This window comes from Nomia melanderi, chromosome 6 (genome assembly GCF_051020985.1).
Source record: "Nomia melanderi isolate GNS246 chromosome 6, iyNomMela1, whole genome shotgun sequence".
NCBI classification, from domain to species: domain Eukaryota; kingdom Metazoa; phylum Arthropoda; class Insecta; order Hymenoptera; family Halictidae; genus Nomia; species Nomia melanderi.
In genome coordinates this window covers 11929763-12073941 of record NC_135004.1, presented here as the reverse complement: position 1 = coordinate 12073941, position 144179 = coordinate 11929763, and the positions used below count along the sequence as shown (strand labels likewise).

Sequence of the window (144179 nt, the reverse complement as noted above, 5' to 3'; positions counted from 1 at the left end):
GTGGCCGTGGTACTTCATTAGCCGTTTGATGCCGAGGGAACTTTCATTTGACGTATGGATCTCTTTTACTAGGATACGTAATACTTTGATATAATCAACGTCAAAGTCGTTGGTAAATTTTTCTATAATGAATCGAATGTTACATGGTGTTGATCTCCAGTTTGGAAAGTGAACGATCGAAAGTTTGATCGTTAGGATAGATTCAAGTTAACTTGAATTCTTTCGAAATCTACGATACCGTTTCGATGTCCGTCGGCGGGAATGCATCTTTTCAATTAAACACGAGTGACCCTAAATATCGAAGCGAGAGAACGTATCTGCTGGCTTCCATTGACTCTGACACATCGCGCAAGATCGCGACGTGTTGAAATCGAGTCGAAAGGCACGGGGATCGAGGACTCGCGTGTTATGAAGGATAAAAAGATAAAGTTCACGCGTCCCACAAATCATCCCTTATAAATCACGCGACTAGCGGCCAGGTGTGTGGCCCCGAAAAAGAATCAATACGTTTATGTTAATACACGGACGGAATTATGTTAGCGAGCTCCGGAGCGTCCGGTGCCCCCCTCCCGATTACCTTGATTAATCGTGTCATTCGTCATTCTTACGCGCTGGCCACGATAAACATTATCGTATTACGGGAAATTCAATTTATCGCAATGCGTGCTGGTCCGCCAGGCGAGGTGTTAGAAGCGATCGGCGGCCCGCCGCCGGACGACGATCACGACGATGATCGCGACGGCGATGATGAAATCTTGGCGGGGGGTAAATCTATTATCTATAGCTCGGCTCGGGAATCGCGCGCGAATCATGCATCACGTCCCACGGCCGTCATTATTGTTCCGTGAAATATCTGTTTCGTAAAACGAACCGATGGGATCGGCCGGACCAAGATGTAACGCCGACGCGGACGCGATAATTGATAATAATTGACGGTTTGTTCATTGATCCCTGGCATATGGACGTTAACGGGCTCGTTACGTATTCACCTGTCCATACGGTCGCATCGGAAAACTTCGATTTATGATCGAGTTAATCGTGGCCGTTCGTTTCAGGGTGCGAATCGGGGTTCGATCAACATAAATCGGATCCTTTCCTTTTCGATCGCAATGGAACGTCTTCTTCATATACAGACGACTACCTAAAAATAACTCGCTCAAGTTTCCTCGTAATCTCTACCATTCGATTTTACCTTTTAGAATCTTTTCCTCTCTCCGTGCAATCGTCATCCCCTAAATAATACACACCTTCGCATCGAACAACCCTTAGGTTCTCGCATTCCGCAGGAGTCAACCAAGATCGAATCCGCCCCGAGTGTCTAAAAACCATTTACCCAAACAATAATCCCCGAACAGCATCGCGGTGTAACGGTATCCCGGCGAAAATCGCGTCACAGCGGCGCACGGTTTCTGCGGGGCAGTAAAAATATGAGGCGAGGTAATCCTCGCGGGCTATAAATCCGTGCCGACTACGAGCCGGTCCCGCCCTAACGACATGCAAACAAATAGCATCGAGCGTGTGCAAGGTGTCACGTCGCAAAACGATCGCGCGCGAGACAGTAGGCGGTTGTCCCGGGTCGGGCAGAGACGGGGGCCGGGAAGTTTCGCGAAAAGAGACGGCCGCGTGACCGCGGCGTGTGTGCGCGCGGGCCGTGTGCCCGACGGGGGGCGAGGAGGGGGCTGTCCGTCACGGCAAGCCCCAGTAGTTACCGTCACGCGGTCGTCCCGGCAATCATCCACGGATCCGCGCCGCCGTCGCCGCCGCCGCTGCCACCCCCGTCGTCCCTGTCGCCCTCTTCTCGTCCTCCCTATTGTAGCCAACCCCCTGACTAATCCCATTCCCTTTTGAGAGTGACGGTTGCACGTATAGGTGAGCACGCGATGCACGACGTTTGCACCGAGCAGCACGTGGGAAACACGAAGTGTGCGGCCAGCCCGGTCCCCTCTTCCCCTATCTTCGCTCGTTTTCTTCTATCCTCATCCTCGTCGCACTCCCTTCTCAATCTTCCCCCGATCTTCCTCGATTTTCCGTCCCTGTCTCGTGCCAATTGTCCTTCTCCCGCGAACCTGTCTACCCTCGATCGTCTATCGGGTTGCACGCGTTCTCCTCGTCTTCGGTTCTCCTCGACGCCTTCCGCGCGGCCGGGGGAGGGGGGAGGGTCGAAACATCAACGATCAAGCTAACCACCCTAAAGCGAACGCGCCGGGGCCGACCCTCGCCCACGAGGAACGAGCGGGAGCGTGTAACTGCCTTGCGAGCCGGCCAAGTGTCGGATCGGGGGTGGATCGGTGGTGGATGCGTGCACGGGACAGGACGCATTCCTCGGTCGGACTGTGCCCGTGGGGTTGCCCGTCCCGCAGGAATGGTCTTATGGTGTTTGCCGATGGCTCCTAGAGCTACCACCCCACGGCCCGGTTCTCTGTAATCGTGACGTCGTGTGCGTTCCGGGGATGTTCGGCTTTCCGGAAGGAAATGTTTCGTGTTCGTCGCGAGGTGTCTCGCGTCGGGATGGGATTGAGTGGACGTTTCCTTGATAGACTGCCAATTAAAAGCGCTCTGTCGTTTGTTGGCTTGGGATTCGATTGGGGATCTCCGTGGATTTCACCTTTCACGAAGGCACGCGTGTATATGTTTGTGACAGCGTAATCGTAAGTTTTATGCATCCCTTCGATGAATCCCTAGATTCGTGTTATTAACCACTTGGCGTACTATCTACTTTCGCTACTAAGCTCGAGTAACATTTTACTATCGACAATTCGGAAGAAACGCAGCACAAGTTTCCATGCTACCTCAAGTGGGAGTTTCATTTGAAGATAGTAAATTGACAATAGCGAAACAGTTTGATCCGTGGGTAACGAACGACATTGATTGTTACGGCAAGGGGTTGATCTGAATAAAAAATTTACATTAAACACCAGTTAAAAAGGAATCGTTCGACAGTCGAAGATAATCTTACCAGAGACCCAGTGAACCCTATAAGACAGGATTTTACTTCAACAACCGATCCAACCCCGATTCCCAACGATCTCCGCCAATCGGTCGAATCTTGATCCCTTAATGAAGTAGCCCGCGCCAACAAGTGGGTGCACTCGATCCCGAGTCAGTGTCCCAGAGTGAGCAATCGATCGACTGGATTCACCTCGGTATCAGCGACCGAACGGTCCGTGCTCTCTCAATTATCGTAACGCGGCCCGATCCGAGCCGCTCCGACCTGACCCATTCCCCGTGGCTACACGATCGCCGCTCTCGAAGCCAACGAAAATATTAGTAAACCGGCGAAGATCGGAGACGGATGGTGGGAAAGAGAAGAAGATATTTTGTGGGTCGATCGACGAGGCCGTGGGGGGATCGCGGGTGGCGCGCGAAGGATGCTGGAGCCGGAGGCGAAGGGCAGGGCGAGGCGGGGTTCGCGCGGGACCCCTGCTGCGCAGTTTTGTACCAGAAGAGGGCCTGCGCCCGAAAGGGGAACCCCCGTAGTGATAATTAGGGGGCCAAGCGAGTGTTTCTGGCCTTCGTGAAGGTCCTTGAAGTTTCGCCGCCCTGATCTCGAAAAAACGGATCGCTAGTCATCGTGTTTCACCATCACCTTAGCTCGCCTCTCTTCCTTCTCGATCCTGCCTGCCGCCACCCCTGTACACCTCTAGCCCTCTCTCTCCCTCTTCTTCCATCATTCCCTCCCCTACTCGGGATCCCTCTGCGAGAGGGGTGGAACTGGCCGCGGCGAACATCAATTTTTCAGTGCCTCGTCCGACGTGGTTGCTCTCCTCTCCTCTTCCATCTCCGTCCGTCTTTTTCGTGGGATTTCCTAGGTCATGGCTCTGTCATCTGGTGGCCGACACACCGCTCTTCTTCTTTCTTCTCCGACAGACGCGAGAGACCCTTCCGCCGGGTTTCCAACGCGGCACACGCCGAACAACACACCCTCTCTTCGAGGCGCACCCTCCTCCCTGCCCGCCGCCATCTGTCTTCATTCGCGAGTATCGACAGTCTGCGGTAATTTTCCTCCTTCCCGGATGCTGGAAGACTGCGCGCTGGCCTAACAGAGAGATCTCGTTTTTAGAGGGCTTGGGGGGGACGGCACAGAAAGCAGATGACGTTTCTGGGACTGACCCGTGGCTTCGAAAGGCTTCACGGGTTCCAGATAGCTGACGGTTAGTTGATCGATCTTCTCGTTTGGGAGACTTCTATTCCCGCAGCTTGGAGCCCAATCGTTTACAAATCATTTAATTCGGGGGTGCAACCTCGTGGCGAAGAACTGCGTGTGCAATTCCGAAGGTAAACACTCGACTCATATCGGAGGGGCGAGAATTTGGATCAAGCGTCCCCCTACTGCGATCAAGTAGCAGGAATCCCTTCGAGTGTGGGCATGGGTGCAGGACGCGATTAATAGATGCGGATTCCGGATTGAGTTGTGAATGTTGGAGCAGGTAAGTGTTGTTGGGATTGCGACGTGTTAACACTAGAACCACCGAATGCATCGAAATGACCGATTCCTAGATTCTTCTTCTGCAACTATTGAGAAGGAGCAGGTGCTTCTTAGGGAAATGAGTAAGGAAATTGATTTAAAAATACGCAAACTAAATTATAAATCCATTGAAATCTCAATAGAGACAATGTTGGAGTTTTTATAGGAAAATTAGGAAATCTGATTGAATTACTCGGTAGTTCTAGTGTTAAATGTAGATCAAATAAAACCAGTGCAATCAAGCTGTCAACTTAACTTTTCGAAATTTCTCTACACAAACTTCAAGAGTGCATCTATCGAAGTTTCAATTGATTTATAATTGACTTTGCGTATTGCTAAATCAATTCCTCCACTAATTCTTCAAAGGAACGTCCCTTAACTTTTCAATCATTCCAAAACGAAGCAATCAGGAATGCGTCGTTACTCATTTTACACTATCATCTAGCTTCTTGTGTTACTAAATATTTTCACCCGATATTAATTTTTTTATTGTAATTGTTTTCAAGCAATTTGGAAGCTCCGATCACCGGTGACCACCGTGGCAGTCAACGTGTTAACATTTGAACTACCGAGCACTGAAATCCTTGCACTAACAAAGCAATAATATGTAATTCACGTTCCTCACCTCACTAACAAAGCAATAATACGTAATTCACGTTCCTCACCTCACTAACAAAGCAATAATATGTAATTCACGTTCAAACGAATTGAACAATATTTATGTTTCTTCAATTCTATTTGAAATCTTCGACACGAGTCTAACGCGATATTGTAGGACAACGAGTTAACACGTTGACTGCCACGAAAAGCGTTTCACGTACCACTTACACGTTTGTAACAAAGATAAATAGGAATTATTAATTATTCGCTACCACAATTCTCACGTTACAATGTTGTTTAGTTATCTGCGTCATTGAATATCTTTCGACGTCAGTTATCTTAAGAATTATAACCGTTTTCAAGTTATTTCGAGGCTCCGGTCATCGATGACCACCGTGGCAGTCAACGTGTTAAAAGAAAGCTAATACCGCTTCGACCGGGGAAAACTCCTGTCGGTTGCAGCGAATTTTTCCATCGAAAACCCGAAACAACCGAAAACGAGGAATCGTGGCACCTGTCCGGCATCGGTATAGGTGATGGCCGGGCGTCGGTCACGCAGGCAGTCTGTCTTCCGCACCCTTTGCAATACCCGACAGACAGTTCCACTTGATTAACCCGATTCATGCGTGCAACGGGGCCGACGCAGACCGGCGCGGCGCAGCGCGGCCTGTCTTCTACGCCCTATAGTGCACGATCGGGACCACTGTTGCGCGCAAATGATGCACACTTATATATACGGACGGGTGCGCGACGAGGCGGTGCCACCGAAATACAGCCGTGCACCGGACCCGGCATTGTCCCGGCGCGAGTTTTACGCTCGTTTGCCGGTGACCGACCACCGACACGCACCGGGTGTTACGAAAACAAAAGGGATCCTACGGCCGTACATGATCCGCCACTCGTCGAAATCGAGCCGTCGCGCCGGATCCTCGAACATTCTTCCGATCTGTTTTCCCAGTGGGCAACCTGTTTCCCGTTTCTGACGACCTTCTGCTTTCGAACATTGCAGATGCATTTCGATCACTGTGATTCCGAGCGAAAGACGCGATACATCCGAATGGAATGTTAGAATAGAATGCTGATTCTCGTTGGAGATGTAACCCTTCGCAGTCGAGAGGCGACTCTCGTTTGATTGAACGCAGCGAAATTATAAAATGAAAAATTGAGAACATTCTTCCGATCTGTTTTCCCAGTGAGCAACCTGTTTCCGTTTCTGACGACGTTCTGCTATCAAACATTACAGATGTGAGTGTGGAATGTTAGAGTAAATTCTGATTTTGGAAATTTAACCCTTTGCAATCGAGAGGCCATTTGATTGAACGCAGCGAAATTATAAAATGAAGAATTCAATATAAAATGTTGGATGAAGTACTAACATATGAAACACAAATGAAACAATTCTGCCCCATAATTTATGCAATATGTTTCTTTATGTAAGATGCGAATAATATTGTTAACATTTCGTCAGATAATAATGAATGTTTGTAATGAAGAATATTGTCGAGTGCGAAGGGTTAAAATGAATGTTTGATTTTGATAAGGGTGTTTTGAGTCTTATAGATTCCTTGGTATCGACATTTCTGTGGAATATGCGCAAGTTCTGCGTGATTTGGATAAGGTAGTTTAACACGTTCGCTACCAGCGAAGATTCTATATTTTACATAATGAAAATGAAATGAATCTTATAGATATTATTAGAAATTATAAACTACAACAGTACATTTAACAACTCAATGACTCCTTTCAGTTTCATATTTTTATATTTTGTTTAGATTTATTGGATCGATGAAAATATTATAATTAAGTTGACTGTTTTTGGCTTTTGTTATCAATGGATAAGGATTGCGCGACGTGTCTCGAAGAATTGCCGTTAATATTAGTGAAAGAGAGATGGATAAGTTATGTTTGTTTATTATTTTATTACACTGTTAAAGCAGTTATATTGTACTAGAGAATATTCATGAAATAACTTGCAACCTAGTGCGAAACGTACACGAGCAACATCTCGTCTACAGTGTCAGGCCACGAGGTATCTCGGCTGCAATCATGAAGGGGTTAAAGAACATTAACACGTTGTGGACAGGAGACGCAGATTTGCGTCTTTACTCGCGGAACGTGAAAGACAGGAAGCGCAAATGTGCGTTTCCATCCACGTGTCATTTAACGCTCTGTGTACAAACTGCGACTTAAATGCTTCAAACACGCGCTCCTGTACGTGTTAATTTCTTGCATTGCGGTGACAACTCGCGGTGAACGCTTCTGCTTTAGTAAACATGAATGTCACTGATAATACTGTTATATTACATATTAATAGCACAGAAGCTAAATATTCTCTAACACCAGAATTACCGTAACAGCCAAAATGTTTTCGCTTTTTCGCAATTATTGATATCTCAACCAGTTAACTGTGTTTGACGAGTATACACGTCATCCTAAAGCTTGATACTAATTCTTTCATCGATGAATTCTTTATTTTTCCACATAAACATGTAATTCTTCTTTGTTTCGCTTTGATCTTTCATTAAAATATACTCTATGTGCATTCGTTCTGCGTTCGACGATTTTTCGATTTTATGGCGCGCAGAGTGAGAGGTTTTTCCAACTAAATTCCACAGTTAACTGGTTAAAAGCATTGAATCCAAAGGATCTTGAAAATAATCTATTTTCACAATTTTTATAATGATTACATATTAATCGTATTAAATGCTCAGTAGATCTAGCGTTAATAACTATTCGATGAACCGTAGTCGCTCAGAAGCCAAAACGGTTAAGTCCAAAAAACAGAATTTCAGAAAATTAATGTTTTGGTTTCTGAAATGATTATACAACATACTCAGAAGCTACAAAGAGTAGGGCTTTCTGTCCCAGAAAAACGAAGAACATATCCTTGAATACCTAAAAAGAATATTATTTATTCCGTTAAAATTTACAAAAATTATAAAATAATTAGCTTATGAGCCAATTCGAACAACTTCTCCCAAATAAAATTTCTCCAAAGCAATGCGGAGTGTTGATATTCCATGAAAATATTATTCGGAACATTTCGTTCGTTCACTTCGTTACAAACGCTTGAAACAGACCTCGCCGGGAAGTTACAGAGAAAACGCATTCTTCTTTCGCGGAATCGATAGTGGCTCTTACTGTCTTTTACACGCGGTGCATACCTTTGCCCGTTTCACTGCTCCGCATCACTAACTCTGCGACCGCTGTCGCATCCCAACGAGAAGTCACCGCGGCAGCGACTGCGAGAACGCGTCCCCTGAAACAGAACTTATCATTTGTACCGTCGAAATCACTTTTCCCAGTGTCCGCCTCGTTCATCGTCGCGTCCGCGCCCCAAAGTGTCTAAATTGCTCACCTGTCCGGCCAAGCCGCGGCTTCTCCCATCGGAAAGTGAAACATCCGAGTCACGGAGACGTCATTGATACATCGTTTTTCTTCCGACCCGTTTTCCCACCGGGCAACCTGATCTTCGCTTTCGATACCATCCTCGCGTACTCAATAAACCAGATTTTACTCAGTTCCTTTCTTTTTCGCCGGCGTGAAATTGAAATCGAAGCTTTCGGAGAAGCTTCCTCTTTGAGAGAAAAAAAGATAATCGCCTCCGTCGCTCTCGATTTCCATGCGCAGCGCGGTGTATCGAATTTTTATCATTAAGCACGTAGAATGACTGCGAGCGGATATATACGCGCAACAAAAACTGTCGCTGCTTTCTTAGAGTGCATTTATCAGCTCATAATGATACGTTTGCCACGGATTAATGGCAAACATATGCGCGCGGTAATTGAATTAGTGAGAATGGATAAAACATAAACCGATTCGTTTGTCTCCTTTCTCTGAAAAAGTACTAGAGAAACTGATTAACAGTACGCAAGCTGAATTGCAAACCAACTGAAGTCTCAATAATTGCACTGTCGAGGTTTCTACAGAACAATCTTAAAAGACAATTTAACACATTGCGTACTGGTAACGAGAAGTCTCGTTTTGATGTAAAGACACTTAGCTATGCAACTTCGCTAATCACCACAGCATTGAAGAAAAATATAAAATTTAATTCGAATTGATTATCTATTTAAAATATGTCACATAACAATATGATATCCGAGTTTTTCTATGTATAGTGATATAAGTTGACCTTAGTGAAAATTGCCATCCGCACAATTCAGTTTTCTGAAAATTATATATATATATTTTATTTTTTGAAATTATTTTATTTAATGTACAAATCGCCCGTCATCTTCATTAAATTTGAAGCAAGTCGTAACAAAATAAGTATATTGGAATAGTTCTAGTGTTAAATGCGTAATGTAGCTTACAAATTTGAATGTTATAGCGTCCAAGTCATTTGTCATCACAATGAAGGTGAACATTATAACATTCACATCCGAATTAGATAACACCGCGTGTTAAACCATATTAGAAATCCTCCCCGCGAGTCTGACACGATATTGTAAAACAAGGGGTTGATCCGCATCTCCAGCCTCCAAATAACTCTCCGTGTCCCAAGCACCCATTCCTCACTCGAGGCTCAAAACGCCCGAGTCACGGAGACGTCATCGGCATGACTGAACGCGGCCGGGCCGCGTGGTCCGTCGAAACAAACCCATTACCCCGTTCTGTGCCATTAGGCGCAGCCAGGCGTTGCCCTCGTAAACCGGAAGAATAATCGCGGTGCCCGCGGAAACGTGGGCGAGCCGCCTCAATATCAAAAGACGCTCAACCAAGACGCGGCAGCCAGCCCGGAACACACCTACCGGCGTCTTGCATCGAAAACTCACCCCCCTCCCCCTCGCGTCTTCGTCGCTTCCAGGATCCCCGTCCCTGACCCTCGCGGCAGGGCCAGTTCGACGCTCGAACTTTGGAAATTCGTGGGGGCGATCAGTCACCAGTCGGCGAGATAAATCTGACTCATAAGTTACCGGGGTGGCTCCCGTAGGCCAGCGTGGGGGTGGCCGTATCTACGCCGAGAGGAAAAGAGAGGAGGCAGATATATATACGGGGCGAGAGGGAGGGAGATGCAAGAGGGCCTCGATGTAGCCCGTATCAAGATCTCTTTGCATCTCTGGCTAGGCAACGGGAAGAGGATAGGGGGCGGGAAGGGGGTAGGGTGGCGAGTGGGCTACGGGGTTGCTTATCTCCGCGTTATTCCCGAAGGGCGAACCCCGTCAGCCTGGGACCCGGCAGATAACGTTCCCCCGTTCCGTGCTCCGCACCCCCTCGCCGCTCGCCGCGTCACCGAACCCCTATACTGGGTGTCGAAGTCGTCGAATCGACTGCGCGCTTTCGCGCTGCGCGACACACGGACAAAAGAAGGAAAACACTGTGTATGACGCGAAACAAGGAGGAACGTCGAAGTGAATCACCGACGGATCCGCGCTGCGAGATCCTTTTTTCCCTCCTTTCTCTCTGGTTTTTGTTGGTTTTAATTTAAGGAGGGAGGGCGGTGGACGGTTCTCGTTGTTCGTTTTTTGGCATGCGGGAATATCGGGAGCCGTTCGCGTACGGCCGCCCCGGCAGGGCACGCGGGTTAAACGGGGAAATACGCAGGATAACCCTCGACAAGGAGGACGCGATCGCTGGCGTTAATGCTATTGTCGCGATTTCGGGGAACCGAGTTGGGTCGCGAGGAGATTGATCCGTGACGCTTCGATGGTGAGCTGGCTGTTGTTAGTGGAGAAGTTAACTCTTTGCGCTTCGAAGTTTTTTATTGGAATTATTCGAAGTTTTTTTGTGAGATGTGAACGTTCGGTGAATTTAACTAATGAGACATATGTAAACTAGAGAAGCTTGTTTCAATATTTTACGTATTGATGCGTTGCACGAAGCTTAATATTCTATGTAAGACTTGTTAACTTTGTTATATCGAATCAAGTGAATGAGAGTCACCTCTCGAGTGCGAGGGGTTAACTGTGCTTGAGAGTTTTTTGATGGGGTGTGGGTGATAGTTTTGAAAATTGCTGATCTAAACTCTGGAGCTTTCTCAGTTGGGTAAATTTGTAACAGAGTGGGTTTTTTTAAAGAAAATTTAAGTTTTGTAAAGGAAACATTTTTCGTGAGACCTGTGGCAAAGAATGGCAGTACCCGAGCGAGAGAAACGTAAAAAAAGAATATGAAAATGTAGGTAAAAGTCAGCAGAAGCTTGAATGTAACTTAATATTACATTTGCAAAATCAGTTTACTTTATAAGCAAGATATCACTGGAATTACAATCACTGCAATCACAATCAACAGATCGAACTGGATAAGAGATGAATAGAAAAAGAGTGAAGCATAAAAGCTAGAGAGTTAAGCATCTGTTAACGAAGTTGAAATTTCGCTGTGTGATAGTACTATGCTACTAGGCTCTTAAAATCATCGCATAAACTATGTCACGGTTACAATTTCTTCCTTATTCCACTACATTATAAATATGTTTCTCAATTACTAGGTTATAACGGTATAAAGCAAACTATTGCAATCCGAACCCATCAGCTGCTCATATTGGCTTCGTTAACGGTCCAAAACGAGAAGGCAATTATGAAATTCAAAACGACAGTTACACTGTTCCCGATCGTCGCGTATATAATTTACAACTCACATGGTTAATTAGCCAACCGCAAAAACGCGCAATTCAATCATCATTAAAAGCAGGAATGTCAATTGTTGCGCCAACCATTATTATCAATTCATTGGCTGGCTCTCCTAAAAATCTCTAAACGAAAGAATTTGATAAGCAATTTATAATACGCGATAACTACATCTGTATACACCTGAAATGAATTACATACAAGGCACAAACTGCCCAATAAAAACAAATTATTATCCAATAAACACATGCGATTGCATCGGAAATTGTAACAGAGATCCAACCAGCATTCCGCCGAAACCGATACTTTAAAGTACATCGAAGGTCCCGAATGGTTAACGATCGGGCAAGAAACTGCTCGAAAAATGTTTCTCCGTATCGTGAACTTCGCCAAGACGCAGCGCACGGAATGATCGAGTTTCACTTGTGTACCAGAGGTCCTCGTCGCTGGCAGGGCCAAGATAAGCCACCTACTCCGTCTCTTTTTCTCGCGTTTCCAGCCAAAAGAGGGGGCGGGCTGATCGGCGGCAACCGTGGGGGGAGGGGGCGAGTAGAACGGAGAAAGTGTGTGCAGAGACACAGAGTCGAGTAGGGTGGCCGGTCGTTCGTGAAATAAGCTCCGCAGGGTTTGGTGGTCGCGCTTTGGGGCGGCTTAGGGGCGCCTACACGCTCGCCCGAAACGGCTGACTGCCGTTGCCTCCCTTCCCAGCCCCCGACCCGACTTCGCCAAAAATACACCCTGAAGGGCGGCCGCGATCCCAGCTGCCGATGATGTTTCCACATGGGTACCCGGCAGGCTCGCGTGTTTTCGACGTTGCCTCGATGATTTCGGAGACGCGGCCCGCGCACCACCGTCATCCCCTATTCTCTCGGCTGCTCTCCTTCGCCCAGCGGAGTTCTTCGACGGAAAGCCTTCGGAGCTTCCACGATATTCCTCTTTCTCTCCTCCGCTTCGATCGGATGCCACACAAGTAGCCGAAGGTAGCCGTCGATCTCACGTCGAACCCCGAAGACTAATTTCACGCGATTTATCAGACCAGTTCCTGGGAACCGTTGTCTTCCAGGTAAGTGGTTGCCCGGGGAGCCGCGGTTACCGAGAAAAGAGCACGTCCCTCGCGAAACGGGCCGCGTCGATCCGTCGCCTCCGCCGGGAAGAACTGTATCAATCCGGTGGCCGCTCCCCGGGTCTTCCGTATCGGGGCCGATCGATTATATTCCCGGCGTAGATTCCCGGACCGATATACACGTGCACGGTAGCTAACCACCTCGGGGCCTTCGGGAGGATCACCATAAGTGGTCCTCGACGAGACATTCGGGGGCCTCCTACGCCGCGGGGGACCACGACACAGAGATACGCATCGACACCCACTCGTTCGACACTGGATCTCGAGCCGGCACGACCCGGGAGAGAAGTTGTCCCCGCGGTGGCGACAAGGTGTGGTTCCAGGGACGCAACCTGCTGCCCTCCAGACGCCGCCGCCGCAAAACCGACCGGCCTCTCTAAGTGGTTTCCGGCTTTTTTCGATTTATAATCGGCGAACGATTACCCGAGGTAGCGTTCCGGGGCTGGTCCCGGCCGCCTACTGTTGAGCCTTTCGGCCCGAGGGGATGTTCGATTATTACCCGTTGCCCCCCCGCCTCCCCCCATCGACCGGCCCGGCTCACCGTTCAACCACGATCTTTATGGATCAGACATCGTCTGCTAAATTAGCACCTCTTATGAGTCAAGGACAGACCGAAAATAAAGGAGACGCCGTATCCAGGAAGTCCGGGGCCGGAATTTCGGCGATTTCGTTTCTGGTGCACGCGCGCGTCACTTGGACAGGCGAGAGGACGGTTTCTTTGATCTTTGCGGATGTCTCGCGATGGGACGGAGTAATTGTTTGGAAACGATGCAGTCGGCGCAGGTAGATTGCTGTCGTCCATGACGAGCGAGTGTTCTGGTTTTCTCTTCATTGGATCGCGAAGTTTCCTGACTGGTTGCTTGGGGCGAAGCTTCGGTGTGGAAAGAAGCTTCTCATTTTATGTTTCTGTATTGAGCATTACAATCAATGAATTCGTGGTTATAATTTTTACCTTGTATAGGTTATTCGTTGCGGAGAATTCAAAGATGGGTACAAAACGAATTTTCACTTTTGGAAACCGCTTGAAGCATCGGGTATCGAGTTACTTCGGAAACTGTATAAAAGCTTCTCAACGCCGATGTATTTATGTAATTGATTAAGAGTCACTTCTTAACGTCCGCGCAGGGAAACTATAAAATGACTATAAAACTGAAAATAAATGACGTGAGAAGAGAGTGTCGGATGAATTCGCATTGAATCGGAGCATTGGCACGCATACGTTCCGCGGCGCTCTCCGGCGAGCAAGACAACCCCTCCGACGTTGGCAAGGTGTGGTTTCACCGACATAACTGCCATATAAACGCCACACGGTTCCGAGCGTAAGTGGTTTCCGGCTTTTTCGGTTTATAATCGGCCAGCGATTACCGAAGTAGCGTCCTGGGACCGGTCCCTGGGTGCCTACTGTTGGACTTCCCCACCCTGTCTTCCCCCGAGCGGTCAGGCCCAACGGGGGTGTTCGATTAGAGAGGTGTAGCTTTCCTATACAGGCTCCTCCAGCGATGATCAGATATACAGCGTGGCAGCTTGGACACCCAGCTGAACCTTTATCTTCATCCTAGAACAGCGTCACTTCCGACAAGCCGAGCCACTGACAAATCGACCGCGATCAAGGAGAAATATCGGTAAGGCGTGTCTCCGGAATTTGCCATTATTTATCGGGAACGCGTCGTTCTGTACGAGACGAGCTCACGATCGCCCCACGAAGAGACGTCGAAACCGTTCTCAACGGAAAGCGGATCCTTCACTCGAAAATGCACAAGTCCCCGTCAGATAACCGATCGAGACGATCAAAAACAGATTCCGAAACGTTAATTCCATCGAATTCCCTCTCTATTTTTCTCACTATACGACTCCGTCCTCGAAACTCGTCGCGAGACTCGAACGCGTATCCGACGAACATCTCAATGCTACAACCGACGACACCGTTCCGTAGAAAAATCGGCGACCGCTTTGAAAGGTCCTGTACCGGCTTCTAACCGCATCCACCGGTCGGTTAGCCCGTGTAGGTGTACGCTCGGATCGGCTGCTCGGCGGCGAGCGGGGGGCAGAGGGGGGACTAAAGGTCGGGGGAGGGTGGTTTAATCACGGGGGCTATCACAATCCCTAAGTGGGCTTCCTGCCCGCTTCAGAATTATAGATAATGTCAGATAATAATAACACACCCTGTAGGGGCAGGCCCCGGAGCCCACCAGAGGCAATAAGTATAAGGTAACCCGAAGGAGAAGCAGCGGCCGGGAGGAGGGGAGGGAGCGAGGCAACGGTGGTGGTGGCGAGTGGTGCCGTTGGTGGTGGAGGTGGTGGTGGTGGTATTAGTAGGAGGATAAGTATAGGCTGTGAGAAGCCAAGTGGGCTGAGGTGGACGAAGGAGAAACGAGAGAAGAAAGAGGGACCCGTAGAGACTTCGCTTCTTCAGGGTTAGCCTTCTGGTTGAAGCTGGGAGTCAGGAGTCGGGCCCAGCAGTCTGGAGGCCCCATACGTGCCGGGCCACGGGGTCATCCGGGACCCCCGTTTCCCAGCCCCCCGCCCCACCACCTCCTCCTCCTCCTCCTCCTTCTACTACACCCTTTCATGTCGACTTTTTCTTCGTCTCGTTCCGTACACCTTTCGCGACCCCACCTTGCCGACTGCAACGCGGGATATCACATAACATACTCCCTTCAGAGACTCTCCGTCCCATTCTTTCCTCTCTTTCTTTTGTTTTCCCAGCTTCCAACCCCACCCCCTGCGCCTCGTCCTTCTCTGCGCTACTCCTCCGTCGCCACCGCTCCCCCAATCCACGCTCGTCTTCCTTCTCTCGCCGGCCGCAGATATATACGAGTTTCCAGTCTGAAAAGTTTCGTCCGGGCCACGAGGCGCGCTGGAATTCCTCCGGCCGGTGAAATCCCCTTCGAAAGAGACATATCAATAACCTTTTCACGAGTCCGTGCGGCCGGCCGGTGATAGAGGACCGCGGTGAACATTGATAATAGGCGGCGCGGGCCTCCGCTACCGGTTCATTCGGAGCACACTGGAAAGTTTCGCTCTTTTTTCGTTTCGTCTCTCTTGTTCTTCCCTTCCCGGGGATTTACCAATTGAAATTGGATTTCTCTTTTCCCGCGGTCCCCTTGCGCGAGCTTAGCCTCGTGTTTCTCTTGTTTGCTACCTGGTTTTCGGCATCGGTTCTCGCTTAGGCAATCTTCTTAATGGATCTTCCGTGTAGATATATGATTCATAGTTAATAATCTAACAGCCGGAGTTCCAATTACTGGTGTCTAAAAATCTTCAGGAAGAAACACAATCGTATGAATCTTCGAATCAAAGTGAACGTGTTTATCAGAAACTACCGACGTTTTTCCAAGCCGCGATACGCCAGCTTCCTAACCTCCAAGTTAGACGATCCCCATCCAGTTTTCGCCAGCCTCTTAATTGCCACGAGGAAACGCGATTAGACCGTGGCGCCGCGCTCCATCCCCCGGGTGACGACGCTGGGCTGCCATAACGTAAAGTGGCGATATGATATTCACCCTTCGCTCCGCTCGGACCACCCACTTTTTGTCGGACACCTGTTTCTCTATTATTCCTTTTTTTTTCTTTGCGACAAACCCAGCGACGCGTCGCGTTAAACGAGTTAGGAATGCGAAAGAACCGTGAGCCCCCAACGAAGACACCCCCCACGGTGACCACCCCGCGGGTTCACCCTTCTGAAACGCGTGCCTCTGCCCTCGCGAGCCAATGGAGGGCGAAGAGCGCCGTTGGAATCGGCGGAGGGTGGACAGATGGGGGGCGTATCTCGATGGACGCGACTGAACATGTACCGCGCGGCGCTTTTCCGCCCCCGTGCGCACGGTAAGTGCCTCTATGACCGCCGGTGTCTTCCTTATGCGACGATTCGTCTCGCGCGCCCCTCGTTTAGGGGCGGCGGTCTAAGGGAAAAATTATAGTAATAAACCGACTCGTTGTGTCGCGCGCGGGGCAATCGTCGCGCCGCGTTCCGGGGGCGGCCGGTTACGCGGCCGGCGCATTATTGGCTGTTATTGCGCCGCGAATAGCGGTCTGCGCGTTAAAAATTGGTTTATCGCGCGCCGCGCCGGACGACCGTTACCACCGCTTTAACATCGTTTTTAGGATCGATCGGCGGTCGTGGGTAATCTCCCGACCGAGGAGATGAATACGTTCTGGATGTTTTGCGGCAAGTGGGTGGAATTTGGGATGGGGTCGATGTATCGAGGATGTCGGAGAAGTTCGCTCGGGAAGAGCGAGAGCACTCGTGCGAACATGTGGCAACACGAAACTCTGTTCGTCCTGTATCGGATCAGGTTTTTCTTCATTCTTAAGCGCGGAATGTGTTACTGAAATATTGACCGCGTGTTGGGCGATCTGTAATTACTTAACGGGCTACAATCTGTTAAAGGAAGGTTTAATGAGATTCTTGTTTGCATAAATTGAAGTGGTTCTGCGGAAGTCGGTTTATTAACGCGATTCATTTGTCATTCTTATATTGCGCGAATCGCGGTGAGTAATATAGAAGGTTCGCCACAATATTTTGAGAATGATTCGCTAAGAGCTCGAACGACGCGCAAATTGAATTCCGATCTTTGTTGTCCTCGGGGTCACTCTGCTCCCGATGGAATATTTTTCCGGACGCTACCGTAAAACTGCATACCAAACTCCGGCTAACTACGTTAATTCCCCTGTAAGAGCTGCTAACGTAATTAGGACAGGACAGAACACAATTATCCTAGGCGGAGTCACCTCGTCGCGCGGCATCCTGGAATTACGAATCGACGGAACGCGGGCGAATAAGGGAAAGAGAGGACGCGAAGGAGACGCGGGGGTGGAGAAGGAAAATCCAGCCGTACGCTGTAAGGCAACGGTTACGCAGCCTATGGAAACTTCGTTGATTTCATTGCCATCGACTTCCACGGAATATCAGGTCCCGGGAATGATTTACCTCCGGTTCGCGTTGGATATCGAACGTCCGCTTTTTCCCCGCGATTTAAAAAACAAACTGACAACCGACATTCGAAGCCCGAGCGGAAATGAAATTGTACACAAGTGAAAAATCGGAACCCGTTTCTCTCGCTGCATCTGTTCGTCATTGTTAATTAGACTGCTCGTCGAGCAGTAGAACAACTTGATTGCTCTGATGGACGGTCTAACGAAATAACAAATCACAAAACGGTTCCGTTAAAATTCGTTTTATATTTTAATATATCGTATCGCGATCCATCGTTTCTATAATACTCCAACGATTCTCCGACTAAATAACATCCCCAAGCAATAAAGATTCTACTAATTCATCGAAACGCTCAGAAATCACTCGCGGATCGAACAGCGCAAGCTGTAAGTTACAAAAAACCCCGAGGAACGAAAGTCAGGATCAGCTGCCGTCCGGCGAACAGGAAATCATTGTCCCGTCCCGAAATCTCCATCCTAGGTCGGTGATTTTCGGGCCGGTATCGGGAGCCTTGGGGCGTCGTTCGCCGCGCGGAATCGCGTCGTCATCGCCGATGGACCGTAATAGTACCTGTTGTTAATAAAAACACGAGGTCAAACGTGCCGTAACATCGGGCGGCGAGGGTGGGATCCCCGGCACCGGGGGATGGCAGGAGGGGGGGAAGGCCACGGGATGGGAGCGAAGTGCGATTTCACTGGAGTGTACTCTGTCATGCGCCAGGTGCCGGAGGATTCTCGTGTCCATGGGGTGGAACGCCGAGGGCGGTGCTGATTGCGACGCTGGAACTTCTAACGGGTGTTGCCGAGGTTCACGGCGAGGATCGCGAGGAGTCAAGTGGGGCTTTTCGTTCGGGGCCGCGCCACTTGTAGCTAGACACCGAGGTGTGCGAGCCGGTTATTTTCGAGGCCGGTTCACCCCGACCGTTCAACCCTTGCGCCTGTCAATGGGGTAATCGCAGTAACCCAAGATGGTAGCCCCGGTGCTAACTTTGTCCTCCTTTTTTCTGATTGGCGTTTAACCCTTGCGTCCTGTTCTCGAGGATGGAGGGTTAATGGAATACAAATTGTGGAAGGGTACAGTTGATGGATTGTACTGGACTATGTTGCTTTAATCTTTATTTATCCTTTAATACTAGAGTCACTGGAGGTTACAGTTTGTACTGTTCCTAGAGAAATTATCCGTTCATTTGGATCTTTGAAATTAGAGGTTTAAGAGCAGATAACTGGGATACATTTACCGAATAATGCTTATAAAGTTTAATATGAGTCAAATCGACTCGTTCCGTGAATCCAGTGTTAACGGCGATAGATTTGTTGTAACAAGCTTCGTTCAATGAGTTCGATTCGAGTCGAAAACGTTCACCTTAGGAAGAGTTAGAAGGTTATTCGCGCATATAAACGCAGTTGGAACACATAGGACGGATCAATTAAAAAGCATGTGTTTGGCAGTCAGCGATCCGTGATATGACCGTAGTGCCCTAAATAGACGACCACAAGTGTGTAGTATCGGTGCGGCCGACTCTAATACACAACTGTGATGTTCACGGAGTATCGGTATCATTCTCGAACACGATTCGAAGCTTGAAAGCTCTACGGGACAAAAATGTTCCAATTTGAAATTTCGGGAATTTAAATCTAGCTTCAGATGAAATAGAATTTTCAATAGTTTAATCAGCATCGAAGGAAAGATACCTGGTTCGAAAATTTTTCACGGAGTAATTCGATTATCCCCTTCAAAGACTCCAAGTCGTCGAAGACCTTGGCAAGCGCAGGGGTTGAAACCCGGTTCTCGCCCCGCTCGCGACCCCTTTGCCCCGTGGATTCGACTGGTGGCCTGGCGACGACCCGAATCGAGCCTGGGAGCCTGCTGCCAGGGTGGACTTAAGAAGAAATATGAACGGAGATATTTTATGAATGCGCCGAGACGATAAAAAAAAAGAGAGGGACGAAGGGAGAGAGTGAAACAGAGAAGAACGGAGCGACCCTCTTGTACGGTTTAGCGGGAACGCGCGAATGTAATATTAATACGAGCCGGTATGTAAACACGGCTGTGTACAACCGGGTGCCTCGAATAAATAATTCCGGGCGCAAGCGGAGTTTGCCGGCTCGATCGGAGGGCACCAAGGCAGAAGCTACCAGGAAGTTTTGGTAATCGACGGACTGACTTGGGAACTCGTAGACAGCGAGCGCGGTTTCGTGGCGCTCGTGAGAGAGTTACGCGATAGGAAGCCGAATAGAAATAAAGTGCCAATTAGAAGATAGAGATCGTTCTACGATTCACGGTTATCGTTCGTTAACAGGAATCATTGATTAATCTTCGGAGAGGAAACATTCACTAGTCGAAAGTTGTTAACAGTAGAACTAGAGCAGTGAAATTGCCTCCTCGAAATTTTTAGAAACTCCAATAATGCAATTATTCGGACTTCAATTGGTTCGCAATTCAGTTTGTTTTCTAAATCAATTTCCTTAGTAATTTCTCAAAGATATGTGTTATCTATTCGACAACTGGAGATAAAGAAACCAGGAATAAGTTACTTTGACCCATCCGGTAGTTCTAGTGTTGAGTTGAACATGATTGCGCAACATTGCAACTTCGAAAAGCAATTACACGTTTGAATCATTGGAAGAGTATTTATACCTTTCACATAATCTCTACAGATTACGTTCTCACAGCGACAAAACAATACGAAGCATAGAACAAAGTAGCTTCGGAAACCTCCCAGTGCGATCACTTGTTAACCGCTCTTCCTGTTCCCTTCCTATTCCACCCTATCTCTCAAGCCGCACGAGCCCGCCCTAAAAAACCTCCATCGAAATTTCGTGAGGAACCTTTGCCACCTGTTCGCGTCCCAATCTTCGTTAGACGACTGGAACCTTCGCGTCCGTGGGAGCTAGGGCAGTGAGAGGCGAGGATCTAGCCGAGAAGAAGAAAACCGGGGGAGAGGGTGACTGGTCGAGATTGCGTGCGTTTACAAAGCAAATGGCTTGAAAATAACCGAGCGGTGTGCCCCGTGGGCTCCACGGGGAGAGGGAGGAAGCTTTCGATGGGCACACGAGGGTGGTCGAGGGAAAAAGCGAGCGGCGGAGAGAAAGACGGCGACACGTTGTACGACAGAGGGGCCGAGGAGGGGGTCGAAACCACCCACCGATGGCGGAGAATCGAGAAGAGGCCCCGTAAGGATGGAGCGAGAGAGAATCGGACAGCGAAGCGAGACGGGAACACGCTGCTGGGTCAGGAAGGGGTGGTATAATCGATGCGGACATGTGCAGTTCCCTCGGGGGTAGCAACCCCTAACTCGCCAAACCTATTTATACAACAATACCCGGTACAACCCCCCATAAACCACCCTCACGGTGGACCGCCGTGGCTGCTGTTGCTGTTGCTGCACACTCCGCCACCCTCCACCCTCATCCTTCACCCCGCGCGCCGCCTTCGGTTTATAATCAACCCCTCTTTTCTGCCGTGCCGTCTCTCTCGTCCTCTCTTTCCTTTCCCGTTCACGGCTTCGACCCTCGACCGACGCATGAACAGTTTATCTTTGGGGCCCCGCGCGACCGGGACCGGTATTTTAAATAGCAAATACTTATCTCGCTGCTCGCCGGCGCGGCGCGGGCGCCGGGGGGAGCGGCGATAAGCAGGTCGAGAGGGTAGATACGCATTCACGCGACAAGGGCGGGAAATTTAAGGCGACTGCGAGCACGAGACGTTCCTTGAATGCGCGTAACAACGGCGGCGACTGGACTCGGAAATTTGTCGAGACGCCTCATTCTTTGCGGAGAAGCTTGTTGCACTATGATGTCGCTGATTTCATTAAGTGTTTCAAGAATGATGATGATCATTGTTGTAGTCGATGGGAAACGGGCGTTGGAAAGTTAGCAATAGAAGACGCCGGGAAATTTAAGGCGACTGCAAGCACCAGACGTTTCTTGAACGCGCGTAACAACGGCGGCAGGTGGACTCGGAAATTTGTTGAGAAGCCTTATTCTTTCTTAAGAATGGAGGACCTCGTTGCACTATAATGCAGCTGATTTCATTGACTGTTCCGAGATCGATGATCATTGTCGTAAGTCGATGGGAAACGGACGTCGGAAAGCAATAGAGAACGCGCGATTCACTTTCGACGCGATGTTTTATGAGAAGCGAACGATTAAATAGAGAAATTACCGTGTTAATCTCCCTGAAGTCCTAATAGACAATATTCCAATAAAAGAGGAGAAAGGAAAGCAGCAAAGTCATTTTTCACCGAGATCTCCAGACACGTAAAGAGTCAATAAACGTCGCCATCGACGTCGCGGGCTCGGAGACAGCACAATCGTCCCGTCCGCGGCGGAAAATTCCGCGCGTGTTTAGAATTCACGCGCGCCTCGAGGACCCTCGTCGGCCGTCCGGCGTATCTCGTACATAAACTAAAACCGCGTGTAATTTACACGGCGAATAATCCACGCGTGGCAGCGTGCATCGCTGTTAATAAGAACTTCCGTCGCCGGCCGCGTGATTCAGCGTGGCCGGGATCCGCCGGCAATTAGCATAAGTATACTTATGCAGATCGGTTCGGGAATAAGCCCGGAAAAGCGGGACGGTTTCGGTTGCGACGAAATTCGTCCGCGAGACGTCGCGCGCGGCTAAACGGCCGAGGAAAAGAAAACGGCTATAGGTGTTACGACGTCGCCCGGCAAGACTGGACCAGCTGAGGCACAAGTAATCCGGATTTCGGATTAGCCTAAGCCAGCCTGAACGCCAGGAGGTCGTTCTGGACACTTCTGTCCCGTGTCTGTGTCCCTGTTGGTTCGCTAGCTGGCTGTCCGGTCTCGAATCGAGACGAAAATAAGTCGGTCTACGCGGCCAACGAAAAGACACGTCTCATCCGGCTCCGTTCTCCGATCGGTGACAACGGCCACTCGACGTTCCCATTGTGTCCCGATCTCGCTCGACGAATTCATACCGGTTCCTGGAACCGGCAGCGATTCAACGAACCTCGAAATCGTGCGTAGGAGACGTTCCCCGTATTCGCCGCGGGAAAGACGTAATCTCCTCGTGATCCGTGGAACCTGTTAGTCCCGAGATGCTACCGGATGATAGCATTAATTGTCGTTAACGTTAACCATCGAGTATGACTGTTGCTTCAGTAGCAGTGGCGGATTGTAGATGAAATTAGTGGGGCTGCTACGGAAAATGTTTAGCCCTTGTTTTAAAATGTCTCTATCTTCTTCGTAAACTGGGAGTGGATACTGACGTTAAGCTTGAGGATTATATATTGTACAAGTATAAAGAAAGAATTAAAGAAGAAAGGAGTCATATTGAATGTTATCGACAGTATTAAGTGGAAATTGGGGGTGCTGCAGATGTACAGTGCCTATACGCGAGCCGCCATTAATCAGTAGTAGAATTTAGGGATTTCAAAATGATCCTTGGAAAATGTTTGTCCGCGTACTTCAAGTAAAATGAATTATTTATCGTAACAATAACACGTTGAATGCCACGGGGGTCACCGGTGACCCCCAACCAAATCAAATTACTACAATTCACTGAATTAAACGATGATTAGTTGAAAACATTTCTATATTATACATAACGCTACCCAATGCAGTGACATTCAGCCAGATCAACGTGCAATAATGATAATGGAATTCAATCAAATTATTTAATATTATACTTTTCCTATTTTGTGTATTTTGCTGTATGAAATTATGCGGTGCTCAACGTGTTAATCTTCTGTATCATCGCGTGTATGATTGAACTGTGTAGGTGACGTTTTTATTCCGTTACACGTTCAAACATCTAGGAATCGTCGGAGGCTCAAAATTGACGAAGGTTTCAGGTTGCTTTGAATAGACATGTCCATAAGGATTGAAAGTAAAGCGCGAAGCGGAGGTCGTGAAAGTGAAGGCGATCAAATGGCAATAGCAAGGGTTAATTCCAATTAGCTCACAAGCTTTGGCGGGTTAATTCGAGCCGGTGACGATCGGGCGGGGGTTGAAACGTGCACGGTAAGCAGGCCGTGATTTGTACGGCCTCCTTGCATAATGACAGGAGAAGAACGAAGGGTCTGCGCGACAGGGGCTTGTTTCGCCTGACACGTGCTCGGACACGTGAGCACGCGGAACGCTTTCGACTGTGACACGCATCAGCCCCTGCGTCTTCCGAGCCCTTCTCGAGCGGCGTGCCTCCGAGCGAGTCTCGTCCTTGCCAAAAATTTAATGCTCATGAATAATTGATCCCCTATAGAATCTCCGATGACCTAACGGGAGTCTGGAGTTTATGAAATAGCGAAGGTAGTTATTATTGTACACCTTCGTCAATGGGGAATTTATAACCACCTGTATTCCTGTACGGACTGGACGGGTTGAAATTCACTGAAAATATTACAATAATGACGGCGAGAATTATTATAGACCATTCACGCTTAACGGGCTGGGAGTATTTCAAGTTTACTGTCAAAAGATACCGTGTCATAGGTAACAAGTGGAAACTGATTCATAGAAGTGACCTAGCACAATACTTCACCTGTTAATCCTTTGCACTCAGAAGCTTTTCACTGGAAACATTCGACACTTTCTAATGAGACATAGATGACACTATAAATAATAAGAAAACATACGTAAATTAAGAAACAAAGCTATTTTATATAAATATTTCACATATTGATGCATTATATAAAACGTAATATTATATGTACCACTTTGTAATTTGTTATTTCAAATCAAATGGTGACCGTCACCTCTCGAGTGCAAAGGGTTAATTGTAAATTAAGTGTAAATATTACCACAATAACAGTAATAAAAATGATAAAATGATTTTTGCCGTCATATACGAGGTGTTGGATCCATTAAGTAAAAGTGCCATGCCACTTATATACATTGATCCATTAAGGGTTAACGTAAGCAACTTCTAACAGAACGAAGTTCAAAAGAATTTTTTCTCTCGCCTCATAGCAAAATTATTCATTATTTCTCACAAAAGCATCTGTACCTTTTCAATAATTCTAACAAAAGAATTGTGGAATGAAATTTAGAAACCTCAATAATTTCAATACAAGCTACATTTTCAAAAGAAAACAACGAATTAAGTAAGAACTGATTACTCTACATGGAAGTAGCACAAACTTAGAAACCTCAATAATTTCAGTACAAGCTACGTTTACAAAAAACAGCGAACCAATTAACAACTGATTATTCTGCATCGAAATTGCACAAATTTAGAAACTTCAATCATTTCAATACAAGCTAAATTTACAAGAAAAACAACGAATTAAGTAAGACATGATTACTCTACATGGAAGTAGCACAAACTTAGAAACCTCAATAATTTCAATACAAGCTACGTTTACAAAAAACAGCGAACCAATTAACAACTGATTACTCTGCACCGAATGCTTCCACTGCAGCGAATGCAGCCACAGAGGGTGGCTCGCGCGAGTATCTCCGTGCTTCCACGGACCATCGAATTACTAAATACTTTCAACGCGATCGTCGCTCGGAAGGGGGTAACTCGCGGAAGAATTCCCTCCTCCTTAACGAGAGGGGTAACAAAAACGATACAGTGGGGTGTGCATGAACCCGCTGGGACGGTTTGTCTCTGCAAGACTCCCGCGGGACCCCCGCGGTAGTTCCTGGGGCGCGGAGGCGGGCACGCATCTGTCGAATCTCCCGACGGATCTTCGGCGAGAGATCCGTCAGGACACGCATTACACGGTACGCTGCCGCTGTTCCCCCGCCGAATCGCTGTTACAATGTACACACGGTGTACACCGGCCGCCACTCGATCTAGTTAAATTCCGCGTTAAACTCCCGCGAGAACCGGCAACGATCTAGGGGAGATGATGAAGAGGTTTAGAGGACGTTTTCAAGACACGCGCTCCTGCAGCCACTCGTTAACTTCCTAACGTCTGTTCGATTCTGCAATATGCGCGGCTCCCGTCGCGAGGCTTCACCCGGTACATTGCACTTGAAAATCATCGAGTTACTTGAAGAGTTCCTTCCGCCTTATGCTGATCGAGTTATTCGATAGGGCGTGGAAAGTTTGAAGCGTCAGTTTGGAAGCACTTCGCGATTGCCGCGTTACGAGTGTAACGTTGAAAGAAGGAATAGGGAATAGACGTATCTGAACAACGGGAGACAACGAAAAGGCAATCGACATGCATATCGAATTGTCAGAAATTAACGTTAGCTAGGATTCTAAATTCTCCTTTTAAATTGAAAAAACAATAGAACCTTCTCTAAGAAATTTCTAAAGAAATTGTTTCAGTAATACGCGAAGTTTTGACTGATCGAAGTCTCGATAGATCTCTGAGGTTTCTATAGAAAAATTTTGAAGTCAATGTGACTGCTTGGTATTTCTAGTGTTAAACGTCACAGGTAAACCAAGAAACTTCGTGGGAAAGAAAGACCAGGTGTCCTTCACATAAAGCTAGTTACACCGCATCCTCAAAGCAAGAAGCAGACAATCTAGACATACATCTTCACCCTAGAACGCCATCGCGAAGAAGAAAAAGTGGGCAGTAGCGGGACGGGTCGTTTTAAAACAGCGTCAAGAAGACAAACAGCGGGTACAATATTAAAAGGCGGTCCAAGCGTCTCGCGTGCTGCTGAAAAATAGACGACTACCTGGGGACGCGACAGTAAACTGTGACAGCGGGCCACGAGGCTCCGCGCACGTACCTACTTACGCGAGAGGGAGAGAGCGTCGGAGGAAGGAAGACAAGGCACTCGTTCGAGAGGTCGCGGGGGGTCGATAGCGTGTATGTACACAGGCTTGTAGGCGACGCGCGCGGGGATGTAGCAGCATCGTTTCTGTCCCCAGCGGGACTGTCAGGGATACGGGAACGGAGCCCCGAAGAACCGACCAACCCCCGGAGGGCAGAAACACATCAAAATCGAATTCACCAGATGTCCAGGAAAACGAATCTCCCGTTCCGATCCCAGGTCCCGGCCCGATCCCATCCCTTCTCGCGCGGAAAACGACGTTGCACCCGCTAACGACGTTAGGGCAACCACCCCCAAGGCGCAGATGCGTTTTGCGGACGACGATTTAGGGGTCCGAAAGGATTCCACTGTCGCGTCGATAGTCTCAGGTGTTTGCCCCGCTGGGACTCGCGAAAGAAACCGTGATTTCATTTGGGGGACGGGACGTGGCTCGAGATACTAAATAGGGGATGGTATGAGAAAAATTTGCGCGTCCATTTTGATTGACTGCTGGGTGTCTGGGTGTTTGGTGGTTAGACAGAAATTTCTCACTAGAAATATTTCACATTTTTGAGGCGAAGACGGTATTCTTTGAAACTAACAAAATTAAGGAAAGTGGAAGTATATTAAGGGATGAAGATATTTATTCCAATATTTCAGGTATCGAGACATTCAAGTTCAACGTTAAATATCAGAATATATAGTTTTACGTCAAGTGACTGAGAGACCTGCCGAGTGCAAAGGGTAAATTAGGATGTTTATTGGTTATATATTAGGACGTTTGATTGCTATTGTATTTTTTCGAGAATCTAATTAACCCTTTGCATTCGGGAGGTGACTCTCAGACACTTGATTTGACGTAAAACTATTAAATCTGATATTTAATGTTGAACTTTGTATAATGCCCCGATCCGTGAAATATTGGAATAAAATAGAAAATAGTAAAATAGCACTTGTGATTTACTTTCGAGTTACTTTCAAAGAATATCTTCTTCGTCCCATCAAAATTGGGCTCCGTTCTAATGAATCGGCGAGGATAAGGGATATATAGACCAGCTTCGTTGAATACGAGAGAATATTAGATAAAGCTAAATACTCAGCTACGTGTGATCTATAAAATCTAATATAAATAACGCTAAAGATGTACTTACTATTTCGACGAGTTCTGCGAGTCTATTATTCGGCTTCGCAATCGGGCAATAGAAGAATAAACTCTGGGAATAGAATGCACACAGACACGTATACGGAAATACGAGGTGGTTTATTATAATAATATTTATAATCATTATGCATCGCGGCGGCGTGTCTCCATCGCGTGTTTCCTTGCGTTGCAATTACAATTACAGACGGTTAATTCGGTGATAGAGTCCAGCTACTAAACAAGTTCGCTCGCGCGCGCTCTTCCCATCATTGTTCGTTTTCTCGTTTGTATACATATGCATATATTCACACGCACACACCGTACGTATACATATGTATATATAGACATATATATACACCCGCGGAAAGACAATTTATTTACATCGATCGCCGCCTTAACAATTACGGGTTACACATTCCTATTTATATTTATAGTTTAGTGATAATTAATACAGCGTCTTTTTTTTAACTGTTACAGCGCGTGTATGTGACCGTGAATCCGTACACGCCTAGTGTACATATATCGTGTGTGATCCGCGTGTCAGTGTACATACTTGTATGTATGTATGTATGTATGCATGTATATGCATGTACGTATAATGTGTGTCTGCGTGTGTATGATTTTGTACGCGTGTATCATGTATTCGTGTACGATTCTTCGAATGTATAACAGCAGATATCTACAGGGTGTTCCTTAAAGTAACGTCGAAAAGTAATCAACAGGGAGGGTATAATATTACACGATAGGACATTCGAAAATTTTATACACAATAATATTAATAATAATATTTAATAATTTCTTCTTTTAATAATAATAATAATAATAATATTTAATAATAATAATAATAATAAAATAGCTGCGCCGTGCGTTCACCGGCGACCATATAATAATAATAATTAATAATAATATTATTAATTAATAATAGAAAAATACTAATAAAGAGAATAATGTTAATCAACGACAACCGTGATAGAAACGAGGATTGAATGGTCGATCGTCTTATCGTATTCGTATCTTACAAAAAAAGAGCAAAATAAAAAACAGAAAGGAAAAAGAACAAGGAAGAAACGTAACGTACAGGCTACAAGCTCGAAACCTGGCCGTCGAGGAACTTTCGCCATCTCGCGCGCGCGGACAAAAGTCACATCGAGGCGCCCCGGTGGAGGAAACGAAGTCGGTGGGCCGTACCAGAGGCCCGGGTACGCCGGGGACCGGTCGATTTATCCGCGGAAACGATCGATAATTCTCGGGCCCCCGCGACCACGGAGAACGCAACGAAAAATCCGTTCTTTAAAAAGATAACGTGAATTAAAACTCGTACTACCAGGCCAAACCTTCGCTCTGCATCTGGTGCGGCTCGAGGAACCCACCCCCGCTGCCGCCGCCACCTGGACCGCCGCCATTCCCGCCGGCGCTCGGATTACCCTGTCCTCCACCTGAGAAACATCAAACCTGTCGAATCGGTGCCGTTCGCAGCCACGATCATTCTCTCTCTCTCTCTGTCTCTCTCTCCCTCTTTCTCTTTCTCTCTGTCTCTCTCTCTCTTTCTCTGTTAACGCGTAGACTGGCAAATTTGGACTGACAGAAATCTCGCAAAATCGAAGCAGTTTAGGAGATGAAATTGTTTGTTCAGTATTATAGATGTCACTGTTTTAGCTTCGTTATGTTACTGATAACCTCTTGCGATAGGAAGACGTGCCACGTTGAGGTGTTTTTGATATAAAATTGCTAATGATGCCTTATGCGTCGATAGCCTTGTTGCGGTAGATACATTAACCCCTTATTCTAGGATTTCTTTTATAATTACGTTCGCTAGGATAACTTTGATATTAAGAATTTATCAAAAACAAAGAAAAATTCGCAATTCATCTATATACAACTGTACTTTAAAATATAACGAATAATAATGGAAAAGTATTTAATTTGAACCAAGATGATTGAGTGGCATTTCATTTTTGTGAGTTTCGATTGAGAACTTCCTCGTGAGTCTAACTCGGTATTGTATGGCAAGGGGTTAAATCGTTTTGAAATGTATCAGTGTGCATAAGATTATTGACGAACGATATTAGTGTACATATCCGCGTAAAATGGAGAAAAACAGAATTCCTCGCGCGAAACTTTGCTAAATTTTTAAATTCGCTTCCAGCGTAAGAAGTTGACACGTTGACTGTCACGATGGTCACTGATCACCAAAGCTTCCAAATTGCTGGAGAACAATTACAATAAGAAACTTGATTTTACATAAAAATATTTAGTAGCATAAATACTATAGTACTTATACATATCCAGGCATCCTGCGAGATACTGAAGACCAGACACGCTTAGTCGCGTCGATGTTTTCGCAGAAAAATAGAAGCATTCGATTTAAAATGATTACTTCATTGTTTTATTGTTTATCGTAAAAACATAAATTGCATTGTGGACATCCGTGTAATACGAGTGAAGTACTCTATAAAATACACCGAGTATCCGGGTGCCTAATCGATCGAGCAACAATGGATACTCTCAAATATCTCGTGTACCCGGATATATCGTAGGTAACAACTTCAGTTCTATAATACGACTATTTGTATCGATTGCGAATAATCAATTTATACTCTGTTATGCAGTTATGTCTTCATTCTTTTGTCTACCATATTTATGTAGTCGTTCGGTTATCAATTTCGAAAAAAGACGATGAGGTTTACAGTTATACCCTATCCGGTATTCAATGCCAGATTTCGTGTCCAGTGTTACTAAGGTTAACAGAGAAAGGCAGAGAGAGAGAGAGAGAGAGAGAGAGAGAGAGAGAGAGAGAGAGAGAGAGAGAAAGAGAGAAAGAGAAAGAGAAAGAGAAAGAGAAAGAGAGAGAGAAAGAAAGAGAGAGAGAGAGAAACAGAGAAAGGGAGTCATGGGATCGAAACCCCGCGAAATAACCTGTCTTCCATCGGTGTTGCCTAGCTTTAACTACAGGATGCTGGAACGGTCCCCCTAACCACCCCCGCGCTATTATCGTTTACCGAGACGATTGGGTAATTGTTTAACCCTTTCCTTATCGATGGGAACGCGAGTATCTTTATCTTTGCTATGAAGAGAAGAGTGAATTGTTATCGTAATCGTGACCACCGACGCGACGTGAAATTATGACTTTGTGCGGCTGATCGCTGCTGATGCTATCTTTTGATTGGAATAGAAAAATTATGGGAGATGAGGGTACGAAACTGTAAATGAACGTTAAACTTTGTTCGAGGTCTACATTGCACAGTTGTCGCAGCCATGTTTTAGAATTGAAATTGGATCGTAATTGATAAATTTAATTAATTAATTGGTCTGTATATATGTATATATTAGTTTTTGGTTTCTCATGCCGAGCCGTGATCAAATTGACTTGTTCAATTAGGTGCAGTCGCTAAAAGTGGTATCGCGGCATGCCCGAAGCTCCTCTAATCAATAGAATAGACCAGCATCCGACCCTCGTGTATCAGAATCTAATAAAATATCGATACAACCTCTACGAGTCTTCTGTGACTCACCAACCGCTAATAATGCAGCTCGGGGACTTCTCCAAAACCCTGTATGTCTATCACAATCTCATTCTATTCTATACAATCTCAGTATTTATAACGGAAACGTAGGAAGAAAAGAAAATTTCGATTTGAAATGATTAAAATAGATTCTATTGAGTCGTCCCTTGAATTCTTGTTCATTCATGAAGCAATGTTCAAGTTAATACTGAAGAACTATCTATTTTTTGGTAAATTCACGTCGACTCAGCACTGTCGCAATCTAAAACCATTCTAACAGTTTCAAGAATTCCAATGCATTTTCAGTTTCATTCTCTTATACGCAAAACAAAATAACACTTCCACTAAATAATAAAGACTTTAATCTCATTCTTCAAGAAGAACCGATTCTCGAACAGAAAGAAACGATTGCGACGCGCATGGGACGACCCAACAAATCCTCCCAATAATCAGAGCCAGGCAAAAAGTTATCCGGTCGTACCTGTAGGTGCTAGGAACTCGCCGGGGCTACCGCCAGGAGGTGCAGAGGGCCCCTGTCCAGGAGGGCCCGTGAGAAATTCCGGAGGGCCGCCTCCCGCACCCGGTGGTGGATATTCCCCTGTCACCGCCACTGCGGCCGCCATACCCGCTAAACTCGCCGGGTCCAAACCTGTCAGGAACAGATTACGCACTATTCAGAGAGGATCGTATCCGGCCTGCTATCTCCGAACCCGGCTGTCATAATTATCGCGACCTACCTAACCCGCTACGATGTTTATTATAGTCGCGATGGAATCCCGGCGAAGGTAAGAGAGAGAGTCGGGGAGAGAGACTGTTTCGATCGGCGGGTTTCGCGATGTGAACCGAGCAACGCGTGGGACAACCTAAAGCTAGCGCATTATCAACCACTAGGGAATTTCACCTTTCTCTTAACGCGTGGCTTCTTTACTTCGCTTTCTTTATTCTTTTCCTCTCGTTGTATTTATAGACAGATTATGGAGAATAAACGATCATTGATATTAAATTATTATTTACCGTTTAACGTTTTCTATGCTTCACGAGAGTTTGAAAGATTCCTACCAAAGCTACTACGAGGACTAACTCGCGAACAAATGATGTTATTAGTCGAATAGCGAGAGATCAGACCGTAGTTTTTTTTCTATTAATTAAGCAATATGTAATTTAGCTTCATACGTGGAAGGTTTTGTATGTCCCGAAGAATCTTCGTCAAAGTTAACACATTGCGTACCGGCTAATTATCAGAAAATTATATTGTGCGGATTTTCAGTGAGATCTATTTATATCACTATCTATAAAAAAAACTCAGGTATCATATTGTTATGTTATATTTTAAATGGACAATTATTTCTAATCAAATTTAATATTTCCTTAAATGCTGTAATAATTATCAAAGTTATATAGCTAAGAGTCTTTATATAAAAACGAGATGTCTCGTTACCAGTACGCAATGTGTTAATGTTTCATTGGCAATGAGCTAGGCGCCTATTTGAAGATGAAGCTATAGTGAGTTACCGTTGTAATTTTTGCAAATGAATAGAGTAGAGTGACTATCCGGCAACATTGTCTAACTCATGGTCACCCTGAAGCCACTCGCAATTTCTCCCGACAGCGACTCGCGATAATTCTACGCCCAAATGGACGCGCACCCTAACACGGTCGTTTCGCGTGTACACCGTTGTGCGGTGTGTAGGACTGTCCGAGAGCGATGAAACGATACGCCGGCCAGCCGATCGATTGTTACGAGCATGTGGCACCCGCGTTTAAGGTCTCCTCGCGTTCCTCTCGGGTAAACGATCATTAGACGGATTTTACGCGTCCGCGGCGCAAGCGGTTACCCGGGACCCGCGGCCGAGCGAAGAAACTTGTTCCGCGAGGTTCATTGTGGTCATTGATTTAGTTGGCATCTGATAAATGGTTTACCGCCGCGATTTACAATGAGAATTCCGAAGCGACGACGTCGAGTCGCGTGATATGTCGTCCGCAAATCTCGCGAGGGTTGGGGAACGCCGGAGCCGTAATACATTCGCGGACAGCGGATGCAAATTCGCGTTTTACTGGCTCCGGTAATTCCAGTAATCGCCGGGGACCGCGGCGATGAAAGCAGGGAACGGCAAGAAAGTAAGGAACACAGTCGTTTAATGCCCACGGCGCACTCCGTATCCGCATAAACATCCGCGGCGGTCTCGGCAACGCGTTTGTTCCGATGCGATCGCCCGAACGCTTTCTGATTTTAGCGAAACCTCGCATTATATAAGACCGAGATAAGTTTCAACGCGTGATTGGCCGTGCGCTAAACGGTTTTCCCCGTAACATGTTGATACTTTTACGCTCCGGAACACGCAGCGCCACGAAAACGAAGAAAAACATGGAGACTCCAAGGGGTGATTTCACTGAACTCGAAACTCGATCCAAGCAAACATCAGCGTCGCTAATTTCGTTCTTTTTTTTCGCGAAAGCGGAGCTACTTTCTTTACACTCTCGTGAAAGTAAAATGCCCATTTACGTCTAATAAATTCTTCACGATGAAATACACTACCGAATAACTTTGTTTCTTTACTTCTTGTCACTTCTAGGAGTTCCTACGGCTTTATAAAAATCTCGGTGAGCCGTAAACGCGCGACGATCCGCGACCTGGCAATAGGAAAACGGCAATTATTACGATTATTAGCCCGTGGAGAATAAATTATACGAAGAGGACGATTAACGTGGGGCCGGGGCCGCGTAGAGTCGCTTGATTTCCGACCGATATCTAGAATTCGGCTTCTCGGGGACGGAATAAACGGAAGAAAAAGAAAAATGGTCGGGACACCGCAGAAACAGATCGAACGAGTTCGTTTAGATGGGATTCCAGCACTCACCTGGATTGCCCGGCCCGCTGAAGGGCGGTCCGTGAGGATGAGGGGGCGGATGGGCACCGAAGAATTCATGGTGAAACGCCACGGGCCCGCCGTAACCGAATTCGAACTTCTCCGCGCCGAAATATGGAAAACCGGGCGGCGGTCCGTCCTCGCCGCCCAGAGCACCGGGATTCAGGTTCAGAGGGAAGCCCCTCATTTTTCTGGAGCCGCCGAAGAACGGGCTCCTGCCCATCGACGTCAGTTGTTTTAACCTGCGCTCCTTGCTCCTCTTATTTTGAAACCAGACCTGCGCAAAAACGGGCGCCGATCAAACGCGTCCGTTCGGCTAGCCGCCGCTCGACGATTCGCCGTCCAACTTTCCGTTCCTCGGGGAAAGATGGACGCCAATCCGTCGGGCAACGAGTCGGCGAGCTCTGGCGAGCTCTCTCGTTCAACGATTTTTTCAGAGTATCGCCGATGCAGGCCTATAAAGACGTGATTATTATCTTTGTTTCGTGTTCGTTTTATGGAAGAGAATTATTTTTCAATTTTATTAGCCTGCCGGGGTTCGCAACTTGTATCTCGTAGAACTGAAGATTTCATGATACGGTTAGAGGTTCCGTGGGAAATTAAGTATCCGAGGTCCCACAGTTTCGAATGTCTGTGAAATGTTCGTTTGAATACAGTTCTAGGAATGATAAAAGTCGAATATCGTAATCTTGATACGTTGCGAACCGCTGACGTATTTAGACACGGCGGTTTCAGATCTTAACGCGCACAATGTTTTATCACCCCTTTCGCTGCTGGCGAGTACAGTCATCACTGGATCAAATCGCACTTCCTTTATCACAATCGGGAAGGAAAGAAATCAAGAAAAGGTATCGAGAAAGTTCTTATGACAGAATTCCTTTGACAAATCACAATGTAAGTGCGACACGGCCGGACGCGAAAGCGCGACGGATAAATTCTAGTCGCGGAGAAAATTGTGTCACAGGGACTTTTCTTGTGATATTTTTTTAATGGCCATCGTAAAGGAAGTACGACATTCGTTCCATTAGCGTCAACTACCCCGTTCAAGCCTACGCGTTTCAGTAACGAAATAACTTTCTAATGGTCGAGCCCGGCTAAAGTCTAAGGGGGAACAAGGAGACGTGTATGAACCTGTATCACTCTCATGGGCAAGCCGGTCTCTTTCGCTAACTGTTCCCTGATGTGCCTGGTGGGTTTCGGAGTCGACGAAAAGGCCGACTTCAGGATCTCCAACTGTTTCGCCTTTATGGTCGTTCTCGGGCCTCGCCTCTTCGAACCGGCACCGCCGTCACCGCTACCACCGCCAGCACCGCCGTCAGGACTCTTGTTCTCCGTTTGACTATCCCTCGTCTCGGGATCTCCGTCTAGGGAACCTTCGAGCAACGCAAACCAAACCGTTTCATCATCGATTTACAAAAACCAACGAACCGTTCTTCTGGTTAGAGCAATCGTTACATCCCTTCGTTTCGAATGAAATCGAAGGAGGATAACACCAAAACTACCAGACGGGTCAAATTGACCCATTTCAGAATTTTTAATTAGTAACTATTTAAATTATAGTAAGACTTTTGCGAAAAATTGTAAAGTAAATTTGTGTATTTGTACAGATACAACAAGAAGGAACCCATTAGGTCTTGAGAAATATATTTTGCTGATTTTTATAATAACTTAGAAATAAGTCACTACAATTGTTCGGTAGTTTTGGTGTTAAGATCATTCTTTGAGTAATTAATATGTTAGAGGGAAACCTTTGCTCTTGGGAGGTGACTGAAGTTTGATGGGAGTCGCTTAGAAGCCAATGCGGTTTAGTGTAAGACAAAGATTGAGGACATCAATGCTTTGGCTTCTGAAATTGTTATACATATTCAGAGGATATAAAAAGAAGGGCTTTCTGACCTAGACACAAAGAAAAAAGTAATACATTCTTTAATAACTAAGAATATTATTTATTCCGTTGAAATTGACAAAAATCAGAAAATATCAAATACTAGACTTAACCACATTAACTTCTGAGCGACTGTATGCACTATTAACCCTTTGCACTCGGAAATTTCTCATTAGAAATATTTAACATTCTTTGACAAGACAAAGACGATATTCCTTGAAACTAACCCAACAGGAAATCACAATTACATTGAGGAACAAAGCTATTTAATTCCAATATTTCACGTATCGAGGCGTTATACAAACATTAAATATCAGATTTTATAGTTTTACTGCGTCAAATAAAGTAATGACCGCGCATTGCTTAATTTCTCTACATTTTCTCATTAGTTAGTTCCAAAGAAAGCGTACTCATCGAAAAACGCTGAATATCTAAAAACCGACTGCAAAGAATTGAACCTTCCACATCAAACTGAAAACCAACTCGATCCTTTCAAACTCCAAACGAAAAAACAAATCCGAAAGCGATCTTAGAATCCGCAAAGTCTACGAGTTCGAATCACAAGCGAGGTAGAAAACAAAGGGTTAAATCCCGCTCGGGGCCTGCTGAGTGGATTCCCGGCAGGAGTCATCGGCTGAACAAACAATAACATTTTTCGGGGGCATGGTTCCTTAATAACGCGCACACGCGAACGCGTACACGATATACATATCTCGGAATCTCGATCAGCCGGATCGAGGTAACAACAATCGGAGCCAATCCCCCGGAAGCGATGCGAAACCCCCGTCGGATTATCGTGGCTGCTCTTCGGTTGAAAGCTATACTCGACCCGTTGCTCGTGTACGTGTGAGCGCGTTTACACGCGCGGTCCTTTTGCGAATGCGAGCGCGCGGCAACGCACACGCGCGCACCGCCGAAACGGGGGTCGAACTCTTCACGATAATCTATATACAGGCCGGGTAGGTATAAGGTCTTAACCACGGGACAAAGAAAATGTTTGGACAGTGTCACGCCGCGCGACGGGGGCCACCCTTGCGCGAAGACACCCCTGGTTCGGCTAGGTCGCAAGAGGAGATGCTTGTACCGGGTGTAGTGCGCGCGACGCGCGCTGGTGAATGTTCAGGGGACTCATTGTTGGCCCCACCGGACCCGATAAAAGAGCAGAGGCGAATAATAGACCGGGAAGACCTGACGCGCGGTTAGTAATTCGTGGCGACGCTACGGGTCGGGCCACTGGGTTTCCTCCCTCGCCTCGAGGAGGGGCTCGAGAACCGGGTCCCGATTAAGTCGTTAGTCGGCACCGGTCAATCGTCCTTTGGAAATCGAGTTTGTCGCCGTCGCGAACGATTTTCTGCTGGCCAACCCTCGCAGTCGAGAGCAAGGAGCGTTCGTTCAGTGTGGAACTCGATTTTTGCGACGGAGAATTGCTGCGGGATAAACGTGTTATAGAAACGGTGGCGCTTTAAAGGATTTCTTCGAGGAGTTGTTTAGATGATTGGTTGGATAAGTGGTTAGGGATTATTCTTTACGTGGGAATGATTCGACTTTTGGTGGGCGGTACCCTATTATAAATAGTAGTATTACTAGTAGCGGTAATGGTGAAAGATGCCGAGAAAGTCAGGAGGAAAGCTTGAAATGCAAGTTTTCGTATAGCAATCTACGGGAATGGGTGGGGTGAAACGTATCGATTACCCTGACTTCGATCTGTCGATCAGAATCTGAGTCTACGAAGCTTCAAAGAAGATTTCTAAAGGTTATAAACCCTCGATCCTCATCCCACCTCCCTGAAAAAGGTTTGTCAAAAGATGGAATTGCAGGCTTACCTTGATCCTCCGAGTCTTCCTGCTTGCAGGGATCGTTTCCGAGAGGTAGATCGCCAGTGTGGCCAACCGTCTGGTCACCAGGACCACCCGGGCCCAGATTATGGGGCCCCAGGTGGGGGCCACCGACACCACCGTGATGATGGTGAGCACTACCGTCCTCGTCCTCGTCCTCCGATCCCGAACCCATCAGCGAGTCGCCTCCTGCCGAAAGGTTGGACGATTCTGCTCGTAAACGATTCGAACCGTGCATTTATAATCACTTCAATCATCGAATCATTGAGTCCGAAAAGAGCGCCAGTCACTTTTCCGTTCAATGATCTGTCGTTCGTTGCGCGGCTCGGGACGCGATTCGAGCACTCTCGCCGCGTCGCAAGAAAGTGAACGAATCGCGTTGTGTTTCCTACGGAACCGAGGGATTACGGAGAAAAATCGCCACATTTCAGTGAAAGAATCTGAATTTCTCTCGAAATCAGTGATTCGATCGCCACTCCGGCGTGACTCTGTGCTTTCGAGGCGATACGAAAGCTTAGAGTACACTGGCCTCGATGGTAAATGGCTGTAATAATTTTCCCTGTGATTCTATTATTAACACTAGAACTATCGAGCAACAATACTGAGATACTTAGGAAAGTAGATTTCTTGAGATTTGAACAGCTTCTTATTGCTGTACTTGCACAGATTCAGGAATTTTGAAATTTCTCACGAAAGCACTCTTAGCATCTTAATAATGGGGAAATAAGAACCTTGAAATCGGTCATTTTGTGCCGTCTGGTGGTTCTAGTGTTAAAATAGATGTTTTTACTATCTTGCATCGGAATCAACGATGAACAGGTTCATTCGACAATCTGTTGGAAGAATATATTACGGCAAACTGACATCTACAAAACCTTTCGTTTTATCAGCCGCACAACACTAGATTCATCCGATCTATCAATCCGGCGAGTATCAGATTTCATGAATATTGTTCCTTAGCAAATTTACGTTGACCCCGATTGATGTACCGACACGTACGCGCGATTCCGGCGAAACGTACAACAATCGACGTCGGTAAATCCGGCATCGAGCACTGATAAACTTTCCGCGACGCTAAACTATAAACAATCAGCCGCATTATGAACGCGCAAAATCAGCGCTCTGATAGCGACGAAAGTTTATCCCCATTTGTGCACCGGACACGCGAAAACGTCCGGCGCGTAGAACCGCCACGCTCTCCGCGTGTATCCATCCGGCGTAACGTACCGACGTCAAACAACACGGATAACACGGGCAAAAATTAACTGTTATCGGAATATTATATGCAAAGTGTCTTCACAAAATTCGACCGGATCTCGAAATGACGTCGATCAACGTCAAGTTTAGACGGACAAAAGCCTCGGGGTGCGCGACAGCGAACCCGCCGCCGGGGGTAGGTGAACATCATTTATCAGCGGTGCGAGTAAATTTGTCGATGCCCGGTACGAAATTACCAATTAAACGCGATTACAATTATTCGCTTTTGAATAACGCGGCCGGAGGGCGGCGCGCCGCGGCGATCGATAGTTTTTCGAAGAGTAGCAATTTGCCGATCGCCTCTCTTTCTCTCTCCTCCGCGGCCATTTTTCCCCCTCGGATCGTAATTTCGCGTGTTCAGCGACAAAAGACGGTTAAAAGTTATCGGACAAACGTTCCTGATTAATCGACCCGGCCGCCGCATAATTGCTGCGCTTTTCACGCGCGGCGCCGCGCAGACGATCACCGCGAATTCGACAACTGACAAATGGCCGGCCGGTGATAGAGATTAATGTCGGAAACGGGGCGGCACATCCAGACGTCACGATGTTTGATCATCGAAAACCGGCGATTCGTCGGTCGCCGATCGCCGAACGCTTTTCGTCGAAGGCCGGGCCCCGCCTCGGGGATACTCTCCGCGGAAAACGCCGGTGGACCTTCCAGGTATGCGAATCGTGACTACGTCCTACGTGACATTGACGTTTTATCGGCGCCGTAATCGGCTACGTGCACACCTAGCCGCGGCAAAAACCGTTCGAGAGAAATTGTTAAACCTTCCGGAGGCCCAGGTTTTTCGATCTAGAACTTGTTTCCGTACCAGTTAATTGAATCGTGTTTTGACATATTATCTTATTGATCCATTCATCCCACTCGGATAGTATCGAAGTCGCAACTGATCAAGTGAGAAGTAAAATTAACATTTTATCTGATCTGACATTAAGAAATGCAGCGATCAAAGTGTAATCGAACGTTTACATCGATATCCGATCTTCGAATTTAGAGAAATAAACGAAACTTCACGTTCAAACTGTGACTAACGATCAAAGCGTAATTAAACGTTTACAATTGCATATTCGCAACGTTTACATCGATATCCTACATTCCTCCAATTCGAATTGAAAGCAACAAAAGAAGAAGCTTCACGTTCGACAGCTTTGGTAGTAAGAATCACAGGTGCCTTCGATAAAGAGGTCAACTAACGAAATCCTCGCCGAGAAATTGATATTCCCCGAACCGAGACGATTCTCTAGCTGAAGCACTCCCGGATGATCGCCGCGGGATCACCGATCGAGACGCCAGGACGATTATGACGCGTCGGTCTGACGCGCGCGTAGAACGCGCCGAGGACGGGGCAGCGGATCCCGCGCTCCCCGCCGCGAGAAAACGAAAAAGAGACGGGACGTTCTGCGGTTTCGACGTCGGCATCGAAGCGACAAAAGGTTCGCCCCTGCCTAACGACCTTTCGGTTTTCGTTTCACGGCTTACACACGAGCTGGGCCCTCGTGAAACCGAGCTGCCTCTTCTCCCTTTCGCCTTCTCCCCTTCCCCTCTCGCCAAGCCACTTTTTCTCCCCCTCTTTCTCTCGGTTACTCGTTAGGCTGGTGGCTGACGGCGCGGGTACACGCACCGTGTTTTCACAGCTTGCCGTTCGACCGGGCTAAAACCCCCGTGAAAAACCCACCCCCGGCCCCTCTTTTTTAGAACGAGCCTGACTCCGTGAAATCTCGGGCGTCGGGCGCGTCCAACCGTGATCCCCCGACCCTTGTGCCCCGCGTTTCGAAAAAAAGAACGAGGGCAGAAATGAAAATCGTGACACTCGTCGAGTTTGTTTCTCTTCGCGTCGCGGAAACTGTTCCGGTTTGCTTCCGGACACTGCTCGGCCACTGGTTAACGCTAGAACTGCTGGACAGGTAAATGACTTGTTCCTGATTTCTTGTTTCAACCCTTTGCACTCGAGAGACTCTCAGTGCACTTTCAGTTTTGATACAGCAAAACTATGAAGTTGAACATTTAGTATTTTAAATGAAACTTTGTATTGCTATGTGGAATATTTAAATAAAATAGCTTTGCTTCATACTGTGAATTATCGTTAAGTTAGTTTCAAACAATGTCGACTATATCTCGTCGGATATTGAATACTTCCAGTCAAAAACTTTCAAGTGCAAGGGGTTAATTAAATGTTTACTTAATTGTTGAAAACCTTCAGCTGCTTTTCTGAGGAACTGTACACCCCTTGTCCTATATCTGATGTGATGGAAATTTTTTGAACTGCATTTGATAAATGTTGTTCGATTGTTTTGAATATAGATTAGATATTTTTCTGTCGTCAATCGTCAAACTTTAGAGTAATCGTGGACATATAAGTATCAACATTTGTTCTCTTTCTAATGAATGATTAACAATACAGCAGTTTTTCGAGCACAATGGCGAAAGAAAGCGTAGGACAAGGGGTTAAGCGAATTGATATAGTGACGAGATAAAATGCAAGTCAATCGAAATCTTGATAAATGTTCGTTCATGGTTTCCACGAAAAAATAGCAACTAATCGATTCGACTGTTCGGAAGTTCTAGCGTTGACGTGTTGCCGTACGAGCATTCCGTGCGACCGTCTCGGCGAGATTGACGCTCAAGCAGATGCCAGATCGCCGCAATGATAACGCTGTGAACTGAGCTTGAACGGTTTTATTAATTTCTAGCTGCGGGTTTCTTGGATGATGATTATTGAAATGAAGATTCTATGCGTTTGCAATATTCATGTATGCGCAATGTGATGTAACGAACTTCATTTGAATTCAGAATCATGTCTGTGCCATTTTTATCGAATTGTAATTGTTGCGAAACGATGATGTTTCCTTTGATGATACGAAACCGAGACTTTTTGTGATTTCGTAACGTTTCACCGCAGCTGATTTATACTTAATGAGAATCGTAATAATCATGAACGGGATAGTGCTTTAAATTAAGCATCAATGCATCATTCCTGTTGTTTTTGAGGACCTTTGATATGATATTCATATCCTGGACACATTTTATAGCTTGTTGCATTGTACACATCGTCTTCCATTAATACATTGCTAATCAATTTTACCGACACCGTTAAACTATTCACTATTGATGTACTGATAGAATCTTGATTACCTCGATCATCATGATTCTCAATATCAAGGCTTGCATTAGAAGAGCAATGTCACAATACATTCAATGCACTTGAGTTTCAATCTACCGACACGTTAATACACTTGATTATAACTTTCCAATTAAGTACACGTATCCACAATACAGAAAACTTTGTTCCATTTTGTAAGACTGACTACCAACGCCAGCGTCGCAGCCAACGTGTCAATAACTTTTCTAGATACGAACTCGCCGAACGATCAGATACACCGAGTTTACGAGATCCGTCATCTCGAAACTTTGCCTTATTCCCAAGTTGCAAACGAGGAAGAAAGATCCGCCGGCACAGGTATACAGCCTCGGCGGCGAAGGTATTCAAACAATCCAAACAAAGGTAGCGTAACGTTGCGAACTGTTTATCAGGACTGTCTCAAAGATCCTTAGAAACGCTGCGAGCGATTCATTGATACAAGCGTAGAATTCAAACTACACTTCGAAGTAGAACCTCAGAACAAATATAAAACAAGGAACACGAGCATTCGTGCGCCAACAACTTGACAATCGAAATTACATTTCTCATATCATTAAATCATCGCTTTCAATCTCCGAACTTCCCTCCGACAAGCTAACACCAAATTATCGTAACCGAATCCAGACTAGAATGCCCGCGTAAATACACGTTTGACTCCGGGATAGCTTATGGAACAATCTGTCAAAGCTTTCTACGCTCGTTCCGGCAGACCTGCGGGTCTCGATTTAAAACGACAACGATTACAAAGTAGTTACGAGTTCGCAGCGGACAGCAACGCGGAGTTCGCCGACAAGCTTCTGGCGAGTCGTTGTTCCGCTTAAAATTCCGATCGTTTTAAATCCCAGAAAGAGAGAGAGAGAGAGAGAAAGAGAAAGAGAAAGAGCAAGAGAAAGAGAGAGAGAGCGGTAGAGAGACAGAGGGAATCGATATCATCCCGCGAGCGGTTCCGCAAATCCGATTCGAATGAACGATAGAAACAAAGAGGGGACGATTGTGCTATTGTCTCTATTCACTCTTTCTCCCTGCCCCCGCCCCCGCGCGTTTGTGTAGTCGAAACCCCAGCGGTGGATAACGAGGGACAATGACACTTGTAACTCACCATGATGACCGTGCACGTGATGCGTGTCCGGCAGCGGCTTGCCCGACAGGTAGTCCTGCTTGCAGACGAACTTGTTGTCGTCCAGGACGTAGAGCTCCTCTCCGGTGCTCATCTGCTTCCGACACACCAGGCAGGTGAAGCAATTCAGGTGGAAAACCTTGTCCCTCGCCTTCCTCACGAGGTCCTGCGGGCTTATCCCTTGGAGGCAGCCGCCGCACTTCGTCCCGTATCGCCTGCAACAGGCCCGCGACAACAGACGACACCGTAAATAACCGAAAACAAGTCCCGGTGCTCGCGCATCGAACCGGCGCGGCGCGGCGGCGCTCGAATAACGAGACCTGTCCACCGGTCGGACGAGTTATGCGCCGGGTAACTGGATTTCACTGGGATTAACCGATTCGGAGGTGAATTTCGTGGGAAGGACGACATCGCCGATCGTACGAGAACATTGGAAATCTGGCTAGGAGTCGAGAGGATCCCAGGCAGTAAACAATGTCTTGAGGGCCGAGGAAACTTAGGGGCAGTCGATTTGCGTGAAGGACGAGACTGTGCAGACGCAGTGTCCTTCGTCAACGCTGTCGATGATCGTCGAGGGCCTGCAGATGTTGAAGTTGCAATCAGGGACGAGCGGATGAGGACAAGGACGCTTTTCCTGACAAGGGAAAGCTGGCGATCTTGCGAGGATGGGGATCGACACGGGATCTTCTGTGGAGGACTGGCGCGAGGATTCTTGTAATCGTACTCGTACGAAGCATCGCCTTGGTACGCGCGATACGCGATTTTGTGAAGATCGATGTAGAAATATACGTATTGCAAACACTATACAGTGTCTTAGCGTCCTGTAGTGTTTCTATGGTAATTAGATTTGGATTAGCGGAATGAAAGGGATTCTAATAATCGGATGTGTTAGAATGTTCATGTGTAAGAGCTTTAGTGTCGTTGGAGGTGTCACCGAAAATATGGAAGAATTGGTGTTTGAATATTGTATTACTTCAGTTGTCAGTTCGACGTAGTTACAGGGCTATAGTTTTTATAGGATTGTAGAACTAGAATGAACGTTTGACACGCGTTTCGTTCGTACCTATGATCATTCACGTTAAGGAGATAACAGCCTTCACGTTCGAAAAATCTATTTTATGGAATTTAAATTGCAAATTTTATTGCCCGGTAGATTCTGGAAGCGACTGTTTGTTTAATGGATAGAAAAGGAGAATTTCGTGTGCCGACGCATCGGGCAGGCGTGGTCCCCATCGTTACACGAATATTACGATAAATCACGTCACAGTCCCGTTCCCGAGGAGTCGGGGCCCGTTAAACCTACAATTTTCATTTGAACCCACAGAAAGCCGAAGTTTTTCGATTTCTCCCGGCGCTGGAAAGCCGGATAATGAGCGCACGCGTCTCCGCGGGCTTTTGGGCGGACCGTGATTAATCGTTGAACGCGGTTTCCAGGCGCAAGTTCCTCCCGGATTCCAGCTTCTCCGGCGCTGCTTTCTTTTTCTCGGTGTTATGTAACCAGTTGCGCCTGTAACAACGCGAAACCACGCTCGCCTCCGCGCCGCTAACGCGTTAACGTGGATTTAACCCTTTGTCCTCTAGCAGTTATGTTATATTCAGGTTGGTAAGCGCTTGGTCTCTATGCTCCTTTATTCGTGATACAGCGATATCGTTTTAACCGTTTGCACTGGAGAGGCGACTATTAGTCACCAGTTGATTCGATTCAGCGGAATTACAAAGTGCTATACGTAATTTGATTCTATTCTCATTTTGCATATTAATCTTAGCGGACGAATGTCGACATTTCGGAGAGATCTAATGTTCAGATTTGGAATACTAAGTCGCAAACAAATGATTTAATTATACAAGCAGCAAGAAATCGATACGTTGTTTCCGCTACTTTTATTATTCAAGCAATCGATGTATAATTTAGCCTCATCTGCTGGAGGTTTTAGGTATTTCAAAGAATCTTCGTTCGCGAAGGGTTGAGCTTTATAAAATGTATGAATATATGAAATATTAAAATGAAATAGATCTGTTCCTTAATTTCAAAGGACGTCGTCTGTAGCTTATAAGTATTGAATACTTCTAGCGAGAAACTTTCCAGCGCAAAGGGTTAATTATGCGCCACGATGTAAACAAAGCCCACGGTTGCACATGGTGAATGTGATTTATTTCCGTCGCGCTCTCACGAAGTCTCAATAATTATTACACGGACATTAATGGCCCCATCCTTGCCAAAACCATTATAAAATGTGTCACAAATTATCCCTGCTAAAATTATAACAGAATCTGCCACAAAGTCCCAGCAGCTTTGAAATGATAATATCCTTGGCAACATTATAATGTAACGCGTCACAAAGTGTCAGTATTTCTTGAATGAAACTATCATTGTCAAAAGTAACGTCGCGAGAGTTAACCCTCCGCCCTATGATTTACTTCTTAACTATCAATAAACCTACTTCATCCTTAATAATTTATCAAAAAAAGGAACAATCTTAATGCTTACTCTATGTCCACGTTCGCTCTAAAAGCAAACAATTGATAATAGAAAAGTAACACTTAATTTATATTTCTCAAAAATAAATAACGCTCGGATTCCTCAAATTCCGTTGAAAGTTTTCGTCACGAGTCTGGCACGATATAGCAGGTTAATCCTCGCCAACAATTTCAAACAGGTCAAAGAACGTTAGCGACTATTCCTCCTTAATTAGCTGAAAAAGTCGCTTTTACTCGATCACCGTCGTCACCTGAATATTCCATTGATCCACTCTCGTTCGTGTTATGATTTTCCCGCCGTCGCGATCGCGTCGGGCACGTGATCAGGCCGCAGCGTCTTCCGCGGACAGAACGAAAACGAAAGTCAATGTTGTGAAAGGGAAGACGTTTATTGGCCCCGATGCTTGCAAGTCCTGTCATTAAGCCGCGCGACTCGCAAACGTCGATAAAAGAAATATGGCGCTTTTAAAGAGATGGGACTTTAACGTCCCGATAGGGCATAAAAAGTTAAAACCCTTCGGTGCCGTAAAAGCGCGTCTCGCGGTTACCGGCGGCCGACCGGTCGATTTTTTTCAACGGGACGCGTCCTAGTTGTTAATTTCGCATTAGTCGTTCCTTCTTTTTCCCCAGACCGTCCCGTTTCTTTGCCGTAAAGCGCTCCACGGTGCCCCGGGGGGAACCGAAAGAAACAGATTCGAAGAGAGAGGGTTGATTCATCTTAGAGAAATTCACTTTGGAATGCTATGCGCCGAGCGTAAAACTTCCGACGATTTCTGCGTCATTCTGCGAGCAGCGCTTCGTTTATTGTAAATTCATTAGGACGACGAAAAAAAAAGGAAAGAAAAAGAATATTCGGAACAGTTCTGTGCAGTAACCGTGTAGATCGTGCCCCGATAATAAACGCGAATGCGGCGGATACGCGTTTTTGCTTTATTTCGTATTAGCGATCGCTGCGAAACGTTTGCGAGATATTTGTCAACAATGTTCCCCGGCAGCGACGACACGAATTTCACGTTCTGTTTATCGAATATGTCGATGTAGTTTATTTTAAGGGGTGAATCATTTAATATTGTAAGGCAAAATAATTCGCGAACGAACGTGAAAATTGAATTATACGTGCACATATATGAATTATAAAATTCAATATACAGGTAAACACAAATAAAATGAATTTTTAATAAATAATGGAGAATTTCATTAAACGTTGGATCGATGAAACGTTGAACTGCGCGTGAAAATTGTTGCGTTGAACATTTCTCTGTGATTCGTGAAAACGGGTGAAAACTTCGACCCGTCGGGTTTTTTGGCAGAATTTGAAAGTCTCGTTTCTTCGCAAAGTGTTCACCGCGTTTGACGGGAACGGGCGAAACCAATAAATTAACACAGCGCTTCGAAAGCAATGGACCCGAGCCAGAACATTCTAAGAAGGTTGATTAACATATTGACTTACGTCACAATCGTGCGGGTGATACCATAAACACGTTGCTGGAAGTCTTAGCCTGTCATTACTTTTTTATATCCTAACAGCGAGCATAGAAGGCAAATTTATAGGACTTTAAATTACAGGCTTCTAATGTCGACAGGGCGTAATATTATACAGTCACTCGCAAAACTGGGCATTCAAATAACCAACAAAAGCATAAACATCTCTTATCGCCGAATGAAAATCGTTAAATCGACTTTTTACAAACGCAATCGTAAACGGTCAACACTAAATCCTAAATTAATCTTTTATCAGCACTTCCTTCATGAACCACTCCGACTGCGTCGAAAAAAAACTCTTGTTTACCTAACTCTCTTACAATACCGTACCAACCTCATATCAAAACCTCGCGCGAACTTCAGCAAACATGAAAGACCACTAAATTCCCAGTTCAAACTAAACATTACTTTTCTACCGATCGTCATGCTTTACAACCAACATAGACACAGAATTACCCTAAAGCCCCCTTCTTTTCCCGGCGAATAACAAAGAACAAAAAATACCGTAAACCGCAACCGCGAAGAAAATCGTAAACCAACCGGTCGAACCCTGATCGATCGATCCCCGCGTCCCCTGGATCGCCGGAGTGCCCATCGAAACGTTAACACCGAATTTCCGAGCGATCCCCGTGGCGACTGTATGGAAGCCGCGCTCGTCTCGACGTCGAGTAGACGCGCGTCGGCCTCGTCTACGGGACCCCGTTGGAACCAGCACGCACCACATACATAAACTGGCAGGGTCCGTGGCGAATCGTGGCCGGGACCCACCCCCTTCTTTTTTTACCGGGTCCCGGCTGTCCTATATTTCTTGCTACACGCCAGAATTCCAGCGTGGGCTCTTTACGCTCTCCTCTTTAAGGGAGCCCGTATAGCCCACACCCCCTTCTGCCTCGACCTCACCGCTCGACCCTCCCCCTCGCGTCCCGCCGGCCCCGTAACCCCCGCCGCCGGTCGTTCGTCGTTTTCTCACACAGCCAACGAAGAGGACCCACGAAACCACCACGTAAGCCTTTCTATTAATGATTTTTACGGCCAGCCTCCGTTTCTTTTTCTTCCACGAGGAAGGAAGGACCTGCTGCGCCTCGCGCGCTCCCCATAAAAAGAGAAAATCGCGGCGGGTCGGAAGGGGTGGCCGCTCGAGGCGACTCGCTTTCTCTCTCACTCTCTCTCTCTCTCTCTTTCTTTCTCTTTCTCTTTCTGTCTTTCTCTCTTTCTCTGTCTTCCTGTACCTCTCTCTTCCTCCCGTTTCGGTGACGTATGCATTCGTGAAGGTTGACACGGGCCCGGGATAATTGCTGTAATTAATTAAATAATTCCTGTAATTAGACCAGCCCGAGGATCGGTACGCGTGAGGCGGAGGGGGTGGTAGGGGGAGCTTCGAGTCCGGTGACAGAGAGACTATGTTGAAGCGGCTGGCTGCGTGAGAGAGGACACGGGGGAGGAGGGGCGGAGTGCAGACGGCGGAGATGGACCTTCTGCCCGGTGCTACGGTGCGGCGTAATGACCGCCGGTCAAGAAATATCCCCGAGCTTCTGCTTCCGTGAGAAGATTGTTAGGAACTGCGCGTACCCGCTGCTAATTTGGACAGGTTGATGAATAGTTTGAAAAAGTGTGCCGGCTGATTATAGGATGCTACCCGCGTAAGTACGCCGCGTAATAGTTATAGATGACCGCGTCGATCGATAAAACTGGCCCGCAGCTTGTTGAATTTCGCCGGTCTTTTTTTCCGTTCGTTTTTTCGCGGCCGTCACGCCCGCCTACCCCTTCTTCTTCCGTTGGCTGCTCTCGCCCGTTGCGGACAAAAGGCTACTTGGCCGAAACGATACGCTCGTGGATGGTTCCGCGGTTGATCGAGGAGGAGGATGATGGATGGAGGAACGTATTATCGTGCACGGCCGGTTCCCGGTGTCCCTAAGTGTATATTCGAAGGCAGTATCGCGTCTCGTGTGGAACAACGTTAAGATTGCGTTAACAGTTAAATGGGGAAAATATTAATCGCGTTTTCTCAGCACGCAACCGTTGGTTAGTTGACGCTAAAAATTATAGGAAACATATTATCTTACTTCTTAACGCTGTCTTCGCTTGTTTCAGTATACAAGCGAAAATTTATGACAGGTAGTATTGCAGGTGAATTGTAAACAGAAGTCCTAGATTTTCCGAAAGCCGAGGAGTATTACTAACATTAAAAACGGGGAACACAATCTTCACCGTGACGACGCGTTTCACTCGTTAACACGTTGACCATGGTAGTCACCGATAGCTTACAAACCGTTTGAAAACAATTATAAAGAGAAAACCGATGTCGAATGAAAATATTCAGCAAGGTAACCAAATAATAGTGTAACTTAACCCTTTGCGGGCGAAGATTCTTTTGAAATACACGAAACCTCCAGCGGGTGAAGTTAAATTATACATCAATTGCTGAAATGACAGAGAAAAAGGAAACTACGTGCTGATCTCTTGCTGTTTGAGTAATTGAATCATCTGTTTGCGACCTAGTCTTTGAAACGTGAAAGTTTCATCTCGGCAAACTGTCGACATTCGTCCGCAAAGGGTTAAAATCCAATAATAATAATTTCGATACCGTCCGCCTTTGTTACGAAGAAGCAACATTATACAACACGCCGAAGATTCTCATAGCGATCAACCTGTTAACAAAACCATCCGCGTCAACATTCGGACGAGCCGCGAAGAAGGCGGTCGGGTCGTTGGAGCGTCCGGCATTTCCGGCGAAGAGAGTTCATCGGGGAGCTGCAGTTTCCACGGGGCTAAAGAAATAATATGGGTCGCGGGTCACGTCGGACACGCGTTTCCGTCGGGAGCACCGATGGCAATAAAGTAATGGGGCGGTCTGAGGGGGCGGGGTCGCGAACCGGGTCGTCCGATACGGCGTGCACAGTGCCGAGGGAAAATTTCCGCGCGGCACGCCGGGGCGGGAATTTGAATGCGCGCCGCTCGACGTCGGAAATGCAGCCGGAGAGTAGCCGGGGCATCAATTGAGATATATTTACTTTCGAAAGCCGGCAGCCCTAAGGGACCGCGGTAATTGCTATAATTAATCGCGTGATTCCTGTAATTAAAGCGATCGGGATTGCTGGCCGGGAAGTATACGGGCCTCTCCGTTGCTTCCGTAATAACACGGCCGCGGGAGGATCCGGCCGGACGAATCGTTTTCGCCAGATTTATTGGCACGCGCGAACTAACCGTCGTTGCTCCTACGCGGCTCGATTTTTTCTACGGACACTCGAGGGTGTTTACAATCGCCTGCGTAACCAGAAGTTTTAGCAGGCTGATCGATGGCCGGTGCGCCGACGGAGTCTTCGGCTCACATAAAGAGCTGAATTATCGACTGTGTTTGAATTATCGTTGGATTATCGATAAAGAAAGCTGCAGGATTTCCTTGTTAGCAGTCTAATCGTGTAAGCGGAGTGATTGATGGAATTGATCGTGGTCGTTTTCGATATCGAAACCTGTTTGTCGCCTGCGACTATCCGCTGCGAACGTATGGGGTTACGGAGGAAATGTGAAGGAGAATTTAGCGTTGACTGTTCAACGTGAATAAGGAATATTATGTTCGATCAGCCATGGATTGGTTTATTACTGTACGATTGTTAATTAGAAGCTGGCGAAGATTGACTGACTTTTACTGATATCAAAAGCAAAAGTTGCTGGTGGCAATAACTTTCTTCATAGAGAGATTTGATATTTACACTCGAACCATTCTGAACGTTTCGAACTTGTATACAGAATGAACTTTATCTGTCACTGTCGTGCAATATATTCCAATAAAGAAAAGTCAAAGAACTTATCAGTTCCTCCTAGTTCATCGTCAGAGAAAGCTATAAACCAGTGCGCGTCCACTGCTCAACAATTTCAACGCGGGTGACCAGTTTGAAATTCGGCCGCAGCGTCCGCAGGGTGGTCGTTAATCGCCGCTAATCTTGTTCACGGTAAATCGATTCTCCGTTCGGCGCCGGAGGGAGGAAGCAATCTCAAGGAAAATAGAAATGTCGAGCGCTGACCGCGCGGCCGTTCGTCCGAGAAGTTCTGGCCGTGGTCGAGCGACGACTCAGGTCAGGCGAGATGCAGCGCAGCGCGCGGCGCCGCGAACGCACACCTTGACCTATTGCAGAAACTTTAATTACCGTCCGATTCATTATTTCTCTGTAAACATTCCAACGGCGGCCGCCTCCGTTCGCGTACTCCCGGTGGTGCCCGGCACCAGCGCGCACATGCGCCGGCGTCACGGATACACCGATAAAGGGAATAAACACCCGCGCGATCATTCTCAAGGCGGGAGTCTAATTAACGGAATCCAATTAGCGGAGAGCGCGTGCTTCCGCAGCCAGCCTCTCCGCACTCCTATCCATCTCCTTCGACAATCGTTCCCCGAACTGACCAATTGTTTGACCTGTTGCGGACAAATGTTCGGATAGTTCCGACATTGGAATTGGGATTGTTCTAAATGGATCTGATGTGCTTTCCGGTACTTAATCATTTATTGAGGGATTTATCGAGATTTAATTGTTCACTAAGAGATTTATTGAGATTTAATTAAGAGATTCAATTCTTGATTGAGGATTAGATACAAAATTAAATGCTGTTTGAAGTAATTATATGAGCGCTCTAAAAGTACTATGTTAATGTTTATAGAATAGTCAGTAAAGACTTGCTTATGACATCAAATGTTTCTTAGGAAATCAGACTATTTCTATTGATGCAATTTCAATTTTTGAAGGACCTCGAAACAAAGTATTTCAAATTATTCAAGATAACACGTTACAAACGTAAAAATCCGTGGTCTGTGTACAAGCCTTTGTTAATGCTCTGTCGCAATTGCGTTCAGCTACTACAAAGCGTCCTGTGTAATTCACCAATATAAACATTTCACAAGTAACGAAAGAATAACGCCGAACGAAAATCTCCAGGCGTCACAATAAAAGCGGGACTCGTCATCGAAGGATCGTCAAATAATAAAATATCAAGCATCGGTATCCACAAAATGCCTCAGTGTATTAGTTTCTAACTCACGAGGCAATAAAATCCCAATGTTTAGGTAGACGGTAAACGCGGAATGATGGACTAACTAATTGACGAAAATTTCTATGCGTCGAGTATATATATATACAAATATATACATATCCGCATATATATAAAAGTATATAAATCCGTATAAAACTTCCTGGCCGCGTAGTGTTGTGTCTCAAAGCCATATTTCGTCGGCGGAGGGTTGAAACCGCCATACCGTGCCATCGCGACGGCAACCGGTGATTTCCACTGAATTTCCATGGATCTCTCGAAGATCGTAACGCGGGGCCGGGTTATCGGGACGAGTTTCAACCGAGAGGGCCGATTAATCCGTGAAATATCGACGATTACGGGCGAGAGGGTGAACGCATGCTTGCGAAACGATTCATAACAGTTATGCTAATGTCCCCGGTCGGTCGCGTAACACCGTGAAACACATAAAATCCCGGGGAGCGGCGACGATCCGCCGCTCCGGTTCCCGACCGTGTCCGTCCGTCGTCCCCGTTCCTCGATCAACTTTCTCGGCGTTCGTCGCTTGTTTATTATCACTTTCCCTCCTTCTGCACGCCCGGCCGTGAATGAAGAGGAACGCGCGGCGAGATAGGCCCCGATAATTAAACGAATATCATGTATGGGATTATGTAGATTCGCGAGATAGATCTAGAATCGTGAGCAACCGGGACGTGGATCGGGTCCGGAATGGTTAATTATGATTCCGAGTATTTCTGGCAGTGCTCCGAGTATATATATTATGCCGATTTTTATCCCCTCGGCGCGGAAATTTCCTCCTCGACTTTGCCGTGCATGCTCATAGACAGCACGCCATCGAAATCGTGTGCGGGAGAATGATCGCGCGCCTCCATTGTTCGCGGTAATATTTCCGAGTTCGGCGGAACGGAGTTCGGTCGGATTTTTGAGTGAAAGAAATTCGGTTCCGGTGAATTAACCGTTCGGTTGCGGTGAATCTTTTCAGCGGAATGGCAGAATCACGATTGAAGTTTCCACGGGAATTAGTTGAATTTCGTTACCATTCATTGCTCGGTTTTAATAGACTCCGCAGTCTTCGAGCGACTTTATTCTTCTAACAAATGGCGTCTGGCGGATAATGTAGCGGCAGTTTTGGTTTAACGCGAGCATAGCTTCGCTGATGATTTTCATTGGAGTGTGTTAATCGATAACTTCAATCACCTGGAGCGCGATGATGTTACGCGCTGATCAAAATTCTCGGAGGTTCTGTTGAATAAATCTATCATCTCGATGCGCGGGCAAATTATGCTTTTCGAAATACATCGTACATTCAAGTATCACTATTGAACCTCGACAAATCTGCGGTCTCTTTCGGTCGCACGCCTAAAGTAAGCGTGCACGTAAAAACTCACAAATTTCCTTAACATTCCTTTCCAATGAATAAATGACTTCAAAATACGCTAATTCCCAAAACTCCCTTGACCACGATTGACATCGAAACAACAGCATCAATGTATCCTCTCGTTTGAAGTCCTCTAATCTCTCTGAATAAGAGGCACTGAAACTTTTCATTGAACGCAGAAGCCAACTGTTCCCCCTGGCTCCGGAGAAGCAGTATGACTTAACTGCAGATGGCCGAACGAGGAGGCCCGTCTCCCGTATGTGTGACGCAAGAGGGAGCTCCGTAGTGGTTGGCAAAAACGTTCGCCGGTGCACGCCGTTGAACGCTCGATCGCGATTCAGCGCTATTGCCGAACCTTCCTGGAAGGGAAACAGCACCGAAAATCCTCTCTGTTCCTCTCCGTGTGTCCGCGGCTGGTTTCTCTTTCTGTCGGGCCATGCCGCACCGCGCCACGCCGGCCCCCGTCACGCCCAACAAACTTCTCCTACGGTTCCGTGGCGGGCGTCACGCCGCATTTATAATGTTTCCACGTTCGAGTTTCGACGGGTCCCTCCACTCCCGAGGAGGCCAGCCAGCAGCACCGCGGGTGGAAAGCAAGGACAATGGACCCCTCGTCGGCGCCCTTTCGAGACGGCCGAGAAAAGCCTCGCCGATCTATGATTGCCTTCGATCGTTTCGCCTTTGATTCCCGTGCCTTGCGCGTCCCGTTCCGTCTGGACGGTCTATCTTTCTCTCTTTCTCTTCCCCTCTCCCTCTTCTGTTTTCCGCTTCTCCATCGGCACGAAACAACGTTTCCCAGCGTCGAGACCGAAATGACTCGGTGGATGCCGATTCATAATTAATCCGAACTTTTTATCGATCGTTTCGACGAATTACTGCGTGGGAACTGCTTCGATCGGTATTAAGGAATCCTCCGGCTGAGGGGTATGTTCCTGGCGGGTTGTGTTGGGCGGTGGAAGGAAGGATTTGGTATTTTCGGAGTAGTGACTGGAGAATCAGGAGATTCGCGTGTGAAGATGGAAGGCTTGAACAGGATCTTGTGCAATTCCGAAGGAGGTACGGTAGGATGTTGCTTCTAAGCTGTATGATCCCCTTTTTCGTGTGTTGACTGTGCAAACGGTTTTATCAAAGGATAACGCGCATGTGGATCTTGAATTGCAGTAATTATACATCGTGGAAGTAATGCGAAAGATTTTCAGACAGCCAACATGGCGAACGACATCTGCTCCATTCGAAGCTAAGCTTATTTCTCATCCGAAGTTTCTATCTACCAAGCGCGTGTCCACTCCTACCGCTGTGTTCCATTACCCTTTTCTTCCTCCACGTTGGATACACCCAATCGCAACTGTCGCGTGATTTATTCCCGACCGCGCCACCGATCATCTTAAGTCCCCCAAGACATGTCCTCCAAGCCGGGTCGTTAATATTCCAAGTGACTGCTGATGATGTAACGGTATTCTTCGCGTAATTCGGTGAATATTCCCGCGACGATCCTCGTGCGAACACTAGCCGAGAGGAAGCGACAAGCCGACAAGCAGCGACCTGCGTATTCTTTTATTCGCGCTGTGGACAGTGCGAAGTTTACAATCATCGCCACGATATGCAGGGGTCGTAAATCAAACGTTTAAAATACAACCTGCACTCCTTAGAATCGGTACCAATTGCTGCTGCAAGATCACGGACCGTGTCAAAGATGCTAATCACAGTTCGAAGTCCTGAGAAGATGACAGGGTAAGTCGTGGTAAGATGGCCCATCTTTTTTAAAGAACTCTTACATCATAAATATCATTCATAATTAGTAAAAAGGACACATGCTTTATGAAAGTAAATATACATTAAAATAATGACTAAATAGGCCTCTGTACAAAGTTCAGTATACCATTAAGAACAATTGAAAATATGGATATTTAACAATATAAATGAGATCGAGCCATCTCACCCGGTATTATCCTATGTTTGTCAATTCGTTTGTCCTACCACTTGACCCATGTTAACTTGAACGCTACGCTGATTTTACGGCGTCGCCGTATCTTGGCGGAGACTACGATTTTAAGCGAATCCGCCAGTCTATCGATTTCACAGGTGAGCGATTCTCTTTTTATCAGTTAGGATCGTTATGCTAAGCAAATAGGCCTACAGGGGACCAATGGTGCACTAAGGCTCTCGCCTACACCTTCAGATTTATGGGCAAGCTTCGATGATAGGTTCTGACAGTACATTTCCGTGGGTCGGTCATAATGGATGAGTGTATATACAGAAGTGTATAAATACCAGGAAGAAAGATATTTTTTCATATGTTCACCTGCACCTAGAGGTGAAGGGTAACTTTCTTCGTTTGATCTTTGTAGGTAAGAAACGCCTTAAAGAGGGGTTTTTAGGAATCGAAGCATCAGAACAAAGTTCTCTTAGACGAATGGACTGATTATTAAATTGCAGAAATTTATCCAAAATTTCCATAGACTGATTCAAAGAAATTAATATGGGAAACGAGTTTTGTATCTAATTTCGCACTTTTATTGTTTCTTTCGAATTTTATATGCATTGAGACTCGTAAACTGGCGATCGTGAGGCGATACAATTTTCATAGTTGACCTACCCGTCATAGGCGTTTCACCTTAAACATTTTCTAGTAGTGGTATTGGTGAAAGCATTAGATAAGCCATGAGTTGCTGCCCAACTCGAAATGACTAATTATGCCTTTAGATAACCGAGTACAATTCAAATCAACTTCCTTTCATAAAAATAGGATTTTGAAGCCTTGATAAAGACTTAATTCTTCCGAATGTTTAGAATTCTTGTTTTTTGACATTTCTTAGATAAATTGCAATAATTTTACTTAACCGTAAACGTTTTCGTATTTAATTGTACTATCAGGTTGAACAATAATCTAGAAACTGCCTAAGAGGAGTGATTACATTTCTCCAATAAAAAAAATGAAGGATTACCGAAGCCAGGAGAATCAGATAAATTCTAACACTTTCATTGTTACTGACGCGTTGCGTTCTGTCAGTTGTCTCGATAATGCTACCGACACAACTGTCGCGTTTTTGTTTTCAGCGCACATTGGTCGCGGACATGTTTGTACGCTTTAAAGAAGAATATCACGCCATGATGATATATCTGGAGTTTTTGTTCATTGATTTTTGACAGCCGTTTCACGCAAATAGCGGTTGATACCGAAGGGTATTCAGATACAAAGATAAAAAAAATACTGAAGTTTCATTTTCCCTCCCCGGGGAGGAAAAATGAAATTGCGGTAGTGGCGAGAGTGTTAACTGACTCGCTGAATTGCGGCGATTTAAAAATTCTGGAAATCTGAATACCTCTACACCAATTAATTGTGGAAGTTCGCAAATTTGTAATCTTCATGAAATTGTATCCAACGTGTTCGTCCACATTGGAAAGAGAATCTTGCTAAAATTGAGTCAATAAAGTTGGTACACTTCGAAGTTCGAAAACTTCGAACATTCCGTACTTTAATTGCATCCCTAATTCCGAGCATGTGCAGAGTTCGACGCGCGCAGTTCATTTACCGGCAAACAAGGCACCGTCGGAACTGTCGAATCAGGTTCGAGCAAGTTCGATAAATATTCCGCGGGTTGTTCGATGGTAAATAAACGGCCAAACAATACACCGTGGGAAGGCAGCTTTATATTAGGTTTCTGCATAACTTCCGTCCACTCAATTTAAATATTTCAACTTTATATATATTTTAGAAGTATCGATGCTGATTTACATCGTTGAGAGCTTGGAACGGGGAACTGCGAATTAAAAGACTATTTTACCATCAATCAAAAGCGCGTACTTCTATGACGCGAGCCCACGCGTTGCGATAGTGACACGGAGAATCGTGTCCAACTGCAAATAGAAAGTTATTTCCCATCTGCAACACTCTACGCATTTGACACCGGCAGATTTTCACCGTTTCCGGTTACCATGAAATAGTGCAAACAGAAAAGAAATATAAAAATTCGAAATATAAAAGTTATTTTCTCTTCCCTTTTTTTGCAACCCAAAAATAAAATCGGTACTATTTCGCTATAGATTTCAATTCTTTTTAATCTTCATATCTACTGAAATATTTCAACGAAGAATAAAGGCTAAGTAGGTATCACTTCTCACAAGCATCATTTAGGTTCAACATAAGTAATATATACCAATAAATAATGCTTCGCAATGTGACACCATTCAATATCAATAACAAGCATTGAAAAGAATAATTAACACTTTATCTAGGGGTCGCAGAATAACAAGCTCGTACTATGCAGAAGTATCCGTAGTTGTTACTGTATAGTAAACGTCTAAATCATCGAAAGCACGCAATAATTACTCGCATATTTAAACGCACAACATCTACTCCTTAATACATTACTCAACAAAAAGGACTAAGAGAATAAAAAGAAATTTAAATCCAAATAAGGCAAGTCCGAGATAATTCGACCATGTTTTCATAAAGTTGTAACCACATAAAAATTAACCTTACAACTTAATTGCGATCTTGCAAATAACCGTCGAAGCGAGATACGCTACTGATTTATTCGTTTTATTTAAATATCCGTCTTCTCGCATTCATATTTACCTTAACATACCAACATGCCCGATCTCTCTTTACGCTGGGATTACCCCGGACTTGCTATACCCAAAAGTGCATGAATGAAACGATTACACACGCAAGAACGTCAGCATCAATATTCAGTTACGAAAGGCTCTACGGTAATCCGAGGTGCATACACAGACACACGCGGCACGTACGCATAAATTATTTAGAAAAAATCGAATTTACAGAAGTCGTGCCCTAGCGAACATCGGCCCAAGCACAAGTTATATAGCCCCGGACGCTAGCCTCGGCCCTGAGTGTCACCGTGACACCGTCATCATCTCCCCTCCCCACGGGGCCGCCAGTTAATGTTTTCATCGGTTGTATTTCGACGACGGCGCGGACCATATTTTAAGGTAATAATTTTCGGCGGGTACACAACGAACGGGCCATCGACCGCAAGCCACGGCAGTCGAGGCGGCGCGTCGAAACGGGGACATCGGTCCTTTTGATCCTGGACCCTTTCGGGGCCCCCACGGGCCATTATCGACCTTTAAGGACCTTGCTGGCGACTCGTAGAGCCGGTTACCATAACCGCGTACCGTTTCTCTCCGGCCCCGATACCTTCGGACCTCCCGGAGGTGTTACAGTATTCCCAACAGCGATTCGCTGAAAGAAGGGTGGGGGGACGGTGAGGGAGGAGGAAGAGGGAGAAGAGGTGGAGGAGGAGGAGGAAGGGGAGGAGGAGGAGGAGGAAGAGGGGAACAAGCTCTCGTTCGAATCGAGAAAGGACATCGATAGATTCGTCCCGTGTCGTGGGAATCGACTCCCGATTCGCCTCCTCCCTTTTCGTGCTTCCATTTCGGACCTCGCGGCTTCGTTACCCCGCCACTTTTCATTCGTTCGTTCCTCCGTTTATTCGTTTCGGTTGATTAAAGGTCCGGGATCGAGATTCTCTAATTATCGCGATTTTAATATACTCCCGTGCCCTGAGAATTTTACTGAAATGTACTTGGCACGGCGCTTTTGTCCGCTCGTTGAAATCACCGGGGTAGATTAGCGATCGTTTGAATGGCCGTGACGCGATGGATCCTTCCACCGGCCCCCGATCGTTCTGAACGGAGCCCGGGCGAAACACGGAGCGGCAGTTGATTAGACGCGAAACAAATTATGATAATTTGAATGAATACGCTAATAAGTGAAACATGCCCGGGGTACCATTTCGCGGGAGTTTATCCGCCGAGGTTTCAGGGTACCGCGAACGTTTCCTTTTCGCCTTTTTGTTCGGTTTGTTTGGATTCGCCGATAGCCGGAGGGGTTTTTTGATTTCTGAAATCGGCTGGAATTATCTTCGATCGGAACGACGTTGTGCGAAACTTCGGAATCGAAAGGTGACCAAGTAGAATTGAAATTGCGGTTCGTTTTTGAGGAACTGGTGAATGGAGGCTTGGTATGGAACAAGCGGACAACGAGTCGCTTTCGCGTTCGACGTAGAATGAGGTAAACTCAAGGATGCGACGAGTCAGATCTCTGTTACATTCTAATTAGACGAAGTTCGAATTGCCTCCGTTAAGAATATTCGTCATTAACGACTGTACAATAAGATGCAAATTGATGCAACGAAATTAGGATCCGCGAGGAATAACTAAACCCGAGGGCCGAGGAGCGTACGGTCGCCGTTGTGAGGATTGACCCAGTTTACCTTGACGTCTCGTAAATCAGGAGAGAAAAGTGCCATTACCAGGAGGTATCGCTTGAATATAAAAACAATTTCTGGTTACGTTAACAGTAGTCCGGGGGTAAAACGGTTTCGCTGATCCGAGCCCGAGCATAATTATCATCGTGTTCCCTCCGTCGCGTGTGTAACGGTTAGCAAAGAGGATAAACGCTAATTAACGGGACGTCGCCGAGTTATTTTCGACTCGGAAAGCCTTTCCACGCCGATCGAGCGTGGCCTCTACTCGCTCGTCTTACATCTAATGAATTTTTCATCGGGATGAAATGCAAAGTGGCTCGTAAAGTATACAACACGTTCGTTATACACCCGTTCGTGTAAGTATCAAAGGGCCCCCCTTTCAGACGTCCTCCCCACGCGGCTGCCCGTGCTGCACGGTCCTTAGCCCACAAAGGGGATCGTTCATCGCTTCCAGAACTCACGGAAAGAACGTCTCCCTTCGATCGAACGGTGAGGTGGACGTTTCCATTCGCGGGAAATCGAACGGTGACGCCTGGCCACTGTCGATTCCGATCGAATTCGCTCGGAATGAAGTTCTCGGATTCAGACAGAAAAGATGACTGTCTTTTTTATAACTATACTTTCCTTTCCGTACCTATTCATACGCGACAGATATTGTTAATAGTAGATATTACTTTATTCTTGATACACAGATGTGAATAAGAATGGAAATAATTATTCAAACTAAATGTACACATGGACACCGGTCTGCTTGTAAGCTGCTAATTAATGAATATTGAGTACCTGATCGCAGCATCCTTGCTGTTTGTCCAGTTTTCTACTTCAATTTGTTAATATCAATCTTTTAACGTGTACAATCCGTGAAACAGAGTCCACCAAATAAACATTCTATGGTTTAATAAACGAAGCCACCGACGATCGGTTACATAAGCAGCGACCTAGTCCTCGGACTTCCTCGATTCGCCCAGGACCACGATACTCTTTCTCGGCTCGTTACGTTCGTCACAGATGTCTCCTCCCGAATCACAATATTCTAACCGCTCCGCGCGCTGCCCGGTTCGTTACGTGTTGGTTAACCGATACAATATCCTAACTCAGACCGGCATTGTGCTCGGGAAAAAAGGCGACGAAGCCGAGGATGAAAAGAAGAAAAAGACCAGAACAGAGGGGAAAAAATGGGCGAGAAGAGAAACCAAGCCTTAAATGTTCCCAGCTTCTTTGATCCGTGCCCGTAATTAATTTAAGTGACTCGCCGCTGCTTTTTCGCGCGATTTCTTCTCCCCGATCCGCGGCAAAAATCCATGGCCGGAGCGTAACGCGGCCGACGACGAGATCTTCACGCTTCGGGACTCCGTTTCTTGCGCGAATGTCAAGGTTCCCGACGCGATAAGGCACGATTTTCGGATGTTGCGAGGGTTCAAGCGGATGATTCTTGCCGCTCCGCGCGTAGCATCCTTACGCGTGACCGGCAGGAATCATTTAAGCAGCGAAGAAGTAGTCAAGCACGCGAATTTTTCCTCGATATATATGAAAAAAATGTAACTACCGGTAACGCCAATTCTCTGGATGTTTCTTAAGCCTAAAACGAATTACGCAGTTCCCTATAAAACTAACAACGATACCATTAACGTGACTTCTTTCGATGGTCGCCTATACGGGTTAACGTGTTAAGACGTTAAAGTCCACAGTAAATTCAAGTCTACCACGATCTCTAACTCGTTAACGCGAGAACCGAAGAAAAAAAGTCGTAAAGAAACTGTCTGAATCGATAAATAAAACAGGAACACCTAATGGATCGAATTTAACTATTGAAAACCGAGAAGTGGCTTCCTTCGTGAACTTCAGATAGAACCTATCGAGTTTCTTGCGTGTTAGTGGCCAGCCCCAGAACTTTCTTTCAAAAAGACGACGAAAAGCTTCCTCGAGGACAACTCGGTACAACGAAGCTTTCCTCCTCGATAACCGGACACTTTGAAAACTGGTCTCCGCGCAGCATTATTTCCTTTTTTTTTTGCGCAATTATCCGTCACGCTCGAGGAACACGCTTTTAACGACTGGCCGGCGGCGCGATCTGGAACCGGGACCATCAATCTCCCCCGCGTTATAAATATTCGATGCGAATCGAGTTTACAAAATAACGTCGACAACAATGTCCTAGGCTAGACTTGCTGTCTGGTGGTCTCCTTCGCGGATATTCGTACCTTTTTACCGGCGTCCCTGATCAGCAAGAAGCAAATGGGACTTGATCGTTCCCCGATTAGTTCCGTTTGGTAGCTCGTAGTCTTTTTCGAAGCTAAGTATACGGGTTTTCGTGACTGGACGATCATCGCGACCGGTGGTCCCTGTTTTGAAGAAACTAGGATGGACACTTTTTTGATATTGTCCTTGCAATTAATACCTCGCTTCTTAGGTTTTTCTTATATGTTCAACAGTAACCCTTCCGCTGTTAAAGGCAATTACATCCAGCCAGTGTTAAACACTTGTTGCATATAAAGATGTCCGGAGACACTTAGTAAAACGTTGTTCCGCTAATAAACGATCACAAATAAAATATAATTAACTCCTTGCCTTGAATAAATAAGTTTTATAACGTGTACTAAACGCTAAATACAATTATTCGTGAAACAGGGTATACCTAATGGTAACGTATGCTCCAATTCTATGCATTGAAACCGATACCCACATCATAAATTACGTTTCATCGGTCAGAAAAATTATACTTTCCAAAAGAGTTGTTAATACAATTCGGAGTTCCCAACACGATTTCTTACTCGATTAATCAACTCCGAACCTTGTCAGTTGTCCGAGCGCGAACACGCTTTCGTACGTGGAACACTTTTAAAAAACGGTGATCTACGTGACAAACCGATAACTTTCAAAAGCTGCGCTGCAAGTATACGCATTTTTCCGAGCGACCAACGGTATAGCACAGCTAAAGCGAAACGATCGGGTCGGGGGTAGCGCCGGAATCAAGATACAAGCTTTTTGCCCTCCTTTTTTCTCTGTTGCCGACGTTACGGAGAAACGCGAACGAAGGTTTGACGGAATGGCTGACAGCAAGTGGACCGTGGCCCACGGGGTCAGGCAACGATAACGCGGCCGATTTTTGCCGGGTGCCCCGTGTCGGCAGGGAGAGAGAGAAACGAAGTCGAGCCTGGAAAATGTCAAGGCCCCCCCTTTCCATTCGTTGCGGGATGATTTTTCTCGCGCGCCGAACAAACGTCGCCGACGCAGGGAAAGAAACGTGCGACAAATGTCGCGGCGATTGTCCGCTAATGCGTCGATCGTAAATCTTTCGATTTCCCGCGGCGGCGCCCGTCGCGTCGACGGCCTGGCAGCGGCGCTCGGCTCGCAATAGTTTATCTAATTATGCGAATGAGAAACGTCCGGCCGCGCGCATTGGCGAGCCCCGGTGCCACTGTTTTCGCGCAGGCCGAAACGGGCGAAAAAACCTGCCGGCTACGACTTGTCTCAACAAAGATCCATCGATTCACGTCCGGTGTTATATGTCAACGGTTCGAATGCCAATTACGCGAACGAGCGGCACAACGACGAAGGGGTGGGGGAGGGGTGCGGCGGCAAGCTGACCCGATAAACCGACGACAGTGCGCTGCTGTCTCATTATTCCAACGGAACCGATTTCATGGGCCCGGTATGGAGATTTTCTGAACACGTATGCCAGTTGCTAACCGAATACTTTACGGTGGCGGGCATTTAAAATAAGTAGTTTTTAATCAGTCGTACAGCGACCGGGGATTACGGTGGACGGCGTCGAGATTTGTGAAATCGGCGTCGATGAGGAATCGTCGATAGGGATCTCTCTGTCGAGTCCGATTTGTTATCTTCGGGGCCGAACGGTGAACTTGAAACTGGTGCCATTAAATTGTCAACGTTTTCGAGCCGGAGATATAGTGTTCAGGACAATTAACCCGTTGCTTTATTATGTCGAGTTAGAGACGTGGGAGCACGCTCCGGATCGGGTTTAATGAATACGGATATTATTGATCCTGTTCGATACGCAAAGAAATGCTACTGGAAGAAGTGGGCTTTTTTATTTGAGAATTATTAACGGCGAAGCGGCACTGGCGAGCACGGTTGCGAAAGAAATCGCGAGGCGAGGGGTCAAATCGATATTTCAAGCCTAGACGCGTCTGCAATCATTCATTTTGAAAGATTTTATGCTCGACGAATGGCGGCTCTTTTGTGCGCGATTTTTGTAACGGTTACCCGTCTACTAAATGGACGTTGCTTTCTCGTGATTCTAACGTTACACGGGATGCTCCGAATAGTCGGAGTATTTCGAAACGAACGAATGTGGAACAATTGAATAATCATCGGTACGCTCAACATACTTCAACCGTGTATCAACACTTTCAGAGTTACAGATTTTCAGAGAATACTAATTAAAAATAACAGAAAGATCAGCCAGAATGTTACGACAAACATTTTCGCAAGTGACAACGATGAAGCCAGAAAAGGTTAAGTTACCCGAAAGATTTCATCTTTGAATCGCTAACACTAACGTTCCATTAAAAGAAAATATATCTTCCAATTAATCTACAGGAGTGACAAAACAAGAATGGTACAAAAAAAAAGAGAAACAATCCCACGAGCAACGGATCTTGTAAACGCGCGTCACTCGTGGGATCGTGGTCTCAAGGTCGCCCCGGGTGTCAAGAGTACCATCGTCGGGATTTAAAACAATGGCTGCCAAAGTACCTGAAGAAGTCCTCCCTGCAGAAGAGTTTCGCCTCCCTGGAGAAACACTTGTCCTGCAACGCGGCTCTGCAATCGAAGCAGCGGACGCACTCGATGTGCCATGCTCGGTCCAAAACATTCAGCAGGTACTGATCCATAATTGGTTTGTCGCATCCTGCACATGACAGGAGCATCGCCAAACCGCGTCTCCCTGCTGCGAAAAGAAAGAGAGCATTCGTTGAATAATCGTGTCGGGGCCGCTGCTGGTCGCTCGTTACCGGTTGCGAATCAGTAAAATTCTCGTTTCACCCCTCCCCCGCCTAACTCCTCTTGTGTTCCGGCGGTACTGGCACCCGTGACTTGACGAGCCGTTTTAATTCCCGTGCAGGTTGAAACGCGCCACCGCGGAAAACGAAACGAGAAAATCGTGGAAATTCAGGGCGAACGCGTTCCCGATCGTACCCGCGTGTGTTTGCGCTTCGCGTTTTCGAATTGCGTGGCAGGCGAGTTTTACTGGTTCGGGTTACCGTGCTTTAGAGGTTCCACCGGTTTAATTGACAACCCTTCGCGGTCCTGTGTCGGGGCGGACTCGAAAATATTTTACTGATTTATGTCATATTTATTTACAGTATTGCGACTACGTTGTCTGTGGATAGTTATCGCCGTGGTATTTTTCCGGGTACCGTAATTAAATTATTAGAGGGAAATGGAGAAGGTTGGAGTATAAGTGAGTTAGATGACGTTGATGCGAGTTTAACAATGGACGCGTTAAGCGCGCGAATAAACGTGTACGTTAATTCGCTGAAGAAAACGCATCTTTATAACGTTAGTCATTACGAAATAAACAATTCGAGGTAGGTAATTTTATCTACTCCAATTATCCCAGTGTTCAAGTGTTATTTATTTCGGGTAATGTTCTTTCTTCTTGTTTGTTTGCATTCAGTACTGATAGGTGATTGAGTGAGCAACTCGTATGTAACAATTGAAAAGAATAATAGCGGTACGATTGGACGCCGGTGTCGGGCGCAAACCGAACACGTGCTCCCGATCGAATTTTAAACAATCCCTATTACCGATCAGATTCCAATTTGAAGGAAAACCTCGGCAGCGGTCGCCGCGGCCGAGCACGTGCATAACGAACAGCGCATTGTCCATCGACTTTTTGTAATTCGAACGGTTTGATTACCGTGCAGCATGCCGGACGGAGCGCCGAGGCGCGAGCCCGAGAGAGCGACACGACGCGACCGTTCCTCCATTGTTGACGGTGAACCAGCCGTGTCTACGCGCGCTGCGGAAAAACAATCGAGTTTTCACGAACGATTAGGAACAAACGGGGCATCGATACGTAGAATGCTAATGTTACTTAAGACCGAACAAAAACTAAGGGGGAGGAATAGCTGAAATTGACAACCCTTGTCTTACCATTTCTGCCCAAAATACAATCGCCGAACATGCCGGGCTGTTGATTTTGATTGAAAAGAAAAGTTCTTTGTACAGGAGTAACGCTACTTCGTTTCAAGATGGAAGTATTCGGTAATATTCAAACTTGCTAAAATTCAGTTTAAAATCTTCAGCAAGACTGACTGGATAGTATTGGAGAAAAGGATTAACGATGGAGTCGTTATGCTGAAAACGTAGATTCAGTCAATACACCGGTCTTCGTCGGAAACGTCCAAAATAATTTTTAGCTTTTAAGCATTTTTCTTCGAATTCTGATAAAACGTTTGGTTTATAATTTATATTAATATTTCTACGAATAATCACGACATTATCTGTAATAAAAGATAGTATCGATTTCATGGAAAATTGACTCATCCCTCGTTAAGGTGTCAAACATCATGTAACACAGGTTTTTTCTCGAGTGACTTTAATATCGTCGTCAACCAAATGTTTACAATACATCCTTAAAAAGTGATTTCAACCAATTTTATATACGGAATCACATTAACAAAAAAGATATTTCTCTTTTTCGTTAACTCTCGAGACCGAATAAAGCTCAAACAGAAACGTTCTCATATAGAATAATCCGTACAAAACACACGTATGCAAAATACAACTTTTACACGCGAGGATTTAGGATATAATACACTGCGAATTAACTAAATTAAGTAACGTAATAGAACCGAATAAACTGTATAATGTATTCACTCGGTGCTTCAATAACGTTTGCGCGTAGAACACGGGACTCGGATAAATTAATACAACATTTCAGTAGACTCAATTATAAAACACGCACCGCTGATGGCTGCATAAATAATTACAACGGCTACTCGTAGAAACAGCTTAACGAATTTAGTAATCATATTCGGATCTTCGCGCGTAGATCCATTAACTGTCAACAATCATTGACCCCGTTAATGTGTTTCAGTACCGGGAGTCACGTCGATAATTACAAAACGTTGTCAACGTTCAGATTGTCCTTTGCTACGTTCCCTTCCCTGCTACGTCGCCCCCTCTCTTTCCTCCCTTTCCGTTTCCGTGTCGTGGCTCTCCCTCGCTCACGATCTCCGACTTCTTTTTTCGCCATTGCTGAACCCTCTAGGGTTCACTCCTCTCTTTTTTTCGCGGTTCCCACCAATGGGCGGAGAGTTCCTCCCTGCCGGCAGGGTTGTCAACCTAGCAACCCTTCTCCCACCCTTAAGGTCTGACCTTGCGCATCTCATCTCCCCTCGGTTTCGCCGGGAGGGCGAGAAGAAAAAGGAGGAACGCGAGAGTCGGCGGCTCGACCCGAACCACCCCGCAGTTACCTCAAGATTTAAATCGTTCCACGCGAAATCGACTTACGGGTAATTCCTCCGGCGAAATTGGCTTCCCAAGAAAATTCTGTGTTTCACGAAAAAGGAAATCTACCCGGTGTCCGCGGCGGAATTTACCGACCGACCCGACCGGCGTTCGCTGATCATACCCAGCGGGGAAATAAATCAAATAACCAGAGTGAACTTTTCCGCTGCGCGAAATGTCGTTTTCGAAATATAGGTTCTAGAAACTCGAATACGCGCCGACGTAATTCATGATTGATGAAGTAACTGAACGTTAAACGATCTGGATTTGGGTTTTAATATTATTCTCCGTTGAAAGTGGAGTCTGTTGCTTTGTACTGTTTTATTTTAAGCTGTACACCGATCCCGACCGGTTTTATGAATCCTGCAAGTTTCTTGATGATTCGGAGTGGAGTTTTAGAAGCTTAAAATGCGACATCAATTTTCTAACGGATGATTTCCTAACTCGTGTCTCTTGTTAACCAAAGAAAGACTTCGTAGGTTTTTTATTTTTTTATTAAATCTTTTTAAGAACGGTATCTTGTATGAAAAATATTCTCCATTCCTTAATCAACTCTTTTTTAGTTACTCTGTATCTATTAACTCCAAACGTCGTACAACGTCTTAAGTATCTAAATTTACATCTTGTTTACACGCTAAAATTATGATAAACATTTCCAAAACACGCGCACCTGTTCCTTAGTTCTGCGGTAATTGATTGTTCGGGAAGTGCACACGAAATTTCTCAGGGGCCAGACCGAATCACCATGAAATTCGAAATTTTCACATAAATTCGACCATGTGAAAGATCCAAGCGGATAACGCTATCAGAAGTGCATCCTTTAATCCCGTTGACCTTCCATTCCCGAAATCAGATATCGTGAGCCGGTTTCACGAGCGGAACGCGAAAAAAATGGGAAGAACAGAGGGAAAGCTCTGCTCGAATCCTCCGAAACCAGATTAGGATTAAGTCTACGTGAGACGAATGCCTGGATCGTCCGGTGAAAACGGTTCCGATTAATCCAATTCCTTGGCGTGAAGCACCAGGGCGCGTGCCACCTTTTACCGAAACCGCTTTATCCAATCAATAACGACTCGAAATCGGCTCAAAGAATATTTGAATAGAATTCTATTTGAAATCATGCGCAGAAATTTTATTGCGGTCGTTGGAATTTATTCCCTCTCGTGTTGAACGTCTCGAAATAGCCGCTCCGAAAATATTTCTCTAATTATTACCCACGAAAGAATGAAATTAGAGAATGACATTTTATTAATCGGTGTTAACCGAAAACATTCACACTGTTACGAGTATTCATTCGTGCAATTATTTGCATTTATGAATCAGTGTGAGAATGTAACATTCGAAAGAAGAAGAAAATACTAAACGAGTCTCGTAAAAAAGTAATTAATTCTGGACAGACTAATGGGGTGTATTATTTCATGTCTCACTTCTTTCATATAGAATATTTAAAAAACATGATGGTCACTTATGATGAAATGACAACTACGCAGATGATTTGGACAATTAAATCTGCCTGTGAGTGACGATATTCTACCATTAACATACTTGCTGCCTTGTTTGACCTAATTTGAACAAATGTGCGAGCCCGATTGTTCGCAGTGGAACATTCGTAATGCACTGTAAGTAAAACTATTAAAACGATACATCATTTCCAGCAAATGCTCCAAACAGGAGTTTCCGGGCGATGATGATAGCAAGCGTGTTAACAGGACAACATCGGTAAATTAGAAATCGATAGCACATCCGCAAAGTCGGACACGATGTCTCCAGTGTCAATATTTTTCTTCGAACCAACCCCTGGGATACATAAACGCTCTAAAACCCTTTCACGACTCAAGTATCCGCGCTGTCCACTGCTCTCGGAAGGAGAACAAAGAATTCGCAAGATAACGGTACGCCAAAGGCGCTGCACGGTTCTACGCGATTTAAAAGTTCTCGCGGACGATCGTGCATTGTAACTAGACCGCGAGAAATTCAAATACAAAATATAAGTCCGCGATCGATCCGCTGATAATCCTCGGTCGGTAACAATCATGGGAACGGAGACACTGAACCGAAAAAATGATTATGTCCCATTAATACGGTGACTGCATCACGAGTCTGGCTACCGTCGCTAGCAGCGCAGTCCTGTCCCTCTTATAAAACCGGTGAATCTTTAATCGCCGATACATGTAAGTATTGGTTTTAATATTTTTCAGAAATTACGTATTCAACTTGGTAACGAATATCGTTACGATAGGGGGCGTGTCAAATCGTTGAATTGACGCTAATAAGTGTTATGAATTAAACATCGATTCTTGAACGACAAGTTCCTCTCCGATCAGTGCAACTCGCTCGAGGATAATCGGCCACGGACGTAATTTTACTCGCACGTCGCAAGACGACGGTTTCCTCGAATCGCTGGTTCGTTACGTACAATGACGCGTGTTCAATCCTGTCCGAAGCGAATTCATCCTCGTTAAATCGCTGCCCACAAAATGATCCACGGGACGATTCATCACCGTGGGAGAGAGGGAAAAATGACGAATTTTTATGACATCCAAATTATGGCGCGATCAATCACGATAAAGGAAGCGAAGGATGTTCTTGCTTTCGAGGAAGACTATTCGAGGAACCACCCTTTCGAACACGAGACGTCGAAGACTTCCTTCGGAAAGGAATTCTTCGGTCTGCTAGATGATTCGTTGTAGCTTGGACTACTGTAACTAGACCAAAGTGCAATCTTTTCGCAACTGTAGCATTCATCGTTCCGCTTGACAGCCATAATCGTCATTTTTAAAAGTTTAGAACTATAAAAGATATCGGTGAAGTCGGACTGCAAGAAGATGAACGCTTCAGTGACAGAGGTCGCGCATTACAGTTCTCCAATAAACCAAGTAAAATCGCAGTTCAACAGAGATTCACCGTATCAAAGAATCTACCGTTGAAAATCATATACACCATCATATTTTCGCAGTACCAAAATATACCTGATGTTCTATACACTAAACCTATTAATCCCTTGAAGTCGCAACAACAGTCCTTTACTTCCACCAATCTCTCAATTCTTTCGCTAATTAAGGTATCAGAAAACATAGTAAACACCACATTATTATAATTACAATCATTACAGTGCGATAAGTAACCATTTTCTCTGTGGGTATTTCAAAAAAGTCGAATTTTCGGAAGGGGTTGAACGGCTAAGCGCGTATAAAGTAGAGTAACCGGTTAATTAAACATTATTTTAGAAAGCAATGAAATCGACTTACCTATGTTACAAGCCTGGGTGACGGGCAGGGGTGCGCAGCAAGGCCCGCCGAGGGTCGCGACCCTTATCCGGGGGGTACCAACCCCCCCGGGGCCCCCTCCCCCGCCACCGGCGCCCCCGTAGCCCTCCACCTCCCCAGCCGCGACTGCGGCCACCCCTGCCCCCACTCCCTCGCCGGGCCCGGGACCACCACCAGGCCCACCTTCCACGGGCCCGTATCGGCCGAACGGTCCCGAGGGCCCCAGTGCACCCACTTTTACTGCGGTGTTATCCCTACGGCCGTTAAATCGCACTTCTCACACTTCCCCCCGTTCGTTGCCAGTTTTCGTTTTTCTCTCCCCCTACGCGCACTCGATATTTCGATCAAATCCGTTTCCCTTGTCTTCTGTCTTTAAGTAATACCATCGACCTATTTCTCTGTTTCGTTCTTATTCCGTGGATACGTATCTCTCCCTCTATGCACGATCCTATGTTCACTGTATATAGTTATTCTTCCCCTATGAATCTTCGGTTCGATCTAGCGACTTTTTCTGGTGCCTTCTTTTCCCTTTCCGTGGTTCCCCGTTCGTCCCTCTTTGAACCGTACTCGTCGAAGGCTCACTGATTATATGATTCAACTTATACCGTCCGCGAGTCCGCTTCGACACTAGTTCTTCAACCCCTCGTGTCTCTCAGCTGACAGATCAGTACCGTCGGCGCATCGCGGTGACCCGCGTATGACGACGCTCAAGATCGTTCCCTCTTGGTTTTAGACACTCCGCGGTCGGACATGACGCCGCCGATGGGACCGGTATATCGTAACGGATCTGTCAGACGCGACGTGCGCGTCCGCGCGACGGACCGCATCAAACGAGTCCCGCGATCTGTCCGATAGTTTCGAAGTCTGGAATCCTTTCAATTCCGTAAATATGAGTGCTGTCTCGGCCAGATGAACGACGCTCTCCGAACGACCACTTTGGTTTTTCCTTAACGAAGTGCAAGCGGCGTGTGTCAATCACGATGAGCAGCCCGATCTGCGGATAGATATCGATGAAACCGGGCGAACAGTGTGGGTCCGATAAGCGGCATACGGACGAGGAACGCGGCGATTCTCGAGCACGCTCGCCTCGAGTTCGCCAGCCAACTGGCTGCACCTGTGACAGCCGCGAGGGCCCCCCTCTACTTCGACGAGACGTCGCGCGCCTCGCCGAAACCGGGTACGCCCATTGGCCACGGCCACGGCGCGGGACCTTTCGCGCTTCCCACCGATTGGCTGGCTAGGCCCCGCTCGGGCGTAGCCAACCCCGTGCGCCGTCAGACATGGCCGTGGAATGGCTGCGGATCTATCTCGCGGCGCACAGGACGCTTCTGTCGTTGCTACTGCTTCTCTGCTGCTTCTGCCGACTTGTGTTGTTGCTCGAAATAGCCTGCCGCCTGATTCTCCTCGTCTCTGACGCGGCTATCGATCCCTCTTCGGCGTATACCGAACAGAAGACCGCCGAGCGAAATGCCACAGGTTTCAAGAGAATCTTTGCCTCTCGCGCCCGCGAAATATTCCTCCCTTCCTCCTCCTACTCCTCCTCCCCGTTCCTCCTCCTCCCTTCCAACGCCATCCCACTGCGTTCCCCCCTTTTGCCCCTCCGCGGTTGCTTCTTTCGCTGTCCTTATTGCTCTTGTTGCCATCTCTTGCCTCTCTCTTTTCTCTTTCAACCTCGATACTCTCTGATATTTCCTTTTCGTTCCCACTTTTTAACCCTCTCTTTTCTACCCCGCGAATGTTCCTTCGATTCTCCTTCTCTCTCACGCCCGTTATTCGCGCCGATAGCACGTACACTCGCGTCCACGCGTGTGTCCGTGCGTGTACGTACGCGCCCTCTGTTCCCGACTCACGAGACATAACCTTATCGCCAGGCTCGTTTTGTGACGGAGGCGTGTACCGAGGCGACGCGTTGCTTTCTATCGATTAAGGACCTCTTCGCGCTATTGTTCGACGGTTTTAAGGGCCGATGTTGCGGACTCTTTCACCACGCGAGCTGCTGGCGGCAGTATTCGCGAAGAACCGTGAGCCGATAGACGATTAACTTTGTCTAACCGAGACCAACCGGAATTCGCGCGTGGCTACCTTTCGTATTGTTCGGTGAACAATTAGATTTACTTGTTACAATGCCTAGGAACTGTACGATCCAATGGGATTGCGCGACCGTCCACTTCCTTTATGTATCCCTTGTTTGACGTGCTTCTGTTGACACACGTTTATCTCGATTTTTTGGCAGAATTTCCCGGGTCCGATACGCTAAAATACACAGCGAACAAAAATGTTTAATGGTTGTCTCCGTGCCGTCATAATTAACCGTAAACAAGTGGCTTCTATAAATTACATTACCATGGACTGGTTAAGCTTATTACAAGGGTCGACCATAGACTACTGAAAAGCTGTCGACATTATTATAGGGTCCCGTGAAAAATCGACCGCCACTTAGATGTGTCAATTTGTAACGGGGCGCCCGTAAGTATAGCCCTTTACCATCCTCCTTTTGTATATGATGACTCTACCCTTTTGATAGGGAGCTCGTATTCGTTTTCCTTTAATGAAAAGTGAGACCTGAAGGAAAGAACGTTAAAATGTGTTATTACGAAGTGCTAGTTGTGATGATATTACTTGTGTAGTTTCAATTAATCAAGAATTCTTCAAATTGGTTTCTCTACCGAAATGATACCTTACTGCGCTACTAATGGACTGTTTCAGTGATATTACTGGAACATACCTGGAAAAAGAGATACATTCAAAATTCAAAATTTTTCATTTAACATGCATTTGAACTACGAGACACCGATCAAAAAATCCAAACAATTGAGTGAGTATCTATTACAATGGTACGTCAACAGAATAGTTGTCCACTCTATACAGACTAGCCAAGTGTCATGAACCTCGGGAGGTGGGAGTAAGATTGGCATCTGTTCCGAGCGCGTTGTATTTACAAAATTACTCGTTCGAAACGAACGGCTTCATCGTGAGAACGAGCCGCGCGGTTCGCAACGAACCACTTTACGATATTCAGGATAAGAACTGTTATTAACACGCTTCTCGTGAGTTTATTGTCAGATCCCGGTCATTCCCGCGTCGCGCTACCGTATTTCGTGTGCCGCGATCCGTACAGTTACCAGCAGTCGATCGTGCACGACGTTATCGGTATCGAAATGCACTTCGAGTTCATCCCGTTATTATTGTATCATAAATCTCCCCGTAAACGGAGATACACGGAATTTTGTAATCAAGGGGATCCTCGAGGCTCGAATTCTTTGCACGTTTTATTCGCGTCCCGGCAGGCAGTAAATCCTGTTACGCCAACTGTTAAGGGCCAATAAAACGCGGTAATACGCAATAACTGTACGGGAATTAATTAACGCAAAATTCATACCTATTCGCAAATCAGATTCTACTTAACCCCTAAATATTTCGTCTATAACACGCTCGAATGGGTCGAACGAGCGGAGTATACTTGACTTTACGAGGAAAAGAAATTTATACGATACCTGTACATGCATGACACAAAAAATAAAGAAAGTAAATAAAAAATATACGGTAATGCAAGGAAATGAATTCGTTTGGCGCCGGCACGAATGTATTGCCAGCGATCGAAATAATATTGAATCGATACTATCGACTCAAGTCTCAGAATGATCATTTTGTATCGATCGGCATCGAACATATGTAATCGATATCGATTTAATGGGTATTAATGTTCCATCAATTCGTTTGGAAATTTAAGGTATATATATGTACATATATATATATACAAGTCAAATAAAAAAAAATGAAAAAGTTTCGAATGGTAAATAAATTATAATTTTTTTTTTGTCGATAATTAACTTTTACATTTCTTTACATTGATTACAGTGTTAGTGATTTTCTTTTGATATATACAAACAGATATCACTAATCGAATGGTTTGAATACTATCGATACGCTTGTATCCATCCAAACACTACTTGTTGATAGTTGAAATTATTGTGTACAACACGCAATTCTATAATGTCATCGGATGCGTTAGTCGGTCAACAAAAACTGCGAGGTTAGTTCCGCGAAGAGAGAAATACGATCAGTTTTTCTTCTTGACTGACGCGGCGATTGTACTTGCTAGAAAAAAACTATATGTCACAGGTATGACAGGCTATTCGTTCCTACGCAACGCGGAGCTATTGTTCCGCGGCTAGCTAGTCCGGCCCGACAAGACGATAAATGGGAAAATGAACGAGGCCTGCGAGTTACGATCTTCCGTGCACGGTAATTATTCTTGGTTTTCCAACGAATCCGTTCGGCTTATTTTACCTACGAGATCTAACGAGAAGATCATCAACCTGAATTTCTAATATGCTTTTCGAAATTGTTATTTATAATTCTACATATAATTGTACCAATTTTTAGTTTTCATTCTATTCTTGATTTTTAAACAAGTTCCTTGCGAACTGATGAAAAAAAGTACAAATGCATATTAATCGTTAAATATAAACAATTAATCGCTTCAAAAATTGATATCTTCACTGTGTCTGATCATATACAGAATAATGCTACTGTCTGTGCTCTATTCACGGAGTCGACAAAATTTGTACCTGTCAAGAACACAAATCGTATTTATCCAGTATTTGTTTCATTTTTGTAACGACCGCAATTAATCTGTACATAATATGTGTAATTTATTGGTCAATTATGTATTATTGAGGAGTTGGTACTTACTTAGCTCACTATTCACGAGTGGTGCCTCTTCCAAGCTTTTTCCATGATTTACAGGTTTTTATTATTGTTATGCATACATGCATTTACAATATAGTTTCAATAACAATATTGCAGAGAAAATAATAGAAGCGTACTACAAAAATTAAGAATGGTAATATGTCGGATAAGATTTCTCCTTATTCATAATATAAAACAGTGCAATTTTAAAAAATTACTTTCATTATTGACGCATTATAATATTATGCCGTAAAATTAATTATTTATGGCATTATATTTATTAATTAATAAAACAATAAAGGATAGATACTGAATTTCATTTATAGTTTTTTTTTCGTGTGAGTAGAAAAGGTCGGGTATTAGTCAGACGGATAAGGATATTATATGAAACTATAAAACAACGGGAATAACAATACAACAGATTTTTTATTTGCAGGGCTGGCTGCCCTGTAATATGGAAATAAAAATATTTAATGTATAAAATATAGTAAAATATATATAATTTCCGTGTATTGTACTATTGTCTTTTTTTAACAATATCATAAGCCATAATACTTTCTTTTTACTTGGAAATTTATTAACTCTAAGATTTATCGCCTAAAATTTATACCTATATTTTGTATCAATGGTTATTTAGGGTGATAGCCTACCCACTTTCTATAAGTTACATTCATTGCTTCATCCACTATATGGTCTATGGGCTGTATTATGAGAGGTATAGAAGCTAACCCAATTGCAGTTGATATCCACCGACTTCTTAAAATTGGATTACAAGTATTTCTTTGCAAACATTGGACAGCAAAACAAATTCTGTTAATTGTGAAACCAGGAATAACAACGGATGCAAATGTCTGCCACAGTAAAGTGTCAGTCATGGAATATAAAGCATTTTTAGTTGCTTCAGCAGATGCATTTCCCTAAAACATAATTTTTTTACATTCACGTGATGTAATGTTTTAAGATATTCTTTTTCTCATTTAACTTACATGATATTGTTTCCACCCTTTGTGGATTGTATCTGCAAGGACGTACCCAGTGGCCACAGCATAACTGCACCACACAACTGATGAGGGTACTATGGGTCTAAAAGCCTCACCCACTTCATTTGCATATCCTATAGAAATAATTAAAATTTATAAGAAGAGTCTTACATAAAATATGAATCTGAAAATAAGAAAATTATGGATGTTAAAAATGCTGACAATGATAGTGACTATTATGAAATTCAAACTATCAATGAAAATTTAAATAACATTGTGTGATAACCTGTCCAGTATTACCCAAATATCTTACAGGTGTATCACGAAACACGTCCACGTCCTCTTTTCCCTCGCCCATAATGAAATCTTCAAATTTTATACTACCCGTATATTGAATGACATAACCCAAAGTAGCGTGTAAGGATTGTTCGATATTGATATACCACTTATGTCACATTGGCGTAGAGTCAATTAATGTCAAGTACAAATTAGATAAGTTGTATTTCTAACGATGAACTTGAAATTTTATATTGTTTTCAAATATAGAAACTATCTCAATCTAAATTTGTATATAAAATACAAAAAGAACATCGTTTTGTCAACAAAATTAAAATAAACGTCACATTTTGGATATAGGGGATTTTAAATCCTGGACATCCTGTAATACTGCGCGGGAAAAGTTTTAGATCATAAAATCATAAATTTTTGTACATTAATTGAAACTTGTATATAAATATCTAGTTGCCCAGTACAAATTGAGATGAAAGGGGGACAACAAATTAGTCCCACTAATTCATCATCATGAATTAACCAACTTTCATTAAGAATATTGCATAATGCGAACTATTTCAATTCGTAAAAAAATTTCAATTTGTAGGCAAGAAATAATTAAAAATATTCAATAATAATTGGAAATTGCACATTGTATTCAAAATGTGCTGCTTTTACACTTTAAATGATCACGATTAAATATAAATACGTTTAGAAAAAATTACGCAAAATCTGTACAAAAAGAAACAAATTGAAAAGAATGAAAAAATAAAATATCAGAAAGATCGCAAATAAGTATGAACGAGCATTATAATAATAGTTTGTATCGACTTACACAAGTATGGCGTCCAATCCTATTATCTGGTTTCTGTACGACATAACCTCACGATGTTCCGCTAAAGAAAGAATTCTTATCCCGAGCTTCCAAAGGGTAGCAAGCTCTTCCAGAAATATGACAGGACCGTGACACTTGTAAGTGAAAGTAGTTCGTACGTCGTCATTAAAAATGTTAGATTTCGATTTGATTAAGGAATACTTTAGTCTGCAAATTAATGAAGCAATTTGTTGGTGGTGGTATTATATAAAAGAAATATCATGGCAATTGCTAATTGCTATTGTTGCCTATTTTTGCGTTTGCACTTGCCTTTATTCAATCTTGAAGAAAGTCAGCCACACAGCGTGGCAGCTTCCAGGTCCACCCGCTAGAATATTGTTAGTTACGGCTCATCCTGATGATGAAGTCATGTTCTATGGTCCGTTGGTGTACTGGGTCACAAAGTCAAAGGCTAGTGAGCTGTATCTTCTTTGTCTTACCACTGGTATGAAGTTTTACTTGTTAATAATAACACATATAAATATAATATCTATTTATCTATTCTGTTGATATTAGGTATTGTGGTCTTTTAATAAAATGCAATTTGTAATTACATTAGTCTATTCATCACTAAAACAACATTACTAGTAACGAAATAAATTAGCTTCCTTTTGTAAAATATTCTTTTAGGTGGACATAAAAGGAGGAAAGAGGAACTATGGGATTGTACAAAAATATTAGGAATTCCTGAAGCTAATGTAACTATAGTAATGTAAGGGAACAATTTCACTTAATTATTCCGCAATATAACTTGTTATTACTTATTTGTATGTAGTCACAATCTATCCTTCTAATCTTCTATCATAGTTCAATAAATGCATGTATAGGAGTACAGAGTTACCTGATGATCAAAATGTACAATGGCCAACAGAAGTAGTGGCGGAATATATTTTACAACATGTAGAGACTTATAAAATCAATGCTGTTGTAACATTTGACAAGCATGGCATAAGTCGACATAAAAATCATATCTCCCTATACTTTGCCATAGCTGCATTATGTATTGAAAAAAAAGTACCATCTTGTTAGTATCATTTTTTAGAATACTAAACTAATACTACATTAATACTAAGAAACATAACTTTTTTTCAGATTGTAAGTTATACGTGTTAGAGTCTGTGAATATAATTAGAAAATATGTACAACTCATAGATTTACCAATTAGCTTATTAACTGCTTCATACTGGTATTTAGTAACATACGATCAAAGAAAAATCATAAGAGTAAGTGTCCAGGTTTTGTGTTATTTTTTCTAAAACTTTAAAATTAATTTTATGCATTATAATTAAAAACTTCATGATGATAAATCCTTTATACCCTCATTGATACTATTAATTCCTATATTAGTGTACATTTTAATATGAGTAAAATATATTTTGAAGCTGTTTCTTGCCTTTATAGAATGCTATGACTGCACACAAGTCCCAATATGTCTGGTTCCGAAAATTGTACATGATATTTTCGCGGTACACTTTCATCAATACCTTCCAAGAAGTCAGTGCACTCGATCTGGAATTGGATCTCCAGTTTGACGACGATTAACTTACGATTCATACAATTTGTACAAATTGTAATTAACTGTACATAATAAAAAGAAAATTTGTCTATTGATAAACAGCAAAGAAGCTTTAGGATTTAAGGAACACTTTTAAACTATTTTCAAAAATCGTATATACGAAATAGAAAGTAAATTTTATTCAATCTTACAGAAATATACAAACGTTTAGAAACGAGAATTGTATCGCATAGTTTAAATAAAAACAACAATAAATCCATTTTTTATTCAGTGTAACCTGCGCAATTATATTCTCTTATATAAACAAGCGTTTTATCGTAAATTTGTGTAAATAAAATATAATTATCAAATTGATATACGTTTACGAAGTGTGCGTAATACAGTATTATTTATACTTATTTGTCCTGAAACAATTTTCCAGTTTTTGAAGTTTATTACATGTTCAAAGAAACTACAAATCATTATTAAGTGAATTGAGCAAGTACAGGTTTACTCCAAGTTAATTTTGAATATAATCATTTTAGAATTTGTTTCTTAACAGTAATGTAGAATATGATAATTTTATTTATAACAATGTGATGATTTTTTACTTTATTCAAGTCGAATGAGTTTGGCACAATCAGGTCTTGTGCATATGAAATATAATTTGAAGTAATTTTTTTATTGTTACCTTTATGTAACATATTACTGTTTGATTTTTTTAAGTAATTATGTAACAATAACTGATTGTTAATTTAATACTTTATTTCATGTACTGAGAGAAAATAGAATTAATAAAGACGAATATCTTTAATAGGATTTTTAAATACTATTGCAATAGATAGCAGTTTAAAGAAATGGAAACATAACTAGTTAATTTTTAGTTTTCTTACTGTCCCTTCCAGTACGATTAAAAGATTTGAGTAACAGTAATGTATAATACAAATAGCTTTTTAAATAAAGCTGCCCTCTTTCAGTGCAAAAAATCTCAATATGAATATTAACAATACTTAATATATAGTCTGCATTGTTAAACAGTCTTATGTAATATACAGACATCAGCAATCAAATAGTTACTATACCAAATAACAGTTTAGTGCATAGTAGACATTTGTATATTTGAATATAAATATATTTTTATGTGGAATAAAAATTAAAAAGTATATATATATATATATATTCTGTGCGCTATATTCTTTGTGCCTCGCGCATATTCACTGTACATTGTTTTTCTAAATGAAACTCTTATTCATTTTTAAACACATACGAATTATGGAATCTTATTATGTATATTAATCTACTCAAGATGTGTTAAAGAAATGGGCATAAATTTAAAAATTAATTAGGCACATATAGCAGAAACATTTATACAATATTTTTCATTATTTTGTTGTACCTTATGCCCATACTTTTTTTAAACATCTTATGGATTTTAACGATAATGGAATTGTTCAACACTAGAATAGATGATATATCTTATTTGTTATTAGTAAATTTAAGACAAAAAAAATAAATGCTTGAGACAGTCATAGAAAATGGACGGCATAAAGTGTTCCCGCAAGATCTTCAATCAGTAAACTACAGTAATACTCGATTAGTAGAATACTGAATTTAGGTACAGAGAGAAGAGCAACACCAAAAGATTTTATATCCTTATAGAGGAGAGATCTTCAGTTTCCTGTAAACAGGAGTGATGAATTTATAAAGGATTCATAGCGAAGATCTCGCGGGCCGTATCCTAGAATCTATCCTTGGCACGATGATGAGAGCTCAAAGTTCCCATACCAGATTGAGGAGAATCCGGATCAACTGGATCCTGCAGGTACTGAAGTTCTTGTAGCTCTTGGAATTTCTCATGATCTCGAATATGTGCATAATTAGCAGACAGACACATTAAGTAATGTATAAGACTTAACACAACTAGCATTGCAGCTACTGTTGCCAAGATAAACATCAGCTCTGCTTTTTCCACAAAATCTTTACAAAATAGTTTCACCTCTTGTGGTCCACACACCTTCATATCTTCTACTCTAGTATTATTGGGAAATATGAAACCTATGTGCAAAAATGATATTTAATATGTTATAATTTTCCTCCAATTAGACATAAAGTTTATAACGTAAAGCATTGTAGAACTTACTGAATTGAGTAAAATCAATACACTGATCAAGGGATTCAACTCTAGGATTGCTGCACAGTCCCCAAAATATAGTGAAAACCCAAGTAATTATAACTAGGAATGCAAATATGAATAGCCAACCTAATTCTAGAATATATGTGATTGTCATAAACTAAAAAATGGAAAATATGCATATTTATTGTTTTGTTAATCTTGAAATTGATACTTATGAGCACAGATACATACAACAGCACATGAAATGCGACCACCAACTCTAGACCTCCATGCTCTATATACTTTGTGCCTTGTAGCTCCAGTTGCGAGGCAACCAACACATAGTATCATAAATCCTAATGCTGCCATACTAGCACCAATTGTGGCAAAAATTAATTGCACAGCTTCCAACCAACCAAGTCGTAAATGAAATACCTTATAATAAACTTAATGATTAAACATATGTATTACATAATATATTTATATCAAAGCAACATTCTATAATACCTGATCCATCATCAGAGAAGCCAATGTACCACCTCTGTACATTGTCCCACAAAAAATACCAACTCCCAAAGAACACATAATAGTTGCAATAAGAGTAGCGTACGGCACTCTGGCCATACAATCATTACATATACTCCCTGTAATAATACATAATGACTTACAATTTATCATAATTCATTATTTTCAATATAAAGTCTATTATAAATTTCCTAATAACTATATTATATTAATTTTTAACTAATAGTCATTTCTTCACATAAACAAACTTACTGAAAGATCTATTCTCATATTCAAGTCCATGAAGACTTTTTTCAGAGAATCTGTCTAAGCTAATATCGCTGTCGAATCTCCTCCGCAATGGTAAACTGTCGTTTATTGTTTGAGAATTTCTCATTTTTAATGACAATTAGCGTCAACTACCTGTTCGATTAAGGCGTGAAGAAATGACTAAAGTGATGAATGAGTAATCTTTCTATATATATTACAGATAAGATTATGAAACGTATCGTACGCTAGCATTATCGATATGTTGCTAGGAAACGGATTACATGATATTCTAGGAAAAGGACTTTTTTTATGCGAAACGTAAAATGATAATACTGTTTATGAATCGTTTGCTTACCCATGTTTCGAGCCTGTTAGTATATAAGGTTAGGTTTGATTGGAATGGGCACTGCCCCTTGTCGATTTCAAGATTATAACACTGGAACTCTCTCAATTACTATAGCAATTGAATGTCATTCTATTGTATTAGTGAATGACATCCCACATGCTTTTCGTAATTACACGACGACACGTCACACCACTTGTTTATAAATCCCCATGAGTTCAAACAGACTGATAGCACGAATTAATATCTATGAACCATTCGGTAATATTTTTATATGTTCTAAATGTTATATGTTATATGTTCTGTGTAGACATTATTGAAAAATATAATTGAAATACTATTAAACCAATTGTTGATTACAATATTTTAAATTAGATACATTTACCCCTAAAATATTGTTTATTTTTTTCCGTAACCCTTTAAATAAAATCAATATGGCGACAATAGGTAAAAGTGAATGGGAACGTTGTCCTTTCAAAAGATAGCAGGCTATACTACAAACTAACAAATCAAACGTTGCGTTTCCGTTATTAAAGCCGACTATCATTCTATAGAAGAATGGTAATTACTACTGGTGACCCCAATTTGATTACCTTTACCTTTTCGTGGAGGTCACACTTATTCATTACACAGTTATGTGAAATGATGAAGTATATTTATGTTCATTTACTTTTAAGGGTAGAATAATAATAGGTATAATATTTGAATACATTTTCAGTGTGTTATCCATTTTAATAAAAATGATTAATACATAATTAAAAATTATTTAGTAATTTAATCTTTATCTAAAATTCATTTGTTGTATGTTTTGTCAAATATGTAACATTTTTTATTTTAATTTTTTAGAACATTCGTTCTGTATTACAATAATGCTTCACTTTGTATCATGTAGAATGTATCATTCACACGACTATTTTAAAGGATTTCTAAGCTATCCATGATCTAAAAGTTATTTTACATTAATATTTTATGGTTCTAAAGGAATATGTAATTATTTTAACTTATATTCTTTCAATGGAATATTACAATTTAGAAAACTAAGAAGTCTGCATGCCTTTTAACAATGCATTTAAACTTAATATTTTACAATATATTAAAAACTATAAACACAATTGATAGTACCTATATTTAATATGATCGTAAAAAAATGGGTATTTATGAATACATATAAAAATATAATTTATATAACATGGACTCCTTTAAAACCATTAAATTTGTATACTGGATATTGTTCCCTATATTATACAATTTCGAAGTAACATAAGACAGTCATGTTAAATATTGAAATTAATTGTATACTAGTTCTATGTAAAAAATTTATATATGTTTATTTCAGCGAAAATTGTTTTTACTTTTTACAATGAAATTATTTTTAATAAGATTTAATATTACATGCTTTAATGAATTGCAAATTTTTTACATTAATGTTTTAGTGATATTTCGATATAAAATTATAAAATACGAAGTCAATTATACAACTATTTTTTTATTGATTTTAGTTTCGACTTTATAAGTCCAATTGTGTTATATCTATGATGCGTTATTCAATAACAGAAGAAAAATAATACACTGTCTGAATTATGCACAACGATATATAATATATATAATATATAATATATATAATAATATATATATAATAATATATAATAATATATAATAATATATATATAATTTATAAAATATATATATTATATATATTACTTTTCATATTTTTCAAAAATTATAATAAAATTAATCCTAACAATTTTACTTTTTTTAGAGGAGTTCATTGTTTACAAGCTTACAATTTTGAATACATTAGAGTACTTATAATCTATACGAACGAAATTTATATAAAAGCACAAAGAATTTCGATTTAATTGTGTATACTGAAATCAATAAATAATTACAACTCTTAAATTTTACTGTACCTCTCATTTAAGTTTCCAGTCTTATCACATTGAGACCCAAATGATATTCTGCCAGGAGTAGATTCCTGATATTTTATTACATCAAGTAAAATTATGTTTGAGTATATTATTATATTCATATTCCTACAATGTTATCACAAATAGTAATTCAATTGTAATCTAAAATAAATCACGTTATAAATAATTTAATTATATTACAAATGATTGTTAAGTCATGTTATATTTTGTTTTTATTTATGGTGTTTATTGTCAATTAATCAGATAGATTTACCGATTTGAATGTGTATTGTCAATTTTGACATGAGTAAATCTATCCAGATGGGTTTCAATGTGGTAAGTGACATACCCTTTGTTTACGGGAAAATATATTTCACACTGTATAATATGCGCTAAAAGTTGCATAAACATTTGGAAATAAATACTTTTATTTGCAAATTTAAGAGGTTTCGTAGAAAAATAATCAGAAATGTAAGGATTATTATTACACGTGCAAAATAATCAGTCATATTTTTACAACCACATTCGTAATGGTCATTAATTATGGAATAATTTCGAATACATTAAATACAGGTGAAAAAATGTACACTTTATACGATTACGCAGAAGCATCTGCTTTAATACAAGAGAAATAGATTTCTTTTTCTACATATATTTTAAATTTACATTATCATTTTTAACACGTTGACTGCTATGTACAATTCACATACTATCTTTATATGAGTTTCTAGTATTATTTCTATTTAAATAATTTTGCAATAGCGTTCTGTTCATTTATTTTTAATTTGTAAAACGAAATAAATAATGCTCTTAACATTTACAAAAGATTTACTACTTCATGTTTGAGGTGGAACTATGTACACAAGTCAATTTTTAAAATGATTTATAATCAAAAAGTTATGAGTTTTATTGACATAATGTACTTTAATTAAATATAAGCAATATATTCTAAGAAAAAGTTAGTACAAAATAAACGAAAAAGTAGGAAGAAAATTTTCATTTCCAAATATAAACAAATTTGTTCAAAAACTAATCTCTGCTTTTAATTACATCGAATCAAAATTAAATAGATATATATAGAACAAATGTTGGATGCTAACGGTACCCAAGGTTATTTTATGGTCAAACATATACAGAGTATTGTTACCAATGACTGTTGTAAGCAACATTTGTTAAAAGTTCAACTGGTCGACACCTGCACATAAATAAATTTTACATTGTTAGATCATAGTAATAGATAGGCGTTAGGGTACGATAGCGGATATAAAACAACGGAACTGTTTGTATACAATTCATGAAACTGTGCCCATTGTCCACTTTTATACAGACATATTTGCTGTCAGTATTTCTCTAACAGACACCGTTTTTAATTAATGGCTTTAGAATTTCTATTATATTCTGGAACATAAATCAATTATGCAAGTGGCATGTCTGCACTGCAGATTACATACTTATGCTAAGAACAAAATTTTCACATTTAATTAATACAAATATTAAGCTGCTATTTAATTAATAATAATAATGATAATAATAATAATTATAATTACACGCTAATGATAGTTTACATATGGAAAATAATGTTGGTGTACATTACCATGACTGTAAAAGCAGGTTTTTAGAGGTAAAACGTATTAATGGATAATAAATCTTCTTGAAAAATCATTAACTTAAATATATATATATATATATAACATATCTATTAAATTAGATATACAATTATGATATACAATTGTTGTCCTAATAGTTTATTATTTTCTTTAAAAGGAATATAAAATCATATTTATTCATTATATAATTCTTTTAGAAATTCATTAAATAATATTATCTGAATAATATACTGAAATAATTCAGTATAAATAAATAAATGAATTGCAATTAGTAAGTATATTTATCACAATTACATATGAATTTCACTCAAGTAATAAACTATGTTTTACATTTATACATTAGCGTTTGTATTCTGTTATTAAATTTTTAAACAATTTTTGTAACAATTATTTCTTTAATAAAAAAGCTATGAAATAAGATTATTTACATATAATAATTTGAATATTTTTTTAACGATAAAAAAATATTAATGACTAACATGAATTACAATTCAATGATCATAATTTGTAAATGAACTGAAGCTATTTGTGCAGATATAGATACTTCTAAATTAATTTTCAGACATCGAGATCAGGTGGTGATTTTGTTTCTCTATTAAGAGTTTTATCAGAGTTCCTATTTACTCTTTTTAATAGATTGAGTTTTAGAAAATGGTATTTCTTACAAATGCATAGTATTTAAAGTCTAAGTATTTACAAGTAATGGCTTTCCATCTTCTTCTGTTACAGAATATGTTTTCTTTTAAACAAGTTGAAGCTTTAGTTGACATTTCAATTTTTTAATTTTTGAAATGGTTAAAATTAAATGTCAAATAGCCAACCGCTTCATCGCAGTTATTATTTTTGCGGAAACAATAACGCTGAAACATTAACTTAGAAAAAATTGGAAACATAATTTAGTATTTCTGAATTATTTAGCGATCAACGTGTTAAATTAAGTTTTTTTGAATCTGTGATAACAATCACAAACGGTAACACTGCTTAAGTCAATTGAATTGCACTATCTTTCATCTTCTTACTTTTCTTTTTCACAGTCTTAACTTTCATGAGAGTCTTTCCTGCCTTTCCCTTGATAGGTATAGTTTTTTCTTTTAATGACTTCATTTGTAACTTCATTTCAGTTTTTGATAATTTTTTATTTTTTATAGTCCCCACTCTGAGCTTGTTGTTTTTTTTAACTTTGGTAGAGGTTTGAATTGCTGAACCGGGTCTTACACAAGACCCGGGTAGCTTGTACTAGGCTGCAACTTTAACCTTTTTCTTCCTTTTCTTCTTCTTTTTATCATGATGTAGTTCTTGTTTTTTAGCTATACAAAAGCGGCAATACCAGTCCTCGTTGTCAGCTGGTGGTACTTGCATACCAACACACACCCTAAACGATTAAAAATATATACATTAAATAATAAATACAACTATAAAATGAAGTTGTCCTCATAATGTACAGTACTTTAGATTGTAACATATAAAACAAACTTTGTTGTCATTTCAGGCTACTATTATATTAGCATTAATGTCTAAATTAATGATCTGAATAGAAGGTTTAATTACAATGTTTGCAAGTTAACACCTTTTAATATAATTAGAATATATTTATTGAAGGAAAGCAGATACCCAGAAAATTTTATCTTTTTACAGATAATTTAAATAGTCTGGCTGCTCTAGAGATGAATGTACTGTCCTGCAATTAATTTGTTATATTATTATTTTTCACTTACCAATGATACCACGCGTCGCAATCATCACAACCAACCATAGGAGATCCATCATCCTGGTTGCCACAAGCAGGACATATCCACACTTGACGACCACCTTGATCCTGAAAGACTCATATCACGATAAAAACACAATACATATTGCTTTTACCATATTTATAAATAACCCAACCCATCTTTTGTACTATTAGCATTCTGAAGTATAAAACTGTATCAAATAGTTTACAATATAAATAATTCATTATTAGAAAGCATATGGTTTTATTTAATTCTGAATTTATGAAGTTGATGAAAAAGTATTCACAGAAAAATTGAATACATATATGTAATTTATAAGATGACTCATACATATTATACAAAAATTGTAATAATATGTACAAATAATTGTATACAGTACATGAAAAATGTTTACAAAATTCAATGAGCGAGGAATGATGGATACATGATACAAAAATCTTTCTTGAATTAAATGATCATTGGCGATTGATATTAATATTTGTGATAATGTAGAAAGGTATATGATTTACTGCTGGTATTGTCAACATGAATACTAGGGAAGGATTAGTATGATTTATTTAAGAACCATGGTTTTGACTTGCGGTAATTAAATAAATTTTCACTTGGCTTGCAAATTAAGAATATTTTATAATGTATATCTGTCTATTTCTATATGAGCTATTTTTTAATTAACTCATACAAAAACCAAGTTCATTGCACCAAAATTGATGATTTTTTGAAAGAATATTTAACTTTCTTAGTCTTATAGATTTTGTTGGATTAAATAGTTAATCAACTCCAACATTAGAGGTTTTGTAATAATATTTTAATAATTTTTGATTATTAATTAGAAATAAATATTATGTAATACATATACTCAATTAGATCCTAATTTATTTTGTATGTACTATGAAGTAATTACCCTAAAATTGGATAATATTATAACCAGAACTAAGAAAGTATATTTTATACATGGACCACAAATAATATAAATGTAATATATGCATTTCAGTTCCTAGTATATCACACAAAATATAAATTTTTTGTAAAGTGAGAAATATGGATTCTAAATTTGAATGTATACAATATTACTATTCCATCATTTTCTAATTAAGAAATCATATTTCACTGAAAATACTACAATACATAAATGAAATGGAATATTAAGAAAAAAATATTTTTTGCATTAAAATTAATATTTTGTGGACAATAACTATAGTGGATACAAGGATTGAAAGAATCATTACATTAACTTATATTTCATATTTAACCCCCTGCATGGACATTTAACTTTGAATTGTACAGGTCACGTGGAACATTTAAATGAACACCTAAATGGAATAAACGTATATGTTATAACAAGCTTCTTTCTAATCAAATTATATTATTTTTACAGTTACAGTAATATAAAGCTGTTGCAGTAATATAACAGACAATATTGTTGTTTTATAAAGTAGAAAAGTATCAACATGTTTGGATATGTACTTTCCATTTAAAGGGTTGTTAGCAAAATTTAATTATTCAATTTGAGGTATTATACATATTTTTATATTTAAATATATTAAGTCTTTACATATTTTAGGTATATAATATGATATTAATTGCGTATATATTTAAACTGTATAATAAAAGATGAAAAATATTTAGCCCTTAATTTAAAAATTACAAAAATTTATGCTGTTGAGAAACTTATGAAACGTTCTAAACTATGAACCTGTACCGTACTTGTATCAATTGTATTTAATTTGAACAATTCTTCAAAATGTATTATTCAAGATATATTATTAAAGATGTATATTTTGTGCATATTTTAAAAGAATTCAGTTGAAGATAAGATTTTAAAAATTGAAGTTAAAAAGTGTCTAAGGGTAATTCAGGCAAAAGCTGGAGACATGGCATCAAATATTTCTAAAATTTGAACTAAGTGGAAAATAGATTAAATTATCATTGTACAAAGAATACCTAATGACTTTTGTTTAGAATGGGAATGTACTCACCACAGTAGTGGTTGGTGTTGTGGGCAGCACGATCCTGCCATTTTCTTTGTCTTCCTTAGCATCATCCTTTTTAAGAGCTGCATCTGCTTTCGTCTCTGTGCCGTTAAAACCGTCCGTTATATTCCTAACTGTTTCGCATGCTTTGTTTAATGACAACATGCAAATTGCATGCAATCAATCAGTTCTTCAATATTTTGATGTCTTTTTATTACTTCCCTTTCTTATTCTGGTCATTGTTTTTGTTTTTTATTAATTTATCATTCATTTAAATTTAAATTTACTAGTGTCACTGAACTAAACGAAGGGAACATTGTTTAAATATTATTTAAAATTAACAGAATTATTACGTCATTACCGTTACCTGTTTGTTTATACATAAGATTAAATCAAGTCAAGGGACATAATATTTTTAAGGGTACACATTTTGCTCACTAATAAATATAGATTAGTGTATTCTTTGACACGAATATTTAATGTGGAATAAAGTTCGTTTTATAATGAAAATAAGGCAATTTTATGCACAAAAGGAAATTCAACATTTTAAATAAAATTTTTACATTAGCTGGTACTCGATAACTGGGGTCGGTTATTTTGTTACAATTCCGAATTAAATTAGTTACTTTTCACATTAATTAAAAAGGGGCATTCAATTCTGGATGTGTATATAAACAGGAATTTCACGTTTTATTTAGTTGTTACTTTTTCCTTTTAAAGTAAACATAAAATAAAACTCTTTTTCATAGATTGTAATGCTGTTTGCTAATTTCTTAATCCAGTATTTACTAAGCATCTGAAAATTCTTATTGTAAAAACTGTTTCCTATTAATTTTTAATTTTCATGTATTAAATATTTGAATGCACTATTGTAGTTGTATACAAGTAATATTATTTATATCTTTAATAATAATACTAACATCATTATAGAATACTTTCCCTCAGTTATGTATATTATATTTAAAATCTGTTAAATATTTTATAACTATGAGAAGGCAGTTGTTTTGATTCTGAAAATTAATCTCCTCTTAATAATCAGATTAAAATGAGCAGAGTGTAACATAGAGAAGGAGAGCGAGCGAATATACTAAAAGCAAGACAGAGCGTTATAAGGGATTCGTTGCACGATTTTCGATATTTCAAAGTGTATGGTGTACCTATTATCCAGCGTAAAAATTGGTTTTTCTATTCATCCTATTTTAAAGAATTTTTTCCTATGCACTGATAAGATATTCTCACCAAATTTGGTTTCAACAAAGTTTGTTAATAAATGTGTATGACATCTTATTTAGCAATGGTATAATTTGTAAACATAAATTTTATTCTATTATTTGTTTACTTATTTTTCATCCCCCATATTATTGAAACGATTTCAGATAGAAAAAATGTTATAAAATAAAATTTAACTCATAAAATATATTGAACAAAAAGATAATTGCAATCCTTTTTGAACACAATTCTTTTACAATATAATAATGATCAGCAACTAATATTATACCCATTAGACAAGAGAACATGATTAAACAACATTTTAGATACAAAATCAGATATTAATTTCATGCTTGCAAACACAAAAAATAAATTTTTAATTATAATTATTTGTATACATGGAAAAAATACACATAACTCATGTAAAATGCAATTACTACTTAAAAAATCTGAAATTCAAATATCTTTCAAATCTCCAATATTCTTGTAAAAACATTCTGCCACATTTTTAAAAACAAAATTATTTTCTTAAATATATAGTACCTCTTTAACATATAAAATCATGTATTACAGTTTTTGAACACTTTTTCTAGTTGAAAATATTTCAACAATATATTGCTCATGTTGTTGGTTTGTTTCATCCTAGTTTTATGTAAAATTTTTTTACTTTGATATTTATAACATTATGAAAAATAACAATTTGGTTAATATATTTTAGTAGGATGTACTTCTGTATATTATGTAACTCAGCAGAATCAGTAGTCCTAATTACTTTCATTTAAAGATACAAACAAATGTTTGAAATAAAAGTTATATAGTCTTATTGAACATATGGACTGATGCAATAATTTCTTGTAGATATTACTTTTTTATTCGTATTTTCGACAAATAAGAACATTTGATACTGGAAACTACGAATTTAGAAAATTATTATATATATATCATTAATCACATATATGAGCTGAAACTGTTTTGAAAACATCTCTTGGGTGAATAGTTTGTGATTTCATTTGAAAATAAATTTTTAAATTATGGACAACAAATCATGCACATTTTAATACTGATAATAGTAGTGCATTTTGTTTCTACTATCACATCGTAGGAAACTCATAATTATCCCTAACGTTTTATTAAAATGTTTAAAATAACAAAACTGATCACATTGAGAGAATGTTATATAATTTCTACGATTCTTTTTCCGTTTTCCCACCATAATTTTAATTTTAACTACGTGTTCCTAAAATTGAAACAATTATTTTATTAAATTTTTTACTATTAAAACAACTTGTAAGCGCCTTAAAATATACTGTAAGTGCATTTGCATTGCAAGAGAAAATATCAAGGAAAAAAGAGAAAGTTTAAGACCCAATTAAATAGTAGTGTAATATAAGAAAGGTCTTAGAACTTGGTTTCTTGAAATGAATGGTATTTATCGTGTACGTTTATCGAGTATTATAAAATACTCGTTGGTATTATAAAATATAATAAAACATAATGTAAATTGATAACTTGAAAATATTTGGAGTAAATAAGTTCTGAGACTTCTTTCAACGTCAATAAATCCACCTGATTAACTTTACAGAAGTGCTAAATTTGAAATAATTAAGTAGATTTGTAATTACAACATGAAATACATAACAAGTCTAATGTAGGCTATGAAATTGTTCTACAAATATACTTTAGACAAACGTAACAATACAACAAAGCAGGCCAAATGAAAATTATACCGTCACCGCAAGTCATGAATGCGTAGAAAATTAAAAATGAAATATAGGGAGATTGGAGTTTTTGGATGAGGTGAAATTCGAATGGTGTTGATGGGTTGAATTAATATTATATAGTAAAAGTAATATCAATTACGTAATGGTATAATGTATATAATGTGCAAACAAAGTCTGCTTCTATTTATACCTTTTTTCCTTATCACAAAAAGAAGGATGTCAATGTTTTTTCAGTATTATCTTAATGACTTAAAGGTATGCTATTGTAGTGAATGCAACTATGAAAGTCAAAAATAAAAAATTCATTTCTTTTTACTAGAATTTGAAATGTATGAATGAAAAAATGAAATAGGGTTGTCACCATAGCTTATTTCATGATTATTATAATTATAAACTATTTTTAATTTTAATTCACTGTTATGTTTATAAAAAACTGTAAAACATTACATGTGAAAGTACAGCTGGTTAATAAAGTATTTATGCTTTCAGAATTCAGAAAATTCAAAATTTATCATTTCCATTGCATTGCGTATATCTCTGAGTTGTTCGTGACTCATCTACGTTTAACCATTACTGTACAATGGTAATATGTGAAACAATAATAGCAATAATCATAGATGAGTGATAATAGCGACTTAGAAACATTCGCGCAACGCCATGATAAATGGTAAACTTAAAAATTTCCTCAAAAAAGCATTAATGTATTTAACCATAGATTGTAAAAAATAATATTTCATAAACCTGTAATATGCAATTGCATTTGGTAAAAAATTCATTCAATCGTTTATATTAATAAATATGTAAATGAATAACGTTTTACTGTAGATTTAAATCGTAAATTATAAATAAGAAAACTTATATTAATATGTACTAATACCAAATGCAGAAAAAAAATAATTAAGACTATTTATTAATTTGTTTTTTAAAATGTTAAGCTGTGACACCCCAAATATATATTTTGAAAGTTAATTTTCAATCCTCTGATATTTTGCATATAAATATTTGATAAGATAATGTTTTTATGTAATTTGAAGTATATTTGTACCATATAAAACGTACTTACAAAATAATACGGTGGTTGTTGTTGCGGCAGGGGAGGCGGGATCTTAGGAGAAGGATCAAAGTGAGATGGAGGAGGTTCTCTCTGAGGTAAGGTTTTGAAGAGAGTTTTCTTTGCTCGAGGAACTGTTGCGAGTGGCACACTAGTAAGACTGGCAGAGAAAGTATCTGTAGGAAGAGCAGGGCTTCCATCTAATGTTCCCTCCTCTGTTTTCTTACTTGCCGACTTTTGCTTTGGCGGTCGCGTTACCAATGCTGATATTTTCGCCAATTCTGGACTTGGTTCTCGTTTCGTCTCCTCCTCGGGCTTCTTCAGTAATGTCTTTATTGTTCTATAACACATTTCCCTAATAATAATGTATATGTTATTATATACATCAGAATATATTAACGCATTGTTTAGTTTGCGTTTAATTATTTTGTTACGTTTAATCATTGAAATCATCTCAAAAATAAACTATAATATACATGCTCTCAAGAAATAAATCAAGAAACAAATCAAAAAACAAATTAAACAGCGTTAATATAATGTGTATGTGATAAATGTATGTTTCAAAAATAATATAAATATTTACAATAAACATTAAGCTACTAATAAATAAAAAATAAAACGTATAAGCTTACATTTTTTTCATTGGAGTACTATCAGGTGTTGGTGGTCTTGGAGAAGCTGTTCCTAATTTCAATGTTATTTTTGGCACAGCTTCAGAATTTTTATCTTCCTTCTGTAATTAACGTTGTTAAGACAAATGACTAAATTTAAAATTTTGTTTCTTATGAAAATGATTGAAACTTATCAAAATGATTAATAATACTTTTGAATACTTTAAACCATACCTCCTTTTCCTTTCGTTTGTCCTTCTTTTCTTTTTTCTCTTTAACTTTATCGACTTTTTCTTTCTTATCAATTTTTTCTTTCTTTTCTTTCACTTTCTCTGTTTTTTCTTTATGCTTCTCTTTCTTGTCTTTCTTCTTTTTCAGTTTATCCTTCTTTTCTTTCTTATGTTCCTTTGATTTCTGAAATTACAATTTCTATAAAATATGCCACGTTTTTGTCGCATAAAATATACTTGTTACAAATAGAATAAATACTAGAAGAAGAAACTTTTAAACATATAAGATGATACAAAGAATGCATAAATTACCTTTTCATTCTTTTCTAGTTTTTCAACTTTTGTACCTTTCGAAGGCAATGATGGTACAATGGGAACCGGTGTAGGATATGTAACTGGTGCTGGAGGTGCAGATGATAGAGGCATTGTAATAGCATTTGTAGGAACTGTTGTAACTATTTCTTTATCCTGCTTAACTATTTTCGGTTTTTCTTCCTTTTCTTTCTCCAATTTTTCATGTTTCGTTATTGGAGCTGTTATTTCACTCGAGGAAGGTATTACAGGTTTTTCACGATCAACAGTTTTATTTTTGGATACATTAGAAAAGTCTTCGGATTTTACAGGTAAATTTAAGAAACGAGGTGGTAAAGGTAAATTTGGCATTGCTGGATGAGGGCCAGGACCACCTCTTCCTAGGGGCAATGGAAATCTAGGAAACATAGGATGTGGTATTAAACCAGGTGCTGGGGGAAACGCTGAAAAGAAAGGGAATGGAAGTGTAGGTGGAAAACTTGGTTCTTTAGAAAGTGGAGTTTCTGGTGCCTGTGGAGTTTTTGGTCGATCTAGTATATCCAATTCTAATGAATCATTAGAAAGCTTAGTCTGAAAAATGAAAATTACATATTAATGATGAGTTTTGAAAGCACCTTGCAACTATTTGTTTATGTAATTTAGTGCATTTGTATTGACACTACTGTCTGTAGACAAATTTTAACTTACCTTTTTGGGACTGGCACAATGTTTTGGACTTCTTGATTTTAACTCCTTCTTTTTATTTATTTTTTCTTTCCTCTTCTTTTTGTGATCTGTAGGAGTTGTGGGCATGTTTAGTTCCGGTGTTCTTGGAGTACTAGGAGTTCCTGGTGGTGACATATCGTCAAACATGTAAACATCAGATCCTGGGCTTTGTAAATCAATTAATTCTCCTCCGTCGTGTTGAAGATGTACGTCTGGTGTATGTGGAGCCTTTTTCTCCTCGTGCTTTACATCACTATCATTTCGAAGCGCTTGCTTATCATTATTTTCATCAATTATTAAACCAGGCGAACTCTCTCTAGAATCAAGTTCCTTATGTTTATGTTGCTCTGTTGTATCTTTGTCTTTATCCTCCCGCGGTTTTGAGATCTTTTTGAAAATGTTCAGTTTCTGTTTATCAGGTTCTGATGGAAGTTTATCAATATTATCTTCTTTCCTTTCTATTGATGGAGATCCACCTGTGAGGTCAACTACTTTTTCTGTTTTAGTCTTAGGTTCTGTTTTCTTTGTTAATTTTGGACTACCAGCTGCCTTAGGCGACATTAATTTAGGAGTCGACGGTCTACTTGATGAACCTTGTGCAGTACCTTGTGATTTTCCACCTCCTGGCTTTAGAGGTTTTAATTTGGCTAATTCTTTCATACCAGCTAGTTTTTTAATTTTATTATCATCTACCTTGTTCGGTTTAAATAATTCTTTAGCACGGTTCTTTTTCTTGTTTTCTTTGTCAAGTTTACCATCTTCTAATCCTTTCTTTATCATCTTTTTCGGTTTCTTGTCATACTTTAATTCTGGTGGTACCATTGGATAAGAACTAGTTTGTGGTGAATCAGGACGAGTTTGATGCGGTGTTCTTGCTTCGGGTAGTTTTCCTTCTCGAGCAGGTGATAAAAAACCTGAAGTAGTCATCATTACACTGTGGATTTCACGCAATGGTCTACCTTCTTCTAATACTTTTACACGTTTTACTATTGGACTTTCAAATGATACAGGATCTCCAGGCCGTTTAAAAACTACTTGTGGAGACATTCTATGAGGAGACACGTTCAAAGAATTATTGCCCGATGTTCCATTACTCGATGATAAATCAGATGATCCATTCATTAAAGTCTCAGTTTTCTCTGTGACATAATCTTCTGTAATATTAACATTGTATTTTTATATAAAATTACTTTTAAATCTTTGTGTAACAAAAATTCTAATTTCACTTAGCAAACATATCTATATTCAAACATGCTTCTTAAAATTAACCCCTTCCCTTAATATGAAATCTTCAAGATGTTATAGGTGTTGGGTGATAAATCTGATTCTGACATGTTTGAGACATCATGCAAGTCTTGTAACTATTAATGACATTTTTTTTTTAGATGAATACATTTATTATTAAACAGTAAAAATTACTTCATTTTTCATCTTTATGTGTATGGAGTGTTAAGTAAAATTAAATAGCAAAATTTAGCTAGAAAAACTCGGAATTAAATGGTAAACTAAAGAATTCATTTAAGAAAAAGATTTTCATTCAATCGTATGATATAGCAATCACATATACAAGACTCTGTAAGAAAAAATTGTAATACTTTTATATCTACTGGAATTATAATCACCCTTAAAACAAATTATTTTATATGTGCATATTGTACATTATTTTAATCCTATACTAGAATTAAGTTTTCCCTTTAAGGATAGAAAAATTTGAAGATAATAACACTTTTGAATGTGACAAGCAAAATATTTGTAAATAAATATTTTAGATACTATAAATATCAAGTATTAAAAATTTGAATATATTAAGACAAATGTGATTTTGAAATAAATAGTATACTCCTGTAATAATGTTATTATTTTATATATAATTTTAAGTGTATCTTTATATATTTTCTACAGTATTCTTACTCATAACATATTTAGACATAACTTATTTCCAACAAGTCGCTTTTATAATACATTCGTGGTTTTTATTCTTGAAACATTAATACACAGGAATAAGTATTTATTACCTCTAAACTACATAGATATATTTAAATATGATATAAACATATGAGAATCACCTGCATATTTTTGCAATAGTCACATATTTTCTAACATTTATTAATTATGTATTTGAAATATTCTGAATATATGAAAATTTGCATGTTTGTCGCAAAATTTCACACGTAAAAATATAATTATGAAACACTATACCTTCGGTATTAGGATACATAGCTGGTAAATGCTCATGAATGTGCACTGGTCTTGTTACAACTTCTCGACTTCCAGGTTTGAGAAAATTTAAATGATTTTCTCTACGAACTGGAAATTTAGGTACTGCTATAGGATATGGAACAGGATCTACATTTTTAATGTATTCAGACAATTCCTGTATATCGATATTCATGTGTTGGAAAGCTAACCCTAAGTCATCAAGATTTGTTTCCGTCCTTCCCACTAAAAACAATGTTTAAGTTGGAAAAATATAAGCGTATACAACTTTTTATATTCGCATGAAATCTTTTATCATTTCGATTAAAGTTCTATAACACTTACAAATTTCTGCATATTGATGTGTTAGTTTTGCAATTCTCAAAATATATTCTTGCATGAGATCGACCATAAATTCTAATGGTGTTGAATTAATTGAATGCCATCCAATTGTTTGACAAATTTGTGCGATGACCATTTTTAAAACACTTCTACTATATTCTGTTGACATTTTCAACTATAACAAAAGCAGTAAAACATTTGTATTGATAATTAAAACAACTACATTAGTTCATACAAGTCCTATTTCATTATAATATTTTCCATATTCAATACATACCTGTTTTCAAATGTTGTAATACAATAATAATATTAACATTTGATTGATTATTTTCACAAATTATGGTGTACAAAGTTTCGATTTTACTTACCAATGAAAAATGAATTGTACAAAGGGTTTTTAGTTCTTCAGCTTATTAATCTAAGACACATACATTCTTATTACACTATTTAACTCCATCCAGCACTTCGATGTTAAGTCGTACAAGTCATTTTGATGTTAACAAATAATTTACTTGTTAAACTTAACAAAACGTAAATGGTATAAAAGACACAGAACGCAATGCGTCCGCACTGCCTTCACATTTTCCTATGAACGTATTTTTTATCCTTCGTAATCATCGATGCATATCACAATATATACGATGTACCATAATGGCGGAAAATCTACAGGCATGGAAGTAAAAAAGATAGCGCCCCCTCAGTTTTGTTTGATGTTATTTACATTGTGTATAAATATTAAGTATAAATTATTATAAAATTTCTTTCTGGCCGCTTTGTTAATTTTCTTATTTTCTTCATTACATATATCTACATATACTCTTATGGATTTTCTGTATTTGAAGATAGTTTTATATCATGTATTAATTCTATTAGAAGCGTTATTAAAGAAAATGTAATGTTCGTAAAAGCACTAGTTTTCTCTTGATATAAATATTTTAAGAGAGTACATGCCATATTTTTTTTTATTTCGATATAAAATATAAAATAATAATAATATCGAGTTTAATAATAATCTCTACACCCAATGTTTAATCCATACATTACTAATAAATAGATACGTGATTCTCTGTAAGTTACGTGTCTATAGAGACAAAAGTTGTCCAAATATGTAATAGCATAGATAAGATATAGAATAGATAGAATATCTTATGAACATAATGACTTAAGTTAACTGCTTTACCGACTAATTGCTCTATGACTGATTACAGCGCCCACTCTTCACGAACGACAATTTGGTGAACTATTTTTAACTGATTGTTCATAAAAACAGCCTTTATTAACAAATGGAAACCAGACCTGTTGGATGATAACACAAGATTTTATTCGTCGAAAATAAATACACGAAAAATTCAATATTTAAAATGTAAAATTTTTAAATATAAAATCTTAAAATATAAAATTTTCAAATATCTTGCCTATTCTCCGGATAAAACCTGGTATTTCCAGATTTGTATTTTTTTAAAGTTGTATTCTTTTGAAATGTAGAAGTTATTTACTCATAAAAACAACATTAAAGTTTTAATTAAGAAAATGAGCATCGCTCTATTTAATACCGTATAAATTAGCTGTAATTGGAATAATTTGCAAACTTCTGCACACTGTTAACGAATAATAGAAATTTATGGTTACTTAAGAATGAAGGAAATGAAAAATGATAAAAAAGATGAAGGGATTTATTACAATCCTTGGTAACAACATAACTGTACTTAATTGCATTTTTTATCCCATTTACATGCAACTAATGAGCTTGAAATCTGCGACACCTCCTTCAACCTTTTCTCTAAAAATACCTAGCACACATAACGTGTCCCATTAACATTCGATATTTATTTTCTAATTTATCATTATCAGTTCTATAGTCTAAACATTCCTTTTTTAAAATTTAATTCAACAGGTGTTGACTGGTTTGCCAGTCTATTATATAAATGTCTTAAAAGTGCCATTAGCGTGTACTATTAATTACTAAATGGTATATTACATACACCGGCATTAAACTGATCAACATATTCGTTGTTATAATAAAAGACACAAGAAATTCGCCACTCCCATAGATAATTTACATATTTTCTCTAATCTGACCACGATTTCTGTTTGCCAATAGATTCTTGTTTAACCTCTTGCACTCGTTTCTTTCTCAACTGCGACCAACTGAGCTATTTCATTGTTCCCAATTCATTAGAAAAAGAAACAAATTTTACGCTTATTCTACTTCTACGGTGACCCTGAAGCATTACAATTAATAATAGAGAAATAACATTCAATTCGAACTTGACAGAATTAAGTGACATTTAAATTTCATTTGAAATCTTCGCCAGAAGACGGTAGTCGGCTTTATTATTTTAATTAAGCCGTACTTTCGCAGTCAAAGTTTCCCGATTTAAGGGATTTGGTCATTCAACCAAGAAGAAACGGGTAGTGTTGTCGGTAGTCAATTGAAACTCTATACTATTGGTTTCAAGTGTTAGGTAACAAAAATCAGGTATCATTGGGACATTTGAGACTGGAAACCTTTTACAGAGCAGAGAAGTCACGAAGTCAACTATTCGCGGTGTTCTAGGCTTTAAGATTTCGTGAAGATACTAATGTTTAGTACTGTCAACGCTAGCATGTTCATTACATTTGAAATGTATCTCAATATAAAGCAAAATGAATGGAAAATACGAATGAAATCACATGTTTTATGCTAGCAGCGAATACGTTCGAATAAGATTCGTCTTTGTTACAGAAAAATAAGCAATGTCGAATAGAACTCAAAATTCTCGTGGCAGTGAACGTGTTCAAAACAAAGAGGTTTATCAGATTCAAATGATCAGCACAATGAGTCAGGGATTTTTGAGACTAGAGGGTTGCTAAGGTCTAAGGGAGCAGTTTGCTTAGTAATGGCGATATTCAAGGTTTCTATGGGTTTCTATGATTACAGTACAAACATCGGAAATCTAGAAAATTCGAGACAAATTTCCCAGCACCTGATGGTAATCCCAAGATCCGGCTCTCTTCGTAATAAAGTTTCCAATGAGTCAGTCATGGAGAAGCGAGTAAGCAGTTAGTAATGAACTGGTTTAGATTATCGAGTCCAAATGTCGGAGGCTGGAATTCCACAAGGAATTTGAACTAGCATTTTTTCTGTAACGATCAAGGTTTCCTCGAGGTGAAGGATATTATTTCGTTTGCCTGGGGTTTAGCACCAATTGAAAAGCTACGAACTTTTCGGAATGCGTGCAGGCAGAATTTGAATTATTTCTAATGATCACTCATTTACATGCTTAATACTAACATTCATTATCAATTGTTATTATTAATTATTTATATACATAATATTAAATACGATAATCGTTCCCTTGGCATATTTGTTCATTGAACTGAAATTCACAGTATAATAAGTGTCTTCTAAGAAACTTAGAGATATAGATTGTTTCTTCGAACAGTTATCAGATGTTCGAATCAAATAATCAATTCTCTCGATTACGTGTACCACTGTGAATTGGTATGAAGTAAAAGTAACAGTTACCTTGCATTATCTTGTGTGAGTGTAGCTTTCAGCTCTAACATAAACGCCCTTGTCTTTAATGCTCGTAAAAAAAGTTACACGATAGTTACAGGCTGTTAGATAATAATACGAATGTAATTACATGTGTGTTTTGTACAGTGGTGATATATCGCCACATTTATAGTCGTGTACTCCTGTTCAGATTTTACGAACTAAAATTAATATTGTCTACCGAACAATTCAACACTGCAATTGTGCTGATGATACAGTTCAATTCTTTAATCACTGCTATTACTCGCTTGAGTAATATAACTATTTTCAACCCTTGGATTGAACTAATGGTTTTATTGTATTCAAATTATTCTCTTTCATCATTAACACATTCACCATTACGTCAGCACTTTCTAATCTTTAAAATGTGAAGCTTCACGAAAATAACGTAAACAATTAAAAAGAATAAGGAATTCGATTCTGTAATTTTACTTTGGATTTGTGTTATACATATCTAAAACATTACATTAATGTAGGGCTAGCAATTAATACATTGAATGGAGGTCACTGGCGACCTCAACCAAATCGGTTTACTATAATTCATCCGATTAAACGATGATTATTTGAAAACTTTTCTATATTATAAGTAATACCACCTAATACCGTGACATTCAAAAATTCAAACCTGCAATAATAAAAACGCAATTCAATTACATAAGTTGATGTTCCATTTTCATTTTCTATATTTTCCTCAGCAAAATCGTGCGGCGCTCAACGTGTTAAACGACCGACTGAAAGTCCCACATTATCGCTGAGTGCAATATATCCAAATCCCGAAGCTGCATGAAAGCTGAATGTCGAATTCCCGAAACTGTTTCAGCGACCAACGTATAACGTTTCGCGTACTGTCGCGCAGCGTAAATCTCTCGTCAACGTGTTCCGGCCTAAATAGGCTAACGCCGATCGTGGGCGTAAGAAGAACGGGATATTTATCCTTAACCGTAGACCGTTCTGGTTATATCATCGACGGGGATTCCTGAAAAAAAGAGCTCAGCTTCCGGTGCGAAATTATTTAGATCATATAACAGGAGATTGAAAGCGAGTGCCAGCCGGCGTACACACGTATACACGCCTCTATATAGTCTGCTTTTCTTCTGACCGATTACCTTTCCCACGGCGGCTTATAGGTGCATAACCGCGTTTATATTACAGTCCGCCGTGCGCACTTAGTCACACGAGCGTGCACATACACGGCCAAACTTAACATACGGCCTGCTATGAGAAATTCTCATTGCGAGGGCGATTGTCTGTTGCAATCGTAAAACGTCGGCACTGATCCAGTTTGAAAATCTGTCGGCACAGAATCTCCGTGTGTGATTAAATCGGCCGGTAAATCGGCTTTTATCACGACACACGAAATCGTGTTTGTCCTCGTTGAATGAGTTTCGTTTGACCCCGTATTAACACTAAACGTACCGGCGCTTTGCATGTACCAATTCCTACCGTCCAACCACTGGTTGCAAAACGAAAGTAAAGAAGTTAGACATTTTTCTTGGTGGGAACAGAGACAGAGGGAAAGAAGAACATTTAAAGCTGATTAATCGGGCACTAGGTGAATTGATATCAATTAACCTCTTCGTCTCGACTGGTACACAGGTAGCATTTTAAATTACCGAAAAGCTAGGAATCTTTTTGATAAAGGAAAATCGTGCTATACGGAGATCTTTGCTTATAGCTGACAGCTTAAGTGCTAATTAGCTGTCAGTATATGTGTTTTGTTTGATTAACAGCTTTCTTTTCCCAAAGTTTATATTAAACAAAATACATATTCAGGGACGGAAGGGTTAAATGAACAGCCGCAGAAATTTAAATCAGGTAAAAGCGGTCTTTTGACGAGTCACGGTGCGTTTAGTGTTAATAACAATATTAACATTTGTCTGACCGAGTGGGGAGACTTACCACTTTTCACGTATTTCATCTGAAACGAGAGTTACAATTAATAATAAATATTTATCTTAATATTAATCTTTATAGATTATTCTTATCAGAACTAGTCAAATAATTGGTTATAAAACAAAGGTAAAGAAATTAGACGATCAAATGTTTTTAGTGGGAACAGATACAAAGGGAGAGACAAAAATTGAAAACTGATTAATCTCATAATATAGGAATTAATGTGAGATTAAATGAACGAAAGACAACGCAGAATTTTAAATCATATTTTGAAACGTCGCTTGATCGGTCGTGGCACGTTTAATGTTAATTCAGTTGTGATACACTGCTAGCGCGACACATCGAACGATTATAACTATTATTTGCCGCTGTTTTATGGTCCCACAGATTAAACGCGCACGTATACATGCACACGGTCCCAATCTGATATGTTGTGGGAAGAAAAACAGATACAAGTTCATCGTGATGTAATCTTTACGAGATTGTTCTTGACTTTCGTGAAATCAATTATTAACGCATTAACTGAGCTGTGGACAGTGAGAAAAGTGCTGCGACAAGGACGTCATTTATTTGGCAAAATGGGTCTACTTCGGATTACGATTTATTGCAGTGATTGATTTTCAAATTTTCTTGTATGTCATCAATTCTAGTCGAATGGCACAGTGAATATCACTCGATTCAATGAAAGAGCAGGTTACTTTTAAAACTGCGTTTTCAAATTTGGAACCAAGAATATCTTAGAAACCTGATTTACTATTGAAAATTTCTTCTAGAATAAAATTTGGTACAGTTTCTGATACTGTTCACAGAAATCTATTTCAAATCTTTACGACTTCATCATTTCCAAAATTCCTTTGACAAGATTGTCAACAATCACAACTACATTTTTATAATTTTGAATGGTAATAATAGTTATTCAATAAAATATAACTTTTCGCATGAAAAAAGTTGTCAAACTTCAATAATGATATTAATAATTTCCCAGTAGATGAAGGAATGATACATATAGAAAAAGTATATTTTCTAAAAGTTTAATAAAAATAAAGTATTTTACTTTATTTTTAAGTATTGTACGATATTTTTCGTTTTAATAATGAATTTATAATAATTCAAATCTACGTTCTAACAATGTATTTGTTACAGACTTGTTACAATGAATTTTTATTTACGTTTCAACAACGAATTTATAATTCGAATTTATGTACGTTTCAACAACGATTTTATAATTCGAATTTATTGTACGTTTCAACAACGATTTTATAATTCGAATTTATTGTACGTTTCAACAACGATTTTATAATTCGAATTTATTGTACGTTTCAACAACGATTTTATAATTCGAATTTATTGTACGTTTGAACAACGATTTTATAATTCGAATTTATTGTACGTTTCAACAACGATTTTATAATTCGAATTTATTGTACGTTTCAACAACGATTTTATAATTCGAATTTATTGTACGTTTCAACAACGATTTTATAATTCGAATTTATTGTACGTTTTAATAACGAATTTCCAATATTTGAATCAGGGGTCGAATTTCAGGCAACTCGTGTGAAACGTTTACTTCTGTCGTTCAAGTTATATATGATTACATTTATAACACATGTCGGCATAGAAAAATGATTGCTGTTGCATCAGACGTCTCCATTGACGCGATGAAATTTATTCCTCCTATAGTATCTCTGTATCACCGTATTTCCAAATGGTGGTCCAACTGTTAGTGACCCGGTAGTTTCCTCTCGAATTTCTTATAATACATTCACCGTGCCGCGTTCACCTAAGCGGACAGAGTGTCGTGCTTTCCTTTCGATCGACTTTGCTGCTACGTAAGTACATATGCACCTCGTGGTATTAGTTACATGCTCGCGTTATTTTTGACTAGGACTTGCCGAAAATAGCCTTGCGTGATCAATGGCTTCTAAATTAATTACTGACTCTTACAAAAGAATCGATTCATCGTTGATGCAATGCCTGTGTTCATTATATTGTAAACCTTTTTGTAAATATTCAGATTGACTTAATTTCAATATTTAATTTTACATAGACTAAGTCGAATCTTCTTTGAATCGCATATTTCCTTCGATTGCATCGATGTAAGTTGTAGAGAATCTTTCGGTTTCTTCGAATGAATCGATTGCGATTAAAATGTAATATAAAATGTATATTTCGTGAAATATTGTGGGATATTCAGTAATCATCTGTTATTGTTATTTTCTATTATTTGGAAAGTATAATTTATATTTGATTGGCAAAAAGCACAATACAAAGAGTATATCAATTTTTCAAAAATATTTAATAGGTAAAAGTCGATATAATCAGTCGATATAATTTTGTATTTTATATTTGTTTATACTTCGAGATTATGTAATTCACTTGACAAAAGAGGAACGATTTTATTGATGCAGATCGTTTCATGATCGATGCGAAATACCTTATTAGCTGCCAGCTCGTAGATTAGAAAAATGTTACTTATCACCCGGCAAAATCAATGCGTCCGTATCCGTGACGGATCCGTTTTCTATCACCATTTTCTATCCTGTATTCTGACCTGTACGATTGCTTAATATGCATTGAGCGCATATGTGCGCATATCTTTATCAACACACTGCGGTTTCTCTGGATTTATGGAGTGAATTAAGTAATAAGACACAAGGAAGACGATTATTGAACACCTTGTGGTGAATTGTTTGTTTTGTTTCAATACTAGTTGCACGGAACGCGTCAATTCGATGCATATTGAATTTTACATACGTAGTATCTAGTGAATTTCTAGATCGATAGATAAACTGTATAATAAATGTCCTTAAACTTAGTGTTCAATATTATTATATTATTAATTATATTAAATATTTATATTTATATCACCTTAATTGATCAGTTATTGGTACATTTAATTTTGATGTTGATAGTATTTTAGATCTGTGATGCTATCATAAAATATTATTATTTTACAGCAATGAAACAGTTTTATATTAATAATCAGTATTCAAAATAGGTATCACAAATGTATATATCCCCTCTTAACTAGATTTTTCAATTTGTAATAATAATTAAATTCAAAATTGAAGAAAATTTCAGTGATCATCGGAGAAACGATTAAATTATTATATTTCTATGTCAACAAATTGAATATTCTCCATCAAAATTCGGCGAATAATAATTAATGTAATCGATGTAAAGTGTTGCGAATAAGTCTGGCGTGTGCATGATTTGCATTTGTTTCTGTACTTTTCGATACATCATTGAATGTTATATGTTATTCTTCTGTTAATCTATCAGTTCGATCTATAATTTATATATTTGTTTATTAAATAGTTCACATTACACCGCGTAGTTCGATAAGAAATTCGATTAACGGTGGCGCACTTAATAATTGCACACACGCAGTTGATGTAACATTGACATTACAAAAAATGTTGGCACGACATAAGTTCGGAAAGTTGCATGAATGCTCTAGTGGGAGTCACTTTCTTTTACGTCAGCCGTGTACTGCCATTCTTCTCGGTTGGAAACACCTTTAGGTACATTGGAACTGTAGCAGGGACGATTGTAGTTGAATTAATAGGGAGGCAGAGGTATTCAGATAAAAGAACAATCGCGTAAGTTTTTACCAAGAAGATCGTTAGAAATGGCAAAAAATTCAGATGTTCATATGCACTATGGATAAACAATACAAATGAAGCATGTGTATTGTTTTTTTTTATAGGAAACTTTAACTGTATCACGGATTTATTGCGCAAACAATACATACTTTCACATTTTTTATTTGTGTCGCTGTGATCCTTATATATGACAATATATCGTGGAAAAGAGAAATTCTTTCTTGTATTCTTACGGAAAATAAAATGTAATATTACATTAAAATTAAATATTACATAATAATTTATATTTTCGTGGAACAAAAATCGTTCTACTCGAAATTCGTTTCGTTCAACCAAGTATTGGTAGAATCTCTATGTTCCAATAATAAAACTTTTCTATATTAATTTGTTCGGATATGGGAGACTCAGTTGTACATTTTATCCTCTCTCTGCACATGTCAAAAGTTGTAGCATAATTGAATAGAAATGAAGCGAAGATATAAAATTTTACAAACATATTCATACTACGATCTAAGAGCGAGTTAAGTGTTCTTTAAGTAAATAAATGTTTCACTGAAACATACTATTCTATTACAGTAATGAAATGGCACTTAACACGTTCGCAACCGTCATTTGTTCCGGTAACAGTCTCTATAATTAAAATATTTGATTAAATGTAACCCACCGATTTTATGTAATATTGAACGAAATACAGCAGAAAAAAAGTTATTGATTTCCTGCCTATCATACTGTCCGTTAAGACTTTAAATAACAAGGAGCAGAAAATTAATTTGATTTTCTTTATGCAAAGCACGACATCGTAATTGTTACACATAAAAGTTATAATTGAATTGGTGAAATCAGCGATAACGTAAGCCGATTTTTTTCCTAACTGACACTTATATTATTTATATCAAAGTAATTATACTTATTCTTAAAACGGTAATTGGCTTACGTAGTTTCTGATCTCAGAAGTCAATGGTAATGCGGACATTCTTCAGAAAATTAATATAACACAATAATAAACATTTAGACATCGAAGGGTGTTCCAATTTCTTGTTCGGTGGTGACGTATATGCATGATAGTTGCACCAAGTGTAGGGACATAACATGTCAGTGTAATAAATGGGCTGTCCATTTGCGAGAGTAATTAACTCCATTGTACAAAACAGGACAGAATTGATGAAATGACGTACGTTGCTTTTTAAAATTCCTTTTAGGATATAAATTCGAGTAAGTATTCTATATAAAACATATTATTACATTCTCAGCATTTATGTGGTGACGTATGAAATTAAACTATAAACACAATTTATGTTTGGAATAATTAGTGTTATTACAGCTCTGACACAACTAAAAAAGATTATCAGTTTATTCCATTCAATGAACGAAGACAATTGAATTATCTTCTAATACTGTGAAAAGTTTCAATTCATTCAGTGTTCATTATCAAGACAAATGTTTATTATTAAGAAAATTTACTTCGACTGTAAAAATCAGGAGTAAAATTTTAAGATTTGAAAATTAAAGACAAATATTTCGATCGCTTGTATAAATTAATTTCCAAAATTTAACCAAAAATGTGATAATTTTTTTATTCATCAACTTGAGTATTTGAGCAGTTAAAAATGAGAAAACCAGCTAAGTTATACTCAATTTTGTTTTATATTGTACCTATAAAAAAATACAAAATGTCTTGAATCAAATTGGTGTTGAATCAAAACCGTGTGAAAAGAGAAAAATCATTCGTGTTGAATCAAAACTGTGCAAAAAGAGGGAAATAATTCGTATTAAATCAAAATCGTGCAAAAAGAGAGAAATCATTGGTGTTGAATCAAAACCATGCAAAAGGAGAGAAAAATATTCCCTATTAATTCGAAATCATACAGAAAGAATCCTGTAAAAGCAGAGTCGGGCGTGCTTCACTTTTCAAGCTAACCGTGGAACGACTGCAACAGGATCAGCCCGCATTAATGTCTTTGTTTTCTACGTTTCGTGTGCCCGGCGCGATGCTCACTTGGAAACAGTCCGTTGTGGAAAAGTGGTTAACAACCCCACCTGGTCTGTTCGGGCGCGGCCTTTCCCCTTCGTCTATAAAGCGACCAGGAATCCACTTCTTCCGAACATTCACTCGTCGCTTCGTCACTCATTTGTTCACCATGCGGCTCCTTATCTTCGCAGGTGAGTAGTGCTCCACGACACATCACACTTTTTTCTTCTTCTTCCTCGTCTTCTTCTGCTTCTTCTTCTTCTTCTTCTTTCCGTGAAACAAGGATTTATGTGGGAATCTATATTCCCGTCTAACTAGTGATCGAATCATTTCTGTGCGAATTATCTATCGAATATCGAACGAGAAACAAAGTATCGCCGGTCTACTGCATGTGCACTGTTGACGTCGAGTTGAATCGCGTGTGACCTTATGACCGGCCGGCTAGATCGATGGATCAACGGTCGATCCATTGCCCGGCGACGGTCGTGTTGTGACCATTAACGCGTTCACATGCCCGGACTTCCACGATTGAACTTCCACGGCGGGAACAATCGCTCCTTTTTCAGAGCAGCATCGAATCGTAATAATGCAATTCGATCGGTTTTCAAACGGTTTCCAGGTTAATCAGGATCGTAGCACTTGTTATCCTCGCTTACGTGCAGCTTATACATTTTTTATTCGGTACCATCATGGCCGATATGTGGGTCATGGGACTGTGAACGTGTCAATGTGACAACGGAATAATTGGTTTAACGCGGGAACAATGCGCCGCGAGGAATCTTGGACAAAGAATCCCCGCGTTCGTCGCCAGTTCGGAAAAGTTATTCATCGAGGCTTCATACATTTGGCAATTTCCGGTGCGAGGAAACGTCGCGAGTTATCCTTGCAAAGTTATGCACGAGATTGCTATAAAAGCAGACACGACGCGAATTAATAGCTTTGTGTTCGATGGGTTGCGGTTGTTTTATATTTGGGAAATCGTTAATTAAATTTCCTTATTATTCGGTGGTTGTTAATTATTTCATTGTATTATCTGTTCGAGAATAATACTATTTACGAGTATTACTTTGGAAGATAATCATCGTACGAAGGGAAAAATCAGTTTCAGTCGTTAAAATGTTAAATCCGTTGAATTGTCGGATGATACGGCCAGAAAAAAGTCGATTCATTTCAGCATTGTTCTGTTAAACACGGTGTTTTCGGTGAGAAAATCGCTTCGAGCCGCGTCAGTGTGGACTACTCCTTAAAATTAAGAGCAGGCAGCACGACTTTCCTTGATTCGCCAGATAAACTGGTGCGTACGGGCATTGCATTCGTATTAGAAACTTGCTTCCTGAACAACTTGGTTCACTTTCGCGTTTCGGTTTATACAAATATGCAGGCCGTTACTTTCATAGTGAGATAGGAGGAATTATTTTTCTTTGAGTAGCTGAACTTTAATGAACGCGATTTCGAAATTGAATGGAACCTGAATAATCTGGAGTAAATAAGAAATATTACCGTTTCTTCTTGTGCATATGGACGACCGGTATTCCATCGACACTCTAGACATGTGCGACGAAAAAATCGGATATTATATAACGATGATGTCTATTGGTAATAATTATCAGATAATACGAAAGCCTATGGTTTAAAGGACCTTTAAAAATTAACAAAGAGACGTTATAGAAATGTACCTTTTTCGTCTTTCTTAAAAATGTTCGTTGTCAATCTTATGAGAAGATTTGAATATAACTGATAATATATAAATAATAATTTTGTTCAACTCATGTACATAAAATGTTTTAACATTCTATATGATTTTTATTGAGAACGTGGATCGTAAAGTATAAATACATCATAGAATGAAACTTTTCGTTTAAGTATGTTACATGGAATGAATATTTAACCCTTTAAGAAAGTAAAATTTTGTCATTAAACATATAATATTTATATCTGTAATCGACAGAAAACAGTAAAATACATCTGTGACTTTTTTTATTATGCGGGTATCATTTATTTATATGTTACGTGAGAAAAAGCTTCGAGTGAAAAGGGTTAATTTGTTGTCGTTGCTCCAAAATTTGCTGTCTAATTATTATACATTTCCGTACAAATATGTTTAATTATCATCGAAAGCCGAAATTATTTTTGGAGTGCGGATCGTTTGATTGTCGTCACAAGTTCACTTCTTCTTTCTTCCTATTTTTAACCTTGACTTTTACTTCCCAAACGAACTTCTACGTGATTTGCCATTATAATTGAACAAATTCCAGCACGATTCGAATCTGTAATAATTATGTATCGCTGTATTAACATTGTATCAAGATTGTGTAAACTTTCTCCGGCTTCGCAACGTAATAATTATACTCAACATTAGTGAAATCCGTTGTGGGAATAATTTCGGGACAGAAGCCAGTGTTATTGTTGTGTGTGCGAAACTAACTAATGAGTTTCAACACGTGTGAACGATTCTGCATAAAACCTTCAAACATATACCTAACATAGATCTAACGAATATTAGGTTCCTTTAAAACATTTGCCTAAACAGAACGAATTAATTCAATATTCTGCGAGGCACTAATCCATTTTGCTATAGTATCAAGTTAGAATAAACGTAGAAACAAAATAAACATCAAATTCCTTTCTTTTTCTATTAAATTATCAACGATGAAGTAGTTCCATCAAACAGTTGTGAAAGAAATCATAGGACAAAGTGACCTTACTTTATATTTCTTCTTGGTAACATTGGCACAAACACGTTTCTATAGTGAACGTGTTCTTGGTTGATTAAAAAATAAAATAAAATTTAATAAAAAGTATTTCAAATTTGCATTGGTTGCTTGAAAATCGTTTGCCAATAGAAACCGAATGATTTGAAACATTTGTGTTCGTTCGTTTATTAGTCGTTCATCAGATTGCTGACTGCAGTTACTGAGAATAATAACTAAACAGCATTTGATTGATATTGTTAATATTCAATATTAATAGTTAGAGGTTAAAAACATCTTTCCAAGCTTGTGAACATCACCGCGTATACAAATACTATTTTCCCATAGAGACAATTTTCAGTTTTTCTAATAAAACCACAAAACTGCGTAAACATGTAGATTGATTAGACGATATTTAAAATGTTCTTTTATTTTATGCTCTTATAAAATGTTTCGTAACGTTAAGGCTTAGACATAGAAATACGAGCAGTGAAACTTTGGCTTATGAACGTTTGATAGAGGTAAAATTCATAAAAATACGAAACTCGTGGTCTTGGATAAGCGTATTAAAATTTTTTATCCTCTCTTTCTTTCTTTTTCGACGCATTAAAAAACATTTGATTTCGGATTGTTACGGTGCACGGATACGGAAAAATCTCGGCGTATAACGAACGATTACGAAAAAATGATTCGTTCCGAATAACACGCGTTACGTTTCGCAATAACGAAACATGTCCGGTTTTAGAAGGAAAATATGTATTTCGTGACAATGACATCGTGCTGCGAATATAGGCCTTTCTATTTTCACATTTATACCGTACGAACACATTTATGTCTCATTACGTTCTAAATAATTAGTGGTACTGTATGTATGTAAGCACTCTGTACATTTTTCTGATCAGTTCACTCAAGAACGACGTTTTCTGGCGAAAAAGAATATTTATTATGCCTATGAAATTCTTTTTCTCCGGGTAGCAGTCTATAAATTTTTTGCCCTTAGAAAGTTCCAATTAATAACATCAATTAAATTTCATTTAACTGTCTTCACTTTTATCACGTTTTATCGAAGAAAAGAACAAAAAAGGCAGGTGATTTACGCAGAAAATAATAGTTCAACGTTAAACTGGTATCATTCAGTATCTTATATTCATAAAATTGTAAGAAATATACCGAGTGAGAACGCAGACTTCTATCGAACCTTTGCTCCTCAATTATATTATTCGAGACGAACGGGTTTGCATAAAAATTCCAATTTTCATATTTACGAGTTTCAGAATAATCGTTTCTTTCAATTGAATGTTAATTCAGTGTAATTTAACTCAACAAACTTGAATGTAACAAATTGTTTGTGTAATGCATCTGAAGATTAATGGGGTTTTAAAGTTGACGATTAAGATACATATTTGCGTAACTGCGTCAATCAAAATCGATCCAAACATTTATCAAATAATGTCTATAACCAGTTCACTGCGTTCAACGATTATACACGTCATCTTAAATCTTGAAGTGATACTAAATGAATCTTTTATTTCTTCAGATAAACATGTAATTCTTTTTTCTTTTGCCTTGGTTTTTTAATTAAAATATATTCCAGATGCATCTTCGTCCTTTGACGAGTACAGACTTTATTTTCTCATTTCATCCCGCGCAAAATGAGAGATTTTTCAAACTAAATTCCACAGTTAACAGAATAAAATTCAATACGAGTCGAATCGCCTCGTCCCGTAAATCTGTTGTTCGTATAAAGTGCACTGAACTGTCACTTCTTTTTATCATTCCGGCAAAACTGGATCGTCGAAGGTCACAGATTAAGTAATCTCTACGTTGAAGTTTAGGGTAAATCGAAAGTGTGAATTTTTGTCTTCACGCTGGCCCGAAGCATCGGTTCGATCGCGTTAAGTGCATCAAATCGATTACGCGCAGCGAAAATAACGGCACCGGAATGCAGAATAACGACGAAGAAATGGACATTGACATTTCTCCTCCGACTTTTTCCGCGTGAATCAAGGAAGACCTGTCATGCTTCGCGGAGTAATTCCCTTATACAAATTATCCCGTGGAATTCAATTCGAATCGCTTCTATCCGATTTTCTCATTGATTGGCGCTCGTAAGCCAATCGGATTTATCAGTTCGATTTAATAACGAAGGTCGAGTTAATTGACCATCCCGGTGTTTCCGGGCGACACGTAATTATCATTCTGCACGATTATTTACCACAAGGGTAAAGTCTTTGTATAAACGAATCGTGTGTCATTGCGAGGTGTGCAACGTTTTTTTGCACACGTCTGTTGCAATTCTATTGATAATTATTGCCAGCAAATCATTCTTAATAAAATTATACGGATATAATTGAAACAGATGTGTGCAGGTACGCAGTGTCGTGATTATTGAAGTATCTTTTGTGTATAACGTTTGTTTGAATTTTTTCAATATTTTTGTAGGGACTTTGGAATATGAGACATTAAATTAAGAAGTTAATAAGCGTATCTGTTCTCTTCGAGCTGAATCAAAATGGTTTTATATCTTTTAGGGAAGGTATCAATAAATTTGCAAGAAAAGGAAAGTAAATCATCCGTAGAGGAAAGTGATAATTATGATTTTATTATAATGAAGTTTATTGTAATTCTTATTATTTTTTAAATTACATTTGAAGAGCAAAGAGAGGGCAGGAAATTCAGTCAAATATAAAATAAAGGAAAAATGTAGAAAATTTCAAAATCTTAATATTGCAGAAGGTAAAATGCGTTCTAATAAGGTAAGATTATAAATTCACACGAATGGAATATGTCGAAATGTAATATCATTATATAGAAAGTGTTCTTTTCCACGTACTGAAGCATACGATTTTTTCACATTGGATAGTTGCATTATTTATATCTTCCACATCGTATTTCCAATTTATATAATTCAGTGGAACTAGAATCAGAGAGAAATTTTTATGCTTTATTAAGACCGCGATAATTTAAAAAATGTTTATATGCTATAATTGCGTAGCTATAGTCTACTTGTGTCTTACGTAATACTAAATTCTTAATATTGTCAGAAGTTGCACCAATTGTGATCAAAGTTCATACAAAAGTGACTATACACGTTGGAACATTTCGGGTTACATTAAAAATTATAAACTTCTTTTCTTACAACATTGAAGATTAGATTTGTATAACATTTCAAATAGTAATAAATTATCAAATTCTATAGAAAATTAATATTCAATTTTGTTCGAAATACAATTTAAAAGATTTCAATGTAAGTTGAAAATAGCAAAATTTAATGAATTACTAAATTCTATTATCATTTGCATTCAATTTATTCGTTTGCAACAAAATAAAAAATTAAACTTCTGTAGAAGTTAAGATATTAATGAATTATTAAATTCTATAGAAATTATTTCCAATTTTCCCAGAAATAGAGTTTAAAATTTTCAATTTAAGTTAAAAATGGCAAAATATTAATCTAATCGAACATACGAACGATTACAAAAACAGACGACCTGTGTCTCGGATAAAATTGTTGAAACGGTCAGAAACGGTGGGAATCCGCGTTAATTGCACCTCCACCGAACGCTTAGAAACCGTTCCGATCGCGATACAATTTATGCAATAAAACCGTGCTTTCATTTCGAGGGAAATCACAACCTCGTCCTTGGTGGTTTCTTATTAAAAGAGATTTTGAAAGAGCTGTGACGTTATTTCCCGTCGATTACGACTTGATTCTGAGGTTCCTAAATGATGAGAGAGTAGTCAATTAGTCATAATAATGAGGAGTAAGGATGTACGGGCCGTCGTGGATCGACGGGTTTCATTGACTTTCCAAGTCATCGTCCGATTGCATTGGCTTCCGGTAAAGAGTTTACCGGATTTGCATAAGGTTTCTAATTCTACATTTGCATCGCGACTTATTAATCATAACAATTCATCTTCATCTCACGCGCACGACAACTAATACCATCGGAACGGGAACAATGGCAATTATTTTTACATTTATAAAATATCGTGTTAATTGAGTTAGCTTAGAAGAAAAATGGCAACCCGAATGTACGAAATTTAACACGTTCTAAGAACGCCAACGAAACTAACCTCAAAGAATTTAAATAATAGTGCTGTACGAAATTCATGAAATTAATGGTACACTCTAAGAAATTCTTTTTAATAATGAATTTTATTTGCGAAAAGAATCGTTGTATGGTGAAACGAAGTGTTTTATTATATAAACTTTATTTATTTGTTATAACTACATATGTGATTACTTAATAAATCATTTCAAATTGAAACAAAAGTGTTATCGTTTCATAAAACGAACAATGAATCTTCTGAAGTTCGACATAGAAATACTTAGTAAAATTACTTACCAAAAATATTAATAAAAATAAAATATATAATAAAACTTTTGAATATTTCTAAAACTGTATCGTACCGACGATCTTTTTGTTCGTTTATATCGATCGTACATTGTATAATGATTCGTAACAATATCTGTTACGTTTCATGCAATAATAGTTCGCTGTGAATGCGTATCAATGTCGTCTAATAAAAGAATCAAACGTTTCGCTTGAGCGCGAACAAAGAAGAAACAGAGAGACAAAAGTGAAGTGAAATTTTCGAGGAACTGGGAAGTGAATAAAGATAAACATTTATCCGTGCATCATGTAGATAGTAATTTAGAGAACCTTGCGGTGGTTATCTACCGTAAGAAACTACGTAAAATTGAAAAGTTCCTTTCATTTATCCAGTGAACGGAAAAAACATGGAAAGAACACTTTGTTCGTGCAAGGCCGTGCCCCAGAAATATTTCAAATGAGCGAGATTTGTTTAAAGCCGTTTGCAATGTAGATTACCGTTGCCTTTCTTACGAGTTTTTTTGTTAAACGTTAGAACAATAGGGGAAACTAAAATTTTAAAATACTCGGTACTATTGCAAAACTCGTTTCCCATAAAATTAGGCTCTCAAATTCGTATCGAAAACATGGAAGTTTATAAAAATTGTATATTGTATATTAAAGTCCAAAAGAATGTTATTAAATAAGATTAAACGCGTTATTGAGTAATAATTGAGACAACAATACATTTAAATTGGTGGAACACGAATTTTCTGCAACTTGTTCTGGCTTTCAATTATTGATTAGAACTAATGTTACATTATATTGGTAACCATTTAATTCTATAGTATAAACTACAACAAAATAATATTCTATTTATAACGGAGGGGAAGAAAGTGAACGATACTGGGATATCCGTCCAGCCTTTTGCACCTATGTCACTCCGGATTGAGAAACCTCTGTCGGAAAGTAAAATAAGTACAGATTATGCATGTATATACGACACGATATCACCTTTCTAACTAGCAGCTTACTGGCGGCTGTAACGACAGAGTCACGGTTCGTGTGTCTGCGCGTACACACGCGCACTGGCAGGTTTTGATTAATTGCTTTAATCGCGGTAGAAATAGGATTCCACAAGCACAAATTGATCCCGGTATCGAATCAGATCAGTGTTTCATAGGAAATGAAATCGAATTTTTTCGAACGTAAATTAAATATGAGAAGGATAATTCGTGGAACAACAAATCGATGCAGCCGTTCCTTCTATGTTTAAAATATCTTGACCTTTGCACCCGCAGCCATTCGAGCCTTAATTATATCGATCCATTTACTATTACAGAGGTATTTACGATCGAAAGGAAGATTGACATTAAACACAATTATAAATGTCTGCTGATGCAATTGATCGTAATTTTTAGCGATTTTTTTCTACATTAACAAAGGTAATGTTAGTACCTAACTACAAGGTTGACCTTTGCACTCCGTGGTTTTAACGACGCGAGAGAATGAAATTAATAACGTGCGATCTCACGTTTTCTCGTATGATTTAATTTGTTTCAGGTGTACTTTAGGGCAAATGATGTTTTGTATGCTTTAAAATGACCGTTTACGATCGGTTTGATCTTGAATTGTTATAAATGCAATAATATCTTAAATCGAAATGAAAGCTTTTTAATAAATTAAATTGATATTCACCGTGTCTAGGTTTGTCGAGTTATCATTTTTAATTGATGATTCTTTCTCTTTTAAAGTCGACGTGTATTAATAAGGATATTTTGGATGAAATAAAGGGGCAAACTGGTAATATTAGTAAAATTAAATTTACACATTCTGAGGAATTGAAATGAAAAAATTTTTATTTTGTTGGATTAACGGTTTCATTATATAACACTAATAATACGTATCACTACAATAAACTTTATAGATGTTAGTATATCCATAAATATTGTTTCAGGGTTCTCATAAAGTTAAATTTTCTTTACACAGCTGTTTCTACATCTTTCCTCCAGTAACCCAATAATTATATACTACACGTTTTATTGGGTATAATTTAGGTTTTCTCGCATATTATGCCTTAATAACATTAGATTCCACTACTTTTAATCAATTTTACTACGTATGTTTGCAGTTTATAGTGATTCATGGTGTAACATCTAGCAAAACTCACATTCAGAGTGCAAAAGGTTAATATTAATAAATGAGTGAATGTGTGCGAAATATTCAGAACTCTTGTTCTCTTGTTTAACACTAGAATTAACCAGCAGTTAGACTAATTACTTTTTTATAGAAATTACAACAGTGTATTCATTGAAATTTCGATCAATTAACATCTCAGTTCGAGTGTTAATTATGTGAATTTATTTAGGAATTTTTTAAACAGCTTTCTTCTAACAGTTCTAATAGAAATAACTGAAGAATGAGTCATTTTGCTATCCATGTTCACACTAGAACGATCAGACAGTTTAAAATGATCCAGTTCGGATTTCTTCTTTCGCAATGATTGAAAAGATAGAAACACTTTCCTAAGAAATTACTGACATACAAATTACTCGAAATCCGTACAAATGCATTTTTATAATTTGCATATTTCTTGAACGCCTGCTATTGCATCGAATAAATTGGTAATGAAATTTTGTTTGCTTTAACGAAAGAATATCTATTAAAAGTAATACTTTATTTCTCAATCCAAAATATATATTCCATGGTTTAGTAAACTCGAAACAGAATTCTAACGACGTCTCTAGAATTTATTCATTCGAAACATTCAGAACGTTTGAAAAAAGGAATATAACCATTGAAGACACGTTGGCAGAAGCGTATCGAATCGGATACAGCGTATTTTTATCGAATAAACGTCTTTTACAACATCAAAGAAGGTTTCCTGTTCCCTGCGAAATCCGATATTTCATATTACACAACCTAATAGTTCGAGGTAAGCGCGAAACGTATCCAGAAATCGAATTCGTGGGCGATACGTTGAAACGGGCAGAACTTGCACAGCAATCTGCTTAATATTTCCGTGGAAAATGGAAAAGGGCGTGCGGCGCGTTGAGAAATCGTTGAACAAGAAGAAAATCGGCCGACAATGAAAGGTCGGTAGCGCAGTTGAGCGTTGCCTCCGCTAATTTCACGTCCGAGATGCTCGAATCTGTAAAACGTAAGTATTGCGGACGTGATTTTGAAAGATCCGCCTCTGTATCTCGCCGATTAACCTCTGATCCAAGATCAACGTTTGTCCCGGCGACGATTAACTTCTTCGAAACGATTTCTGCCTCGCTGTGGGTCCGCGCCGCGCGTAGTCACTTCTGAAACACCGTCATTTTCCATCGGCTACGTGGGCTGGCTGCCGCGCGGGCATTAATTTGATTTTTCTCTCCCTAATTAGCGACATTCTACTTTGTTGCGGCCGGCTTTGCCCCACTTAGCGAACGAACGTCACTTTCAATTTAATGTCAATCAGCGCCGGCGAAATGTTTTATAATGTGCTGTAACACGGGGACACTGTGTTACGTCAGTTGTGCTATTAAATCAAATCGCTTATAAAGTGTATTACCGATGCCGACTTCAATCATCGCGTTGATTATTTAAGGAGGAAAATCAATGGTTAACACACGAACTACCAGTGAAAATGACTGAAACCGCGACACGATATTGTAGATTTAGCAGTTAAAACGCGATGACTTGACATTAGAATTACTAAGCAGTTGAATTGACTGTTCGTTATCTCTTTTTGGGAATTACAACGGTTCGTTCGGATTTCGATCGACTTTTGGTTTAGCTTGCGAATTAGGAAAACATTTTCTTTAGTAGTTTTTAAGAAAGGCTTCTGTGTCATGGACAACACCGACCAAACATGGGGCGTTAATTAAATAAGATTTGTTAACCGGAGGTTACTTAACTGTCTTTCAGCTGAGGACGCGCAGTTTATTACTCAACGCGAGCAAATTGCTCGTATCCGCGTAATTTCTCGCGCGGTAACAAAGGAGAAGGAGAGCCGGCCACCGGGGTTTCCTTTTTCCTCGCCGGCTGGAACAAAGATTTTTCCAACGGGGAAAACGCATCGAGATCGATCTAACGCGGTATGGAAACGATGTAGCAATCTTCCGCGGGCTCCGAAGTTCTCACAATTACGGCACTTAACTTACATCTTTGGGCATGTTCGCAGCTTCACACAAAATGGCCGCCGCGCCACGCCGGGCGAAGTGAAAGCGGGATGAAGTTTTAAGTATTATATTAACGTCTCTTACTTTAATTTGTCGTCATTACGCTTTCGGATGAAAAGTGTGAGGCCTTAACGATGATTTTATGGCCGTAATTGTTTTACGAGGTTTTCGCAACTGAACAGAATTGTTACATTTGTCGGGTCGGTAGAAACGGTTCGCCGCCGATTTCGTTTAACCTGTTGACTGTGGAATTTAGTTCGAAAAGTCTCTCGTTTTGCGCGCGATGAAATCAAAAAATGATGCGTGTACTCGCCGAACGCAGGATGAATGCAGCTCGGATATATTTTAATGATGAACGAAAGCAAAACGAAGAAGAATTGCATGTTTAGCTGGAAAAATGGAGGACTCATCGTTGAAAGAATTAGTATCATTTTGAGCTTTAAGATGGCGTGTATAATCGTCAAACGTTTCAATCAAGTTGATCGTTCTTTTTGTTTGATTCACGAGTTGTGAATTGAATTGATTAGTTTTTACTTAACTTTTATTAAGTAACAATCTTCAAACGATTGTGTGACCATTTAGACCTCATTAACTCTTTGTCTTACAATATCGTGTCAGAAACTTTCCTTGTTTGGTCAGAAACAATTATAAATAACCATGTCAATTTAGATTCAATCGCAGTATAACAATAATAACGATGTAATGGTTTTAATTACGCGCTACAATATGAATTACGAAACAATTGATTTATATAATTGTTTACCTACAATAATTATAATGATTATTGTATACGTAACCTTCTTATAACACGGTAGATAGGTTCCTAGAAAATGCTGTTATTTATAATATATTTAGTTATTTAATAGTTTATTAAATTTTAGTTATTTAATTCCATGCTGTTAGAGGGCTACCTGTATATTACTATAATATGAATTTCATTATGAATCTATATAATATAAAATATATTATAATAATTACGATAATTATTCTACGTCACTTTTATCAAAGGCAGTATCTGCCTTTTGACAGAATTTCTCCAAACGAAATTTCTAAGTTTAATTATTCTTTTGCAGTCTACTTAATGATGTATCCTTGTTGGTAAATGGTTTTAACTATTCTCAGCGAGCGACCATGTTAATTCGTGAAACAAGTGGATGTTAGAGCAGCGAACCATTGACTGCGACATAGTTTTTACTTTCATATTCGTATTCTAATTGTTTTTATTCCGCGTTTCATTCTCCGTGTAAAACCTACAATTAAATATCTCCGGTAAATAGCGTGACAGTAAAAGTTCCATTTGTAAAATTATAAGCGCACACATACCTTGTGGTTTCATGTGTAGAGAAAGTTGATCGTTAAAGCTGATACATTTCCCGTCGAGTAGGGACGCATGGGCTTTTATTATTTTACCAAGGAAGAATAATTAAACTTTTACTTTTTTACTTTTGAGCGGCTCACTTGTAGATCTGTTTTGATAATGACGTTCGCTTTTACTTCTTTGCGTTGGAGCGTTGTAAAATGGAGAACAATTTGTTAACGTCTTCCTATTTACTGATTGGTGATAATGAAATGGAAAATGAAGGATTCTTGATTGTATTTGATCAGTAGAATCGTAAAGACACGTCTATTGTGAAAGTGTTTGAATCAGAAATAATTAGATTATTGAATTAGAAATATAGGAGAAATATTGTTTTCATATAGCAGTCATTTTATTTTCCAGAACGAACATTAGGCGTATTGATAAATAGTCTTAACCACTTGCCCTATGATTTCTATCTGAACCGTGATCGATCTAAGTACTTTGTTATTAATAATTCATTCGAAATAAGAAAAAATTCGAAGCACATTCTATATCAACGTTTCTTTTAAAGTATAATCATCGATAACAGAGGAAGAATATTTAATTCGAATTCAAACGAATTGAATAATATTTATGTTTGTCAAAGAATTAATGGATTTTTGTTACATAAGAAAATCAGATATCCGAATTATTGTTTAGACAATTGAAATTCAGATAAATTGAACGTAATTTAACACCGTGCGAAAATGACCGATGAGGCTTTCATGTATCTTAATAACACGTTAATTATTATTGAATTATGGACGCTTATGCAATTCATTTTCAAGTATAATTTTCCGAGAACCCGGAAAAACGAAAGAAACATGCATCAACAATGAAGGAATTTATTAAGTACCCATCCTTAGTCATAATTCAATTATTTTTTAGATTCTTCTATAAATCTCTAAATCTAAAATTTTTAAAAATATGATATATAGAATGAAAGAACAACAACAATAATAATAATAAAGAAAATAAAATATGATGTATAATCTTATTAAATACAATAATACATATTTTAGTACAATTAAATTGTTTCCAAAATATAGCCTCTTTACAACAAACTATTCGCTGCACGAACTTGTCTGACCTTTGCTCCACATGACAGCGGTTTCCATCTCAGTGGAAACTGTTTTCCGAGGAAGACCGGTTTAGAGGCGCGACTACTGAAAGATTATTATCATTACATTTGTCTGCGAGGAAAGTGAAGTGCAACGGCACGGGAGAAATTTCCGGTAGGTTTACTTTCACGATTGTTTGACACTGATCGACGAAAGTAAGGTCATTTATTTTTACATAATCGTTTCAAGTTTAACTACTGGCTTATCTTCGCGGATGAACGGACGATTGTAAATACACTATTACCTTGAAGTATTCCCATCGATTCATTCCTACAATCTTTAGTCGGTCGTTAAATGCAACAACCATCGAAGGAAACACGCGTCACAATGAAATAACTATTAGTTAATTACAATTAACGGATCATTTATCGCGAAACCGGCGCGAATCGATTTTTGTCTCGCGCCAAGATATTTAAAAGTTCGCGTATCAATCGGTTCGAAAACATTGTGCTAATAATATACACTCGAGTTCACCGTTCATATTTCGCGTGCATTAATATATAAATAAATGCATTATGTAATGTGACTTTTATGTGAATTGATTATATCTACATTACTTTTTCTTATCATAAACGGTCTTGTTACATTTTCATGATGAACGATTACGCAATTGCCATTTATTGGCAAATTTTCAAACGACCGACGCGTGCGGTTAGTTTAAAATATAAATCGTAAATCGTCTATGATTAAGAAGTCCGCATTAAATTATACGTCAATTATCGGTTTCCCCTTCGTTCTCTTCATTTTCCCCTCTAAAAATCGACTTACTCTACTTTCGTAATAGACGATCTAATTACAGAATTATACATTGTGTTCTTCTCGAGTGATCATTGAAAGTTTTTTTACGTGAATTATGGTATATTCGTGCCACTAATTGGAGAACAACAAGAAATTAATGTGACCGAATTGCTGAAGTTATGATTGTACATACTACATTAAATTTGGACTACGCTTCGTGTGTACAATAGTTTTCTATTATATAAATAATGTTTCAATCTATCATATAAATATATAAATGATATAAAATATATTGCCCTCTCATAATTTCAAAAACAAAAGGAACACACAAAATTGTCACAAAATTGTTGGTACTTTAGTTTCAACGACCACTAATTTACAATTTTTGAATTCTATGTCTCGTGTTCATCCAGATGACAACCATATCATTTGAAAATAAACAGAAACTTTTGTTAATTATTAGTTTTGTGAAGTATTAGAAGTGTATGTTACAAACATACACTTTCTTCACGTCTTGTCATTCTCACCATGCATTGTCAGAAGCCAGTGACATCAAGTAAACAAAAATAATAATTTCTGCCCTAACTGTTATTAGAAATAACGATTACAGTCATCATACTTAAAAAACAAAATAAATACATCAACTATTCCAAATTACTTATTATAAACTGTTAAATGTAACATTAAGTACTTCCTAGAAGTACTGCATATTTTCATTATTTCCTATAAATAATTAAAAGAAAAATGTGTTTCCAAGATCAAAATATTGAACAAAAATGTGTGTCAATGGGATATTATCAATTTTTACCGAACGAATAAAGAGAACATCCATTTTTCACGGTTACATGGAAGAGGGACAGAAAATATTTCCCGACCGAATTTTCGATCAAGGTCAATGGTAAATCCAATGGATTGTTTAATAATTTCATTTCATTCAGCCCCCAACCGAAGCGCACGGAGTAGCGTCTGTTATAGCACGAGAACCGACTTCCTTGTTAGCCACATTAAATCAGAGTAAAACAACATCAAAGAATATGGAGCCGGTAGGAAAGTCTTCCGGGTTTGGCCGGTGGATAAGTGTGATGGATATCCGCGAATACCCACTTATTCAACGGATGTAGACATGTGGTGCGTAGCCAGCTGCCGGAGAGAGGCGTATTTCACCTGAAATGAGAATTGCAAATAATAACAAACGATTACCTTAATACGTCGTTGATCGGCAGTTTTACGCAGAAGCTATCCCGTGTCACCGGTTATTAATGTTCTGCACTCGAAAGTTATTCACTGGAAATATTATGGAAATCTATCGATAAATTAAGCAACAGAGCTATTTTATTTGAATATTTCACATAGCAATACTAAGTTTAATATAAAGTAAATATCCAACTTCATAGTTTTGCTGTATGAAATCAAATGAGAGTCATCTCTCGAGCGCAAAGGGTTAAATATGAAAGTGAAATAATTGAAATAAATTTCAATGTACTTCGTTTATAAATAATAAATTGAAATAAATCTTTGGACATACAGGTAGACCCTTTATGTAACAAATTATTTATTATCATAATTACTAAATAATAATTATAAATATTATTCTTAAATAAATATTATTAACGATTTAAGAGATTATTAAAAGGTTATTAGATAAAAATGATTTATAATTACTCCTTGACAGTTTGGTATTGGCTTCTAGCAGATCATTATAGATACAAGAAATGGCAATTGGATGGGCACGTTCTTACATCTGCTAAAAAGGTTAACTTCATCGAAATAAATTGAGTATCTATGGCCAAAACTGAGCATTTTGTTACCGCTGTTCAGTGAAACGAATAATGGAGTTAACGGTTTGTTACCATGCAAAAAGATACTTCATTGATGTTCATTCTTCTTACAATGTTTGTTATTCATAATGACCATATTATCTTCATAATAACTATGACTTGTTAACATCCTTTTTCGTACCTTATGTTTAAAATTTTATATACATAGAATAAGAACCATCGACGAGAATAATATACAATTAAATTATCCAACATTTATTATCAATTATTTACCTTTTTCTAAGAAAATATCAGACATTATTGCTACCATTTTTACTAAATTAAAGTATCAAATAAAAGTTTCCAAAATTTTCCTTTGTTACTCTAAAGTAATCACTGCAGCATCGCAATGGCGAAGTTTTGTGATTTTGTAAGAACAAAAATAGGAAGTTCCCTTATTATTTTTTGTAGAATATAAGAAACTTAATTCTCTGTTACTTTAAAACTATCACTGCAACATCACAACGGTGAAGTTATGTGATATTGGAAGAACAAAAATAGAAAGTTCTCTTATTCTTTTTTGTAGAATATAAGAAACTTAATTCTCTGTTACTTTAAAACGAAGTTTTGTGATTTAAAAACAAAGACATAAAGTTTTCTTATCCTTCTTCTGTGAAATAGAAGAAATTTGTGTATCTGTTACTCTAAAATAATCACTGCAGCATCACAACGGTGAGGCTATGCTATTTTGTAAGAGCAAAGACATAAAGTTCTCTTATCCTCCTTTTGTGAAACAAAAAAGATTTGTTTCTTTGTTACTTCAAAACAATCGCAACGGTATCGCGTCGCTCGTATGCAAAGAGCCTTACACAAGAACGGTGTAACAACAACGCAAGTATGTATGTACGTCGATGTCGAATGTTTCTTATTGGTTCGATTGTCCGGGCACTCCGATTTGACTTACTATCGACGGAAGGTTTCATTGAATAGCGCACCTCGAAAGCAAACCTTGTGGGAAAAGTTTCTCAAGAGCGCGTAACTTTCTCTGCGTTAGGCTGCTTTCCCAACTCCTTTCCGCCTTCGGACTGCACACTCTCAGTCAAGCAGAACGACATAAAAGTCACCTGCGAATTCGTCCTTCCGCAATTTCGTAGCGTCGAATTACAAATCAGAGTAATTCCTTTAATACCCGTGTTCCGACCGCCCCAAGGAATTGCCGTTACTACTTGCCTGCGCCTGGAAAGATTTCGTTCTGATAAAAGATAAGAATAACGAACGAAATTATCTTCAATTATTATCTAATTTATAATTTGCAGAAACTGAATTTTCTCTGGATCACGGATATTAAATTAAATTTTCTTCGAACGAAAGAGATTGAAGTAAGATTTTTTCAAAAGAGATCCAATTAGATTTTCTTTACATTGAAGAGATTGTATTAAGATCTAAATTAAAGAAATTGAATTAAAATTTCTTTGAATTAAAGAGGTTCGATTAAACTTTCTGTGCAGTAAAGGAATTCGATTAAACTTTTTATTAATTAAAAGTTAACGTTAGGTTTATGTAACCTGTTAATCCGACGGTTATTGAATTTTATGAATATTATTTGGTGAAAGTGTGCGTCAACTTCGATTGTTGCAATTGTACAAACAAGTATCTTAATTCCCTGTTTTTCAACGTCTGATGTCGAAAATCTAGGAACGATTACATATCTGCTTTTCTAGGAACATTAGAATCATGTGCACAGTAAACTTCCTAGTGTTAAGAGAAACGAAGTTTATTGTGCTATTGGAATTTGTTGCAACATCTTAATCTAGTTTAGATAATCAAAGGTTCTTTTACATGTATAGGGACTTGTGAAAGTACAGATTGTTCTCAGATGTTTATAGGTTCGATGTTGCCACATCGAAAAATGGAATTGAGAAAAACGAATTTTCAATTCTCATATATCTACAAGTTTATTAAAATTTCGAATATTGCTGGAATTTACTAAGATCATATTTTTAAAACTTTAAACATTAAGAAACGTAGAAAAAATCGGCTCTTATCACTTTAAAAACTGTTTACATGTGTTTATATACTTATACAGTTATAAACATACATTATTTTATTTTCGAGAATCCATAGAATTATTAAATATCATTTATATTTAACGAACAAATAATTTTTAAACTTGAAAATTTTATTTTATACTGAAAACCGAGTTTCTAAAAAATTATTAGAATTAATTTCCAATATTCATTTTGTCTGATATTTTATATAGATAGTTTCAACTAATGTCTTACGCAAGTTTTATGACTATATTATTTAAATCTCTCGTCAGTGAAATTTTCGAAGATCCAAGTCACCCAATGTTAATACAGAAAGGATAAATCACGGATTTAGGGCATTGTTCTAAATTGTGCAACGCCTGCTCAGCTCGTGACTTCGTTTTCTCACGCAGACCGTGCAGAACGTTGCACAAAGAACCCTTGTTCATGGAATGAATTATATGGTGTTGCTTTTCCGTTGCTCGAGGGTGCGTTAACACTAGAACAACCGTGCCCGTCAAAGTGACAGGTTTCAGTCTTCTTATTTCGCAATTATCGGTATTTTAAAAGTATCCAATATCCGAAATGATTTTTAAAATAAATTTCACTCAGCACTAGGTCTACAGGTATTTATTGCACAATTTATTCTATTGGTCTTAGAAAAATTGATGTTAATTCATTTAGATTTTGGAAATTAGATGTTTAAAGATACACAATTAAAATACACGTTATTGCATCGATTAAAATTGAAAATAATGTTCGTAAACATTCACCAAATGATATTTGTAACCATTTACTAAATAATATTTATAAATATCTATTAATGTTTGCAAATATGAATTTTCATGCACATTTATGGTTATATAAAAATATATTTTTACAACGACTATAGTCGAAGCAGAAAAATATATTTGATTGAAGGTCTTAGAAACTATTAGATATAAATAAACTATTTCAAACAATTTAAGGAAGCGTGAAGAAATAAAAAAAAGACACAATGCTGCATCTATATAATAAAGAAATGCAACATTAACACTATTTCTACCGAAGGTGTCGAAAGACACCGTTTGAAATTTTAACTTAAAATTCTTTTCTCAGTTCAATCATCATCCCTCAATTGAAGTTTGGACATTTATTATGATTAATTTTATAATCGTTATTGGAAAAGTCGGAAAGTCAATTCAGAATGTGCGACTAAACTTTGAAAATCATTTTGAATTAAAAATTCGAAAGGTGTCTGTTGACACCTTCGCTGGAAATAGTGTTAAAACCGTGGGTTTACCATCTTTCTCCTGTTACACATTCGTAATAACATTACGTGAAAGTATGACAGACTGGTGGTGGCTTAAGTTTCTTAATACTTCATTACACAAAGGCAATATATTTGTTGGAAACGTGAATGGTTCGGAAATTCCATAAAAACAATGCAATCCGGCGATTAAAGGAGTATTTAAAGAGTGACAATCGATACACGGTGATAGAACATTTAACAGCGGCGCCGTCGCAAGAAAAGCAACGAAAAAAAGCCGATTTATTAGTTGTAAGAGTTTAAACACCGATATTGCGTCACAATCTAGAAAAATTGTTAGTGGCCTAACTATAAGAAGTATATTACATTTTGCCGGTGCGTATGACAAAACGGCCAGAAAAAGACTATTCATTAATGGCTGACGTAGAGAGAAACGACCGAGATATGCGAAAGTAAATTTACAGAAACCAATTGACTTTTGGAAAAATTTCCAGACAGAGAGCAATATATTTCTTATGGTTTGACCGCTGACATTCGTTCTAAATTGTGACGCAATGTCGGTAAATAAGCACTTAGAGCTTATGAATAGGTTTTCCGTCGCTGCATTTATTAACACTTTGTTGTCTCGCAATTTGACGCAGAAACTATTCCACGTCATCGGTTATTATTCTGTAATTAAATATCGAAGTGAGACAGTCTAAAGAAACTTCAATATACTTTATTTACACGTAATGGATTTAAATGAAACTTTAGACATATGTTTTAGAGAACTTTCAATGTTTTGCTTTTGCAATATTCTATATTGCCCTGCGTTTTAAAAATTAAAATAGGAAATGCAAGTGCAAACACGAGCTTTTGAAAAACAACTTATGATTAGTCAACAATGTGTTCGTCAATACTTTGTTCTGTTTTACAATTTAAGTCATATGAATTCGGAAACAGGACAGGTCTATTTTTTGGCATTGTATGAGTTATTGAAAATTAAATTAAAAAAAAGATTAAATAAAGTCAACTCGGTACTGTATCTTTTAGTGTTAACGATGTCGGCGCTGAACATTCTATTGTCACACCGATCATCAGTGCTTGTGTACTAATATTAAACAATAATACTAAATACTAATACTAAATACTACGTACTTGTGGTTATCAGACGAATCACGAGGTACTTTTAAGCAGTAAACTATATTTTTCCATCGTATATTCTCGTGTGATATTAATTGAAACTTGTTGTGTCTGTTGACAAGGTCTTTTAGCAATTTCCCTCGGCGAGAAGACGGTTTCTCCCGCCGCTGAAACGGCGGAATCGTCTCCCAGCAATGCGGACGACATTGTCATGCTGGAAATCGACGTAAAGGAGCCTGTGAAGAGATCACCGATACAAGCCAGTACCGATTACGGATCTAATCAGTATAGTCTTCAGAGCGCTGACGCTGCACAACAGGTAACAAGTAGTTCACCAACATCATCTTACATTCCACGGCGATATTTTGTAAAATAAATTATATACAAAGAATCAAAGAATCATTATTATTAGACTGTGGATTTTTGTGAATTTACAAAGAATGTCAAAGTTCAAAGTTGCGCAAAATGCGCACAGCGAGTAGAAATGTAAAAAATATTCAAAATGTAATGCTGTTTACAATGTTTGCTTGAAAAAAACTAATTATATACAAAGTATATGTAAAAATTAGTGTATGAAAAGAATCGTAATATTTTCATTCTACAAGGAATAATGTACACTTGACTTTGAAATGACCTTGACCTCTTCACCAAGAATAACTTCACCTATATGTTCTAATATCGCGTCGGACTTCTATTTTCTGATATTAAACTTCTAACGGTTTAAATTAATGTTCACAAACGACAAATTTAAATTAGCTTAAACTGTTTTAAGGAATAATATGTCAATAAGTCGAATGACGAAAGGAAGTATTTCTTTAAATGAACTTTATTTCCCTCGATATAATCTATTAAATGATCATCCATTTATAACAATTAAATAAAGTTTAAATATTTAAATATTTTATGCTGGCTCGCACAAAATTTGTCTACTTTAAGTTGATCTCGTATAGCACAACGAATACTTGGATACTCTATCGGTTCGCCCAAGCTCGTATGGTAGAGAATATTATATTCATAGTGGGATCCTTGATTAAAGATCAATGCCGGGGACAATCCATTGCAAGGCAAGACTACTATCTTTATCTTCCTACGATATCAAACTACCGTTGTTTACATTCTTCTATCGTAACCGAGCAATGCCCCTGCAATGTTAATGAACTTGCGATTGTCTGCAACTACGAAGATAACCAGTTGTCAACCTTTGTTTCTGCACTTGACATTCTTCCAGCGACGTGATCGATTAACTCAGTGAAGGAAACCTGACCAGACAGTCTAGAAAAAGATTTTTAACCTTTCCCCTACTTGATAAAAGCGTAAATAAAAAGTTAGCAAATGGAAGATCTCGAAAGTTTTTTTTTTTAGTAATGATATCCGTGATATGTTTCAGATAACATTTGAGCACATTTCATTGGAATTGGTAGATTTGAATATAGTAATAAATATTTATGCAGCCAAATTTTTTCTATACATTGTGCACTAAGAATGTATAGAATGCAATTAACGTTAAATATTTGTACAGACAGAGGGTTAAATGAATTATAATAAGTTCAGTGTAATTGTATTTTGTATTATTCTTTTATAGAATGTGATTTGTATATCAAAATGGGGAACAATGATTGAAAGTTGATAATGTACGTGAAATTCGTGGAAATTAGTTCGCAATCGTTCGAGAAAAGAAAGTTAGCGAGCACTGTGGAAAAATCGTATTGCTAAGCAAGATTCGATTATCGCACAGAATTTGTTACTTATTTATGAAAAAGTGAAAATGTCTCAAATGGGAACGTTGGGACGAAGATCTACCATCATCTTCAATTACAATAGTCTATTAAATCCAACAAATCTACCAAATGAAATGTTAAACAAAGATAAATTAAAGGGAGTCTTGAATTCTTAAATATGCCATATTTCATAACCTTAAATAACAAGAAACCATTAACTTAAATAACGAGAATAATAAGTAACGATAAAAAATAGTATGACTAAGCAAGATTCATTATCGTACTAAATTTGTCACTTATTAACGAAAACAAAGGAAGGACAAACATTGAAATACTAATTAATTATACAATATGAAAATCAATATACAGTCAAACGGAAGAAAGAAAACGCAGAATTCTAAGTAAAACTTTAAAACCGGTCATTTAATCGTACGTTTAATATTAAAATTCCCACATGATTTTAAATACTTTCGTGAACGTCTACTAATTAACACGTCGAATGCCGTAGGGGTCACCGGTGACCCCTAATCAAATTGAATTACTATAGTTCACTCAATGAAACGACGATTATTTGGTTACGTTTCTATATTACAAATAATGTTACCTAATTTCATGACATTCGGCTAGAAGAACGTGCAATAATAATAATGCTATTCAATCGAATGATTCAATATCATGTTTTTCCCCATTTTGTGTACTTTGCTTTATAAAATCGTGCGGGGTTTAACGTGTTAAGATGTAAAGTTGATTCCAGTCTACACATTGGACTGAAATAAATGTGGGAAATGAAAAGCGGCAAGATATTTATGAGTGAACGTAACGGATTGACGGAATATATATTCCTTCAAGGATAACATAACAAATGGCCAATAATGCCCGCCATGTCTGCCTTTCTTGTCCCAAGACAATAAGTGTTCCTAGAAACAGGCAACATCATTGCTCTCGGTCAACCGTGACTATTGGCCGCCTATCACTGGCTAACGTAGTGACTAACTTCGTAAAGGTATAGCCATGAGCAGTGCGGATTTTTCCTCGCCATTAGAACGGAGGGTCCGCCTTCATTATCTAGATATTTCGTTGCGACAACTGCAATTGGTTCAATACCGTTCGTTTCTATGCCCACGATTGCCATTGTCACTTTATATCTCAAACAGACGAAAAATTCTCTCGTTACTGGCTGAACCATTCCCACAGAGCTGAACTGTACCTGACAATAACTTTCTTTTCATTCGCGATACTTCTGTTGGTGTATTCGCAAAGGACAACGTGTTATTAGAGAATAAATCGTGAATTCGTGAGAGTACGTTTCAGTTGTCTGTTTACCGATACTTAGCCTAACTGTGGAATTTAGTTTGAAAAATCTCTCGTTCTGCGCACAATAAAAACAAAATTGAAGTGTGTACTCGTTAAACGTAGGACGAATGCGTCTAGTATATTTTTATGAAAAACGAAAGCAAGAGAAAGGACTACACGATTATCTGAAAAAATAAATAATTCATTGTTGAAAGAATTATTAGTATATTCGTCAAACGCAGTTGACTGGTTAACACTAAAACTACCGAGCATTTATTAGGGTTGATACGTAATACTTATAAAGATTGTAACAATACTCTTTTTTACTATTTCTTCAGATATTCCTTGGAGAACTTCGGTGAAACTAGTTATTTTTTAAGTTATTTCGTGTATTGAATACTTTTCAAATATTAATAACTGCGAAATAATGAAACTAATTAAACCCCGCCATTTAACCCTTTGTAAAATAATTTTTCTGTTATTTCTCGAATTTGCAATGTAATTTCAATTTTCTAATACACTTTGATTATATGAGAAAGTACCTGTCATTATATTGTGGCTAAAAATCAATTCAAACTGTGAAAATATGTTCATCATGTGTCATTATAATATTTCGAATCTCCTATTTATTAAAGTAAATATAAAAGTAGACAATTAGAATACATATTCTGGTAAATGTATCAATCAAAATCGACTCGAACGTTTGCCAAATAATATTGAAAAAATTCATTGATTGTCTTTGAGATATTACAATCACGAAATTCTAGTTTATCGTTCGTTGGCAGTGCTCGCTACTTTCACACTTTCCATCGGTAGTCCTCTGAAACCGTAAATGATTAAACAAAGATTTATGATCGAACAACGTAACAAGTCGTCCCGATTGTTTCAGGTTTTTATCTCCGCTTGCAAAATTGAATTATTCCTTATATAAGAAGCGCGAATGTAAATCAGATTTATGGAATCTGTTTTGAAGCGTAATTTCGTATTTACATTGGAACGTGACGTTTAATGAGCGAATCGATATTCATTTCTCTCCATCGGAGAAAAAAAGGGGAAAGAACGCCGCAGTTTTCAGAGTATAAAACGGAATCACGGTTTTTCCTCATTCTTCCACAATAATCTGGGTTGAAATACTTGAGTTATTTGAAAGTGAGAGGAACTGAATTCCAGAGCCACGGAATTCACGAAATCGTAAATCCTCTTTCTACAACGGGCTCGAGTATAACAAATTTACCGTGCACACGCCGGCTGAATATTCTCGAATGTCGCGGTAACGCGGGCATAAAAGTAATTATACCGAAATAATTAAGTTGCAGAACTGAGTGCATAGGTTTCAACGATATTTATAACGTTTCGTTCGGAGCACGATCGTAAATATCCTGCATTTTCATACATTAGAAAGGGAACTTGTCGAAAACGCTGGAACTTTAACACTGGAACTATTGGATGGGTCAAAATGACCCATTCATGATTTCTTTTTCCAATTGTTGAGAAGATATCGGATGCTCCTCTGAGAAATTGCTTGAGAAATTGACAAAAACTACATTGCAAATCAATTGAAGTCTCAATAGTTGCACTATTTAGTTTCTACAGAGAAATTTCAGAAAGACAATTTGACTGCTCGATAGTTGTCTTAATAGTGTTAATGTTAAATTTTCATGTTTTCCTTGCTAAGATAACGAGAATTTACTAGGTTGCCTAAAGAGTCTCATTAAATTTTTAAATGAAGAATAATCCTTAAGTCCTTAAAAAGATTGTGACAGATTCCTATATTTCAAAATCAAATATTAAACTCACTTAAAACATAATTACAAAATAAGAAAACTAAAACACCAGTACTACTTCTAGTGTCAAAGTTCATTGAACTATGCGTCAGGTATTTTATCCAGAATCTCTTTGCCTTTCGATTTACATATTTACAATACTTTCTCGTATTATAATCTAAACTGTACATCGACCAATAAAATGGCATAACCTTTCGGGCAACCTAATCAAATCGAATGCAATAAACGAAAGAACTTTTCCATGTGGCGCTCGAATAACGGATCCGTCCAGCTATTCCCGAGGAGGGTATAAAAAGACAGATTTAAAATAGAAGAATGAATCATTGATCTATCGTTGCTTTGGTTTCGAGCCGGGTTCTTGTGTTCCTCTACACCTACACTCGATCCTGATTGTTTAGCCGTGCTAAACGCGATCATGCTTTCTTGCATAACTTTTACCTTCTAATCGGTTCGACCTGACAAAACCGGTAATACCACACCCAATGATCGAGAGTATATCCGTCTGCAAGTCTCGCGGGCCCTAGATACGTTCTCCATATGGTTCACGGCCTTGTGTACCGTTACCGTGACGAGTTGCTTTGAATGAATCCATCTTTACGACCATTTGTGGGTCATCGACTCATCCGCGATCCTCGCAAGTTCATTCATAGAACGATCGTCGACTCTCGCGCAACGTTCGTTGAAAGTCACTCGAAATAACGGACAAATCCAACGCGATCGATATTCTGCGGATAACGAATGACAGATATACAAAGTTGAAGTTTTTTTCTTATTTAAATGAATTGACACTTTCACGTCGAGATATGTTTTTCTGTGCGTTCAATCACCGATCGTATTACATAATGAACAATGTTCGCAATGATGTTGAAGTGCATTCTTTTGTTACCTGTTTAGTTTTCAGGCTTCAGTTGATAATTGTGGGTGAATGTTGATAATTTTATTTGATAATAACGTTAATATGTTAGTTTATTTTCATATTGTAGAGTGGCTGTATACTGGTGGAATATTCCAGCGAATTAGCTATAGTATAAATTAATCTCAATTTCGTTAACGTGAGATGAACAAATCATCCACTTCGATGAAATTAGTTCTTCGCAAAAGTTCAATTATTCAATTACTTTTGAAAAGTACTGTGCCTTCCTATTGTAGATTTTTCATTGTAGTCAGAATAATTTAAATCTACTTAATCAATTATAATTAGAATTTTTATTTATCTGTAACAATTCATTAAATCGTGCTAAAATTATGTGGATGAGAATATATTCTTTGGAATAATCTCCAGTTTGTTCCTAATAGTATTTCCTGCACCCTCTTGTATTTCACAGATAATTCTGCAACAGTCTAAACGTACCGGTACTACATAATAACATATTTCTACCATAATCAGTCAAATAATTGGTTATAAAATAGAGGCAAACAAGATACACGATAAATTTTTCTTAGTGGAGGCATAAATCAAAGGAAACACAAAAACTGAAAAGCCGATTAATTGGGCAATATAGGAATCGATATAAGGTTAAATGGTCGAAAGAAAATGCAAAAGTTCTAATCATATTTTAATGCCGGTCATTTGACCGGTCGCGGCACGTTTATCGATAATGTTGCTAATATATACATATATATGTGTCAGTCTGGTATGCCCCACTCTTATCATAATTAGCGGCAGTCGAAGTCTTCGTTGATCTTTAATTGCCCGGGGCTCGGTTCATTTGTATAACATTAGATTAGAATTTGCCGAACACGCTCAATGGAATACCTCGACGAAGTATAATCGACAGATATAATTAACTGTCGGAAATTTATCGTAGTGAATTCGTGGTACAGCAAAAACGTATAACTTAATAATGCGTAACGCGTTACTTCCATTCGGTTTGGATGTTAAACGAGGCTTTAACCGCGCGAAGAAATATGCGGTCGATTCCAGTTTCTTGCCCAAACGGAACACGCAACGGGAAGAATTGATTTCCCTTTCGTTTCTGCTTTTTCTAAATTAATCTCATTAGCGTAAGGAAACAATCGTTTTGCGAAAACGTTTGCGATCCAGACGTTGGTGAAAGTAAAACCCGAGAAGACGTTAGCAGTTTTAAATTACAATGTTACGCTCGAGTCGGTTTTCTCGTTGCGTTTCGACGCAATCGGGGGTCCTTTAGATCATAATTAACGGAGATTTTGCGACACTTATATATCCCATGAATTTTTTAATGCTTTTTGTTTATTAGCCCCTTTGCATTTTGATTCCTTTCTGAACCGTAACACATCTAACTACTTTGTTATTAATAATTCATTCGAAACAAGAGAAAATTCTTATTCCATATCAACGTCTGCAAGCTATAACTATTAATAAAGGAGAAATAACATGTTTGTATTCAAGCAAATTGAATAGGATTTGTTTCCAAAATATCTCGTTTCAAATTAATCGCGAGCGGGTTAATACGAAATAATAAAGCTTCCTTATTCTTAGCTCATTTTTAAAATTTAACTCATTATTCAGGTTTGAATTCGAAATTCTCTAAGAGATCTTCGCCTGATGTTGACAAATTTTATCGTGTTACGGGACGTTTCGACGGTTAGAGAAAGTTCGGAAATTTCTGGGGGAATATTTATTGTATCTGTTTGGCAGCGGCTATCTTTACTGGGAAAACCAATGTTTCGTGCTCTGCACGTATGTAGATCACCGCGAGTTGTACTTTGACGTAGTTATTACGTAATCAGATAAGCTCATTCGGTTTTCCTGTCATTTTATTATCGTTTCAATCATTTTAACCTTTCGAGTAGTCGCCAATTTTCTAGTCGTACGTTCTCAACGTGACCTATGACGATCGTTCTGTATTTCGTAGAAAATCTGATTCCCTTCGACGAAGAAGTGATCGTAGCTGAATTTAAATTTAAGATTATCTTTTATCGTAGCTTTTCGTAGGTAATTAATTACAAAGAATTCAAATTAAACGCGGAATAAAAGGAATAATAATAAAGACACTTCAGAAAACAGAAGTCAATTTTATTCGCATAAGTGGATTAAACCTTTGCACTCGAGGGGCGCCTTACAGTCGCCATCTGATTCGACGCAGCAAACTTATAAAATTTTCAATTCAATATTAAACCTTGTGTAATATATCAACACATAAAACATCGAAGTAAAATAGTTCTGTCTCTTAATTTATAGAAGATAATCAATCGTGTTAGTTGCGAAAAATATCGTTAATATTTAGTCAGAAAATAATGAATATTATTAATGAAAAATATTACCGACTGCAAAAGGTTAATATAATAATTTGCCGCGTAAAAGGAGACTCGACTGAAAAAGGACCGCGTAAATAAAGAAACGATCGTAATCCCAATTAACGCACGAAACCGTCTAAACCTTCGTTCAAGTTTCAGTTCCGTTTCGCTACGCCCAATGCCCGCAATAAACACACAAACCCCGCAGATCGATGGAAAAAAGAGACGATCGAACGAAACCCTACCCCGACCGCCTTCGAAGCAGCGATTCCCATTGAAATAACAATGTATATATTTCTAGCTGTCACCGGAGTACTTGTCCGTCTTACAATACGCGCAGGAGCAACCGCAGCCTGCGCCGCCGCAGCCGCAGCGCAGACCGCAGCCGGCTTACGCGAGGCAGCAACAAGCGTTGCAGCAAGCTTACTACAATTTCCGCAAGCCGACGGTAGTGCCGCCCAGGCCCCGTCCCCAGCTTCACCCTCAAGCGCTGGCCCAAGCGGAGGTGGCCGCGGAAATCCAAGCTCAGGTCGACGCGCAGAACCGCGCCGAGGCGATACGCACCGCTCGCTTAGGCTCCAGCGCATCAGCCTCGAACACGTACCAAGTGCCGGCCTACGGTCAGCCGAAACTAGGAACATTCGAGCAAGAACTGCTGCAGCTGGTGTCCGCGAATCAGGCGCAAGAATTCAAGCTGCTCCCGACCCAACCGAAAGGCAGCACGTCTGCCTACTCCCAGCAGCTGGTTAGCTACCCTTCGCAGTACGCGAAGCCGACAGCGGCCCCTCAATTGCCAGAGCAATACCACATCGAGACATCCCCTCCACGGTACCACCAGCCCCAACCAGCAGTAGCCTACCAATCAGTGGAGGAGCCTCTTCCGTACCAAGCGCAACCGGCGAAAGCGTACGGTCCGTCGCCTCAATACGACTACGCGGCGGACGAAGCGCACCTGAAAGCCCTGGAACAGGCCCAAGCGCAGGCGCAAGCTCAAGCTCAGGCTCAGGCATTAGCATTCCACAAGGCGGCGCAAGCGGAATACACGCAGCACAGGCAGAACGCCCTGGAGCACATCAGGCAGACCATTGAAACGGACAAGCAGCGTACCGCGCTGGAGCAGATCCAGCAAGGCACGCAGATCAGCGACGCCGGTCGCAATTACCTGCAGGAGCAGCTGCAACCGAAGAGCGCCGATGCCGCTTACAGAGCTAAGGTCAAGGCTCAGACAACCGCAGAGGTAGCGGAAGCCAGGAAACTGCAACAGGCCGAGGAGTTCAAGGCTCACGCGGACGCTATCCGGAAGCTAGAGGCACAGCAGAGGGCTCACTTGAAGATCCAGGAGGAGGTGCGCAACTACGCGTTGAACTTCGAGCAGAATCAGATGAAGGCTCAAGAGCTGGCGCAGGCACAGGCGGAGGCGCTGTACAAAGCTCAGCTTCAGGAGCGCAACGAGGTCAACAAGCAGATCATCGCTATTTCAAAGGACCAGGTGGAAGGCAAGAAAGTTGACCCCAATTCGCCCGTCTACCACTACACCCTGCAACCCAGCAGCACGCCTCTGCCCCTGTTGAACAGCTACTTCACGAACGATGAACTGCAGAAGTACCAAGCGTCTGGATCCTCCTATGTACCCAGATCCGTACCTAAACCCGACGGCCCCGTCGAAACTGTGCAGGCGCAACCCGCGATCACGCAGCCCCGTCAGCCGCACAAGCTGAAGCTCCCTCTGTCCCCGCAATCTGTGTACATCTCCGAGTCAGGCTTGCTGAAGAAATCGCCCGTCAAGTCGATAACCATCGAGGAAGTCGAGGACGCGAACAGCCGTCAGGTTTACCAAGCCGTCACGCCCAAGCCGCGCACGCTGTCCGAGGAGGATCTGTCCGCTCTGATCAACGCCGGCTACACCGTGACGCCCGTCCCGCAGACCGCGAAATCCGATCAGATATTCGCGGTCGAGAACACGTCCGCCGCCTACTACACGAAGAAACAGAAACCTCCCCCGCGACCCGAATACGTCTCCTACGAGGAAGTGATCCAACGGCCGCGCAAACTGCTCAGAAAAACTAGGCCGATCCTCAAGCAGAACGACGGCGAAGTCGACGCCAGCGAGAAAGTCGCCTACCTGCTGCCGTTGGAGGCCGCTTTCGGCACGAGACAGCCGCCGCTCAAACACGAAGAGTAAGCCGGGCACTATGATGCTACGCTCGCCCCGCATCGCAGCAAGTATTAATAGACGCAACGTTTTCTAACTGAATTATTACGCAGCCGCGCGGAAGTGTTCGGAAGACGATGTCGCTTGTCATTGGACTGGACGAGGATTCGAGAGTAGTCTTGGTTCTAGGATGTTTTGGGGGAGGATCGAGGACACTGTACGGGAATCTTAGTAGAATCGAGTAACGTGTGGTTAGGTTGGGCAAGGTTTATTAACTCTTTGCACTCGAGAGGTGACAAACAGTCGTCACTTCGTTTGAAATTACAAAGTTTGATGTATGATATTGAAGTTCATTTAACGTAATCCATGAAACGTTAGAATAGAATACCTTGATTTCTGTATCATTTATGTTAATGTCAGTTATAAAACCTGCCATTGATATTTCATTGGAAAATGAAGTTGATTGTTTAGTATTCTAAATGAAACTTTCTATTGCTATGTGAAATATTTAAAGAAAATAGCTTTGTCGTTTAATTTATCTGTGAATGATCGTTAAATTAGTTTCAAACAATGTCATTTATACATGGTCGGAAAATGTTGAATATTTTGAAAAACTCTCGAGTGCAAAGGGTTAACTCTTTCGCTGCGAGGTTTGGACGTATCTGAATCGATGTTTTCTGCTAAATTTGAATTTAGAAATATATATTTGTTACAATACAATAAAATTTAGAAGAAATATGTCGTTTGCATGACATACAGTGTTAATTTACAGTTAACATTGTCAATGTGTTAATACAGAATGTGTCGTATAAAATACTGGAAATATCAGCATTCAGTTTTTTATGGACCTGTGACACATTTAGGAAATCTTGTGGTCTATTATCGCAGTGGAAGGGTTAGGTTGAAAGTTTTGTTGCCTTGGGAGTGTTTCAACGGTAACCGTAGGTTGTGCGCATTAAAGAATTCACGATTCGAAGTTGATGACTGCTTTGTTGCTGTTAGTAGCCTGAGGTAATTGTCCACTGAGTAGAGTGACTTTGATGTGGCAGTCGAGTTTCGAGACTGCCATAGTTTATTAATGTCCAGGTACAAGACACAGATACCTTTTTTTTCGTAACTCTTTTTCTTCATTCGTTTCTCCACCTTATCTTATAAATGCTCTATGGTATTTGAGTGTGGACTTCATGGTTGACGTGGCAAATGTACGTGGCGGGTTACATAATGACCATTCTTTGACATCGTTTCCTAGTTGCGTTAGATCGTTATCCTAATGGAAGTAATAATTTGCTGGTAAACGTAACTTTGATCTTTGAAATTTTCCTGTAGAACTCTTGAACATTTAACTTTATCTTCGATCCCATCGATCAGCACAATTAACCCCTTCTCCTATAACATCGAGTCAGACTCGCGATGAAAATTTTCAACTGAATTCAGCAAATCTGAACGTCATTTATTTAGTTTGTATATAAATGAAATGTTACTTGTGTATTATCAAGCTTTAATCTTGAGAGTAAACACAGACATTAACTAAACATCGAGTTCTTCTCTTTTTCTACTGAATTCTTAACGATAAAGTAGATTGATCGAGCACAGTTGCGAAAGAAGTCATAAGACAAGGGGTTAATTATTATTTTTAATGGCTTTTTAAATAATCGTTCTTGCAGGCACTATTATTTTAAGCTAATTCAGTTCTAACTCGATTTTGTATCATTCGAGTTCCCCGAATACGTTCTGTATCCAGTGCACGAAATATTTCCGAAATTTAAAAGATCGCAACGATCCTCGTCCATTTCAATTATGAATATATTGACGTTCGATTACTTTCATGTGTATGTGTAGGTCTCGCATTTTGGTTTGTCATACGTGTTTTTCGATTACGTGTTTTATCTATTGCAGAGGTGTGCGAATTTTTAAGTCGAAGATTGTATTTTAACGATTCGCCTGTTCTCCGACGGAACACCAAGAAATTGCCGAACGTTATTTATAAACGATTTATGACAAAATTGATAAATCTCTGAGCCTAATTATTTTTTCTCGATTCATAATTTCGATGTTTGTTTCAGTTACAGAAAGGATAAATGAGAAATAATCGGATCGCGGATTTGACGGATTACCGTGAAATAAACAATTGAATGAACTTTCGTTCTTATATTATTCATAATTAAATAGGACTTTTGATAAAGGAAATTTTATGTATCATTTCTTAAACAATCGTAGTTTAGAAATGTTATTTTCTCTAACTTCCCTCGTAGTTCGAATTTAATAATTTGCAATATCTCTGTAGTTTCAACCATCCGTTGTTCTTAGAATATTAACCTGTTTACTGGTGATAAGGAATTCACGTTCCTTGTATTCTTGATCATGAATTTCGATGAATTTTATTATTCCAAATTTATCCATGTAAAGATTCTTCCATATCGTTTCATCCTACCCTTTATAAAATACACTGAAAATATGATTCATTTCGTTTCATTTTACCCCTTCTAAAATATACAAATACGCCTGAACTCCCAATAAAATTTATTCATAATTCAATCGAGCACATACATTCACACCTTATATTCGTAAAATACATTTGCATCTACCTGTGTAGCGGTGAAGAATAAAAATAGCATTAATTAAAGGGTTCAATTGCATCCACGGTATAAATTAAAACATTAAAACCATTATAAATTGTATTGTACTGTTTATTGCAAGAAATTCTTTTCTATTCCTCCATTCGATTAACACTAAACGATCGTTCTCAAAATTCGATTTCAAATTCTGTGTCTCCTTTCGTTCGTCTAACTTTATATCAATTTCTATATCACCGATTAATCAGATTTTCAATGTTCGTAGTTTCTTTACGTCTTTTTTCACTAAGAAAAATTGATCGCTTGATTTGATTACTTTCATTTTATACTCAGTCATTTCAATGATACGTTTAGTGTTAACGACGAAGAGTTCACAAACGCAGTCACTCGTCGGACAGGTTAATTTCGCGATATGTTTTGTACTTGAAACGAACACAAAAAGATTTCGCGTCTCGTTTCGCAGGTTATGTAATCACCGATGATTATATTGTCAGTTGCCAATTAATATATCATTATTCCGTTTCCATCGATTTAATGAATTCGATATATCTCCCGCGCATTCGGACGGGAATGAAACGTATTCGTTAATAAAGTGTTTGCATGTTCCGTTGTGCAGTATAACAACTATTAATTTTAGCGTAGCAATGATTTTACTCTTCCTAGTTTCAATGCGGACGAGTCCTTCCGTATCCTTCAACCTATATTTCTCGTTGAACGTTCAATGTTGCGTACTCCTTCGAGCTACGATTGAGTCAAGCATATTGATTGACATGGAAAAATACGTGAAAAATTCCGCACGAAAGTTTCGAACCGGTTGTTTCGTGCTCGTAAAGCCAGCAGGAAGACGACTCGAAGCATGGAAACGACGACGAACTTCGTCGCTTTTAATAATTCCTTGGTTATTGCACGGTGTCAATCAAGATGAGTGATCGAATTGAGGCGCCGCTCCACGGAGCGTGAATGTAGATCGTGGAACTACCAATTTTCTAGCGTGAATAAGTACACCAGTACACACTTTACGCAATATTATTTGTAGATGGTATGTGCGACGGTGCTAAGTCGAGTAATTATTAATTTATACCTACTATTTGTATATACTAGATTTTTACTTAATAAAACAGTTCAAAAGTCCCGCTTCGTGATATCCTATATACTTTATTTCCATCAAATACCCGATGTGCGTCGACGAATTTTCGTGTTTAATAAATATTTGGAAATTATTTTCAAGTGTTATGTTATTTACATCGTTTAGAAATTAATCAAAATTTTTCTCCGTGCCGAATTTCGAAGGGGTGAGACCGCCCCTTGGAGAAAATGCAAATTTTCCTGTCTGGTGGATCATCTTGAGAACGGTAAGAGATAGTGGAGAAAAGATTAAACGAAATATACATAAAATTGTAAAATAAAATTTTCAAAACTTTGAACTTTTTAAATAGTTTTATTGATAGGACTGTGAAGTGAAATTTATATTGAAATTTCATAATATTCATGTAATATTGATTAATTAATGGAATTATGTTTGAGTTAGTCTAATTTTGTAACATAATAGATATAATTGAATTGTGTAACATTTTGAATTTTAAAGATTCGTGAATTTTAATTGTAACAGGTATCGCATTTTTTAAATTTAAAAGCGAATTTAAATAATAAATTAATAGTTCACACATGAACTAATTTACTCTCTCTAATTTACCTCTAATTTACAAATAAAAACTTGGTAGTCTTCTTAAAAGAGGAGTGTAGTAATAATTTCGTTTAAAATGGAGTTCGAACCAATTAAAAATCACAAATTTATCATCCTAGAGGCACATTTCAGAAAAATATGAAGAATATGTCGCCCGTGGTAGTTTATCACTTCGAATGCGGCTGATTAATGTGTCTCTTTATCACTTGCTGCCTTTACATTCAATGATCACAGATGGCAGTACATTATTGCCTGCTTTCACTCACCGTTCCCTTTCCTGAACGTCAATTTATATTAAATTATTCTGGAACGTTGGTAATGTATATTTGAAACCGGAAAATGCGCATGGAAATGCACGTGAGACATTTTGCCAATATTCAATACATTCTTCTAACAAAAATTGCAAATATTTATAGTGTACAAATTTATATTTCACATATTTACATTTACATTTTTATTGTACATTCCACAAACATTTATATGTCACAAATATTTTGAGAAAAGGAGAAGATAGTAATTTTTGTAGCAGTCCAATCGATTTTTTATTATTTTTGATTATTAGAGCTATTAATATCGATAATAATCTATTATTATTAGTTCCGTGATTCCAAGCTATAAAACTATAAATATTCGTA

The 144179-nt window shown here is 39.5% G+C and overlaps 6 protein-coding genes and 1 long non-coding RNA gene across 22 annotated transcripts; 3 read left to right on the top strand and 4 right to left on the bottom strand.

Moving 5' to 3' along the window:
• Positions 1–27613: 27613 nt before the first annotated feature.
• Lim1 (LIM homeobox 1) lies at positions 27614–74048 on the bottom strand. Of its 6 annotated transcripts, none has more exons than XM_031978734.2 (11): positions 73951–74048; positions 72800–73018; positions 70439–72709; positions 64431–64623; positions 48311–48376; positions 43104–43336; positions 37591–37812; positions 35014–35255; positions 33874–34159; positions 31497–31685; positions 27614–28948 (listed from the first exon to the last, which is right to left on the bottom strand). In XM_031978734.2, exons 4-11 carry the CDS (start codon positions 64601–64603, stop codon positions 28833–28835), a joined length of 1527 nt encoding a protein of 508 aa, XP_031834594.1. In that variant the 5' UTR covers positions 64604–64623; positions 70439–72709; positions 72800–73018; positions 73951–74048; the 3' UTR covers positions 27614–28832. The 6 variants fall into 6 exon arrangements, with proteins under 6 accessions (XP_031834594.1, XP_031834595.1, XP_031834597.1 ...); XM_031978735.2 differs by having other exon boundaries at positions 31497–31664; XM_031978737.2 differs by having other exon boundaries at positions 37591–37791.
• LOC116427902 (uncharacterized) lies at positions 72693–75561 on the top strand. 3 transcript variants are annotated; one of them, XR_004235174.2, is made up of 3 exons: positions 72693–74186; positions 74315–74489; positions 74579–75561. It is a non-coding gene; the product is annotated as an uncharacterized LOC116427902 (long non-coding RNA). The 3 variants fall into 3 exon arrangements; XR_012998876.1 differs by having other exon boundaries at positions 72693–74249; positions 74348–74489; XR_004235175.2 differs by having other exon boundaries at positions 72693–74249.
• Positions 75562–75566: 5 nt separating this feature from the next.
• Positions 75567–76921, bottom strand: LOC116427900 (mitochondrial fission process protein 1). Its single transcript, XM_031978745.2, has 3 exons — positions 76429–76921; positions 76135–76262; positions 75567–76065 (listed from the first exon to the last, which is right to left on the bottom strand). The coding sequence occupies exons 1-3, from the start codon at positions 76484–76486 to the stop codon at positions 75778–75780; spliced, it is 474 nt and encodes a 157-aa protein (XP_031834605.1). The 5' UTR covers positions 76487–76921; the 3' UTR covers positions 75567–75777.
• Positions 76911–78987, top strand: PIG-L (phosphatidylinositol glycan anchor biosynthesis class L). The gene is made up of 5 exons (XM_031978744.2): positions 76911–77717; positions 77903–77984; positions 78100–78296; positions 78365–78495; positions 78674–78987. The coding sequence occupies exons 1-5, from the start codon at positions 77405–77407 to the stop codon at positions 78812–78814; spliced, it is 864 nt and encodes a 287-aa protein (XP_031834604.1). The 5' UTR covers positions 76911–77404; the 3' UTR covers positions 78815–78987.
• An 86-nt stretch (positions 78988–79073) lies between these two features.
• On the bottom strand, positions 79074–82715 carry M6 (neuronal membrane glycoprotein M6). Of its 5 annotated transcripts, none has more exons than XM_031978743.2 (6): positions 82597–82715; positions 82010–82244; positions 81388–81524; positions 81133–81315; positions 80908–81058; positions 79074–80822 (listed from the first exon to the last, which is right to left on the bottom strand). In XM_031978743.2, exons 2-6 carry the CDS (start codon positions 82011–82013, stop codon positions 80506–80508), a joined length of 792 nt encoding a protein of 263 aa, XP_031834603.1. In that variant the 5' UTR covers positions 82014–82244; positions 82597–82715; the 3' UTR covers positions 79074–80505. The 5 variants fall into 5 exon arrangements, with proteins under 5 accessions (XP_031834603.1, XP_031834602.1, XP_031834601.1 ...); XM_031978742.2 differs by lacking the exon at positions 82597–82715 and adding an exon at positions 82383–82590; XM_031978741.2 differs by lacking the exons at positions 82010–82244; positions 82597–82715 and adding an exon at positions 81658–81987 and having other exon boundaries at positions 79074–80445; positions 80553–80822.
• A 1757-nt stretch (positions 82716–84472) lies between these two features.
• Positions 84473–98679, bottom strand: Taf3 (TBP-associated factor 3). Of its 4 annotated transcripts, none has more exons than XM_076368757.1 (11): positions 97957–98679; positions 97592–97763; positions 97250–97492; positions 95033–96204; positions 94346–94915; positions 94038–94217; positions 93825–93925; positions 93205–93547; positions 89218–89312; positions 87227–87327; positions 84473–86883 (listed from the first exon to the last, which is right to left on the bottom strand). In XM_076368757.1, the coding sequence occupies exons 2-11, from the start codon at positions 97755–97757 to the stop codon at positions 86819–86821; spliced, it is 3036 nt and encodes a 1011-aa protein (XP_076224872.1). In that variant the 5' UTR covers positions 97758–97763; positions 97957–98679; the 3' UTR covers positions 84473–86818. The 4 variants fall into 4 exon arrangements, with proteins under 4 accessions (XP_076224872.1, XP_076224873.1, XP_031834624.1 ...); XM_076368758.1 differs by having other exon boundaries at positions 93205–93532; XM_031978764.2 differs by lacking the exon at positions 89218–89312.
• Positions 98680–108737: 10058 nt separating this feature from the next.
• Positions 108738–142991, top strand: LOC116427967 (uncharacterized). 2 transcript variants are annotated; one of them, XM_031978951.2, is made up of 4 exons: positions 108738–108787; positions 129244–129440; positions 137437–139313; positions 139401–142991. In XM_031978951.2, the coding sequence occupies exons 1-4, from the start codon at positions 108766–108768 to the stop codon at positions 139462–139464; spliced, it is 2160 nt and encodes a 719-aa protein (XP_031834811.1). In that variant the 5' UTR covers positions 108738–108765; the 3' UTR covers positions 139465–142991. The 2 variants fall into 2 exon arrangements, with proteins under 2 accessions (XP_031834811.1, XP_076224400.1); XM_076368285.1 differs by having other exon boundaries at positions 137437–142991.
• Positions 142992–144179: the final 1188 nt, after the last annotated feature.

Excerpts from the sequence above, each read along its gene's own strand:
- LOC116427900 (XM_031978745.2), bottom strand. The coding sequence starts at position 76,486 with ATGGGCGAGGGAAAAGAGGACGTGGACGTGTTTCGTGATACACCTGTA. Across the intron at positions 76,263-76,428 it reads TACACCTGTAAGATATTTGG|GATATGCAAATGAAGTGGGT; the intron begins GTAATACTGGAC and ends TTATTTCTATAG. Across the intron at positions 76,066-76,134 it reads AAGGGTGGAAACAATATCAT|GGAAATGCATCTGCTGAAGC; the intron begins GTAAGTTAAATG and ends ATTATGTTTTAG.
- Taf3 (XM_076368757.1), bottom strand. The coding sequence starts at position 97,757 with ATGTCAACAGAATATAGTAGAAGTGTTTTAAAAATGGTCATCGCACAA. Across the intron at positions 89,313-93,204 it reads AACAACCACCGTATTATTTT|AGACGAAAGCAGATGCAGCT; the intron begins GTAAGTACGTTT and ends TTAACGGCACAG. Across the intron at positions 86,884-87,226 it reads TGCGACGCGTGGTATCATTG|GGTGTGTGTTGGTATGCAAG; the intron begins GTAAGTGAAAAA and ends TTAATCGTTTAG.
- PIG-L (XM_031978744.2), top strand. The coding sequence starts at position 77,405 with ATGTTAGATTTCGATTTGATTAAGGAATACTTTAGTCTGCAAATTAAT. Across the intron at positions 77,985-78,099 it reads GCTAATGTAACTATAGTAAT|GAGTACAGAGTTACCTGATG; the intron begins GTAAGGGAACAA and ends ATGCATGTATAG. Across the intron at positions 78,496-78,673 it reads ATCAAAGAAAAATCATAAGA|AATGCTATGACTGCACACAA; the intron begins GTAAGTGTCCAG and ends TTGCCTTTATAG.
- Lim1 (XM_031978734.2), bottom strand. The coding sequence starts at position 64,603 with ATGCTCCTGTCATGTGCAGGATGCGACAAACCAATTATGGATCAGTAC. Across the intron at positions 35,256-37,590 it reads GGAAGACTCGGAGGATCAAG|GTTCCCTAGACGGAGATCCC; the intron begins GTAAGCCTGCAA and ends CGTTGCTCGAAG. Across the intron at positions 34,160-35,013 it reads TGCCCATGAGAGTGATACAG|GTCTGGTTTCAAAATAAGAG; the intron begins GTTCATACACGT and ends GTTTTTGCGCAG.
- M6 (XM_031978740.2), bottom strand. The coding sequence starts at position 81,781 with ATGAGAAATTCTCAAACAATAAACGACAGTTTACCATTGCGGAGGAGA. Across the intron at positions 81,316-81,387 it reads CTTCTCTGATGATGGATCAG|GTATTTCATTTACGACTTGG; the intron begins GTATTATAGAAT and ends GTTTATTATAAG. Across the intron at positions 80,823-80,907 it reads TATTGATTTTACTCAATTCA|GTTTCATATTTCCCAATAAT; the intron begins GTAAGTTCTACA and ends TTTTGCACATAG.
- LOC116427967 (XM_031978951.2), top strand. The coding sequence starts at position 108,766 with ATGCGGCTCCTTATCTTCGCAG. Across the intron at positions 108,788-129,243 it reads GCGGCTCCTTATCTTCGCAG|GTCTTTTAGCAATTTCCCTC; the intron begins GTGAGTAGTGCT and ends TCTGTTGACAAG. Across the intron at positions 139,314-139,400 it reads CCGCCGCTCAAACACGAAGA|CCGCGCGGAAGTGTTCGGAA; the intron begins GTAAGCCGGGCA and ends ATTATTACGCAG.